The sequence below is a fragment of the Mustela nivalis genome (genome assembly GCF_964662115.1).
Source record: "Mustela nivalis genome assembly, chromosome: X".
Lineage (NCBI taxonomy): Eukaryota > Metazoa > Chordata > Mammalia > Carnivora > Mustelidae > Mustela > Mustela nivalis.
This window is the reverse complement of record NC_139040.1, coordinates 91,565,758-91,692,467: the sequence shown is the minus strand read 5'-3', so window position 1 is coordinate 91,692,467 and position 126,710 is coordinate 91,565,758. Positions and strand designations below refer to the sequence as shown.

At 49.9% G+C, this 126,710-nt stretch overlaps 7 protein-coding genes and 1 pseudogene across 28 annotated transcripts; 1 reads left to right on the top strand and 7 right to left on the bottom strand.

The window, feature by feature from the left end:
• Window positions 1-9,469: 9,469 nt before the first annotated feature.
• On the bottom strand, window positions 9,470-13,221 carry TIMM17B (translocase of inner mitochondrial membrane 17B). 5 transcript variants are annotated; one of them, XM_082718011.1, is made up of 7 exons: window positions 12,910-13,048; window positions 12,141-12,240; window positions 11,655-11,698; window positions 11,055-11,118; window positions 10,127-10,255; window positions 9,928-10,038; window positions 9,470-9,847 (listed from the first exon to the last, which is right to left on the bottom strand). In XM_082718011.1, exons 1-7 carry the CDS (start codon window positions 12,922-12,924, stop codon window positions 9,759-9,761), a joined length of 552 nt encoding a protein of 183 aa, XP_082574137.1. In that variant the 5' UTR covers window positions 12,925-13,048; the 3' UTR covers window positions 9,470-9,758. The 5 variants fall into 5 exon arrangements, with proteins under 5 accessions (XP_082574137.1, XP_082574138.1, XP_082574139.1 ...); XM_082718012.1 differs by lacking the exon at window positions 12,910-13,048 and adding an exon at window positions 12,718-12,854; XM_082718013.1 differs by lacking the exons at window positions 11,655-11,698; window positions 12,910-13,048 and adding an exon at window positions 13,116-13,221.
• A 97-nt stretch (window positions 13,222-13,318) lies between these two features.
• On the top strand, window positions 13,319-17,176 carry PQBP1 (polyglutamine binding protein 1). 3 transcript variants are annotated; one of them, XM_082718010.1, is made up of 7 exons: window positions 13,319-13,483; window positions 13,935-14,019; window positions 15,517-15,628; window positions 15,903-16,015; window positions 16,218-16,481; window positions 16,710-16,773; window positions 16,955-17,176. In XM_082718010.1, exons 2-7 carry the CDS (start codon window positions 13,953-13,955, stop codon window positions 17,109-17,111), a joined length of 777 nt encoding a protein of 258 aa, XP_082574136.1. In that variant the 5' UTR covers window positions 13,319-13,483; window positions 13,935-13,952; the 3' UTR covers window positions 17,112-17,176. The 3 variants fall into 3 exon arrangements, with proteins under 3 accessions (XP_082574136.1, XP_082574135.1, XP_082574134.1); XM_082718009.1 differs by having other exon boundaries at window positions 13,331-13,472; XM_082718008.1 differs by lacking the exon at window positions 13,319-13,483 and adding an exon at window positions 13,592-13,776.
• A 60-nt stretch (window positions 17,177-17,236) lies between these two features.
• SLC35A2 (solute carrier family 35 member A2) lies at window positions 17,237-26,397 on the bottom strand. Of its 5 annotated transcripts, none has more exons than XM_082717999.1 (5): window positions 26,019-26,397; window positions 24,303-24,485; window positions 20,556-20,707; window positions 18,915-19,645; window positions 17,237-17,551 (listed from the first exon to the last, which is right to left on the bottom strand). In XM_082717999.1, the coding sequence occupies exons 1-5, from the start codon at window positions 26,107-26,109 to the stop codon at window positions 17,524-17,526; spliced, it is 1,185 nt and encodes a 394-aa protein (XP_082574125.1). In that variant the 5' UTR covers window positions 26,110-26,397; the 3' UTR covers window positions 17,237-17,523. The 5 variants fall into 5 exon arrangements, with proteins under 5 accessions (XP_082574125.1, XP_082574128.1, XP_082574126.1 ...); XM_082718002.1 differs by having other exon boundaries at window positions 18,915-19,055; window positions 26,019-26,314; XM_082718000.1 differs by having other exon boundaries at window positions 24,303-24,455; window positions 26,019-26,307.
• A 987-nt stretch (window positions 26,398-27,384) lies between these two features.
• Window positions 27,385-33,123, bottom strand: PIM2 (Pim-2 proto-oncogene, serine/threonine kinase). Its single transcript, XM_082718005.1, has 6 exons — window positions 32,804-33,123; window positions 32,562-32,671; window positions 31,769-31,819; window positions 29,256-29,628; window positions 28,615-28,791; window positions 27,385-28,520 (listed from the first exon to the last, which is right to left on the bottom strand). Exons 1-6 carry the CDS (start codon window positions 32,862-32,864, stop codon window positions 28,357-28,359), a joined length of 936 nt encoding a protein of 311 aa, XP_082574131.1. The 5' UTR covers window positions 32,865-33,123; the 3' UTR covers window positions 27,385-28,356.
• Window positions 33,124-35,994: 2,871 nt separating this feature from the next.
• On the bottom strand, window positions 35,995-64,418 carry OTUD5 (OTU deubiquitinase 5). 4 transcript variants are annotated; one of them, XM_082717981.1, is made up of 9 exons: window positions 63,057-64,418; window positions 53,027-53,120; window positions 44,277-44,341; window positions 44,034-44,190; window positions 43,787-43,935; window positions 39,245-39,448; window positions 37,582-37,783; window positions 37,377-37,490; window positions 35,995-37,069 (listed from the first exon to the last, which is right to left on the bottom strand). In XM_082717981.1, the coding sequence occupies exons 1-9, from the start codon at window positions 63,648-63,650 to the stop codon at window positions 36,945-36,947; spliced, it is 1,704 nt and encodes a 567-aa protein (XP_082574107.1). In that variant the 5' UTR covers window positions 63,651-64,418; the 3' UTR covers window positions 35,995-36,944. The 4 variants fall into 4 exon arrangements, with proteins under 4 accessions (XP_082574107.1, XP_082574108.1, XP_082574109.1 ...); XM_082717982.1 differs by having other exon boundaries at window positions 35,995-37,066; XM_082717983.1 differs by having other exon boundaries at window positions 53,027-53,117.
• A 2,875-nt stretch (window positions 64,419-67,293) lies between these two features.
• Window positions 67,294-75,481, bottom strand: KCND1 (potassium voltage-gated channel subfamily D member 1). Of its 3 annotated transcripts, XM_082717976.1 has the most exons (8): window positions 75,210-75,404; window positions 72,636-73,884; window positions 70,774-70,936; window positions 70,588-70,671; window positions 70,401-70,499; window positions 69,874-70,124; window positions 68,509-68,730; window positions 67,294-67,432 (listed from the first exon to the last, which is right to left on the bottom strand). In XM_082717976.1, exons 2-8 carry the CDS (start codon window positions 73,754-73,756, stop codon window positions 67,408-67,410), a joined length of 1,965 nt encoding a protein of 654 aa, XP_082574102.1. In that variant the 5' UTR covers window positions 73,757-73,884; window positions 75,210-75,404; the 3' UTR covers window positions 67,294-67,407. The 3 variants fall into 3 exon arrangements, with proteins under 3 accessions (XP_082574102.1, XP_082574101.1, XP_082574100.1); XM_082717975.1 differs by having other exon boundaries at window positions 68,502-68,730; window positions 72,636-75,481; XM_082717974.1 differs by having other exon boundaries at window positions 67,294-68,730; window positions 72,636-75,481.
• A 1,866-nt stretch (window positions 75,482-77,347) lies between these two features.
• Window positions 77,348-101,096, bottom strand: GRIPAP1 (GRIP1 associated protein 1). 6 transcript variants are annotated; one of them, XM_082717963.1, is made up of 26 exons: window positions 100,992-101,095; window positions 98,852-98,918; window positions 98,672-98,733; window positions 97,475-97,501; window positions 96,568-96,675; window positions 91,541-91,691; window positions 90,528-90,712; window positions 90,284-90,331; window positions 89,563-89,594; window positions 89,414-89,461; window positions 89,170-89,269; window positions 87,541-87,618; window positions 87,248-87,340; window positions 86,133-86,267; window positions 85,240-85,335; window positions 84,781-84,993; window positions 84,537-84,650; window positions 83,464-83,541; window positions 83,269-83,364; window positions 83,079-83,135; window positions 82,892-82,991; window positions 81,045-81,175; window positions 79,580-79,750; window positions 79,369-79,462; window positions 78,485-78,639; window positions 77,348-77,570 (listed from the first exon to the last, which is right to left on the bottom strand). In XM_082717963.1, the coding sequence occupies exons 1-26, from the start codon at window positions 101,031-101,033 to the stop codon at window positions 77,478-77,480; spliced, it is 2,574 nt and encodes an 857-aa protein (XP_082574089.1). In that variant the 5' UTR covers window positions 101,034-101,095; the 3' UTR covers window positions 77,348-77,477. The 6 variants fall into 6 exon arrangements, with proteins under 6 accessions (XP_082574089.1, XP_082574090.1, XP_082574091.1 ...); XM_082717964.1 differs by having other exon boundaries at window positions 79,580-79,702; XM_082717965.1 differs by having other exon boundaries at window positions 78,485-78,621; window positions 79,580-79,702.
• Window positions 92,421-93,902, bottom strand: LOC309856674 (cytochrome c oxidase subunit 7A2, mitochondrial pseudogene; annotated as a pseudogene). Its single transcript has one exon. The product of its transcript is annotated as a cytochrome c oxidase subunit 7A2, mitochondrial pseudogene (transcript).
• Window positions 101,097-126,710: the final 25,614 nt, after the last annotated feature.

Below are 126,710 nucleotides of genomic sequence, written 5' to 3'. Positions count from 1 at the left end.
CACCAGATGTCTCCCTAAGAGGTTTGAGCTGCATTTACGAAGTATCCACCTACGGGTGCCCGACTGGCTCAGTAGGAGGAGCGAGCAACTCAATCTCCTGAATTCGAGCTCCATGTTGGGTGTAATGATTACTTAAAAAATAAACAAATTTCAAAATATCCACCCAAACACAGCCTGCATGATCAAAGGGAAAACTGCCCTTGAACTTCTTGAAAAAGACATTAATAGGCATCAAACAGGATTCTTAGGAATTCTCTGGAAGCCGATGACTGCAGAGGTGTGGAGGTTCTCCCCAAGATGACAAGACTAATTTTCTGATTCTACAGCACCCTTTTATTCTTTTTATCCCACTATGCATTTTTTAAAAGATTTTTATTTATTTATTTGAGACAGAGTGAGAGCGAGAGAGATCACAGAGGGAGAGGGAGAAGCAGACTTGCCACCGGGCAGGGAGTCTGATGGTCTCAATCCCAGGTCACAAAGATCACGACCCAAGTGGAAGGCAGATGCTTAACCGATTGAGCTACCCAGGCGCCCCATTCCACTATGAATCCCGACTATTACTATATCTTAACACCCTCTAGTAACCAAGTAAAATATCTTTCAAATTATCTCCTTTTAAAATTTAAATTAGATTCAATTAGCATATAGTGTATTATTAGTTTCAGAGGTAGAATTTAGTGAGTCATCAGTTCATATCATACCCCGTGCTCATTCCATCAAGTGCCCTCCTTAATGCCCATCCCCCAATTACCCCAGGCCCCTAGCCCCCTCCCAGATCTCCCTTACTTTCACCCTGTTACTTTTGAGCTCCTATGATCTCCCTCTGTTACTTAAGGAAAAATAAAACCCTCTTGGGTGTTTTCTCAGACAATGGCTACTATTCTGAATTTGTTTATTCTCTCTCTCTCTCTCTTTCTTTCAAGCACACACACTCATCCACCTGACAAAAATTTTATAGCTATTCTTCCAAATACCTCCAAAGGTAGCTTTCTTTTTTATAGGTCCCTTCTGGTACTAACATTGCCCTCAAAAAAATTAATCCCAAACCTTGATTTTGTAAAAACTGGACACTGGCCTCACAGAATGCTTCTGCTGAGCTCAGTACGACCCTAGAAGCCAAGCCCTAGAACCATGAGAAATGGAGGTTGGGGCATTTTTGTTCTTAAAACATTCTGGCCGGTTTCATTGTTATTATTTAACTCTGCTCAAGACATCTTCCCCTTCAGAGGGATACAAATAGCCTTTTCCCTGCTGTAATAAATGATATATATACTCTCAATGCAGAGGACCCACTTACACCACCAGCCTTATCCTGTGTATTCAGAATAATTGCTCCAGACACAGAGCTGTTTAAAACTACCGCCCTCCTGTGGACGTTTCCCTGAGGCTCTCCAGAGATCAACAATGAGGCAAGCATACACTCCTTGGAACTGCTACAGAAACAGCTGGCTCAGGATGCCCGGGTACCTCAGTTGGTTAAGCGTCTGCCTTCCTTTCAGGTCATGATCCCAGGGTCCTGGGATCAAGTCCTGCATTGGGCTCCTTGCTCTGCGGGGACTCTGCTTCTCCCTCTGCCTGCAGCTCCCCCTGCTTGTGCTTGCCCTCCCTCTCTCTCTCTGTCAAATAAATAAATAAAATCTTTAAAAAAATTAAATAGGGGCGCCTGGGTGGCTCAATGGGTTAAAGCCTCTGCCTTCAGCTCAGGTCATGATCCCAGGGTCCTGGGCTCGAGCCCTGCATCGGACTCTGTGCTCGGCAGGGAGCCTGCTTCCTCCTCTCTGCCTGCCTCTCTGCCTACTGGTGATCTCTGTCAAGTGGGTGAATAAAATCTTAAAAAAAAATTAAATAGCTGGTTCCTTCTTCATGGCAGCTGCTGTTTTCCATGGTAGGGAAAACAGTTGTGGAAAAACTGGTCGCAAACTCATCTCTGACCTTAGCAGATGCCACACATGACACAACTTCTATTCTAGAAGTGCAACTAACCAGCTTAAATGTAAATTCATTAGCTAGAGCTGTCACAAGCCATTTCATAACCTCGGATTTCTTTTCAGCCAGTGAAGGGGAAGGGAAATGGGGAGATGATGCTCAGGGAACACTCTTTGTGGCACTTACAGAAATACTACAGGTGAAGTAGAGCACTTTCTTATGAGACTAAAAGAAAAAGCCGCCTGGCTCTCTAGAGACTGGTTAGACTTTGGGACATGGTTCCATGGCCTGAGTGTGGCCCGGTCATTTAGGCCCTGGTCTCCAAGGTTTATTATGAAGACTATTTTTTTTAAAGATTTTATTTATTTACTTGACAGAGATCACAAGCAGGCAAGCAGAGGCAGGCAGAGAGAGAGAGGGGTGTGAAGCAGGTTCCCTGCTGAGCAGAGAGCCCGATGCAAGGCTTGATCCCAGGACCCTGAGATCATGACCCGAGCTGAAGGCAGAGGCTTTAACCCACTGAGCCACCCAGGCGCCCCTATGAAGACTAATTATTATGAAGACTTAGTTTTTTAAAATATTTTAATTATTTATTTGTCAGAGAGATAGAGAGAGTACAGGCAGGCAGAGTGGCAGGCAGAGACAGAAGGAGAAACAGGCTCCCCGCGGAGCAAGGAGCCCAATGTGGGACTCAATCCCAGGATGCTGGGATCATGACCTGAGCTGAAGGCAGCCACTTAACCAACTGAGCCACCCAGGCACCCCTTATGAAGACTTATTATGAACTTATTATGAGACTAATCATCATCTTGTTTTTGGTACTACCTGTGTATGTACCCTGCTCAGAACCTTAAACAGCCACGGTGCAGCCCTTGTCACATCAGGGGATTTGACACAAACACATCTGACACAGACCCAAATCTTGTAAGGTCTTTCCTTAACTGAGATGCCCAAGGATTCTCCATTGTGTGTATTCCCCCTTGTTGCAATGAGCTAATACACCCAACTTTGTTGAATCACTAGGGTGTTCTGGTAGTCTTTGGCTGAAGTCCGAGGACATTATTTGCTTAAAAAATCCAAGAGAACTGGGGTGCACGGGTGGCTCAGTTGGTTGAACATCCAACTCTTGGTTTCTGCTTAGTTTGTGATCTCAGGATCATAAGATCGAACCCGGAGTTGGGCTTGGCGCTCAGCAGGGAGTCTGCTTGAGATTTTCTCTCTCTCCCCTCCACTTGGTGCTTCCGACTTGTGCTCTGTCTCTAAAATTAATAAATAAATCTTTTAAATTTATTTTTATTTATTTTTAATTTTTTAAATGATTTCATTTATGTATTTGACAGAGATCACAAGTAGGCAGAGAGGTAGTCAGAGAGAGGGGAGGAAACAGGCTCCCGCTGAGCAGAGAGCCTGATGCGGGGCTCAATCCCAGGACCCCCAGACCATGACCTGAGCCGAAGGCAGAGGCCTAACCCACTGAGCCACCCAGGTGCCCCTAAATAAATCTTTTTTAAAAAATCCAAGAAAATCATCTAAAACACTTTTAGACCTAATAAGAAAGGTGAGCAAGGTGGCCAGAAACAAGACCAAAGTGAAACTGAATGTCCTTCCTTTACAGACACTTAAAATTTTTTTTAAGATTTTTTAAATTTATATATTTGACAGACAGAGATCACAAGCAGGCAGAGAGGCAGGCAGAGAGAGAGAGAGAGAGAGGGGGAAGCAGGCTCCCCACCGAGCAGAGCGCCCAACGCGGGGTTCGATCCCAAGACCCTGAGATCACGACCCGAGCCAAAAGCAGAGGCCTTAACCCACCGAGCCACCCAGGCGCCCTGACACTTAAAAATTTTTAAATGTAGTAGAAAAGGACATTGTTCGTCATGGTAAGAAAATACAACTTCCTGCGAATACCTTGAACAAGAAAAGTATGAGCTCTATCGATTTACAGAAGAAAAGAAAAAGGGGCCCAAATGAATGGAAAGAGACGTTGTGTTCCAGGCATGAAGAATCAACACTGGGGATCCCCAAATTAATCTATATATTCAATTTAATGCAAGTAGGATTCTTTTTTCATCCCCTAAATTATGAAATATCTTCAAATGGACAACAATCTGCAGAAGATAGTAATATAATGGACACCTGTGAACTCTCAACATTTTGTCATTTGCTCCCAATTTTTTTCCTTTAAGAAACAAAATATTTCAGGGGACCAGGGTGGCTCGGTCAGTTAGGTGACTGCCTTTGGCTTAGGTCATGATCCCAGGGTCCTGGGATCGAGCCCCACTTTGGGCTCCCTGCTCGGAGGGGAGCCTGCTTCTTCCTCTCCCTCTGCCCCTGCCCACCAACTGTGTGTGCATGCTCTCTCTCTCATAAATAAATAAAATAAATAAAATCTTAAAAAAAAAAAGAAAAAATATTTCAGCTCCAGCTGAAACCTACTAGGTTAGCTCCCTCTACTCTGTTCTTTTTTTTTTTAACTTATTTTTAAATTTATTTGAGAGAAAGCAGAATACATGAGGGAGCACTAGCAGGGGGAGGGGCAGAGGGAAAGGGAGATACGGACTCCCCACTGAGCAGGGAGCCCAACACAGGGACTCAATCTCAGGACCCCGGGATTACAACCAAAACTGAAGGCAGATGGTCAACTCAGCCACCTGGGTGCACCTCTGGTCCATTCTATCCTGCCTTCGCCCTCTGACGTGAACGCAACACCGAGTTTCTTATTGATCGTTCCCTTGCGCTTTTTTATTCTTTCATTAGCTCATCAGAGACCCATGAACTGTACATATTGTTCCCATGTGTTTACTGCAAATATTGTACTCTACACAGCAGTCTTTGTCTTTCCTTCTTCTGTGTCATGCTGCAGGCTCGAAAATGACCCATGTTGATCCATGCGGCTCTAGCAGGTATTTAACTCTTCCATGAGATGTACATACAGAAAAGCACAAGCTCTGATGAACGTTCTGAAACTGAACAAGCAGGACCTTCTCAGAAGACACCTGGGTGAAGGCCCAGGATTGCTGCCAGGCTGCTCTCCGTCAAGTCATTCCTTGAGTCCTTAGTTATTACCTTAACAATGGGGGCTCAGATATTGTTCTGCTGGCCTGTGAAAAGCTTCAAAGGGCACCTGTGGTGCTGATCGATGATGTGTTGGACATTATGGTGCAACACAGGTCTCCAACTCTAAGCACTATACGTACGGGTACAAATGTCCGCTTTGCCACTTTCAGGCAGCACAGCCATACCTCTTGGTACCTTCCATTTCCTTTATGTATAAGGAAGGTGACAAAAGGAAGGTTCCTTTGACCCCCAGAAGGGATCACTGGCGCATTGTTCCTCTTCTGTGCTTGTGGGCATTCTGAGGATACTGCACATTTCCCCGAGATGACTCCCATTGGCCAGCTGCGGGGGTTGGCCCCAAATGAGCTCTTTGATGCCACCCAAGACAACAGCACAGCATTGCTGTCCAAAAGTGTATCCGGGGGTGCCTGGGTGGCTCAGAGTTAGGCCTCTGCCTTCGGCTCAGGTCATGATCTCAGGGTCCTGGGATCGAGCCCCCCATCAGATTCTCTGCTCAGCAGGGAGCCTGCTTCCGCCTGCCTCTCTGCCTACCAGTGCTCTCTCTCTCTCTCTCTGTGTTGAATAAATAAACAGGATCTTAAAAAAAAAAAAAAAGTGTATCCCCAGGGGATGCTGCCCTCCTCCCACCCACTTTGATGACCTGGAGTGCTGGGGCTGGCAGAGCTGCCCCGCCCAGCCAGGCCCTGTTCTCCAGCTGCCACTAAGAAAACAAAGGAAATAAGAACACTCAGACAGGGGTGTCTGGGTGGCTCTGTCCGTTAAGTGGTTGCCTTCAGCTCAGGTCCTGGGTCCTGGCTTTCCTGGGATAGAGTCCCGCGTCAGGCTCCCTGCTCATCAAGTAGTCTGCCTCTTCCTCTCCCTTTTTGCCCCTCCCCTGCTTGTGCTCCCTCACTCTCTCCCCGCCAAATAAATAAATAAATAAATAAAACTTTACATAAAAAAGAAAGAACACCCAGGCCAGCAAGCCCCAGATGCAGGGTTAAGAGACTGTGTGTCCCACTCTCCTGTCTCTCTCACGTCTTTGTTTTGTTCTGACTCTCTCTGCTCCTTTCTCTCCCTTGCCCTCACTGGCTGGCTCACTCTCCCAATCTTTTGTGTCTATCTCCCTTCTCACATTTTCTCTTTTCCTGTCCTTTCACTTGTCCTACCTTTTTTTTTTTTTTTTTTGATACTGCTTTCTCTGCATCTATCTCTCCTTTGATATTTCCTTAAACTTTGGCTTCCCTTTGTCTTGGTCCCTCCTGTGGGCTCTGTCCCAATTCTTTCTATTCTGTGTCTTAATCTCCCCATGTCTCTCTCCCTAGCATCTCAGGGTCTCTGCCTGAGGCAGTGACTCCTCACCCTGCTGTCAGGGCTGGACCCCGGTGTACTTCCCGGATTCTCTCCATCTCACTAACCTTCCTTGCCTGTCGGGAGCCAGTACAGGAGGCCTACTATAAGAGCTGTAAGGGACTGAATATGATTGGCTGTTCATTTAGGTCCACTCACGCGGGAGGTGCATGAGCACTGCGGTGATTGGCTAGGCGGGCTAAGCTGCCGGTGTATATATGCTTGAATGTACTTGTAGAGGGGCGGGCCCGCTGGGAGGCAGGCCGCGCCGCGCCGGCGGGAGGGGGCCGCCATGAGCCCGGACCATGGCGGCGGGCGCCAAGGGGCGGCGCGCACCACAGCGGGGCGGCGGGAGCTGCGTGCTGTGCTGCGCCAGAGGGTCAAGAAGATAAAAAGAAGCCATTAAAGAAGTTTGCCTCCACGCGTGTCTCCGTGTTGTTCTTGCGGGCCTAGAGCGACACTTGCCCCCCAGATACTTCCTCCAGCCACCTGCCCCATGACATTAACAGATAACAAAGCCAGGGGCCATGGGGAGTGTGCAAGCCACCAGCCAGGGGGACTGAAGTAGAGAAATGGGGAAGGAGGGCTGAGAGACAGATCAAGACAGATGGAGGCCAACTTGTTGCTCAGGGGATGGGGGAAGCCAGGAAGAGGGGAAGGAAGAACCCCAGGGAGAGGCATGAAATCCTTGTGGGAAGCAGATGGGATGAAACCAGAAATGAGAGTGAGAGAGCGAGCCAGAGGGATAAAGGAGGCAGGGTCAGGCTCTTCTCTGCTTCTCTGAGGCCCCTCAGCCAGACAGTAAAGGAAGGCCTGCTAGCCCTCTGTCCATGGGGCCCTTTAGCCCAGCTCACACCTACTATGCTGGCTGGCCTTCTTCCCTGCATTTACCTCCATCTGACACTGAGGGTCTTCCCACGTCCCCACCTGCATTTTCCTTTCCTTTTAAAATGATTTATTTACCTATCTATGAGAGAGAGCAGGAGAAAGCAAACAAGCACTAGTGGTGGGGGGAAGGGCAGAGGGAGAGGGAGAAGCTAGTCCATGCTGAGCAGAGAGCCCCACGGGAGGCTCAATCCCAGGACCCTGAGATCACGACCTGAGCTGAAGGCAGAGGCTTAACCGACTGAGCCCCCCATGTCCCCCCGACCAGCTGCATTTCTGACTCTCGCACAGCTTCTTGTTTCTCTTTTCAAGATCACTTGTATGTCTCTGCCTCCAGCTCTTCTCGGCTACGTCTCTCGGCTTGTTTCTTTCCGTGTTTGTCTCACTCCTGCCTTCTCCCAGTCTCCATAGTCCCTCCTGATGAAACTGCCTGGGGTCGACCCCACGTTTCCTTCTCTGGCAAAAAGAAGTTGTGTGCAGGCCCAGACCCGACCTGACTGCTCCTCCGCTGCCCTGGTTCTAGCTCTGGGGACCTGGGTGACTCCAGACACTCCAGGCCCAGCTAGGAGACCAGGGACTCCTAGATGCTTGGCACCCCCCCCATCCCCACGAAGCCACAAGCCTACGTTGCTGAGCTGGTACCCTGGTATTCCCATGCACACACACACACCCGCCCCCATGCCAGTGGCCTGAGGAGGAGCCAGAGCAGAAGGGCCTGAAGGATGCCATAAACTGTGCTAAGGCCCCCTCGCATCCCAGCTTCCCAGGGACCGTTGACAGTGACCGGCCCGAGGCAGAGGGGCCGTATGTTTAGGTGCACCTACAGGGGCGGAACCTTAAGGAGCAGAGGGCATGGGGCCTGAGCTGGGCAGAGGTTTGGGCTAGAGGCTGGGGAGGACCAGGTAGGGGTAGCAGAAAGGGACCAGTAGGAGCCCCACCCATTTGGAAGGGACCAGGCAGATGCAGTAGGCACATGACACACACAAAGAGCCAGAGCTGAGACATAGAAGAGGTAGGCGCTTGCAGGATCCTTAGAGGACAGGGAGGAAAGACAAGAGGGGGCCGGGGCCTGCGGATTCAGGTCTGTGGGGACCACAGCTGAGTGACATAGCCAATGGGAAAGGCTGGAAGAGCTGGCAGGGCAGTGTTTGATAGGAGCGATATGGGGTCCGAAATATGGGCGGGGGGAGCCCAGAGAAGGGGGCCTAGTGGTGAAGAAGGGATCTTGCCACATTAGCAGCCCAGAAGGCATGACCACCTGGAAGACCCTGGGCCCGAAACTGATGTCCCTAGAGCTCAGAGCTCAAGGCCGGGTGGGGGCCCTGTAAGGGCAGTGTGCACAGCGCCGGCAGCCCCCCACCCCCAACCATGCTTCCCTGGAGTCTTGTCTGGTGGCTGCTGGCAGGCTGGCACCAAGGCACACAAGCTGGCCCTGTGACACTTCGGCTCCTACAGAGGCATCCAGGTTGTTGGGAGGTCTGGGCTTCTGTACTTTTACCCCCAGGAAGCAATTTTGTCCAAGGACATTTCCACCTCTTTGTAATGACTTGCACTAAAAGAAACTGTTCTTAGGTCTCCCGTGATGCACCCCAGTGGTGACAGTGTTGGTCCCACATGTGTAGGGGGTTTGGGTGGAAGAGACAGTGTTTGGGGCCAATGTCCCTCCAGAAAAATCTCTTTCCTATAACGCCCCCACCCCAATATGAAAACTCCTTTCTGGTTATTTTATTGTTGCTCTTAAGAAAATCGCAGTGTTGAGCATCATCAAGGAGTAGCTCAGGGGTACAGAAGGGGGAGACTGACAGAGGACACCTTCCTCAAGAAAGCTGATCTTTCTGACCCGCACTTCCACCCCAGGTCCATGGCGAGGCCACAGAGAGGGAGATCACACTCACAAATGGGGTGACTGAGATTCAGAAAGCCAGACTTCACTGCAGTCAGATTTCCCAGCCTTGGCAATGGGGGCATGGGAGGGAGGGGTTGGGGTGCAAGGTGCAAACTACACCCTTCCCCACCCCAGTAATTCTTCTGTTCACTCATTTCTTTCCCAAGCCTGTTCCCGTCTGTCTATGATTCATCACTTGGTCCCCATACCCCCTTATTCATGCACCTGTTCATTTCTCGATTCATTCCTCCTCCTGCTCATTCATCCCCCAAACACTTACTCTCTGCAGACTACAATACCTAGGGCTTCTGCGTCCCCGAAGAGGGCCCTGCCCCTTCGCGCGGCTCAAGGAGTACAAACACAGGCATTTCAAAACAGGCTTTAAATACTCATCAGGGCGCCAGGAAAAGGGGGCTGGGGTGAGAACTTGTTACATGTGAATTCGGGGTTGGGGTGCCCTGATAGAGAAGGGGACCCATCCTTCAGGGCAGCTGGGGTGCCCCACCCCCCACCCTGGGATAAGGGAGCACAGTAGAGGCCCTCTCTGGAGGGTCCCAGGGCCTACTGGGAGCCAGCCCTCCCTTCGAGGTAGATCATCGGGGAGGGAACGGAGGAGGAGCTCCCATGGTGGTGGTGACAGGCGGTCACTTCCTCAGTGGTACTGCTGATAGCTGGGATAGCCTGGGGCTGGGGTACCCTCCTTAGGGGGCAGCTGGCTGGGGTCCTCCAGGAACGGGGGTGCTGCAGAGGAAAGAATCAGTTAAGGGTGAGAGGCGATGCATTTCGCACCTCTCCCTGACCAGTGTCTGCTGGGTACTCACCGTTGCGAAACTGCTGAGCTGTGTAGCGAGTAAGGAGGATACCAACACCTTCTATGAGGGCCAAGAGGATGCCCCCCATCATGGCCGAGCCCACCATGGCCAGTGGGCCACCTGGGAGAGGGAAGAGACAGGGAGAGAGAGGTGAGGGCAGGCAGAACAAGGCGGAAGGGGCCGGGGGGCCGGGGGCTATGGCACTCACTGCGGGCTGCCAGCACAGCCCCGGTCAGTGCTCCGCTGGTGATGGAGTTCCAGGGGTCTTCTTTGCCCCGCAGGCGCACCAGGCCACAGTCGATGGTGGAGAACAGGCCCCCCCACACCGCAAAGCTACCTGTAGGGAGACAGAGGCTGAATCAGAATGCCCCACAATCCACAGCGCTGGGTCTGGGGGCTTCCAAGGCCTGACGGTTCTGGTAAGGGATGGGGAGAAAAACCCAGACACAAAGGCAGAGAGTAAACTCCTAGGGGATACTCCCTGTGCGCCCCTTTGTTAAGAGATCTCTGATCGCCACCGGCATTCCCCTCACCTTTGTAGGGGTTTGACAAGTGTTTACAAACATATTTCTCTTCTGTGTGGCTTTTCACAGAGCAACTCTGATCTTTCTAAGCATCACTCCAAACTGGGGAGCCCAAAAGAGGCTATGAAAGCTGGTTAACGCTGTGATAGTTGAAGTGTTTATTGAGGCCCTGCTGTGCGCCAGGACCTGTTCTAGGTACTGATATGTTAATTTGACTTCTGAAGTCTTAAATTCATTAACATGGTTAAAGGACTTAGCTAAGCAGCCAGCACTTAGCAAGTCCTCTGTAAATGACATAAATGTACATGATCTATCTTACAAAACAACTTAAGTGGTTACTGCTGTCACCATCCCCATATTACCGATGAGGTTCAGAGAGGTGAAGCCACGAACCCAAAGTCATGCCATCAGGGAAGATCTGGGGTCTGGATTTAAACTCTTGGAATCCATACTCCTGCCCCTCTGTATTCAATTATGGGGAAACATCACTGTCCTGAAGTCACAGGCAAAATTGGGGCTGGAAATGTGGACCCCCAATCTTCAGTCTAGAACCACAGGAATGACCACTGCCAACTCTGCATCCCATCTCCTAGGACTCTCCATGCCTCTTACCTCCAATCTGGGGGGCTCGGATCCTCACAGCGTTGACACTGCCTCTCATTCGGTGCCGAATTCCCTGGGAAAAGTGAGGAGGCGGGGAGTCAGAACAGGGATTAGGCCCCTGGCACGCAGGGTTTGTAGCTTTTAAGGGAGGGAACGTGATGGATCAGGGGTATCAGGAGTAGAGACACAGAGCAGGGATCAGGAACTTGGAGGCTGATGAGCACCCTAACATGGGCGTTCTCAGCTGTGGGTTAAGAGGTTCTCATTCATTCAATGATCCCTAGCACCTAAGTGCCAGGCACCATGCTGTAATGGAGGGATAATGAGACAGACCTAGCCCCTACCCTCTCCAAGCTCACATTACAACGGGAGAGACAAATGCCTGGCAGAGGTACAGACCAACAAGATAGCTTCACAAAGCAATACAGACCCTAGAGGAAATGGGATCAAGAGAAATGATAACGGCTGAAAGGTCAGGAAAGGACTCTAAAGGAGGGGGTGTTTGTGCTGAGACCTTGAAGATGAGAACAGGAAATCTGGGCAAAGATCCAGGAAAGAGTTCCAGGAGTTGAGGGGAAGGACGGGAGTAGATAGATAAATTTCAGAGACCTTGGCAAATGGATGGCATTTAAAGCCATGACGTTTGATAAGATCTTGGAAGAGGGTGGGCAGAGAGAGAGAGAGAGAGAGAGAAAGAGAAAAGAACATTGATTAGGTTACATTAAAAGCATTTTCTTAACTTTAAGGCTGTCCTTCTGCCAGTTAAACTCCTGGCACTTAACTGTATCCAGGTAATCTGCCTCTGGGGAAAGTCTCTCTGGCCTTGCACATACATTTAGGATTTGATGAGGATCGTTTTGAAAGCACAGCATTTTCACAGAGAAAACCCAGTTGGGTGCTGGGGGCGAGGGACACAGGGCCATGTTTGCCATTTCTCCCCAAACCACAGATCCTGGAGCCAGGCCTGGCACATAATAAGCTAACAGGAACCAGAATGAGTAAGTCATGGCACCCCGCGCAGTATCCTGGGTGGGGTGGGCAGGGCAGGTTCCCCCCCCCCCCCCCCCGCTCCACCCAGGGAAGCCCACGACTCACGACAGGGGCATTGCGGAAGCCCTTGATGGCCTGGAAGACTCCACCGCCGATAACACCCATAGTGAAGGCTCCACCGCAATCGTCCACGATTCGCCATGGGCTGCAGGCCAGAAGAGGAAGGTGGGATTAAGTGAGCCCCTCTTCCCCCTGCCATATTGCATGGACTCCTTCCCACTGGGAGAAGCCAAGTCACTCGAATGGGAAGCAGCACTTCAGATAATATTATTTTCCCCCTCATTTCGGCAAATGGTACTCAAGGGGAAAAACATTAGTCTTGGCCCTATCCGCCCCTCCCCTCGTGGCCAACCGAAGAATCAGCCAACTGCTTCCCTACTACCGAACAGTAAATGAACTGACACAGGCGGGGTTGGCACGTTTGGATCAGCGATGTGAAAGTGTTCATTTGCTAATACCGTTATTAAAGCAGCGCGGGGTCAGACCCCCGTCTCCAACTGTGAACACGTCCGACCAAATCCCGCCCTCTTCCCGCCTTTTTAACCCGCCCCAACTGGGAAAAACCAAGAGCACACGGTACGGGGAGGGGGGGAAGGACCCAGCTCGTTCACCATAGGCTCACCCGGGCCCCGCCCCCACTGGCTGAAGCGACCAGGATAAAGCCACGCAAGGTAACTCTGGGGATTTCCGCTCGACAACCGTCACCACCCCCGGGCTGGAATGGATTCGACCAGCATGGCTCTTTCCGTTAAGAAAGACTGGGGAGACAAACGAAGTCAGGGGAAACTTGGGAGTGGTTGGTCCTGCACCGCACCTTCTCCAGGCACATGGCGGCGGCCCCTCTTAACGGCGCCCGAGTGGGAGGAACGAAGCGGAGGGAAGCGGAAGGAGACCACAAATGTCTAAGAATGTCCCGAGTCTAGGACGTGGCGCGGTGTGGCCGGCGCCTCTCCCGCCCGCCACCCACAGCTGACCGTGGCGCCGCAGCAACAGTCCCGGGGCCTGTGCCCACCGCCGTACCAAGGCTCCCGCGCGTATTCCTCCATGGCGCCGGCGTCCGGCCGCGCAGTCCTGACTAAACCCCGGCGGGCCACGCCCCCACGGCAATCGCGCACAGGCGCCTGAGCCCTCCACCTATTCTAGCCCAGCGATTGGGTCGCTTCGCGCTCCTTAGGCCAGGGCCGCGCTCTCATTGGCTACCCGGGTTGCGTCATCCGTACTGCAGCCTGACTGTCGCCCAGTTCTTTCTAGCTTTGGGGAGGGCGGTCCTCATTCTGTGCTTTCAGAGAAGGCATTCACGTGGTTCTGGTGATCCTAGCAGCTACAAGAGAAAGCCGGCCCATCTGACAACCTTCCAGTACTCACGGGATTGTATTGGTAATGTTGGCGTGGGTGCATCTTTTGCAATAGGAGGAGGTGCTGCTCTCTGCTCCCCCGTCCCGGAGCTTTGGTTCCTCCCACCCAGGAGTCTGTGGGGGACGTTGGGTGAGCCCATTCCTGGGACGCAGCGGGGTGGAACTGAGCTTGGCCCCTTAGGCGGTGGGTGGAGCCTGGGCCTGGGAGGGGAACTGGGTCCTGGAACACTCAGCCTCGAGGCGGGGGTCGGTGGGAGTTTGGGTGCAGTGCACCTATCTTCCCACCTCTTAGTGCGTCGGTTCCGTCCGGCCAGCTATTCGTGCAGGTAGGTAGGTGGGGGTCCAGACGGAGTATACGCTGGGAGGAGGCGCTTGATTTTAGGATCGGGATTTGAATCCTCATTTGAGCTGGTGGTTTGTGTGTGTGTGTGTGTGTGTGTGTGTGCGCGCGCGCGCGTGTGTCTTTCCATCCGTCCGTCCCTAGGTCTGTCTGCTGTACACTATGCCGCTGCCTGTTGCGCTGCAGACCCGCTTGGCCAAGAGAGGCATCCTCAAACATCTGGAGCCCGGTAAGCGAGCTAAAAGCAGATGGGCCTACCATGTGGCAGGCTTGACAGGCACTTTGTTGTTCATATCTGCCACTTCATACCTAGCATATACCCTATTGCGCACCAATCAGTTGGGGGGCGGGCATTGTTAACAATATGGCTTCATTCCTAGCGCGGGCGGGGGTGGGGGTGGGGAATGCCTGTTTAGTGCTTAATATTGACAGCAGAAGGCCTTTTTGGGGTTCTGTTGTGTGCCTCGTGCAATCCAACAAGCAATCCGTGGAAGGTATTACAAAGTATCCTAGTAGACCGTAGCAGGATGCAGATACTTTGTTCTTTACCCTAATGATTACCTTATTTTAGACCTATAGTGGAGCGAGGGGTATTGTTCACCGTATCCGTAGCTGACATGTATTTTGGGCCCAAGTGCTTGGCATATGCATTATGGCTAACAGTAGAAAATAATGATAGGATCTATCATTTATGCCTCCTGGGCTGCTTGTGCTGATTTCCACCTCATTGTCAGTAATAGTAAAAGCTGGCATCTGGTGTGGTGTTTTTTTGTTTTTGAGGGGTTTTTTTTGGCATCTGTTTTGGGTACAGTGTGCTAAGCACTGGGAAGTACATCTTATTTTCACCTTACTGGTAAAGGCCATCTTTTACAAGCAACTGTGCCACGCATAGATCTTGCGGTTAATAATACCGATAATAATCACTGACCATTATTGTAAGCCTGTTGAGTACGAGGCCCTGTGCTGATGGAATATACATCTTACTAACGATACTGGTGATTATAGCTCACATCTACTTTGGGTCTATTGTGTGCAAGGCAGTATGCTGCTGCTGACATGTACATTTCATTGTTAGTTCCAGCCACAGCTGAAATCTGTGCTAGGCCTACTGAGGGTCAAGTACCAAGCTAACAACATTCACCTCTTTTATTTTGCCAGTAGTAACTGACAGCTGCTGTAGGCCTGCTATGTCAAGCCTAGGAACTGAATGGACCCAGAGCAGTGTTTGGATATATCCTCTGCCAACAGACTTGCTGCTCAATATACAAGATCAGAAACCCGATATTTGCCAGGCTTTGGGAGCTGAACATATTTGGACATATTTTCAGAATAATCCGTTACTGTTCAAACTCATTTTATCCAAATAGATTTGGATAGCATGGTGTCCCATGCTTCCTGAACTCAGGAACTGGAGGATACGTTTGTATGATGAATCCTTGTCTAAATTCTGAAATCAGATAGGTGTGGGTGACAGCATCAAATCCCAGATTTTACCTGAACCCAGAAACAGAAGAGATTTAGGTACATTTTTTGGCAAATCCCCTGATCTTCAGACACTTGGATTTGGAATGTGATATTTGCCACAGAAGGGGAGACCTGGTGCGCACGCGTGCATGCGCGCACACACACACGGTCCATGTGAATTTGAGGGTCTTTCCAGGCTCTGGCTCTAAGATGAGAATTCCTCTAGTCCTTATTGCTTTCCTCCACCCCGCTATTCTGCCAGAGCCAGAGGAAGAGATCATTGCTGAGGACTATGATGATGACCCTGTAGACTATGAGGCCACCCGGTTGGAGGGCCTGCCACCGAGCTGGTACAAGGTGTTTGACCCTTCCTGGTGAGCCTGGGGAACTGGGGTGGGGGTGGGTGGGGGAAGTGACATCTGACTTCACCTTTCCTGTGCTGTCCCTGGCCTTGTGGTAAATGGGAAACACAGAGGTCTGGGGGTCCTCCTTCTGGGGTCCTGACGTGGGGCAGTTACAAGAGATGGGTAGGAGTTGAGGCTATAAGACCCCTGTGCTGACACTCCTCCACTCCCTCCTTCCTTCCTTCTCCCCTCCTCTCTCCCCCTCCCTCTCTCGTTCCCCTGCTTCCCTCCCACTGCCCCACAGCGGGCTCCCTTACTACTGGAATGTGGACACAGACCTCGTGTCCTGGCTCTCCCCACATGACCCCAACTCCGTCGTTACCAAATCCGCCAAGAAGCTCAGGGCAAGTAATGCAGGTGAGTTGGGGGACCTAAGGGTGCCTCCATGGTCCTGCAGCTCTCAGGGAGGGGTCAGGTAAATGACAGTGGACTGGGGAGGGGCAGGTGAGACAGGCAGACCAAACCCCAGGCAAGAGGGGGGGGGCATTTACTGAAGGCAGAGGCTGCTGGGGCCAGAGATTGGAGGAGAAAGATCACTTCAAGGCTTTTGTGTTCCCAGATGCTGAGGAAAAGGTGGATCGGGGCCATGAGAAGTCAGACCGGGGCCACGAGAAGTCGGACCGGGGCCACGAGAAGTCAGACCGGGGCCACGAGAAGTCGGACAGAGAACGGGAACGTGGTTATGACAAAGTGGACAGAGAGAGAGAGCGGGACAGGGATCGGGATCGGGATCGTGGGTATGACAAATCAGAGCGGGAAGAGAGCAAAGAACGGCGCCATCATCGCAGGGAGGAACTGGCACCCTACCCCAAGAGCAAGAAGGGTAAGCTCAACAGCAGGGCCGGGCCCGAGGCAGATGAGGCACCACGGACGAGTCATGGAAGAGAGGCCCTCCCTTTGCTCATTTGAGTGCCTGAGCCTGGTGCCTGGGATGGGGTGCTGTGGGCCACAGCAGCCATGCACCCCATTTTTCCCTGGGATGGGGGAGGTTGGTGATCAGGGGCTCCTTGTGTCTCTACTGAAAACCTCACTCTGCTACCTGTTTCCTCAGCGGCAAGCCGGAAGGATGAAGAGTTAGACCCCATGGACCCCAGCTCGTACTCGGATGCACCCCGGTAAAGGAAAAGCCCTCACAAGCCCTTCTCTTTCCCTCAGGAGTCCCTTGCACTGATGACCATTCCCTTTTCCCTGTCTCTTTCCCCGATTTGTCAGTTGTTGGAGTTGGGGGTGGGGAGTGCCTACTACATCCCATATTCCCAACTCCTGACCCCTGTTTCCTAACCCCCTCCCTACCAGGGGCACATGGTCAACAGGACTCCCCAAGCGGAATGAGGCCAAGACGGGTGCAGACACGACAGCGGCGGGGCCCCTCTTCCAGCAGCGCCCCTACCCATCCCCGGGGGCTGTGCTCCGGGCCAACGCCGAGGCCTCCCGAACCAAGCAACAAGACTGAACCTCCCCACAATGCCACCCCACTGTCCTCCAGGGTTTTTAATAAAAGGTTTTCGATGGATCGTGCCCATGAGGCCTGAGTGTTTCCTTCCCATGTGCTCTTGAGGCTTCCCAACCCAAGGCCGGCAAGATGTGAAACACATTTTATTTGCAAAAACTCACCTAAGATAGTGCGGGAGTGGCAAGGATATGAGGGCGACGGGGGGGCTTGGAGGCCGAGGTGGATCCTGTCCATGCCCTCATTACCAGAGTTCAGTTGTGTCCCTCCCCCTGCGCGGGGTGGGGGATGGGGGGACCAGGTTGGGGTTCAGTGTCTACCTCCCCCCACCCCTAATACTGATCAGAGTTTGGTCCTGGCTGGGCCAGGGCAAGAGGGGAGAAGGAGGCCAGGCCAGCGTCTTCCATCCCAGCGGCTACGAACCCTTCACCTTGGTGAGCAACCTGTGGTGGGAATGGGGAGGGAGAGAGAAACACAGACAGCTGGTGTGGGCTGGCAGGCGAGTGCCCTGAGCAAGCAAGGGTGAGTGGTGGAGCTGGTAGTCCGGGGGTTAGTAACAGAGCCTATGCAGACAGAGTGAGTCCCCTGGGTCAGAAAGCTACACGTGGACTAAATAAATACAACATCTTTATTTGGCATTGGGTCTCCTGACATTTGTTCATTACAGTTTCTTAGAAAACAAGCCAAAAAAATCAGAACAAATTAATCAAAAATAAAGATCCAAAGACCCTATTTACATAGAGCAAAGATAGCCCAGGCATCTCCCCTATGTGTGTGTGTGCACGCGTGCGTGTGCGCACACACACACGCATGCGCACGCACGCACATCCTGGGAGACAGTTAAGGGGTTAATAAGCTTAAGGGAGTGCAGGGGGCAGGTTCCACATTTCAGGGATTTTAAGACCCCCTCACCCTGTCACAGAGCAAGGGTGCCTCATAGAGCCAGTGCATTATCAGAGGTGTGGTCGGCAGCTTTAGCTTCCCTTTTAGGATGTCTTGGAAAAGAACCCTGCATCTGGCATCTGACAGTGTCTTAGATTTCAGTGAGATTCAGCCACTCCAAGGACCTTTTCCCCTTCCCCGCACCCTGGATCATTAATTATCTGATTACACCACAAGTTTCCAGACCATTAAAAAGACAAACGGCCCCTACTGCACTGTACCCTCCCCAGGAATGGGCTAATGCAACACCTGTCAGCTCCGGCCCCTTCCTCTCTCCGGGGTGCCCACAAGAGGCCCATTTTGAAGGGTCTCCCGTCAGGGAAGCTGCCCCAAGGCCACGTACAAAAAAGAACTGAACTGCTAACATGATCCACTGCGGCTGTGAGGGAGGCAAGAAGGCCTCAAGCTACAGGAAGCTGAACCCCACAGGTAGGCATCCATCACTAAAAGAGCTGTAACATTTTTGTCCGATTTGTCCTTACAGAGGTGGAGGGGCTGCTAGGAGGGGCTCTCCCAGGCATGGGACAGGACACCTCCAGCTGAGGGCAGGCAGGCAAAGAAAGGCCTTGAATGACAACACTGCCAACCCAGTCCCTGAAAGGGGTTGGCTGGGGCAGAGGAGGCAGCTCTCAAAGCCTCCTCCAGTGGAGGGGGGCCCAGTCTGCGAGGAAGGGTTTGTGTGACGCCCCACCCCATCCCATGCCCCTCCAGAAGTCTCCATGACCTGGGAGAAAACACTCTTCCAGTCCCAGAGGAGCCAGACCCAGTGGCAGCTCAGGTCCCTGCAGATGCCCAACACCCTCCACCCAGTCCCCCTCCCTGTCACCCCCCACCGCCACCAGCCCTCACTTCACCAGCACTGACTTCGGCAGAAAGGGCTCCGTGCTGAGGTCTCCGCGGTGGGAAGACAGCTTGGGTGGTGGCGGCTGCCCCGGAGGCTGCTGGTGCGTGCAGGGCCCGGAGGCGGAGGTGGAGGCTGTGGCTTTGGCTGCACCTCGGGGCAGACTGTAGAGGTAGACAGCACCGATGACCAGCCCAGCACCCAGGGCAAACAGCGGGTCCACGTGGAAGCCGAAGAGGCGGATGGAGGCAACCGTGGACAGCACAATGGATAGGGAGGTGGCAAAGCCCTTGAGGATGTTGTCGGCGTACTTGACGACAACAGCCACCAGCAGCCCGCCAAAGGCCTGGTTGAGCACCACACCCCACACGGCCGGCGTGTAGCCAAAGAAGAAGCCGCGGCGGGCCACAGCAGTGCCCTCGGCCCACCAGAGCCCCACCAGGCCTAGCGCTGTGCCGAAGAGGCCCAGCTGCAAGTTGCGCAGCCACACAGAGCCCGAGCTGCCCTTGAGGATCTTCTCGAAGTAGACGCCCGCGAAGCCCGAGGACAGACAAGAGGCCACGACGGCCACCAGGCCTGCCCCAGGGTTCTGGTCCAGTGGCCGAGGGCCCCCACCACCAGCTTGTTGTGCCTGGACAATGGCAACACCAGTGAAGAGGAGCAGCAGGGAAGCCCACTGCAGCCGCGAAAGGCTGCGGTTCAGCATGAGCACGGAGAACAGCGCCGTGGTCAGGATCTTCAGCTGGTACGTCACCTGTGTGTAGCATGCATGCAGGAGGTGCTAAGGGCTGTTCCCTGCCCCACCCCCATCCCACAATGCGCCCAGTGCAGGGATAGGGCAGGGCAGGTGAACAGGAAGACACCCAGTCCTTGGGAGCTGACTGGCAGGGCGCTAAACAGCCCTGAGCCATGCTTCCCGGAAAGTCCACAGCTCCACAAGGAAGTCCAGGGCCATACCCAAGTCTGCACCCCAACCCCATTTTCTGGCTGTGTGATGAGGAACAAGGCACTTGCCCTGTCTCGGCCCCGACATCACCATCTGTAGAGTACAGCTGTTGTTTGCGAACCAGCTCAAGCGGCAGGTGAGTGAACAAGTGACAGGCTCTTTGATGAGGGTGGGGGGGGCGAGGGCTGATAACTAGGTGCTGATGCAAGCCAATCAGCCACAATGATAACATCGGCAAACATTGACACAGTGCCTGCTGTGTGCTACTGTGCCTCTAGGCACTGCATATGAATCTATTCGTTCAGTGCTCTCCCAGATGAGGTGGGCGCTACTGTAATGTCTGATGGGAAGATGAGAAAACTAGGGCACAGAGATGTCAGTGACTTGCCCAAGATCACACAGGTGGGAAGTAGTACCTGAGGTGGGATTTGGGCCCCAGAATCCAGGCTCTTCAACCATTTTCCAAGGCCTCCTTGGAAACAGCCGAAAGCCCACCTACTGCCAACCAAGGGCTCTTCCCAGATATTATTTCTTTTAGCCGTCCCAGCAACCTGGTGAGGAGGCATTCCCATCCCCATTCCCAGTTCTCACAGATGAAGAACTGAGACTGAGGGAGAGCCAAGGCGACATAGTCCCAGATCTCTGCAGCCCTCCCCTTGTCTCCTAACTCCCCGACCCCAGCTGGCTCCTCCGAGGCCACAATGGGCATGCAGCTCACCTGGAAAGTGGCAGCTGGCAGGTTGGAGATGGCAACATACTGGAGGTTATTCTGCAAGGTGTAGATGAGAGAGGGCACCGCAAGCTTGAGTGTGTCCACATACCGCACCAGGACAGCCTCGTGGAGGAAGAGCGCGAGGTGCTTCACGTTACCTGGGGTGCACGGGGAGGGGGAGGACAGCCCTCCTGAGCACTGCAGATCCTCTGCAGGCCAGGACGGGCTGGGCTCTGTGTCTCCCTACCATACTCTGACTTCCTGAGGGCTCGAATGAGGTCTGTGCTCTCAGTTTCCCCACAGCGCAGCACCCCCCACCCTCCAGCAGGCCCTCATGGCCAGCAGTTTCATAGGATACAAAACCACCATCCTGGACTGTGCACAGCTGAGGCTCGCAGGCTGTCCTCACTCAGTGTACAGCCTAGCTCCCCAGACAGGAGGCCCACTCAGGGAAGCACTCAATACCTGTCTAGCCAGTGAAATTGTCAGTAGGAACTAGCTTGTGAAGGAGAAGCCTTAGGAGTGGGAAGGCAGACTGCCAACCAGAGGGGAAGTTGGAGACTCAACTATGACCCTTATCCTAGCTCCTTACTGGCCTGACAGCTGCCTGAGGGTAGGAGCCATCTCCTGCTCTGCCCACCCGACACCCAAGGACTGGGCCACCTGGGCCACAGGCAACAATGGCAATGGGACTAAGAAGCAGCCAAGGCTGGCTGGGGCCTGCTCCCACCGATGCACGAGAGAGAGGACCCTCCTGGAGAGTCAGGCCTCTGCAAAGCTCTACAGTTTACCTTTTCAGGCTCAGCTGCATGTTGCTCCTCTGAAAACCCCACCTACTGCACCAGGCTATCGCAGGGGAAAGCCAGTGCACGGGGCTATCACAGGGAACTTACACTGGCTCGTGGCCCTGCCTGGCCTTCATCCCAGGAGTAATTACCCATCTCAAACCCCTTAACCCCAACTCTTGGGGCCCAGGGGTTTGGGTGTTGGGACATTTTCCAGGCGTCAGACAAGTAGCATGGGCAATCTGGCACGTAACATGTAACACAGCCCTCACATACAGGAGGCTGCACACCATAATCACACATGTTCATATTTCTGTGGCGACTTGTGTAAACATTCACACCAAATGAGAAAAATTAAAAACACAGATACACAAACAGCCCCATGTGGGGTCAGGCCAGGTTTTACCACAAAACTGATTCAAGAGAAAAAACAACAACAACAACATGGGGCGAGGGGCTGAAATTGTAGATCTGAGGCGGAGGCCTGTGGTTTTAAATCTGTAGCTCTTTGCTTCTCCCCATCCCAAGTATCAGCCCCCCTGAGCGCAGGACGCAGTCGGAGCAGGGGCTGCCGCATGAGCACTTGGAAGTGTCTCGGAATCAACTGAGAACAGAACAGAAGGTGGGGGAGGGGAGCAGATGATGGACCTTGAGGGCATGATGCTAAGTGAAGGAAGTCAGACCAAGAAAGACAAATGATTTCACCACCTCATAGAATCTAACAAAACAAAACAAAACGACCACAAAAACAGATGCAGAATCACACACTCCTAGAGAACTGGCAGTTGCTGGGGGCAGGCAGGGGAGCGGGAAATGGGTGAAATAGGTGAAGGGGGTTACGAGGTACAAAGTTCCAGTTATGAAAATAAATAAGTCACAGGGATGAAAAGTACAGCACAGGGAATATAGCCAATAATAAGGTAATAACTCAGTCTGGTGACAGATGGTTCGTGCACTTATCATGGCGAGCACTGTGTAATGTAGAGAATTGTTGAATCAGTATGTTGTACATCTGAAACTAAGAAAACATTACAGTTAACCAGTGACCAGCACAGGAGCTGGGGCATCAACCCCCCCAGACAGTTAAAAATCCACATAAATTGTTGATACCTCCAACCCCCAAGCTTAACTCCTAATAGTCTACTGCTGGCTGGAAGCCTTATGGAGAACATAGAACATTTTGTATGTTATATGTATCATACATGGTATTCTTACATTAAAGTAAGGCAAAGAAAAGAAAATCATAAGGAAAATACATTTTCCGTACTGTATTTATTAGACAAAAACCTGCGTCTAAATTCGCCTGCACAGCTCAAACCTGTGTTGTTCAATGGTTAACTGTGTATGTCAGCTACACGTCCACTTTAAAAAAAAAAAAAAAAGGAAAGAAAGGACAGAACAGATGGGTTCCCAAACTGCTGCCTCACAGGGCCCTGGAGCTAGTGAGCAGGCAAGAATGCTTTCTTCATCGTAAATACTGACAGCAGAGCTGGAACAGACATCTGTATCCTTTACACAGGCAAGGCCTTTAATTATTTTTGTAAAGATTTATTTACTTATTAGGGCGTGCGTGCCCATGAGTGAGCGGGGGGAGAGGCAGAGGGAAAGGGAGAAAATCTCAAGCAGATTCCCCATTGCTAAGTGCAGAGCCCAATGTGGGGCTCAATCTCAAGACCCTGCAATCATGACCTGAGCTGAAATCAAGAGTTGGACGCTTAACTGACTGAGCACCCCCAGGCGCCCTGGCACGGCCTTTGTAGAGAAACAACTGACAACGTTTTAAAGCAGGCTTTTAGGGAGATGTTTAAATTGGTATAGAAATCCAATTTCTAGGGGTGCCTGGGTGGCCCAGTGGGTTAAGCTGCTGCCTTCGGCTCAGGTCATGATCTCAGGATCCTGGGATCGAGTCCCGCATCGGGCTCTCTGCTCAGCAGGGGGCCTGCTTCCCTTCCTCTCTCTCTGCCTGCCTCTCTGACTACCTCTCCTACTTGTGATTTCTCTCTGTTGAATAAATAAAATCTTTAAAAAAAAAAAAGAAATCCAATTTCTAGGAAGTACAGAAAAAGTAGAGGAATATGTTAAATACCACTAGGAGGCCGGAGGCAAACTGCAGGCTGTCCAAAGTCTCTAAGACAAACCACCTGCTCTCTTCAAGAAATTAACTGTCCATCATAGAGCTGGAGAACCCTGAGGTTAACAGACCTAGAAGACACCAACCAAGTGCAAGACACTGACCTTATATAAACCTGACTGAGACAAATTCTTAAAAATTGTTATGGTATTTGAGAAGCCATTGTAAGTGTGTGAACACTTGACTGGGTATTTGATTCTTTTATGGTTCATTTTTTGATGTATGATTTTTAGATACTGCAGTTATTTTTAATGCGCCAAAATATTTATTCAAGACAGTAAGGTAGGGGTGGGAATGTACTTCAAAATACTACATACTTCGTGTGGGACACACTGCAGTAAGGTAAGGCAGGGAGTGGGTAGGTAGGCAGACAGGGAGATGGACAGCGAGTGGGTAATCACTGATGCTGTTTAATGGCAGAGGGGCCATGAGTGGACAACTGATGACTCTGGGTGATGGGTACATGGACATTTCATTTTATTATTCTCTCCAAGTTTGTATATGTTTAAAATGATCCATAATGCAAAGTTAAAGGGAAATAAGTGAATCACCCTGTAAGGGTCGCCTGCTACCTTATGGGCACAGACCGTTTCACTCCTACATCCACACAGACCAACTTCCCGGGCATCAGGGGTATAAAAGTAGGGATGGAGAGACAAGGCAGATTAGCTGCACTTACACACTCCCCAGGCAGTTTCAGATACAGGGATATAGTGATATTACCCCAGCAAACCCTCCATGTGGGCATGGGTGTACACACACACACACACACACACACACACAAAGTCCCACCACTGACCCCAGTGCAGCACCACCGTCCCCCTTGCTGGCTCATACCCCTCTTCTGTGCGAAGAGCAGCAGCAGGCAGGTGAGACCTTTGAGCACTTCGGCCATGACCACAGCAGTGGTGGCAAAGAAGCGGTCCCCAGGCAGTGTGCGGGCGTAGCGGATGCTGAGGATGAGGGAGGCATTCTGGACCACCAGCACAGCTAGGGATATGTATTTGAGGCGCCGGTGAGCTGTGGGAAATTCAATGAGCAAGGGGGAAGAAGGGGTCAGAAGCTGCTAGGACACAGCCACACCACCACCTTCCCCCTCACTCCTTTCTCAACCAGGATCCTCCTAGCCACTGCCACTTCCTCTCTCTGCCTCCCTATCCTGACCCAAGGAGGGTCTGACTTCCATCTACTTCTGCTGCCTCAACAGGCAGGAAGAGCCACAAAGGAGGAAGTGGGCCTCGCCCCATCCAGCCTATACCTGGAATCCTTGCTGAGGTATCAGGAAATGGCTGGAGCAGGTGCTGAACACACTGGGCCCCCTCCCTCCCTCCTCTGTGTGAGAAGCAACTCCACCCCAAGACGGACTACCAAACACATTCTCAATATTTATTGAGTGCTAACTGTCTACCTATCGCTGGGGTAAAGAATTTGTGTGAAATACCTCAGCAGATCCCTATGTTGTTCTGATCTCTGAACGAGCTACAAGGATTCCATTATGTGGGTGAGCAAACCACAGATTTATATGAAATGATGCTTCTATTTAATGAGGGGTCAATAAAGGGAATGAGACCACTATATAAGGCATGTCCACCCCCAAAAGAACGGTCTTCCTCCCATCTAAGATATTATTCCATCCCCTCACACTGAGAATGGTCTTTCCAACTCCTACCTTCTATGACCACCAGAGTCCCTCTGACACAGAATGGTTTCAAAAACTTAAGAAATAATTCCTCCACAGCCCCTAGAACTGGACCCCATATAATAAATGGTTACTGTACCAAGAATGGTGTGATTCCCTCGAGGACACAAGGAGGTATTTCCCTATACTCCACATGGCCCAGTCATCCTCCAACCACTGCACCTTCCCTACCTCCAGCCAAGGAATCATTCCTTGTTCTACTCACACTCACAATGAACTCTCCCCGCTATAAAGAAGGGCCCCACACCCTCAGAATGTCTTTTCTCTGCCATGTAAGAAAGAACCCTCTCACTCCAATATACAATGAACTCTACCAGCATTAGGAAGGGACCCACCAGAACATCTTATCTCCTTATAACGGACATCCCAATCTTCAAAACGGACCCTCTAAGTCGGGTATGGAAGGACCCGCCCCACCCTAATTCACAATAACCCCTATCCCTTTATAAGGAAGAAACCACCACCCACAGAACAGCCTCTTTATTCTATAAGGAAGAACTTTCCCACTCTCAGAATGCTCTCTCCCTTCTCTAAGGACGGACCCCCACACACAAACTCAAAATGGTCTCAGTGGTCTTAGCCTCCCCCAAAGGCAATAACCCCCCCAGACTCAGAAAGATCTCCACTCTCCATATGCGGAAGGGACCCCCCAATTACCCTCAGAATGGTCTCTTCCCCGCCTTCCAACACACTCACAGTGGACTGTTCCGTCCTTCCTCCTCCACCCCCCACCACACATACATAGGTGGGTCCATACGGGATGCTCCCTCTCGCTTGAGTGAGGAACCTTCCTGACCCCCCAGCCATCCCGACCCTCGCCTGGCCACCGCCTGCTCGGCCACGGCCTGTCTCACCCGCACTCGCGGTTCCAGGCTCCAACGCCTCCGCGGAGACCGCCCCTGGCCCAGCAGCCGCGGTAGAACCGCCAGACCCAACCGCTGCCATGTTGGCATCTGCCTGGCCCGTCCCCTCGGCAACAGCAGGGCACTTCCGTATCCGTCACTTCCGCTTCCGGGCCTCCGGGGTAGGGGCGGAGCGAGTGAGGGGCTGGCCAGAGCTGTGGTTTTTCTCGTCCGCTCCGGGACAGTGAACCTAAGACCGCGGCCTCGGGATGGGCAGACCCAATACAAGGCCGACTCAGCCTCTAGCTGTCTCTACGGAGCCTCATTGGCTCATTCCCGTTACTAGACCCGCCCTCGACTTCATTGATCTCGCTTTCTAGATCACCCGCCCATCGTGTGTCCTTGTCTCATTGGCTCGGCTGAGCCTCTTGTATCTCAGCTCTTCATTGGCAGCTTCTACAGATGACCCCGCCCCTTCCGCACCAAAACTCCTGGGTACCTTCCCGGTTGGACTGAAGTTCCTCTTTAGCCCACCTCCTGGAGAGTACGCAGGCGGCTGGGAGGAAATTTAGACCGACGGAGCGGGACAGGTGAGGGTCAGGCGGGCAAACAGAGCAGAGCAGTTGAGGCCACACAAGAGAGGTGTTGGAGAGGGGAGACTGAGAGTAGGGAGGATAAGTGAGCCCTTGAGGAAGAAAAGGAATGCGAAGGGGACAGGTAAGCCACCAGGTGAGGCTTTCAGGTTAGCTTTTGAAAGCGGAGCAAGAGAGGGTACAGCTAAGGTTAGGGTGGGGACGTCGAGGTGAAGAATGAGAGGAAGGGTGAATAAGAGAGCAAGGGAGAGGTGAAAAAAGGTAGGGGCAAAACGGGTACTTACACCCCGGATGTTATCAGGAAACATGGAAGGGCTGGGAAAGTTTGTCAGTGCCTGGCCCCTCCCTCACGGGTGACCTGAAAGGCCTTTTCTCCCACGGGAGAAGGGCTTTATTTCCTCCCCCAGCATTGGGGGGAGGCAGTTTTCTCTGGCCGAGCAAGCCCTCTTTGACTGGGGACATATCCCAAACATCTTCAGGGTCTACAGTAAATCCAGCGGAGCCCTTCTGCACATCCTGAAACTACCTAAGAGCTGGAATGTGGGAAATCACGTTTTTCTTTGTGGTCCTGCTTAGACCAACCCATAAAACAGCCTTAGGACAGTACCACAGGGTGAAGCCCTCCCAAGAGCAGAGGAGCAATCCAGCCCACCTCCCTCTTGACTCAGTATACAGTACATGCTTCATAATTGCCTCACTGTATCTACAAATAGCCAGTCGCTTCTGAGTCTAGAACATTTATCAAATAGTGAGCTTCCTTGCTTCATCTACAAATGGCCAGTCACTTGATTCTGTAACATTTATTAAATAGTGGGTTTCCACACATGGCTTTTTTAAATAATCCAGGCAAGGGGAGAAGGAAGAGGAGGACATAGTTGGAGCTCCCCTCCCACCAATACATAAGTATTTACATTTCAGCAACTGGACAATCCTGGCTCAGAAAGGAGGCAGCAAGAATCCAAAAAAGATAGAGGGGGTGGCCCAGGAGAACAAACAACTAGACTTGACTTCCCCCACCCCATCCCCCAAAAAACCATCCACCCCATCCTAGCAGACTCTGGTGGTGTCCATCTCCCATTTCCCAAATCATGGAAGTAGGGTTCTCCTCACCAGAATAAGAGCACTTGGGATAACAGAGTAGGGTCCCCTCACCAAAAAAAATTAAAAATTAAAAATTAAAAAATAAAATAGTAGTAATAATAAAAATAATTAAAAAAAGTCCTGGGATAACAATAGGGCATTACCTCCCCCAGAATCAGCAACCCTGGGCTGAGGTAGGCAAGCAGCTTGACTGAATATAGGACCCTGGGCTAGGGAAAAGGGTCCTTTTGCTAAAATAAGAGCTGCTGGGGCATTGGAAGGAAAGCACCCTTGCCCAAGTGAGAGCATTTGAACTAAGTGTGTGTGGTGGCAGCAGGAGGTGCCAGTGTAGGGGTTACAACTCATCAGAATAAGAGTCCTGGGGCTCAGAATGGAAGGAACCTCAACCAAATAAACACCCTTAGCAAAATGAGAAATAAGGAAGTTCCCCCGCCCTCCAGAATAAGAGACCATAAGTTCTGGGAGGAAGGCTCCTTAGCAGAATTGGGATGGGGAGAGGGCAGACTTGGTTTATGTCTCCTGACCCCTGATCCCCAATCTCTGACCCTAACAACACTGGATTTTTAATGACCTGTATAACCAGGTCAACAGATGTCCATCTATCCCTGTGGCATGCCATGGGACGGCTATTCCAACTAGCGGGGGCTTGGCTAGGACTAGGGCAGCAGGGACCAGGCCAAAGGGGTGGGCCCCCCCTTGGGGGCATTGAGGGGTGCATCCTCAGCTGGTGTCTGCATCCAGGGGTCCAGCAATATCTCCTCCAGTGAGGGTCGGGCAGAAGGCTTGGGGGCCAGGCACCGGCGGATTAGGGCACAGCAGTCTGTGGATCAGAAGCACACAGATTAGTGTCAGTTGGGGACACTAGGCCCTGGGAAGGATGGAATCCACTGAGCTAGGACTGGTGAAGGCCTCACCTGGGGACACATGGGCAGGGAAGTGGAGCTCAGCCTCCAGAATCTCCTGGTCCCTCTCGAAGGGAATGTCCCCACACACCATGTCATAGAGGAGGATACCCAGTGACCAGACAGTGGCTGGGAGTGCATGGTACTGGTGACGAGAGATCCACTCTGGGGGGCTATACACCCTTGTCCCTGCAAACAAGCCAGAGATTAGACGACTCCCCGATAATGCCCCCCCCGAAAGTATGGTCCCCTCACTAGAATTAAGAGAACACACTATGGGAGCAGGGTCCCCTAGCTGAAAGAGTTCTTTAAATATAACAGCAGAGAATCATCATCAGAAAAAGAACAATTAAGTTAACAGCAGAGTGGCCTCAACAGAATAAAAGCCTTTAAAAGTAACAGTAGGATCCCTTTACCAGACAGAAAAGGAACACTCAAGTATAATAACAATCCCTCACCAGGTCTGGGCACTGTCAGAAGATGGACTTTAGGAGAGGACAAGGCTTGAGAACCCCCAATATTAAAACTCAAGAACGTTATAAAGGTGCGATATAGATCAAGGAGCATGGGGTACCCCAGCACTAGAGGTCAAAAATCAAGGGACCATAAAGATAAAAGATTAACACCCCCATTAAGATTTAGTGAAGACTTACCATCAAAATCAGTATAAGGTTCATCGTGAAGCAGGGCACCAGAGCCAAAATCAATGAGTTTGGCACAGCCCCGGCGGAGATCCATCAGGATGTTCTCATCCTTGATGTCACGATGGACAACTCCACGGGCGTGGCAGTGGCGAACAGCTGCCACTACCTGGGCAAACAGGCAGCGGCTTCGGCCCTCACCTAATGGGCCCTGCTCTGTGATGTAGTCAAAGAGATCCTGGGCAGGCAACGGCCGTTCGAGGACAAGCATGAAGCCTTCTGGTGTCTCAAACCAGTCAAGCAGGCGGATCACTCCAGGGTGCCCACCGCCTGCACCCACCTTCCATAGCAATGCCACTTCCAGTGGGCATGTGGCTGAGTCTGACTGTGGGGGGAAGGGGAGAGAAAAGAGAACAACAGACGTCAAGCCAGTAGCTCTGAGGCTGACTTCTTGCCTGAACTTAAATCATACCCCCTCAGCCTCCAGACTGTGTGTCCTTCAGCAGCCCACTTCCCTCCCTGAGCCTCAGTTTCCCTGTGTTAAGGGCTAAAACACAGCCACTAGAAAGGTCATTTGAGCCAAAATCCCATGCACATCTGGCACATTATAGGAACTGAGTAAATATTTCAGTAAATGAAAGTCATTTTTTAAAAAGATTTTATTTATTTATTTGACAGAGAGAAATCACAAGTAGACGGAGAAGCAGGCAGAGAGAGAGAGAGAGAGAGAGAGAGAGGGAAGCAGGCTCCCCGCTGAGCAGAGAGCCCGATGCGGGACTCGATCCCAGGACCCTGAGATCATGACCTGAGCCGAAGGCAGCAGCTTAACCCACTGAGCCACCCAGGCGCCCCGAAAGTCATTTTTTAAAAAAAGCCCTTCTTGGGGCACCTGGGTGGCTCAGTCGGTTCAGCTCAGCTCAGGTCGTGATCTCATGGATCATGGGATCAAGTCCCACATCGGACTCCATGCTCAGCCCAGTGGGAGTCGGCTTGAAATGCTCTCTCCCTCTCCCTTTGCCCCTCTCCCCACTCTGGTGTGCACATGCATGCATGCTCTCTCTGAAATGAACAAATAAAATATATTTTTTAGAAAAGGCTTTCTGGACACCTGGGTGGCTCAGTGGGTTAAAGCCTCTGCCTTCAGCTCAGGTCATGATCCCAGGGTCCTGGAATCGAGCCCCACATCGGGTTCTCTGCTCAGCAAGGAGCCTGCTTCCTCCTCTCTCCTCTCTCTCTGCCTGCCTCTCTGCCTACTTGTGATCTCTGACTGTCAAATAAATTAATAAAATCTTTTAAAAAAATAAAAAATAAAAAAGGCTTTCTGCTGAAGCAACTGATGAACACTATTATATAATAGTTTATCTTTTGTTCACTGGCATCTGAGAAGAGATTAGAACAGTGCCTTACATACAGTGGGTGCTCAATAGATGTTTGTTAAATAGTTGAAAGCACTTTATAGCACAGTCTGGCACAGAGTTAGCTCACAAAAATACTATTATTGTATAATGGTTTGTCTGTTTTGTTCACTGACTATATATAACAGTGCCCGGTAAGGAACAGGGTAGGGTTTAATACATATTTATTAAATAGGTAAAAGCAATTAGTAGAAAAGAACCCTGCAAAAAATAAGCTCTCAGTAAATGTAATATTTTGTCAAATGCCTAAAATTGTGCCTGGCATATAGTAGGTCCTCAATATACATTTGTTAAGTAGGTAAAAGTGATTAATTGCAAAGGAACAAAGTAAGAACTCAATAATACTATCATGTGATGTTTTGTCACTGTCACTGAACATCTAGAGCTGTGTTGAACGCAAGTACTTAGTGGGACTGGGAACACAGTAAACTTTGATGATGAAGCAAAACCTGAGACACACAGTCAGTGCTCAATAAAAGGCATAAGTGCTAGGCCACAAAAGCCGCCCTATGCCAGAAGCCCGGTGAGGGCATATGGACAGCCAGAATCAGCTTTCCTGCCTGAGGTGGGGCCCTCTCCCGGCCAGTACGCTGACTAGCACAGCCGCAGACAGGTTTTCTCACGGTGTGGAAACTTTTGCTACCGCGCAGGCGCACCTTCTCCCTCTGGGTCCCACAACCTGCGCAGGCGCAGTCTCCCCCAGAGTCCACCAGGGGGCGCTCCCACCTTTACAACTTGCCCAGACCCGCCCTGTTGTCCGTTAGCGTTCTAACGGCCCAAGAGAAGCAGCCACGGTCACCATGGCAACCAGTGACCTATGCCCCTCTTTCCCCACCAGCATGCCCTGCGGGCAGCCCCTGAGCCTGTGTTTGGAGGGAGGAGAAAGGAAGGTTGGAGGGGGGAGAATCCAGGACCCAAAGCGAGCTGGGGCGAATCAGAACTATATGGAGGTGTGGATGTCACCAGAGGGGAGTAAACACAGGCTGGTAGGAGTATTCTCTTCACCGTTACAGGGCCCAGGGAATCATACAAGCCCTAGAAAGGCAAGGGGTTGCTGAGTCCCATCTTCAGAGATGGCGTCGCCAGGTCAGTGACTCCAGAGATACTCACCAAGGGGGACCAGCCCAGCACGCGATTCCGGGGGATCACTTTGATGGCCACCTGGAGAGGGGGGCTGAGGTGAGGGGGCCACCAGATGACCCTTTGACCCCCCCAATCTTGACCCTCAGTCTAGTCTTTCGGGTACCAACCTCGCTACACCACAACCCAAAATGAGCTGGAGCTTCTCCCCTGCTCTCCAAGTCCCCAGAACCGAGTTTATCTCTCCCATGATCCTTGGCCCTGGGTTCTCTCTTCTCAAGCTTCAGGACCCCTCACTCCAGATCCTGGGCTCTTAATTTTCTAATACCCCAAGCCCTCAATCTTACCATCCAGCTCCAAGACCCTCCAATTTTGTACTGGGTTCCTCGTCCTAAGGACTCCACACTGGACATCTGCCCTCGAAATCCCTCAAATCTCAGCTCTGGGTATCTCTACCTTCCCACACAGATACACATCCCCTGGATCCCAGGGCCTAGAGTCCTCATGACCCCCCAGTCCTCAGTCTCACTCCCTGGACCTCCAGCATCCCTGCCCTGAAACCCCCTCTCCCCCACATACCCACCTGGATGGCCACACACACAAACAAGCGCGCGCACGTGCGCGCGCTCGGGCACCCCCACCAACGCGGATCCTGGTCCTCATGACCCTACCACGCACACATTGGCGGCTCATCCCCTGGTCAATGAGCATCCCAGCCTCGGGACTCCCACCCGCCACACACACACCACACACGCACACACGCACGCACGCACGCACGCACGCACACCACCCCTGACCCACCCAAGACCCTCGTGGTTGATACCTGGAGTCGGTCTGTGACGCGATGTCCTGCGAAGACGGTACCAAAGCCCCCCTTACCAAGGAGGGGGCCGAGTCGGTACTCGGCCTCGAACGCTTCGCGATCCTTGCCTCCTACGCAGGCGGAGGCGAGGAAGTCAGGCTGGCTGCGTGCTGAGCCCTGCCGCGACCCTTTCCCCCTCCCCCGCACCGCCCTCAACCACTTCAGCCCACCCGGCCTAGTCGCGGTAGGGGAGCCTCGCTCACCTGGCGGCGGCGTGGGGGTCACGGGGGCCACGGGGAGCCCTTGCAGAGGCTTAGTCAACATGGAGGTGGTGCTGCGCAGATTGAGCCCGCTGAGCCCGCAGGGCGTGGATGCCCGGGGTAGCGAGGCTGGGGAGCCAGGACTTGGGGGCGCCAGGGTGGAAGGCAAAGAAGCTGATGGCCCAAAAGCGCCCGCAAAACAGCGCAACGTTAAGATTCGACGCGCGCGCCAGCCCCAACGCTACTGAGCCGGGGCACGCGCCTCCCGAGAGAGTCGCCCCGGGCGACAGCCCCGCCCACTTGGCTTTGATCAATCCGGACGCGGCACCTGCTGTACCCCAGCCAATAGGAGCCAGCCCTAATTTGCATACCACCCTCAACGTTTCAAGTACCCCCTTATGCAAATGCATGCCCGGATCTTCCGCGGGGGCCGGGCCTGCATGCAAATGTGGGGGGGCGCGCGCAAAGAGGAAACCGGTTCTGGGAATCCCTTTGCAGCAACCGCATTTGTTTTGGTTGTTGCTCAGGGTTGTTTTTATATATGTGTGTGTATGTGTATATATAGATATAAACTTAAAAAAATAACTGCACCGCCTCCTTTCCTAGGAAGTTGGTTTGCAGCCACTGCTTCCAGATTAGCGCGGAGATAATGCCACGCCGGGCTTCTAAGAATCTGGGCCTGTGGCTACCCAGGACCTTGTCTCCAAAGAGTGCTCCTCACCCAGGACCAGAGCCCTCAAGGCGGCTAGAGGCCTCTGCCCCAAAACTGAAGCCAAGAATCCTGGAAGAACCTTTCCAGCTTCCAGGGATGGGTAAACCCCCTGACTACCGCGGGAGACGTGCTGGTCAAAGACAGCATTCCCATGCCCTGAGGCGGAGGGCTGTGGGGTGTTTTGGAGCCCTTAACCTGGACAGACCTGGCTAGGTCTGGCCGCAAGCCCAGTCAGCACATCTAGAATTTGGAATGGCAGAGGGAAGTGGAGCTCGGGTGGGGGTGGGGTGCTAGCGAGCCAGAATGATGGTAGAGACAGGGACGGAAAGAACTCAGACAGGTGGTAAAATACCCTCAGTCACAAATTTGGGAAAAACAAATTTGGGTAAAAGAGTCTATCCTCACGCCTGAGAAAGAGATGCATTCAAGACATGCAGAAATTCCATGTGATATACACAAAACCGATAGTCAGACGCATTCATGTAAACTTGTTCTAGACACACATGCAGACATCTACTGTCACAGAGCCTGACATCCACCATTAGGCAGGCATGCTGCCAGTTATGTCCTGGAATGACACCTGGTGAAACACTTAAGGAAAGACAGGCACTCCAGAGATTCACATGGACCGACGCTGCCATGTGACAATGACACAGAAATGTCTTGTCAGACACACCACCAGAACTTGTCACAAAGATACTGGCACCATCAGACATACACCGTCAGGGGAAGACTTGTACTGTCCCAGAAATGAGAGACCTTGAGTCTCACAGGAAGACACACAGATGCTCCGGACACACAAGTACTGCTCCAAAGGCAGACATAAATACTTATGCGACAGAGCCACATAGACAGCGTCACAAAAACAGACGTGGATAGACACACACCAGCAAACATGCAGTGTTGTCACTGAAACTGTCCAGAAATAGCTACCCAGAATCTGTCACAGGAATACAAACGGACATCCACCCCATCAGAAAGAAACTGCAGATGCGCTGTCACAGAACCACGCAGACATGCACTTGTCTCAGAAACAGACATAAACTGTCAGAGTCCCACCTCAGTCACCATGTGACACACCTGGAAACAAGCCCTCATCAAACACACTAGACATTGCAAGGTGCATGTGAAGACTTGAACTCACCAAACGCGTGCACGCATGCAAAGACACACGCACCCACCCAAAAAGCAGACACACACATGTACTCTCCCTCATTCATCCAGTATTTATTAGGGGGCTACTGTAAGCCTACCAGGTCCCAGTAAGGGTGCAGATATTAGAGATAACACAAATTAAGTCAGGCATCACAGCCCTTGCCCAGGAAGTGAATCACAGAGTTATTGGGGGAAGGAGTAAAGATGTATCTGTGGATAGAGGTGAGAATATGGATGAGGTCACACAGGGCTTCTCAGAAGGTGACACTCTACCTATCTTGAAGGACAAGGTTGGAGGCTCAGGATGGGGAAGGGCAAATTCCAGGCAGAAGCCCGTGAAATTGGACAGGGTGGCAAGAGGTAGGCAGGGGGGTAAATGGTGTAAAAACTTCAAAATGAGGTAAATAAATACTATTTGCTAACCTCTGGGCTCTCAGAACATGCCAGGCACCATGTCATCAGACATTATTATATGCTGACCATGTGCATTCTCTCTCAATGCTTACAACCAGAGAGAGCGTGAGGTAGTAGACATTAATCACTCCTACCATACACATGGTGGGAGCCCTGAAATAGCCTGTGATTTGACCAAGATCACAAAACTATAAAAAAAAACCAGGGTGGGCTCCCAACCAACTCTCCAACATGTGCATGCTTGACCAATGTGGATTCCACAGGCACCCCACAAGATGGCCACCCAGCCAGCCATGCCTTTGGTGGCAGAGCTGGACATGCATCCTTCCACAGGGGCCCCGCTAGTGAGGCACAGCAAAACACACTCTTGACAAGACCTGGGGGTCAGCCATCCTTCTCTGCCTTGGCTTTACCCCAAGGAAAGGCAGGGGCATGGGTGTCAGAGGACTGGGAACATGAAAAAGAAAGCGTTTAACCATCCCTTAGTTACACCAGGGAGGCCCCTCCAGTTGATTTCACTGAACTTATGTTGATATGAAGCATTGTGTGCCTTTCCAAAGCATTTCCGCATCAAGGAGCACAAGGAAAGAGCAAACATACATAGGGAAGGAGGGCAGGCAGAAAAGCTGCAAGTTCAGTTCCAGCCCTCAAGCTCCTAGTTTTCTGCTCCCACCACACCCCAGAACACAGGGTGGGCAGGGTACGTGTGCAAGTAAGATGGAGCTTTCTTGGTGGGAACAGGTCCAGAAGTTGGTTTAGTAAGAATGAATCAAATATGAACAAACCGGGCCCACAGACATACCCTACTGGAGAGCATGCAGCCCTCAGAGGTCAAGCCAAGGCCTATGCCATCACTGCCTCTGCCCGGAGGCCCACCCACCCCAAGCCCCACACAGAACAGAGGCGCTCAGGGGAAACTGACATTTGGTTTTATTGTGCCAAGGACGTTACAGATGGTGGATCTTGTCAACACCTGCAGAGCACGGGTGCCCCATCTGCTGAGGCTGTTCCCACTCCCCACACTCAAATCCTGGGTGGCAGCAGCCTCGATCCTCAAAGGTGCCCCCACCCCAAGATTCCAGAGACCGGTGGCGGTGGCAGTGGTGTGGAAGCAGTAGGAATGCTGCGAGGCCAGAGTCTCATTGTCCAAAGCCCACGGGACACCTGCCCCTGCCCCAGCTTGTACTCTAGACCCTGCCCACCTCCACAGAGCTGAAGGCTAGAGATGGCAACCACATCTTTGCGCCCCCTCTGTGCCCCGTGGCCTGCCTGCTCCCAAACCAGAGAGATGCCGCCTTCACAGAGCCAATGCTATTGTCTACGTCATTTTGGATTGGTTGAGTTTATAAGATAAAAGTACATTTTAATAAAGAAAAAATTCAACATTGAAGGCTCAGACATTCTTGGGGTACTGGGAAGGGGAATTCCCACTTCTTCCTCCCACCTCCCTGGTATCATTGTGGAGGTGGGGTGACAAGTATTTCTGATCTTGGAAGGAATGGGGGGCAAGGATACTTTCCTCTGTCTGAATGTCTCTCCTCAGGGGCTGCCTGGCTGCCAGTTGGTTTGTCTGTGTGCCTCTCGCCTACCTTCGGCACCCTTGCCCAAGTCCCCTGTGGAATGCAGGGATGGTGCTGTGCAGGGGGCAACAGGGCACGTCAGCTGGCGAAGAGACGGGTGATGGTGGTGGTGGCAGCGATGAGAGGGGGCGCAGGGGTGGGCCAGCCAGAGGGAAGTGGGGAGGAGCAGAAGGAGGGGGAAAAGGGAAGAAGGCGAGAGGGAAGAAAGCCAAAGAAGGTGGGGCGGCACCGGAGGGCAGGAGTGGTGGGGGTTGGGAGATGGTCTCCAGTCTCTGGGTCTCCATCAACTCTTGTCTGGGGGTGGATCTCTGTGCACTTTGTTTTTCTTCATACTGTCTAGGTATTCCTGTTGGGATACTGCCAGCACCGATGCTAGGATCTCATCATCATCCCAGTCGTTCAGACCTGCTGGGCAAGATGAAGAGGAAAAGGATGATGGGGCACTCACAGCGCACCTTCTCCTCAGCCTTTGCTGATCCCGGCTCTGGCTCCGGAGAGATCCCGTCCAGGCCCCTCTTTCTCTACAGAGAGGGCTCCTCTGGGCCTATGAAATCCCATGCAAATCTCCTCTGGACACATCGCTTGGGCTTGAAAAACTCCCTTTTCCTGTGGAGAGGGCCAGAGGCTCTAGAAGCCCCCCTCTCAGGACTTGCTGCTTCTTCCATCTCTCCCCAACTCCCAGCTGGCCCCTAGCCCCTAGATAGAGGAGGCTTACCAAAGGCAGAGGGGGACATCTGCTGAATGAGGGCCCGGCACTCCAGAGCAGGGTAGAGGGACACGAGGGGGGAAGTAGCCCGGTCGGCCCCTGCTGAGAACTGGCTGCTTGTACCTGGGGCAGAGGGACAGTCAGAGGCAGGGTGCCCACAACCTAGGCAGCACCTCCTAACCCCAGCATGCTTCCCTGTCACCAAGTCACTGACCTGGTGCACAGGGTGAAGGAGGTTTGGCAAGAGCTAAGACAGTGCCTGGGGAAGGGGGCTTGATGCCCAGCTCGGCGTGCAGCTCAGGGTGCTCGGGCGAAGAGGCTGAACTCCGCTGCCGCGGGGACCGGCTGGTCCACTCCTCCAGGCCACTGGAGGCTGCTGCTGTGGCAGAACTGCATGTGGCGCTGGCTTTCCGGGGCTGCAGTGCAGGAGGAGGAGGTAAGGACCGATGCCAGGCGTGAGCCTCCTCTGCCTCATCCCAAAGGGCTGGCTCGCTCCTGACATCCTGGCTGTGATACAGTTTCTACATAGGCCGTCATCATTCCTAGTCACACAGCAGACTGCAGGATTAAGGCCAGCTCCTAAATGCCCCCCTCACATCATTACAGCCAATCTGGCAGGAAACCTGTACCTCTACCTTCAAAACACATTCAGACTCTATGCCCTTTCCTCATTCCTCCCAAGCCAGCACTGCCAGCTGCCACCACTGTGACTTCTCTAGTAGCTTCCACCTCACCGGTCCCCTGCTTTTCCCCCTAACTCCCTAGACTCCATGCTGCACTCAGCAATCACAGGGATCCTGTCCCTCCTCTGCTCACCACCCTCCCAAAGGCTTCTGCCTCAGCCACAGTAAAAGCCAAAGTTCTTAGTGCAGCCCACAAGCCCCTTCTGGATCCGGCACCACCCCCCTCTGAATACTGCATTCTGCTCAGCCACACTGGTCTCTGGGCCACTCCCAGATCACACCAGGGATGCACTCTCCCTCAGGGCTTTGCTCTGGCTGGCCTTCCGCCTGGCCCATCCACTTAGCTAACTACCTCACCTCCTGCAAGCTTTTGCTCACATCTCAACTGCTCTGAGGCCTACCCTGATCATACTCTCTTATCCTATGAACTCTCAGCTCCCTCTCAGCCCTACTCATTCCCTTCACTCTGCTCTACGTGTTTCAACTATCCTAGCTCTCAACTCATCTATTCATTATGTTCACGGTTTCTTTTGTTTGACTCTGCAAAAATGTAAGCACCGCAAGGACAGGGATCTGGGCTTGCCCAGCTCATCAATGTACCCTCACACACTGAGAACAGTGCCTGGCACAGACCTGCAATTAATAGTTGTTGTAGAAATTACTCAACTCTTGCCAACATCTACAACCACTCTATACTCCTTGTGATTCTTCAAATGCCTGGCTGCTCTGCCCCATCCCTGCCCTAAAAATCCAATCTTCCTGTGCGAAGACTGACCAGAAACCCCATGTCCAGTGGTCTCCCAGCCAGAGTCATGGGCCTCACTGATATATCTGTCTGCCTCAGTAGACCGGGGTCACTGAGAGTGGAATAGGCCAGACCTAATTTTACATCCTCAGCACAGAGCCTGACATATAAGGACATTCAACAAAAGCTTATCTCTCTGGAACTATCCATCAATCCCACACATCACCGCGAGTGGCTGGCCTCCCTCACTCCTTAAGAGCTTGTTCTGCAAAGGTGTTGAGAGTTCTAAGGCACAATGCCAAGACTAAGGCCAAGATGTGGTACAGAATGAGCTGAGAGCTTCCTTCTCTTCCAGATGTCAAAACTGCTTAATTTCTTCTGTCTGTACAGTAGCAGAACATGTGAAGTAAGGGGTTCCTGGCCAGGCCTCACTTGAGCCCAGGACTCACCTGGCTGGGGCCGCGGACCTGGCGGGCCTGTTTCTCCTGATCCCGCAGCCACTGCAGGTAAGATTCTCGAGCCACCTGCTCCTCAATGGCCTCATTTGTGGCCTCCCAGTCTGTGGCCCGCTTCTTGTCTTCCAGCATTTGCTGTTCAATCCATGACTCCTCTGATGTTTTTATGGCATTCTTCATCAGGGACTGCTCTGCAAACTGCAAGGCAGGGAGGAACAGGGATGTGGGGTGACACTCTGAACTCTGGCCAGGAGCCAGACCGGCTCAGGATTGTAGGCCTATAGGCCCAGAAGAGAGGAGACAGAAGGCAGGTTCTCTGACAAGGACCCCCAAGCAGGCCGCCTTTTCATCAAGAATTGGGGGAAGGCTGACTTCGGTAGTGGGACTTGTCATTCCAAACTCCTATACTCAGAAGCCCTGCTCCCAACCCCAAGACACCTTGAGTGAAGTACTATGTCTGGGGCAGCCAGGTGCTGGAATTTAAAGATGCCTCACCCAGCGATGACTCATTTCATAATGTTGAGACCTTCCTCACCTATGCCCAGATGGGACAAGGAGAAAAGATCACCTGAGAAGTTAGCTGAGTGTACACAGGGTGAAGGGAGTATTTGGACATTTAAGGGGACAAGCGGATGGTATCATCATGGGAAAGGGTGTTATGAATTGTGGGACATTGTAGGAGAGTGCTTTTTGTCAGATGGGGAGACACAACAGCATTTAAAAAAATGAAGTAGGGGCACCTGGGTGGCTCAGTGGGTTAAAGCCTCTGCCTTTGGCTCAGGTCATGATCCCAGGGTCCTGGGATCGAGCCCCACATCGGGCTCTCTGCTCAGCGGGGAGCCTGCTTCTCTCCCTCCCCTCTCTCTGCCTATCTCTCTGCCTACTTGTAATCTCTGTATGATAGATAGATAGATAAATAAATAAATATCTTTTAAAAAATTAAAAAAATACCAGAGCATATTCTAGGCATTAAGTATTGCTCAGTGAAATGCTAATATTATTTTAGTGTAAATACATACACTACACCCAATGTGTGCATTATGATGGAAAATGTAATTTTTTACCTATGTGTAATAGTCCAGAAAGCATGTAAAACTCTATGTTAGAACAAGCCAATTTAGAAATGGGCAAAAAGTCTATAAACACACAATTTCCTCAGAGAAGATATACAGATGGCAAATAAGCACATGAGAAGATGCTCAACACCATTTGCCATCAGAAAATTGCAAATTAAAACTGATGAGGTACCTTATCAGTTGGAGATATCAGCTAAGAACTGTAGCTTCAGAGATATGGATGGTTACATAAGAAATATTTCTAGATAAATGTATACACGCGTTAGTATACACAGATCTATCTCCTTGCTCTGTCAGCTGAAAGGGCCTAGAAGCAAGGACACCCCAGTAGTAAGGAGCTCAGTCAGCACCCAGATCTTGGTTTCTAATAACATATTCCAATAAAAGGAACCTGAGGTCTTTGGAAAAATGGCTGGTTCTAGGGCTGGGGCAAGAAATATACAAGATGAACTGGGAGCACCTCATAGTGTCAGAAAGTAAGAAAGTATTGCAAAATGAAACACAATAAACAAACCAAACCAAAACCAAACCAAACAAGAAAAAACCAACCCACCACTACAATGATGGGGATATGTCAACGCGATGCAGGAACCAACTGAGAGCACTCCTGACAGCCAAAACTGGAACAATGTGAGCATCAAAATAAATATAGTACTGGATTATAACTCAAAATATAAAAGAAATACCCTTGAGTCCATAGTGATATAAATAAATGGGGGACAAGAGACAAATCTCCCTTGCAGATGAATTCTGTATCATTTACGTAGATACTCTACCCTCAAGAAGATGGAGCATAGCCACTGCTTCTACAGTGTGGGCTGTGCATATAATTACTTCTTTCAAACAGAACAGTTAGGGAAAAAGGAATGGGGGGAGAGGGTAATTTTACAATGGAGAAAATCTGGCAAACACTACTTCTGCCAGGGGTCAAGGTCAACATTAACAGTCATAAATCATAGTCTCAGTATATACCCCTGATATGATGTGAAGAGACTGGTACTTTACCACTGTGATCTTCCTCCCTAAAACCCATAACCTCAGTCTAATCATGAGAAAAACTTCGGACAAATTTCAAAAGAGAAACATCCTACAATATACCTGACCAGTACTCCTCAATATTGTCAAGGTCATCAAAAACAGCAGTGTGAGAAACCATCACAGACAAGAGAGCCTAAAGGGACAGGATGACTTCAGTTAATAATAATGTATCATTATTGGTTCATATATTGTAACAAGTGTATCACAGTCATCCAATGTTAATAAAAATGAAACTGTGCAAGGGGGAGGAGGACACATGGGAACTCTACCTTCTCAAATTTTTTTTTGTAAATTTAAAACCGTTCTAAATAATTAAGTCTACAAACAAAAAAAAAAATCCTTAAGGCATTCACAGGTTTTTTAATTAAAAAGAAAGAAAAATGAGTAGCGCTGGGGTGCCTGGGTGGCTCAGTCATTTAAGCAATCTGCTTTCAGCTCAGGCCATGATCCCAAGGTCCTGGGATCAAGCCCCACACTGGGCTCCCTGCTCAGTGGGGGGCCTGCTTTGCCCTCTCCCTCTGCCCCTCCCCACGCTTGCGCTTGCTCTCTGTCAAATGAATAAATATGATCTTAAAAAAAGAGAAAGAAGTGAGTGGGGTGCCTGGGTGGCACAGTCGGTTAAGCTTCCGACTCTTGATTTTGGCTTAGATCATGATCTCAGAGTTGAGAGATCGAACCCCAGGTTGGGCTGTATGCTCAGCACAGAGTCTGCTTGAGATTCTTGTTCCCACTCCCTCTCCCTCCGCCCCTCCAATAGTACGCTCTCTTAAATACATAAATCTTAAAAAAAATCTTGGGTGCCTGGGTGGCTCAGTTAGTTAAGCAACTGCCTTTGGCTTGGGTCATGATCCTGGAGTCCCAGGATCGAGTCCTACATCAGACTCCCTGCTCAGCAGGGAGTCTGCTTCTTTCTCCCTCTGACCCTCTCCCCTCTCATGGTATCTCTCACTCTATTTCTCAAACAAATAAAATCTTTAAAAAATAAAAAACAGAACTTAAAAAAATCTTAAAACCTTAAAAAAAAAAAGAATCGAGTGATCAGACCACAAAAAGTCATGGGTGAATGTAAAATCTAAATATGTTTTGTTATGTGAAAGAAGCCACTCTGAAAAAAACCCACACACTGTTATGATTCCAATTCCATGACATTCTAGAAAAGGCAAAACTAGAATCTGTAAACAGATCAAAGATAAAAACAAGGAAATTCAGAGAAACTGTCAGAATGAAGAGGAGTCATGAGACATGAAAACTAAATGTAGTAAGGTGTCCTGGATGGGATTCTGGAACAGATAAGATCATTAAGGAATGACTAAGGTCATGGCCTTCAGTTAATATATCAATACTGGTTTATTAATTGTGACAAATGTTCTATGCTGATGTTCATAACAGTGGGGAATACGGAAATAATCTAAACTCAATAATTCTGTAAATCTAAAACTGTTCTGTTATAAATTTTTAAAAGTTTACTTAAAAAACAAAATTAAGGGGCACCTGGGTGGCTCAGTGGGTTAAGCCTCTGCCTTCGGCTCAAGTCATGATCTCAGGGTCCTGGGATGGAGCTCCGCATCGGACTCTCTGCTCAGTGGGGAGCCTGCTTCCCCCACCCACCCGCCTGCAGTTCTAGACAGCAGTGGTTACAGAGACTTGAAGTGCAGGCCTGGCCCAACTACTTAGGCAGGCACAACTGCCTACTTGTGATCTCTCTGTCAAATAAATAAACAAAATCTTAAAAAAATAACCAAACAAAATTAAAAAAAAAAAAAACAAAAAACTATGTTGGAGGGTGTGTTGGTGTTAGGGTGTGCATTTCCTAAAATGAGGCAGGGGCACTTTGTTTGTAGGAAGTGAAACCTGAACAGAAGACAGCAAAATCCCCAGATGATGACTGTTTATGAGAGAGAATGAGAATCTGTCGGCATGTGCTGGAAAAGGTACTGCCACCTTGTGAGCACCTACTAGGCATCAGGCCCAGTGTCAGGCACATTCTGTATCAGCTGAGTGGCCAGCCCACGTTACTTGTATAATCTGCCCGAGGTCCAACAGCCAGTAAGGAGTTGGGCCAGGCCTGCACTTAAAGTCTCTATGACCACTGCTGTCTAGAACTGCTGCATTTCAGATGCTCCATGCAAGTGCCGAGATACCCAGACCAAGCCCAGGTTCACAGTGCGCAGATGTGCCTCCATATCCCAAAATGCCAACCCTCAACAGGCATGAAAGGTGGGTAAGCCAGCTCAGACACACAAATGGAGAGTACCAAACGAGCCCTGAGAGATCACTCTGTGTAACTTCCTAGTTTTACAGAGGTGAGAGCTCAGGGGCAACTCAGGGGGCATGTCATTTTTGTAGGCTAGGGCAGAACTGAGACCTCAAAAGAGGTTTCTGGCCTATCTAGCAGCCATCCTGGGCATGGGGACCCACTTACCCCGGGTTTGAATGATGGCAGGCCTAGCCCCACACCAATGGTGGCCTTGTTGGGATTCACCACTGAATTGTAGTGGATATTCCGATGGTAGCTGACGCGGATGGGTTCATCCTCGTTTTGATGGATCCCATGGAATGTGTTGATGGGTTCTGCAGGGAAAGAGAAGGAAGGAGCATCCACAGTGGGCTGGGCTGGGTAGGCTCGGAGCAGGAGCAGTCAGCCGCTCACCTACCCACCACATATGTACCTGTGCTGTACTGGTACACCTCCACGGGCCGGTTGTACATCTCTGCCATGGCCTGCATTTCAATGTGGTTGCCATGGCAGTTGTTTTTCCGCTTCCTGTTGATGTAGGTGGTGAAGTCCTCTGTGACATAGTTGGAGAAGTAGTCAGCATTCTTCATCTGCAGAATAGATTGGAGGGTCAGGTCTGTGCGGGGAGGGGATGCCCCAACTCTGCCCCCACCCCGAGGCCTCCGCGAGGTCTCACCAGATAGTCCATGCAATGCTTTCGCACAACCTCATGCATGTCTTGGTCTCCATACACCTGGTCAGCTGTGGGGACAGAAGAAAGGAGAGGTGGGGGTCAAGAGCTGTCACCAGACAAGAGTTCGAAGTCCTGGAATATCCTTGGGGGTGGAGGGCTGGGGGCCAGAAAACTCCTTTTCCTATGCTGTGGCCTGGAGTGTGCTTGGCTTTGTGGGCTGGAATGGGATCATGGAAAAAAGAGGCAGGCAGGGACAGTCTCTAAGAACAGGAGAGTACGGGTGAGAGGAATGCAACGACAGGCCTCTCAGGCAGACAAGTTTGTCCAGGGCTTGCCTGGACACTCAGACAAGTCAACGAACATTTTAAGTCCCCTAAGTGGCCTCGAGCACCAGCAATTCCACACTCCCCCTTCACTCTTCATGTGAGGAAGCTAAGGCTGAGAGACAGTCTGTGGCTTCACCAAGTCACCCAGCAAGTCAGTCTGACAGATTCAACTCTAGAATACAATTTTCCTGACTCTCAGGAGCCAGCATGGCCTTTGTAGGTTAAAAATAAATAAATAAAGAAAAGAAAAAAACATAAATACTGGGCTCCAAGCCCAGTTCTGCCAGGTACCAGTGAGCTAAACGACCAGAGGTAAACAACCCAAGTGTCCTGAGCCTCACAGGCTTCACGTGCAAAACAGGAACAAGCAGGTAACTAACTCCCTGGCAGGCCTCTTGTAGGATCAAAGAAATCATGGGTTTAAGGTGACCAGCACTAGGCTTGGGACAGACTCAGTAAATCAGAGTCCCCTACCAAAAGTGGGGCCTCAAATGTGGGGTACTGTGAAGGGGACAGAGGCCAGTAAAATCCAGCCCTGTCTGCAAGAAGCACCTAATCTAGGAAGAGATACAAATATGAATGTAACTTAAGCTTAAATGGGGAAAGGCAGCCTGCCTGTGGCCCAGGTGGTCTAGGTGTCACAGGGCTTCAGTCAAAATAAGAACTAGGCTCCCGGGACGCCTGGGTGGCTCAGCTGGTTAAGCAACTGCCTTTAGCTCAGGTCATGATCCTGCAGTCCTGGGATCAAGTCCCACACCGGGCTCCCTGCTTGGTGGGGCCCAGTGACCTTTCTCCACTCATGCGCACGCACGCTCTCTCTCTCTCTTTCTCGAATAAATAAATAAAATATTTAAAAAAAAAAAAAACCAGGTTCCCCCCTCCCTTACTTGAGGATCTTCACACATGCCATTTCCTCTTTTCTTTAGGGCATTCTTTCCATCCTCCTTGGCCGCCTACTTGTCAAACACCCAAGTATTCTTTATACAGTTCCCCAGCCCTCCCTACTCTCCAGAGCACTTCTATCACCAGATTTATCAAAGGTGTGTGCAAACTTCCCCTGCCTGACCACTCTGACTCCCACTGAAGGCCAAGACCAAGTCACACCCAAGTCCCCCCAGCTCAGGGCCTAATACAGTACAGGAAATCGGGACCAGCTTGCTGAGTGGATGGACAGGCTAAGGGAGCCAGAGTCTTCCCCTGGGAAATTATTAAAGTGGGCCTGAAGACAAGGCACGCCTGATGTCCATTCTAAGATGAAGAGGGAATTTCCCTTTGTCTCCCCAAATGACTGTTGCTCTGATGGGCTCTCCCTGGGGCACCAGGGCAGGGACAGGTCCAGCACGAACAATGCAAAGGTCTTCCATGACAGCCAGTCTACCTCTGAAGAATCGCCAGAAGAATGCCTTCACTACCCTCCCCTTCCCTCCCTGGAGGATTCTGTGAGATAAGGAGAAAAGGGCAGTTCTGAGATAGAAAATGGGCCCCATGCCTGTCTCACCTCCTCTTGGAGGTGCAGAGACCTGAGGGGGAGGGGAGCTGTGAAGGCGGGAAGGGGTAGCCCCTTCACCGATGTAAACAAGGATGTGGGTTCTGCGGCCACAATCCCCTCCCCCTCCACAGCAGCACTTCCAGCAAGTCACGTGCCCTGCGCAGAGGCTGGGGGCCCCCTGCTGCCACCTTTCTTAGAAGCCAGGACCACAGAGCCCACTGTGGCTGCAGAGAGCTATTTATGTAGAATAAGCTTGGGGTGCTGAGGATGCAGTGTGGCCAGCAGCTGAAGTAAACAGGAACTGAGATGGCGGCAAAGGGGTTAAATAGGGGCTGGCCTGCCGAACTGGAGGAGAAGGCTGAGATGTTCCTCCAGAAGGACCAACAGGCATTTCCTGGGAGATGGATCTACCTGAGCAGGATGCCAGATCCAAGAAATGAAGGAAAGCAGAGACTGGAACAGGGAAGGGAGCTGAGGGAAGCTCGTAAAGGCCCCCTCATTCCCCTGCCATTGGCTCTTGCCTAGCAGAAAGCCTCTGCTGCCTCCTAGCTGTGTGGCACTGGACAAGTCCTTCAAGCTCTCTGGGCCACAGTGACTTCATCCGTGAAGTGGGGAGAGTAACTACTCTGTCTTTCACAGGGGGCTGTTTAGATGAGGGATAGGGTTTACTAAATGCCTACGATACACTAGGTGTTTAAGAACTGAACCTAGGGGCTCCTGCTTGTGCATGAGTGGACAATGACTCTCTCAGATAGCTAATCATCCCCAAGTCACTCAGAATGTCACTGGAACCACTTATTAAGCTTTTCCTCATTTCTGTCACACTTCCTCAGCCACAGGAAAGCCCCAAACAAGGAGTCTAGGCTGTCCCTCCTCACCCAGGCAGGGCTGGCTGTCTACCTTTACTGAATCCAAAGGTCTACAGGCCTACCTCCTGTGTCCATAGTGCAAATCTTCAGCAACCCAATTAACATCAAATCAATAACATAGGTATCACAAAACAGGGTCCTTAAATGACGTTCTCTATGTACCTACCTACCTCTCAAGTACCCCCTTCTCTTCTCGATCCTTAGATGCACTGGCAGATGGTACTGTACATATATTTAAATCACAGCCTTTGTTGGGGGTGGACAGCATGACCCACCTCACTGATTATAGATATAAGCTAGTTTTGGGATCATCAATGTGGAAGAAAATGTGCCTTTGTGAACACCAAGGGAAGTGAGCAATAATACCTCCCAGTGGGGGAGAGAGGATCTTTTCAATGATAATAAGGTGGAATAACAATCCAGGGCAGGGCTTAAACACAGGAAGTCCTCCTCATTGAGGCAGTGCTTGTCTGACTCTGCTAGCCCCACCTCTGTCCTCCAGAAAGCCCTCCTCCTCCTAGAAGTTTGGCATATGGGATTAGGGGCTGGGCTGGACTTCCCAGTGGGGGCCAAAGTGGGGGAAGGGGCCCAATGGACCTGCAGAGGTAGGGGAATTCAGAGCACTTGTTTTGATAGAAACCGAAACTCCTCTTCTTGCTGACGCTGCACTTGTGGGCAATCTGCACCTGCTCTCCCTTCCCAGAGTCCAGCTGAAGGGGTCCCCCACTACCTGACCTCTGTCCACAACCCAAAGAGGGCTCAGAAATCCTCAGAACAATACCCCAACTGGTTCCACCAAGGCCTTTTCACATTCCAACTTATTTCATCTTCACCCCACAAAGCCCTGCTTTACACAGGAGGGATAAATGAGGTACAGAAATGTGGTAGAGCTGGCCCAAGGAAGGGTGAAGGCCAGGCTCCCAAGGACTACCTTGTAACTTTAAACACTGATGCTCCAGATGATGTTACCACTACCCCCAATCCAGCTATCGCCCACCTAGGGCAAGGCCTGATTCTGTCTGCCTCAGTTTCCCTACCAGCATAAGCAGCAATCAGCTGGAACCCTGGAAAGGCCTAGGAGTGGGCAGAAATTACAGAGAGGTCAGCAGAGACCTTATCTCCCCCCACACCCTATGTCTGTCCTTTCTCTGAACACGCTGAGACACGAGCAGAGAAACGCACGTGTGCGTGTACACTCACACGCGCGCGCGTGCGCCAGCAGATCCTGCCAAAGATGTTCCCTAAGGGGAATGCCTGGGTGGCTTAGTTCGTTAAGCGGCTGCCTTCGCTCCAGGTCATGATCCCAGGGTCCTGGGACTGAGTTCCACATGGTGCTCCTTGCTCAGTGGGAAGCTTGCTTTTCCCTTTGCCTGCCACACACCCCCTGCTTCTGTGTGCGCATGTGCGCTAACAAACAAATGAATAAATAAATAAAATCTTTAAAAATGAAAAAACTGTCCTGTTGAGGGATGTCCAGATGGCTCAGTCTGTTAAGCGTCTACCTTTGGTTCAGGTCATGATCCCAGCGTCCTGGGATCGAGTCCCACATGGGGCTCCCTGCTCAGCAGGGAGCCGGCTTCTCCCTCCGCCTGCCACTCCCCCACCTCCTGCGCACACGCTCTCTGACAAATATCATCTTTTTTTTTTCTTTTTAAAGAAAGGCAGACTGCCACATGCAGTGCCTCATTTGGATGTGTCTGGTCTTGGAAGCTTGACTACCCTACGTTCTCCTACAATTGGACCTTGAGAGCTTGTTTGGAGGTTCTAGCAGGGGAGCGCAGCTACTCGTATACCCCTGACCGAGGAACAGTCCTCTCCTCTATCGGGAAGGTCATCCTCTTCTCTATCGTGGAGGGTCGTCCTCTTCAACCGAGCATGCAGCTTCGGGATGGACGCACATGGAATGGGTGAGGGAGGAAGGGGACACCCGCCTAGCCAACCAGATCAGCCGAATCAACCCTGGTGATCAGTGGGGTGACAGACGTCGCAGCCAGATCGCCCTCACATCCAATAAATAACATCTTAAAAAAAAAAAAAAAAGATGTGGGTGCCTGGGTGGCTCAGTGGGTTAAAGCCTCTGCCTTCGGCTTGGGTCATGATCCCAGGGTCCTGGGATCAAGCCTTGCATCAGGCTCTCTGTTCTGCAGGGAGCCTGCTTCCTCCTCTCTTTCTGCCTACTTGTGATCTCTGTCTGTCAAAAAAATAAATAAAATCTTAAAAAGAAAAAAAGATGTTCCCTGAGGCCAAATACCCATCCCACCCTCACCACTACAGAGATCTACTGCATTCGACAAGTAGCTGCCCTTACTGTTAACCAAGACTAAAGGTTGGATGAGAGGCAAAGCTGTATAAACCAAGGACCCTCACCTCCTTCCTACCTTTTGCCAGGGGTTAATGGGAGGGAGGAACAGTCAACAGCTCTAACAGACTTGCCTCAACCTCCTTCCCCTACTGCCTGGGGGAAGGTCCCTCGAACTTCTGTAATCCTTCCTCCTCAGGCGCCTTAAAATACTCACTATTTGCCAAAGAGTTATGTGGAGATGCAAGACAGGAAAGCCTGGGCTACCTGGAGCTTAATTAAGTACAGGGCCCTACCATTTGCTTTAGAGGCACCTGGGAACGGCCTCCCTGCCAGGTCGCTGCTGCCTGCCTGCGAGAAGAGCCACAGCAAGTTCTGCTGAGGACAGAAAAGGAAGTCTGGCGTCTGCAGGGAATCTAAAAACAAACCACACAAATGTGTGTACACACAGCAGCAGGGAGAGACAGGAACCTGATCTGTTCCCCACTTGCCTCCTGGCCCAGTGGGAATCCTGGCCCCACTGAGGAGATGAGCCAGGAAAAAGGCCTCCCCTGCCTGTCAAGCAGCTGCGGTATGCACCTGGCCCCTGGCCCCAGATGGCACACCCTCAGTGGGGGAGACACCCTCACTGTGGGAAGACAGAACTCTGTCCTCTTGAAAGCCTGGTCTCTGAGATGCCCGCTCTTCTACTCAAGGATTTCCACAGCAAGGATGGGGAAACTGAGGAAGCAAGGCAGAAAGAGCCCAACGGAAATGGTGTACATGGGAGTCCATGGGAATCTTCTCCTTCTGGCCTAGTTCAACCTCAGACACCTATGCTGATACTGCCCATGTGATCTAGACAACAGGGTCCTTGCTTTCTCGTAAGGCCTGTTTCCCCACTTATAAAGCATTCAAAATTAATCAAAGATCTATCCCTCCTAACACTGATGGTCCAGGCTAATGTTTCTGGGCCATCATTCTAACACGTACAGCCCCAGCTGCTTCTTCATGGCCCATGCAGATGCATGTGGGGCCTCCACTTTGCCCACAGAGGCCAGGGCCAGAGATTTTTGCTGAGTCAAAGTCCTATGGGGCAGGAGAGAGGCAGACTCATGTTTCCAGGAAGAGGTTATCTGAGCCTAGCAGGGGCAGGGTGGGCCACAGGATACCTAGAAACTCAGGCTCCTACTTCCACTCCTTCATTGATGCTCACAAGTCCCCAACATGCCATTGTGAGAGAGAGCAGTGAATACTGGTTCCCACGAGGGACACCCAAAGCCACCTTCCTCAGGATTCCCAACAGTAGAGGACTACAGGCTCTTAGTTAGAGGAAGTAAGGCCCAGCAAGGTCAAGGAATATACCTGAGGTCACTCAGCCAGTCCACAGCTAAGCTGAAAAGCTAGGGCTTTACCAAGGTCATAGAAAGAACATGTCCTTTGGATACCTCTGGGACCCCATGCCAGCTCTGCCACTAATGACCCTAAGCATGTCATTTTTCTTTCCTGAGTTTCAATCTTCTCACTTGTCTTACGGGATAACGATTCCAATTTTGCAGATGAATCTGAAGCAGCCAGCTGAATGCCAGCGAACAGTCAGGGTCAAGGAACAACACTGTGGCCTCTATGTGTGCAATCCCCCCTCCAACTCCAGGCTTCGGTCTGTGTTCCTTCCACCATGCAATGCGTGGCAGGAACTAGAACCTGTAGGCCTTCTCACCAGAGTTCAGGGTAACTACACAAGCTAGGCTGGAAGCAGAGGGTCAGCAGAAAGCCCAAGGACAGAGTTCCCTTCCCAGGTACATTTCCTGTGCACTCTGCCCCAGGGAAGCCTCCAGGTTAGGCCTAGAGACCCAGGGGCCATGTACTTCCAGGGAGTGGCCATGGGGCTTCTGAGGTTTTACAGAGAAAAGCCAAGGGCAGCCCAGTTGGGGGAAATGGGTAGCCATAGTGCTGATAGGGAAAGGCCTTCAACCTGCTGCGGTCAGCTCTTCTTGTAAGCTCAGGCTCTTTACTGGAAGGCCCTTGTTGAGGGGGGGAGTTGTCAGAGGGTGTCTGGAGAGGTCATCCAGATGGACACACATGAAACATTGCTGTTAATATGGGTTACTACACAAGCCAGGTCCTTACCGGCCCCAACATCTGCCTCAAAGGTCACCTGGGACCAAGGTGCCCAGCTGCATTCTCTTACACTCACTCTACCAGTAGCCCCGTTTGCCCCACATCTAGATGGAGGCTTCAGCACAGGGCAGCACCTAACAGACCCTGAACTATTCTTTCTTTGCCTTCCTTTGGTCCAAGATGCCCCATACCCAGCTCTTTCTCTAGAAAACATCCCAGGAAGAACACAAGCTTGAGCCACAGGGCTAGAAAGGGTGGGATTTTCCCAGCCCAGCAGAGTCCACTGCCTGAGCTTCTTCCATTTGGTAGAATGGAGAGGTAAGCAATCAATCCACCTAAACTTTTTCTACACTCAACAAACATTTGTGGCTCTTAGACGCCACTGAAAACAGAATTCAGGCTTCACCAATGCTACTGTTCCCTGAGGGTCTACCAGGTGTCAGGCACCAAAGGCATTTACTGTAAGTGATCTCATGTAACCATTACAACTCAGGGTCTTTGGTCTTCTATTATGGCCTCAGAAACAGGCTCAGGAGAACAGCTGCCTGCCCACGTTCAGACCAAGAATCAGTGGCACCGTCAGAAGTGGAGTTGGTCCAGGCCACCAGGAGACATGGGGCTAGCTACACAGTGAGAGAATAGCAGACCCTGTAAGGACTCAAGGAGCCCTTCAGAATCAATACCATTTAACAGATAGGAAAATGGGGAATTTTTGAATCACAGCCCGAACTAGAAGACAAGGCTTCTGACTCCTACTTCAAGGTTCCTATAAGAGGGCCCTTTTCCTTAGTAGATAGTACAGACGCTATGGAAGGGTCAGATCACATGCACAAATTCCCCTGGACACTAGCACAAGGCTTTAGGGCTGCCTGCTGGGTCACAGATTCAGAGGCAGAGCAACCTCAAAGATGTCACTCAGATTGGATACTAGAGGTTATTAAGGAATTATGAATGTTGTTAGGTAGGATAATGACACTTGGATTATGTTAGGAAAGAAAAAATCCTTATCTGTCAGAGAAACATACATGAATACTTACAAATGAAATGATCCAACATTAGGGTTTTGCTTTAAAAATACTTGTTTCAGGAGAGTGAAAATGAGTGGGCAGGGTAGTGATGAAACAAGGCTGGCCATGTGTTGATGACTACTTTGAAGATGAATGATGGGTACATGAGCATTCACTATTCTACTTTTCTGTAAGTTTTAAAAAAAATTCTATGACCTCAGGGTGACAGCAGTGTGCTGTGTTTAAGAACATGGGGCGTGGACTAACCCAACCCAGGAACTCCCAACTCTACTCTCTGACCCTGGGCAAGTCACTTCCCTGCTCTAAGCTGCTTTCCTCTTCTGACAAATGGAAACCACAGTAGTCCCTACACCTACCTAGCTTGGAAAAGAATAAAAAAGGGTTTCCTTTAGTGTCTGACAATGCAATCTGTCCCTAAGTAACATTATTTTTATCACCATTATTGTTATTATTATCACTTTCACATTTCCGCACTACCTCATGACCAAAGGATAGAGGCCAGATGCTGACTTGAAGCTGGGGTCTGGAGTCCCTGAAACACCAGTACACTCAAGCCCCAACCCTGTCTCAGGGGTTACTCCTAAACACTAGAAACAGCTCAGGGGCAGCCCTAGGCCCTTGAAGGCTGAGACACAGACTCACCTACAGCCCGGAAGAGACAGGCGCCGTCCTCCTTCATCTGCTTGATGATGAAGCCCTTCTTGTCTCTCAGGGCCTTTTCAAACCAGTGCTCCTGCTGGAGGGAAAAGGTGGGGGTCAACAACAGGAAAGGCCTGTACCCCCACCCCAGGGCCCTGCCCTCCAGTTCCTGAAGGGCCCAGCTAACTGGCTGAGAGGACACTGGGCAGGGTCAAGTCCACAGCCCTGATTGACACTCCATGCACGTGGAGGAGGAGGAGGATACCCTTTCTTTTAGGGAACTAGTCATTGTGTAAGCAGAAGACTGGATTCCAGAAGGGTCTCATCTGTTTTCTGACTGCCCCTGCTGACCATGTTGGGAATCCAACAGTGGGCCCCTACAGGAAGCCAGCAGCCCAGACCTGGCAAGTACCCGGAGGCAGGGTGGTATGAGGAGGGGTGGGGTGGGGAGGAGGGGGTGGGAGATAGGGGTTGGGTGGGGATGGACCTTGCTCTATCTTAAGGAGTTTCACCAGTTCACCTGGGGACCCTCTAACCCACTTAAGGTAGGGAAGATGTTGAGGAGGGAGTAACTGGTTACAGCCTAGATCCCAAGCCCTACATATAGCTAGGGAATGTCAAGATGTATCGCATAAGGAAAAATGTATACACTGTATGATCTCACTTATAACTGGACATATTTCACATATATATCTATGCGCATACAAACACATAGAAGTTGCAAAGACCATACAACAAAATATCCCTAAAAGCTGGTATTACAGGTGATTTTTATCTCACCTTTCTCATGAGAAGCATGCAATCCCTTGTCCAAAACTCCAAAACTCAAAAAGCTTTGAAAACCAAAGTCTTCCTCTAACTCATCTGCCATCCTAACCTGACCTGAGCCGGCGAGAACCTATTTCTCCCACTTGGAGGTGAATGTTCAAACACTTCCACACAGAAACAGTCAGCATTTTGGTTATGAGGTACTACCACTGACCCCACCAGAGATGTCACATAACACATAGTATACATACCAGGTGATTTTTCTAAACTCTGAAATTTCCCTAAATTCCAAAGCACATCTGACCCCAAAGCTCCAGGTTGAGTGAGCCCGTACAAACACGTATCTTCAGACTTAAAAAAATAATGGAGAGACGAATAAGCAGAAAAGAGGACATTTAGGCCAGTGAAACTACTCTATATGGTACCTTAACGGTGGTTACGGGTCCTTATACATTAGTCCAAACCCACAGAACATACAATGCCAAGAGCGAACCCTACTGTGAACTGTGGGCTCTGGGTGATTATGATGTGTCCTACATGGTCCACTGACTGGAACAAATGCACCACTCTGCTCGGGGGGTGTTAATAATGGGGGAGACTATGCACACACGTGTGAGCGGAGGGGGTTTGTGGGAACTCCCTGTTCAAACTCTTGTTCAGGTTTGCTGCGAACCTCAAACTGCTCTAAAAAATTAAGTCGATTAAAAGAAACGATATCGACTTGTCACTGAAAACATGTTTTCTATTTCAAAACAAAACCAGAAGCAGCAGACCTTTCCCAGGCCTTTCACGCCCTCTGCTGGCCACAAGAAGCCAGCCTTCAAGAGCATCTAGGCTAAGGACCAGGAATCCCAAACTTGCTCCTTTGGGACACAACCTGCCCAAGGATTTGGGAGGATCCGGGCTAACTCTGACTAGACAGAGGGGATCACTTCTCTGCAGGCCACATTTCCCCAGCTCAGGTGTGCAAAAATCCCAGCAGAGTAGAAGTACAAGGTTCAGAGGCTCTGCATTCCAATACCAAAACAGTGTTTTTCAATACCCAGCCCTGTCATTCACTTGCTGTGTGATTTCAGACGGACTACCAGAACTCTCCAAGCCTCAGTTTCCTATCAAATGACAAGATACATGATCTACCTGACAGAGCTGTCAAGAAGCTCAAAGGAGCTTCAGGGCCTGAAAAGGCTTGTTAAATTAACAGGTCCTCGGCCAAAGAATGGGCAAGACTGACTGGCACAGAGACCACATACAACTGAGAGGCTCTCAGCAAGTCCCATGGGAGTGGCTGGACAGAAAGGGGTGAAGAGGGGGGTGATGAGGGAATGCCCAGCAGCCCCACCATTAGGGAGGTGTGGCTGGCTTGCCAGAGATGACAAAGGCACTTGGAAGCGGAAGCCCTTAATGGGCTTCCATGGACAGCATGGAGACTCTTGTTTGTGTAGAACTCTCCAGCATGTTCCTCTCCCACCCCAGAGGCTGTGGACTAGTGCACTTCAGCCAGTTTCCCCCAGTGCATCCCTGCCCTACAGGGACAGCCATCTCCCAACACCACGGTACCTGCCCCAGCCGGGATCACCAGCAGGGAAGCACAACTATGACTACAGGCCCACACTGGGCAGAAAGAGAAGTTCCAAAGAAGGGCACATAGTAACCTCCTGCCCTCGAGTGCAGGGGAAAAGGAGATTGGGGGGGGGGGGGGAAGGGGATCAAAGAGGAGAGGGGGCTCCTACTTACTCCTCCAACAAGGGTCAACCTACCAGTAAGTAGCTGCCAAATCAGACCCCAACTGTAGTAAACCTGGCAGCAAGGACAGAGAAATGATCTGACTTGGTTACTACCCTCCATAAGCTCACAAACTGCTGGGCGGGGGGATGGAGAAACAGGGAATGCCAATACACAAGTGTAATCAGGGCAATGAAAGAGCTGAACACGGTGCTATGAAACACACAGGAAGGGTCCTAACCAATCATGAAGGCAGGCCCCAGAGGAGAGGTGCCACCCGACAGAAGGATTAAAACATGAAGACCTCCAGAAATGCTTGTTAATTGTAAGTTAACAAGAAATCACTTCTGGGGGCACCTGGCTGGCTCAGAGAAGTATGGGACTCTTGATCTTGGGGTGGTGAGTTCAAGCCCCACGGTGGGTGTAGAGATTACCTAAATAAATTAATTTTTAAAAAAATCACTTCTACCACAAAGCACCAGGAATGCCCGAGGCTCAGCAGTGAGTTGGGCACAACTAAAGTCCTGGGTAGGACTATGCAGGCAAGAAGGGTGGGGCCAGGAAGAAAGATGAACTCGTATTAGCCAAATGCCTGCCCCACGCCAGATGCCTGATGCAAAAGGTGACTTCATTTAATTGTTCTTACCACAGCCCAGGTGGCAGTGAGCATTATCCTCATTTGACAAAGGCAAAAAGAGCTGGGGTTTGGGCACCAGCAGAGCCTACTATAGAGGCAATAGGGGAGGCCCTCACGAGCCACAACATGGAGACATACCTGGCAACCCATCCTGGGAAAGTCCCAGTTTGTCCTTAAAACTGAAGAAGGCCGGGGCACCTGGGTGGCTCAGTGGGTTAAGCCGCTGCCTTCGGCTCAGGTCATGATCTCAGGGTCCTGGGATCGAGTCCCACATCGGGCTCTCTGCTCAGCCAGAAGCCTGCTTCCCTCTCTCTCTCTCTGCCTGCCTCTCTGCCTACTTGTGATCTCTCTCTGTCAAATAAATAAATAAAATTAAAAAAAAAAAAACTGAAGAAGGCCAAGCATACCCTTTACGCAAGTAAGGCTTTGGTCCTGGGGCAATCTGGGCCTAGATCTAAGGCCAAACCACGATCCTCCCACTGGCTTTGGCACCAGCAGCCTTAAGGGCTTTGGGTCTGGCTGAAACCCTGCCTCTCCCCTTGGGGAGAGAAAGTGGGGAGGCCGTGGTCCTGGGCTCCAGGAAGAGCTTAGAGTTCCAGAAGCCTCTAGCTTAGACTCCTCCTTCCCCTGGCTGGACAGGAGCCTCTGGGAAAGGTGCCAACTTGAGAGTCATTTAGGAAAGTGATCCAGGAAGAAAAGCCTGGTGGGAGAGAGGGATGGAGACTAACCCTTCCATTGGTAAGTTTAAGCTGCATCAATACTTTGGCCTGAGAAAGTCAAGTCCAGACCACGAATCTTACGAGCCCACTGCTGGGCCTATGGTTGAGTCCCTCAACATTCCTAAGCCTCCACAAGGGAGCTGGGCAAAGCTCTCTGACATCAGGGGATCCCAGATCCAAGACTCTGCAACCTACTGGTCCAAAGGCCCAAGAGAAGTTGAAGCAGACTGTGGGACCCAACTGACTTACATTCCAAAGCAGCTCCACCAATTATCAGTCATGTGATGAACCACTCTGAAAACTCCACAGTTTTCCAATCTGTGAAATGGAATAACAAGCTTCCCAATAATAGGTTAACTGGAAAGACTCAAATGTTACAGGACTTTGCCCAGTAGGAAAGTACTTAATAGGTTCTCTTCTCCCTTGGAGGGAAACAAGAACACTCCTGTAGGAGGCCTAATGACGACCACCCAAAGAAATCAGGCCCTAATTCCTGGAACCTGCAAATGCTACTTAGTAAGGAACAAGGGTCTTCAGCTGTGTGATTTAAATTAGGATCTTGAAATGGGGAGATTATCTTGGGAGTATCTGAGGAGGACCTAAATGCAATCACAAGCATCCTTAGAACAGGAGATGAAGTCCTGACACAGAAGAGGAGACTACACATGACCAGGGAAGATGGTGTGAAAACAGGCAGAAGATGGAGTGATGCAGCCACAAGCCAAGGAAAGTCAGCAGCCTACAGAAGCTGAAAGAGTACAGGATTCTCCCTAGAGCCCTGCAGCAAGTGCAGCCCCGCAACACCTTGACTTTGGCCTACTGAAACTGATTTTGGACTTCTGGCTTCCAGCACTGAGAGAGAATAAATTTCTGTTGTTCTAGACCACTCAGTTTGTGATAATTTGTCACAGCAGCCACAGGAAACGAACACAAACCCCCCTTGAAGCCCTCCCTGGTGGGAGCCATGAGGCAATATGGCGTGGTTCCAGTCCCACAGAATCCACCTCTGTAGCATCCCCCCAGGGAGAGGATGAGAATGAAGTCAGCAGGGGCCTGGAATTTCCCCTCCGAGTCTGGGAAGCTACTGACCCTGCCTATCAATGAATGAGCTGCCACTGAAAGGGGAGGGGGCAGGGGAAGATGGCAGCAGGAGTAGCAGCTCTCGGGCAGATGTCTTCTCAGAGCCTAGGGCCAAGAGGTGTTTAATATTCTGGCCTTCACAGCTCTGCCTCAGCAAACTTGATGCCAAGACCACCCCCCCTCCCCACAACTCCCAGGAACACTGGCTCAGCTCCATGGGCAAAACACAGGCAACCCATCCAATGAAAAACAGGCGCACTGCTAAGGAGCAACACAAGCTCTCCAGGGCAAAGAAATAGGAAAAGAGCAAGGCCCCCGAACCTACTGCTGGACCACTGAGGGGGAAAGGGGAGAGGAGGTGGGTTAAAAAATGAAGATTCTATTATTCTGCAACAACAAGAAACTACGTACTGACACATGTTACAACATGGGAGGCTATTAAAGAATATGCCAAGTGAAGCCAGATACAAAGAACTGCAGATTGCACAATTCCATTTAATATGAACCTCTCAGAATAGACAAATCAACCAAGACGAAAAGTAGATTAGTAGTTGCTGAGGGCTGGAGGGGATGACGGGACTAGAGGATAATGACGGTGCAGGGTTGCTTGGCAAGTGATAAAAAATGTTCTAAAATTGATCATGGGGGTAGGTGCACAACTCTGTGAATACACTAGAAGCTACTGAACTGTACACTTTAAACTGGTGACTTCTATGGTGTGTGAATGATACCTCAAGAAAGCCATTAAAATTAAACAAATCCAAGGGCCTATAGCACTAGCAGGAGAGAAAAAGCCAAACAGTGCTTGAAACTTTGCAGCATACCCCCAACAAGCCAAAGGGCCTCACCACTTTCAAAATGGGTAAGAGGAATGTGGAGCAGGGAATTAAGAAGAGAGGACAACTAGCTTCTGAGAAAGGGGTCCAAGCTCCCTCCTATCATCCATTTTAAGACTGGAGAAACTGAGGCCCAGATAGGGGAAGTGCCTGAAGATATAGGACTCAAACCCTGACAGGCCAGGTACTACTTCCTGCTGTAAGACTGTCTCCCTGCCCAACGAATCAGCAGGTTCCTAGATGCCAAAGCTTGGCTGCTAAAAGGATTCCAGGAAGAACCAGAAGATCCTGGGGCAAATGCAAGAAAATAATTAGCCACACTCTGAGGTGGGCCAGGTCTGGTATTCATACACTCAATAACCCTGGGCATGGGTGGCCTTTTGGAGAAAAAGAAGCTGAATGTTTGCCTAAAGCATAAAACAGCCAAGCAGGAGATCCTGGGGTTTAAACTCAGGCCCACCCAGCTCCAAAGCCCAAATTTCTTCCACACTACCTCCACACCATCCAGTAGGCTCCCTGACAGGCAACCCCCAAGTTTATTCACCATAACACAGCTGGACATAAAAATCAGTCTGCCAACCCTGAGCCTCACACTCAACAGACACCTGTCCTGCCCACTAAGCTTGGATGGCAGGCAGGGAAGAAAGGGGCAAGGGAGAGAAAGAGAGAGAGAGGAATACAGATTTTCCTAAGAAGACACCCACTGTTCTATCACCTCCAGGTCCAGAGGGCTTTGGCCTGAGTTCCCTAAAATCCCAAAGCTAGACAACACTTCACCAGCTCCTTACCAGACCAAAGAGGAAACGGAGACCTGGAGAATATAGCCCTAGCTATTCTGGTTCATCCAGCAAAGCTCCAGCAGAGCCAGAGAAGGAACTCTGGGAACCTAGGTACCCTGGCTACAGTGCCAGGTCCAGCTTCTCCCACCAGTGGAGCATGCACATCCCCCGCTGAAAATGCTCTGTGAGGTCCTCAAGCTCAGGAGACGTACAAGCCACTTTTCACAGGGTTGATTCTGTAAGACAGCCATGCCTGGAAAAGGAAACCCTTGATACTACCACCTCCCCAGCACCAGGACCCCAGGGTGCCAAAAGGGCTCCTAAAGTCCTACAGTGGTCACAACATCTGACTGAACAGGAAGTCTGAGTAGTCAGAACTCGGATTCACCATCTGCGCTTCCTCTCAACAACTCCATTCTTTCCCAGGAGATCTAATGGGCCTCCAAGGCTACAAATGCCCTAGGTGACAGTTCAGGACCAAGACTGGAGCAGCAGGAAGAATCTTCCCTCTTCTCATCCCCCCAAAAGTCCCAAGTTGGAGGAGGTGAGACAGAAGTATCTTATTCTCCTTTTGTCCCAAGAAGTGTGAGGACAGGTAAAGCCTTTCCTCTGTCATTGGGAAGACATCATGCAGCCACAGACCTTCACTTCCATGTTCTTATGGAAACAAGTATGAAGGAGGGAGCCTAGGTGATGTGAAAGAGGTATAAGGAGAGGTCTTTCTAGTCACCGTGGCAGCACACAGCTTTCTTCCCTTAAGCCCTTGGGGCCAGGGACGTAGCACTCCCACTTCTGTGGAGAAAAGGCAGACTCCCCCCAACCAGGAAGAGAAACAATTCCTGGCCCTGACCCTGTGGGCCCAGAAAATTGATTCTACCTATAGTACTCAAGGGTAGAAAGGGAGAAACGACAGGGTGCTCAAGACAAGGCCCCTGCAAAGTACAAAAAGATTTATCTGTACCAAGGGGAAGAAAAATATGGGTAGAGAATTTCCCTGGAGTGGGGATGTCTCTGGTGAGAACAAAGCCTGATGAAAGCAATTCAGGAAGCCCAAAACATTTCCATGATCCTGGAAATGAGAAGCAAACAGAGCTGGGTCAGGGAGAGACTCAGAGTATCTCCTAGTTCTTCTGGGGAGGCCTAAGCTACCACATCCCCAGTACCTAGCAACCTTCTCCTAGAAAGTAGGGAGACCCTAGTCCTGGCCTCAGAGAGCTCAGGTAAGGGGTTCTTGTGAATATGAAGAGCACCTAGGTCCTTCTGTTCAATGGGGGAGGCCTCAGGACACAGTGGAGAAGACCTCATGTCTATCTCACTGGTGAGAAAGGATTGCCTGGTTGCAGGGTGGTGGAGAGTCTCATACCCAAGGGGGACCTCAAGCCCCTCCCTAAGATGATCTCTTGTCCCTGAGTAGCTTAAGAGGCTCAGACTCTTCCTCAGAATCCCATCCTACCCATGTCCCAAGGGTAGTGGGTGGTTCTCAGGATTTAGTTCACGAGTGGTCTGAGGCTCAAGTCCCCAAGGAAAAGTATCTTATGTCCCTAAAAGGTCCCTATGACTGGGGTATATATATACTACCTGAAGTGAGGTGACAATTAGAACTCTCAGGGCAGACTCAGGTCTCAGATTCTAAGGTGGGTTGAATTGTCTCACACACCAAAGAGAAAGTTTAAACTTACGGGGAGACCCAAGACCCTATTCCCTAGGGACTTGGAGCCCAAGGTGGAAGAAGTCTTTCTGTTCCTGAGGAGTACCTTAAATTCCTTGAGAAGGAAGCCCAGACCTCATTTCTAAAAGACACACCAGTCACTGAGGTATGCATGGGTCTCATCCTTGAGGGCAAGCTCAAGTGTCCTGCGCAATGGGTCTCAGGCCCTGAAAGCAGACTTAGATCCATGGGGAGGGCACAGGCTCCATCTCTGGGACTCCATCCTGCCCACGTTCCCTGAAGAGTGGTAGTAGGCTACAGCTCCCAAAGCAGGGATCTTACATCCCTGACAAGAAACTCAAGCCCAAGGCATCTGGGTGGCTCAGTCAAGCATCTACCTTAGGCTCAGGTTGTTTTCCTGGAATCCTGACATGAGGCCCGCATCAGGCTCCCTGTTCAGCAGTGTCTACTTCTCTCACCCTCTGCTCCTCTGCCACCCCCCACCCCAGCTCATGCTCTCTCAAATAAATAAATATAATCTTAAAAAAAGCAGAAGCTCAGGATCTTGAGATAGGGGGTGCTCGGATCCCTGTTGGAGGGAGATAAGGGCCTGTCCTGTACCCAAGGTGTGTTTCAGTCCTTCTCATATCCCTGTGTTTGTGTGTATTGGGAGGTGTCTGAGACCCCACCATGGCGAACACTCAGATACCAATCCCTGATGAGAAAGGACCTCTTAACTTCATCTTGCCTGGGACCTCTATGTGGGGGGTATCCCTTTTCCGGAATAGTCTTCAGATCCTGTCTCTGTAAGCCCCTGTCCACAAAGAGGGGACCTTGGGCTCAAGTGCCCCAAACTGTGAGGCTTATTTTCTTGAAGAAAGGTTCAGGCTGGGGAGGTTGGGGGAGAGAAGAGCTAAAGGCCTATCACTTAAAAGAAGCTTAAGCTCCTACAGAGAAATTCAAATTCAGACTCTTGGGCCCCAATGAAGTCTCTGACCACTGAAAGGAAGCACAGACCCTTGTCACTTAGAAAAGGGACGAATCTCATGGACCTTAGTAGTTTCTGGTCCCTGAGTGTTAGTTTTGGCTCTCGTCCTCAAAGGGAAGAGAATCTTTTCTCCCTGAAAGAAATCTTATCTCCCTGGAGAAAAATTCAGAAGATCCCATTCTCTAAATAGGATATATATAAATATATACACACATTATGTATCAGGCTCTTGATTCCAGAAGAGGGAGTCTCGGGCCCTTGAAGGCATGCTTAACACCATTAAGAAAGTCTCAGACTCCACTGCTGGGTGGTCCTGGGCTGTGTCCCAGAGAAGGAACCGGGTGGAGGGTGGGGTGGTTGTCCTGTATAGATGGTATCAGACCCCTGAAAAGGATTTAGGTAACTCGGGAACGCTCGAAATTCCCCTGAGGTCTCCACCTCACCTGTGCTCCCTGGAGGAGGAGTCTTAGACCCTTATCCCAGAGGAAAGGAAATCTCAAGGCACAGAACACAAACCAAGGTCCCTTGGAGTCCTAAGATTGCCTCTCAAGAGGCAATCCCACCTAATGGTCTTACATGATGAGGTCTCAGGGTCCGAATGATGGCTCTAGGTCGGTCCCAGAAGAGACCACAGACTCAATCCTTAAGTCCGCCATCTTATTTGGGGACTCTAAACCCCCAAGTCCTTGGTGGGGGGTGGGGAAGAGTGTGCCTCGGGCCCCCACCACCAGAGAATGCCAGAATCCGGGAGAAGACGTAGGTCCCTCGGGACGGTCTCAAACAGCCTTCCTGGAGTCCCTACCCAGGCTGGGGATCCCACCCGCCATACCCACTCACCTGTTACCCCAGCCCATACCTGCTCAACGGTTGCGGGGTCCATAGCCTCGATGCGAGCTGCAGCCGCCTCATATTCGTCTTCACTGTTATAACCCGCGCCGACCTCCTCACGCTCTGGACTGCCCCCTCCAACCGCTCCGACCCCGGGGGCCTGACGCCGCCGCTTGCTGTGGCCCGGCCCTGAGCAGCAACCGCCAACGCCTACGGCTCCGCCCACGCCCACCACCACGCCCGCCGCGCCCACACCCGCCGCGGCTGCACCCAGCGCGTCACCTGGGCCGCCACCGGGACCAACAGGGCCCCCGCAAGGAGGAGGAGAGGCCTGCTGTGGCCGCGGACCCGCCACGGCGCCAGGCGGCACGGCCAGCGCCCAGCGGTGAAGCGCTCCCGGGGGCCCCGGTAGCGGGCCCTGAGGCGGTGGCGAGGCCCGAGAACGGGCCCCCACGACGCCCGAGTCACGGTCGCGGTCGCCACCCCCCACACCCGTGCCGCCGCCGCCCACGCCCACACCCCCGCCGCGGCGTGGCGCCGGGGGCAGCGGCCCGGGCGGCGGCGGTTCGTTGGCGGGGTCGGCGTCGGGAGGCGGCGGCTTCTTTTTGGGGAGAATAGTCATGGCGGCACCGCCAAGTACCCCCCAGCAAACCCGGCGCGGGGCACGCTGGGAGAGAACCCGGATGAGGGGGCTACTGTGGTGCGCGAAGCACGACGGGATCGGCGGGACCCGGATAAAGAGATTGTAGCACGGGTTCGAGAACGATCGGTGGCGCGCGGGTCACGCGGCAGGAGAACCCGGATGTTAAGTCCTAGATGAAGGCACCGCAGCGGGTTTGTCGTAGTCTTCTCTCCAAGTCCAACAAGTTTATTGCTACACTCGCTCCTTCCGGCCTGCTGCTTCAAAAGAAACTGGACCAAAACAAGCACCTCTTCGCCCCGCCCCCTCGCAGGTTCTTGAACTACCGGGTGGGGCCCCTGGGCGCTGCGCAAGCGCGCCAGGACACGGCCCCGCCTCTCGTTCGGAAGTACGTGGGCAAAATGTTCACCGCCGCCACAACAATCGCGGGTACCAACCAATCGAAGCAGCTGCGTGGGTCCTCGATGACGCCCACGGACCAATCAGATGCGAGCGATCGCCCTCCCGTGCTCTCTGTCTCAGATTTCAGTCAAAGTCGGCGCTCTTGTTCCTTGCCTTTATTCTCGTCCGCCCCGTCGCGTTCTTCTCTCCCCGAGGTTCTGACTCGTGGGTGGGGTACTAGTACAGGACAGCGTAGCCGGCCCCGTGCACGACAATTTTAAAAGCGCCTCCCCGCCAGACTTCCAACTTGGCCGCAGGCAGCCGGACTGACTGGAAAATATCAACACTCCCAGAGCATAGCCCTCCCCTGAAGCGTCAGTTCCGGTCCCACCCACCTGCAAATCCACGTCTGGTGGGGAGGCGGGCGTCACTTCACCCTGGTAACAGGCCGAGTTCTGCGGTGACTGGTTAAGAGAAGCTGTCACTCACTTTGGGCCGGCCAACCCTGGGGCAGAAGTGCACCGTGGGGACCTTGGGTGTTTGGGAAGCAGACACGCCTTCTTTGGCTCCGCAGTGCTCTCGCCCTCGCGTTGACCTCCCCGCCCCTGTGGCTAGTGCGCAAGCGCAACACGCCTTTCCGACGCCCCCTGCCCCCCTCAGCAGCTGAGTTTACCTGGATTGAGCAAAAGTTTATGAACCAGCGCTGTCACCAGTTAGTGCTTTGCAAGGGGGTTGGTAAAATCCCTGGTACTGAACAGCTGGAGAGCTACAAGCTAATCATAGCTCTGCCCCTCCTATCTGAGGGCTCTTTGGCAAGTCATTTAACATCCACCCCATCCGCAATTTTTCAAAAGATTTTATTTATTTTTCTAGTAATTGTTGTACCCAGCGTGGAGCTTGAAGTCACAACCCCCGAGATCGAGTCCCATGCTCTTAGGACTAATCACCAGGCGCCCCTATCTGCAATTTCTAATCCTCTGTAACATGAGAATATGATAATTATGATTTAAGGATCAGCGATTAATGCCTGCAAAGGGTATAGTGCTGTGCCTGGCACATAGTAAGTGCTCAATAAGTTAGTTTGAATGGCAGTGCAAGGAAAAGGATCCCAGGGTTTGGAGTCAGGAAGACCTCAGTTCCAGACCCTGATGGACTGTTAGTAATTGTATGAACTTGGGCGAGTCACTTAAGTGTCTTAAATTTGAGGTTACCCATGGAAAATAGGAAAGATAATGCCTGCCCAGACTGCCTCAAGGAATAGTTATGGCGTTCAGATGGGTTTATGAACCAAGAAGTTGTTTTGAGAGGTGAGAGCTTGCTGCTGGTCTTGGGAGTCAAGCCGTACATGTTGACTGAAAGATGATTAGTAAGCTCTTCTGAGTGCCATCTAACCTTGTTCCTTCAGATGCTGACCTTGGTTGAAGTTCTTCCTTGAAGGGTGTCAGTTACAAATGACATGTTGTGTTTTCTGCTCTGAAGACTTCATGAGACAGGACTCAAGTTTCCTGGGCCTACTGTGTTCAGGGCACTATGCCAAATGCCTAGGCATGTTACCATATTAAATCTTCTCATGATCCTCTCACTTGACCTCTATTTCCTACTAGATATTTGTCCAGCATTACATGTCTAAAATTGAATTTAGGATAATCATTGTAGCTAATCTTCACGAAGTACTTTCTCTGCGCCTGGTACTCTGTGCTAACAGCTTTGATGTTCCTTTTGACAGTGAGTGCCCCCCACTCAGCCTTTGCCCAAGCCAGAAACCAGGAGTCAACCTTGTCTGCTCCCTCTTCCTCAACTCCCACATGCCTGTCAATCCCAAGTCCTGTCAATTCCACCTCTCAAACCTCTCAAACTCTCCAACTCTTACCACCACTACATGGTCCAAGCCACCATCACCCACCAAGTGGACTACTGCAAGAGCCTCCTCACCACCCTTCCTCCCGCCAGGACTGTTTCTCTAGAATCCACTCCACTGTCCACAGGCAGAGCAATCCTTCTGAAATGCAAACCTCATGATGACTCTTTCTGTCTACAAGCCTTCAGAAGTCCCCGTTATACTTAGGATAAAGTCCAAAATCTGTACCATAGCTTCAAAGGCTTTTTTGCGATCTGGCCTATCTCCACATCCCTACTCTTACCACAGCCTCACACTCTCCTCCCCAGCTGAACCAAACTAATTTCAGTTCTCCAAATGCCCTGAGCTTACCCCCTAATCTCCAGGTCATTGCACATGCTTTCCTGTCTGCCTGAAACTTTTATCCTTTTCCCTGGCTAAATCCACCTCATTCTTTGGGTGTTGGCTGGATTAGGTCCTCCTGCCATCTGCATGCTTCTGCAATCCCATCAATCTTAGTTCCACAACACTAGACTGTAATTGCTTAATTGTCTGCCCTCCATGCTCACGTCTGTCGATCATAGACGATGTCTACGTTGCCCATCTTTGTATCCCTAGGGCTAGCACGTGGTATGCGGTTAATAAATATTTGGTGAATAAATGGTTATTATTTTACAGATTAGCAACCTGAGGCAAGAGAAGGTTGAAGTGACTCTCTCACCTGGGGCTTGGAACCCAGGTCAACCCCAATCCAAGGTCTGTCTTCTTGGTGCTCCACAAAGCTCAGTCACACTCTAGCCAAGTGTATCCAGTAGCCCAGCAGAGACAGTGCAGGGGATGTCCACAAGGAAGGGTGAGCTGCCAAACTTGAGAGATGCTTTCTTTCTTCTTCTTCTTTTAAAATATTGAGTTCTTCTTCTTCTTCTTTTTTTTTTTTTTTAAAGTAAGCTCTAGGCCCGATGCGGGGCTTGAATTTAGGAACCTGAGATCAAGAGCCACATATTCTACTCACTGAGCCAGCCAAGCGCCCCTGAGAGATGCTTTTAATTAACCAGTTCAGAGCCATTGGCTTCCAGGAAGCCTGGGGTTTAAGTCTCCTCTGACCAAATGCGTGCTGCTCTAGATCTCAGTTTCCCCATCTGTGAGTAAGAGAGTTGGAGCAGATGAGTCCTAGGGCCATATCTCAGGGCTTCCTGGCCTGCCTCACTGGCTGTAGATTCAGCTCTTCAAACCACCCTCTTTAATTCCTCCTAGATCCCCATCTTCCAGAACATGTCACCAACGACTGACCTCCCAGAACCTGGACCGCAACCTGCCCTTCTCCGGTTGAAAGGAATTGAAACCAGTGAACATTCCACCCCCCGCCCCAGCCCGACCCAGCCTCCAAATTCACAGAGCCAGGAGGTATTCATCCTCATCTCTCCTCTCAGGTTTTATTGACTGATGGAAACTACATCTTTGTCAGCCACCAGCTCCACGGGGACAGTGCTGGGGACAGGGAACCTGAGATGATGCCAGATTTCAGCCTGAGAGCAGACACAGAGTTCTGGAAGGTGACCCAAGAGGGAAAAGAGAGAGGAATATGTGAAAAGGCTTTGCGGGGGAGGAGGAGGAAGAGATCAAGAAGTTCCTCCTGCCCCCTACAACTCTCAGAGTTTAGGAACAACCCAGGCCCCAGCCCCGACACTTCTGGACTCCTGCCCAAGAACTTGGAATCATCTATGATCTCCAAACACAGCCCAGCTCTCACTGGCTGCTAGGCTCTTATCTCAGCCAGTCCAGACTCCAGCCCAACCCAAGAAGGAAGCAAACCAGGGGAGAGGGGGGCGGAGGGGTTGGAGGTGGCCCCCCTGGTTAGGGCAGATGTAAATACTGCAGCAGCCTGGGCAGAGCCTTTGCATAACATCACGGCAGCAGCTGCTATTGCTAGAGTTTGCTGGGGGCCCAGCACAGGACGGGGTTGCAGGGACCCATTTCTAGCAGCCAGGAAAGGGGAGTGGTGTTTGTGCTATCTGTGTATATTGGGAGAGGTAGCCTGACCCCTGAGCCAAGGCGGGGGGTGGCAGGTCACTGCTGAGGCCACAGCCCAGGAAGCCTGTGGTTGCATTCCAAGCTTCAGAATCAGGGAGCTGTTGGGCTCAGTGGAAGGTGGGGAAAACTCCTAGAGGCCAGCTCCAAGGTGAAGGTTCTCTTCTCTGAAACCCCCAAACCTCCACAGCCCAGCCAGAGAGAAGAGGGAACCTCATCTCTCCTTCTCAGGCCAGAGCTGAGATGTCAGGTGGGAGCCCTAGAGGCCCAACAGGAGAAGCATGCAGGAGACCAGCGAGGGGAGAGAGGCCAGCCCCAGTGTGCTGGAGCAAGGAGGCCGGGGGGCCTGAGGAAGCCCAGCACTTCAGCACCCCTCAGGACAAACTATCGGGGGTGGGGAAAGTTTCCCCTTCACTGGCTGCTTCCCCATTAGGTGAGCTGTTCCATCAAACTCCATTGCATAGTTCTCAGTGGGGGGAGGAGGGGCAGAAGGGGTCCCCAGGCCTGTCCCTCCCTGCCTCCCCAAAATATGGCTTTGGAAAGGAGTCCCCAAGAATCGAGAGGGCCCTCTGGACGGGCGGACCCACCGCTCACAGGGAAGAGATCTTGACAGTCTCCGGGAGGAGGCAAGGGGTGCCCAGGCTGGAGTTCCTGAGGTTGCTGCTGGCCCCACCGCCACCACCAGGGGAGGAAGGTTGGCTCTCATCTGGGGTGTTGGCAGGAGGGGTAGGGATACTGATGATGGCAGCCACGAAGTCCCGGCTGTCGCAGTTCAGGTCGAGGCTGTCGTGGGGCTTGGCATTGAGGCTTGAGCGGCTGTGCATAAGGGTGGGGAGGTGGAAGCTTCTTAAAAGGGGCTCTTAATACTTGCTACAGCAATCGTGACATGTACTGAGTGCCTGTTGGGTCTCTCTGTTCTAAATGCTTTGCCTCCATCCCCCATTATGGCAGTGGCCAGTGAGGGCTCTGGGGTCAGGTGGTCCTGGGTTGAAATCCCAGTTTTACCTTGGCCCCTCTAAATCCCTCTTCTCTTTTTTATCTGTAGCATGGGAATAACAGAGTTGCCTACCTCGCAGGGTCCTTGTGGAGATTAAATGAGATAAGAAGTGCTATAAAGTGCTCAGCCCAGAACATAATGAGCACTCATGGAAATACCAGTATTTCTTACCTCATAGGGTCACTGTGGAGATTAAATGAGATAAAAAGTGCTACAGAGTGTTCCACATAGTGCCCGGAGCATACATACATAAGGAGCATACATACCAAAATGTTCTCCATCATGGTTACTCCTTACGATGCCAGACCCTCATAATGATCAGTGTAAGAGTTAACATGACCTGGTCCTGTTCCTTTCTGATTTGGCTTCCCACAATTCTCCCCCTCACTCACTCCACTCTTCTCACAGGAGCTTCTTGGCTGTGTCTCTAACACGCAGACCCATTCTTGCCTCAGGGCCTTTGCACAGGCTGTTTGCTCCCTCCCTCATCTTCTTCTGGTGTCACCTCAGCAAAGCTTCTCCATACCTCGTTCTACACCCTGTCCCCCATCCCCAGTTTATTTTTCTTCTTGGTACTTAACACACCTCATTGTGTACGTGCTTGTTTATTAACGGTCTCATCCCACTAGAATATAAATTCCAGAATGTCAAGGAGCTCTGTCTGTTCACTTTGCTGTCTGAAATGAACTCACTTGTAAACTCCTACAGTGAACTCCAAAGTGCCTGAAAGTGTGCCTGGCATATAGTAGGTGCTCAATAAATGTTTGCTGAAAGAACCAATGAAGAACAAGTTCCAGGCAAGGGAAGCCCAAGCTCCCCACATAGAGGAGTCCGGGCTTGAGCTTTCTCTTTCTGATGGGCCAGAAGTCAAGACATCTCAGACCGCCATCCCCCGCACACCCTGCCACCCAGTCTCAGCTCTGAGCTTCCCCCAGGAGTAGCCAGCAGGTGGGGGTGCTTACCTCTGAGGGGCAGGGCTTCTCCGCAGCCCTGCCAATGTGTCCAGCTCCTGCATGCTGCCACGACTGACTGAGGCCGTGGAGTTGGCAAGGCGAATGGCACGGCGCTTGGCCCTGCGGGGACAGCAGGAGGACAGCAGGCTGCCAGGCCCCACTGCCTGGGAGGACACGGAGGTGCTGCGGCTGGTGCGGCCCCCCAGTGAGACAGCACCCAGAGCCTCGCTGAAGGTTAGCTCATCTGTGAACTCATGGCACTGTGGGCGGAAGGGAGGCAAGGTCATGAGGCAGCACACAGGAACTAACCCCAGCCCTTGGCCTTGGCTGAGGCCGCTCCCTCCTTACTGGAAGTACCTCTTGCTTCCCTTCCTCTGCCCACCCTCAAGGCTCAGCTATACTGGGGCCTCTTCCAGGAAGCCCTGTGGGATTTCCACAATCAGTAGTGAGCCTCCCATCCCAGGGAGGGTACTGATTGGGCTGCAGAGGAAGGCCCCTCCTTCTGTCGCCCCTCCCACCCCGCCTTTAGGCCTCACCGTTGTCTTCTCTAGACAGTGCAGGAGGTGGTGATGTTGTTGCTCGAAAGCAGAACGGTTCCGGACACACAACGCCTGTTCCTCCCCACTGCTGCTGTCCTGGGGTGGACGGAGCAGAGGGACAAGGTCAGAACCTTCCTCCTCCCACCACTGCTCCCCCCCAAACCCAAGGCAGGCCCCTCCCCACCTCAAGGCCTCCGTTCTGCTTGTACTGTAGGAAGGCATTGGTGGTACCACTCTTTGCCAACCGGATCCTTGCCAAGCGCACCTTCTACAGAGAAGGGAGGAGACAAAGGGTCAGGTGGGTAGACGCAAGAGCAGACCGGCTTGGGGCACGGGGAGCAGGAGGTACTCTGAGGGAAGAGGCTGTTACCTGCTGCGCTCGGCGCTTGTCAGCACGCTGGTTCTGGTGGTAGATGCGGCTGAAGTTGGACACGATGACCGGTACAGGCAGTGCAATGACCAGGACACCGCTGAGGGAGCAGATGGATCCGAAAATCTTGCCAGCAATGGTGCTGGGCACCATGTCTCCATAGCTGGGGCCAGGGGAGGGAAGCCGAGGTTAAGAAGAGTGCCCACACACCCCTCAGTCTCCCACACCATCCCATACAGCCCAACATATTCTGTGACCCTGGCCAGGCACTGAAACTCTCTGAGCCTCAGTTTCCCACTCTGCAAAATGTGGGGAAAGACCTCTCTGGCCACCGGTGGGGGTCAAGGGAGAAATTGGCCCTCGGCCCCTACCATCTGCTGCCCCCATCTGAGTTGCACACCGAGCATCTGAGTCAGCTGGAAATCTATTAATACCAAACAGAGGAGAGAAGGAGGAAGGCAGAGGCAGTAAATATAGTCTCCTGAGGAGAAAGTCCAAGCACCACAAGCCAGCTGAGGGGCTCTGAGTCCTGGAAGCAGTGCTCTGTTGGTTTTGCTTCCATCTGTCTTACCTTCTCTAGGTAGGACCCCTTCTTATAACCCCAGAGGAAGCCTTGAAACTCTCCTCCCATGAAAAAATAGGGGGAGCCTTGAAACTCCCTCCTCCCTTTTCTCCATGCCATCTCCTCTTCCCTGGGGATGGAGCAATGCCAATCTTACCCACTTGTGTCACGGGGTCGGGGTGGGGGTGACCCAAGCTTAGGGAGGTTCCACAGCTGACTTGCTCGAGATCGCCCAGCATACTTTTGTTCTGAACACGGGACCAGTGAGATCTCCTCCCCTCTGCAGTCCCAGCCTCTAGGCCTTCTCTCAGTCCTTGTCCCCCTCCCCCCAAGGATGGCCGTTCCTTATTTCTTTGACTCATTTAAAGGTCTCTCCAACTTGGCCGTTTCTGGTCTGTGATGTGTCATCTCAGACTGTGTCCTCAACTATGAGACACAGGCAGCTGTCCACCCTCTCAGGGTTGCTGTGAGGACTCATTAGGGTAAAAGGCACTCAAGAACCCAGTTCCAACCCACTCTCGGGGCTCAGTATTTGTATGTCAATCCAATTCTGAACCTCCAACCAGAATTAACTTCTACTCCTTAGAAACCCAAAAGCCATTTCTCTGTAGCTCTGCTAAAGCCCCAGCGAGCCCACTTCACCCATTCAAAAGATCCCAAGCAACTGTACACCTAATTTCAGCAATGGAAATTTAGAGAAGGAGCATGGTATGTGCCCTAAACAATGTCTTTAAGAACATCATGAGTTGGTGATTCTGTCTGATGCCTTTATCCCAACTTGTTCCCTCTCAAGGATTGACACTAAAAAATAATGCTGAAAATACCTCGACCTGGAGAACATCAAGGAATCACAATGTCACAGAGGTAGGACCCCATACGGCAGATGATTCTGGAGGTTTGAGAGACATGGGTCCTCAAGGTGGGAAAAAGGAGGTGGTGGAACGCCAGTACCTAGGTATCCTACACCAGAAACTTTCAGAGAACTTTCACAACCGTGAGGTCACAGAATCCCCTCTAGATGATGAAGGGATCAACATTTCTCATTTGCCACAGTGGGGAAAACAGGCCCAAAGAGAACAAGGTCAACAGAAAGAGTGCAGCTAAGACAATCCTTGGAACCCAAGTCTCCTGACCAGGACAGTGAAGGCATTGTCAGACCTGCAAGGGATTTGGAGATTAGTCCAACTCCCTTTGTTTTCAGAGAAGAGCAGGCAGAAGCGCAAATCGAGAAAAAAGAGATCTTACAGAGAAAGGTGAGTGTAACTGATCGGGCAGCTCCCAACACCGGGTCTGCACTCACCCGAGGGTGGTCATGGTGACAATGGTATACCAGAAGGCCGCAGGGATGCTAGTGAAGTTGGTCTTGTTTGTGCCCTTCTCAGCATAAAACATGACCGTGGCGAAGATGATGATGGCCATGGTAAGGGAAAAGAGGAGAAAGCCCAGCTCAGAGGCACAGCTCTTGAGTGTGTAGCCCAGAATCCGCAAGCCCTGAGAGTGCCTGGAGAACTTGAAGATGCGGAACACCCGGAATACACGCAGGGTGACAAAGGCGCCCGAGACGTCCTCGTTCTTGGGCACGAAAAGCCCAATGTAGTAGGGCAGGATGGCCACCACGTCGATAAGGCTCATCACACTCCGCAGGAAGCGGCACCGGCTGGGGGCGGCGAAGAGCCGCAGGAGGTACTCTCCCGTGAATATGAGCACGCAGGCCGTGTCCATGCAGAAAAAGGCCAGGGGGAAGCGGTCGCCGCAGGGCTGCTCCCTTGGGGGCCGCCGCGCGGGGCCGCGGCACGGGATGGTCTCCACCACGTTGGCGATGACCGACACGGCGATGAAGAAGCCCGTCACGTAGTAGAAGACGAGGGCCGCCGTGCTCGTGTGCGGGTTCTCGAAGGCCCGCCAGAGCCGCTGCCGCAAGGAGCTGCCGGCAGGCAGGGCAGGGCCATCGCCCGCCTGCTCGGCCTCCTCGTCCTCCGCCAGGCGTTCGGCGTTCTCTTTCTTGCGGTCCCGGTACTCTTCGAGGCAGCAGTCGCCCACGAGCTCCGGCACCAGACCGTAGAAAGCCAGCTCTTCGTCGAAGGCCTGGATGCACTCCTGCCGCGGGCAGTGCAGGCGGCCGGTGCGGTAGAAGTTCAGCACGTGCCGGAACATGTCGGGGTCGCGATCGAAAAAGTACTCGCCCGAATCCGCGTCATAGAAGAATTCCTTCTCCGAACTGCCTAGCAGGGTGTCTGGGTAGCGGTCCAGAGTGTTCTTCCAGGTCTCGAAGCGCCGGCCGCTCACGTTCACCACCAGAACCTCATCCCCTCGAGACGCCTTCACCCCGGGCGCAGGGGGCAGGGGCTGCTGGGCCAGGGGCAACCAGCCCACTGCAGCGGCCCTCGCGAAGGGCAGCCACGTGGCCACGCCGGCCGCCATCCTGCCGCGCCCCTGGCCCACGGAGACTCGGGGCGGGGGAGGGTGGCCTTTAGGACAGTGTGGCTGTCTCCAGGATGCTGGAGGCTTGGAGAGGCCCTGGGCCACTCGCACAAGCAAACTGGGGGTGTCTACAGAGGTCGAGAGGAACCAGGAGGAACTAGAGAGACGGGTAGGGCCTTGGGGGGCATTTAGAGGATCCAGGGGGGACTGGGGGGATGTCTTGAGGGACCAACCAAGGAGGAGCCAGGAGACATGGAAAGGAGGAGAAAAAGGGCGCCTGGAGGGGCCAAGAAGGAGCCTAGGGAGTGTTTAGAGCGACTGAGAGGGCCCTGGAGGGGTCAGCATGTGCCTGGGAGATGTATGGGGTGTCTAGGGGGCAAGAAACACGGGAGAGTTGCCCACACTCTCAAGAGTTCTGAGGGAAGATGGGGCTGGGACCCCTTAGTGGGTGTGGAGAAGGGACTGGGGCATCCAGAGAGATGAAAGTGGGATCAGAGGTATTTAAAATAGGCTAAGAGTGTCCGGGTGCGGGGGGGTTCTAGAGGGGCCAAGATAACTGAGGTGGGTCGTCTGTACCCTCAAGACTTCTGGGGAAAAGATTAGGGAACTGGAGCTTCCTCATGGATCCAGGAAAGGGGTTCGTGCACGGAAGAGGTGGCTAGAGAACCAGAAGGTTGTAAAGAGGCTGCGAGGTGTCTTGGGAGTGCCTAGAGCAGCCAAGAATAGCCTGAGGGGGGGTGTCTACACTCTACAGGAGTTCTGGGGAAGGCAGGCCAGGTGGGGCCCCCTAGAGGGACTGGAGAAGGGAGTAGGGCATCTGAAGGGTTAGATATGGACTAGGTTATTTTTCAGAGCCTGAGAGGTGTCTGGGAGCGAGGGGTATATGGTGCTGCTGAGAAAGTCTGGTCCACCCTCTCAGGAGTTCCTGGGGGGAGGAAAGGGGCCTGAGGAAACACCTTGGGGCTCAGCTGGAAGTTGGGCACAGCCCCAGAGCACCCAGAGGCTGGATAAAGACTAAGATAAGAGGAGGGGGTCCCCCCAAAATGGGTCGGAAGGTGGGGTGGGATGTTAAAGGGAGCTGGGTGTGTCTCAGGGGAGGATGAGGTTGGCTGGCCTTGCGGGGAGGCGGTGTGCGGATGGGGGAGGCCGGGGCGAAGCTGTGTCCCACCGTTAGGGGCTGGTCTGGGGAAACCACACCCCGAGGGGCTGGCGGTGTGTGCTGGGCAGTGGAAGCAGCGGCGGCAGAAGAGGAGAAGCAGCCACAGCCAGGCCCGGGAGAGGAGAAGGCAGCGCAGACAGGCAGGAGGAGGGGGCTGGGTCCCTGGAAGGACGAGGTCCAGCAGAAGCCCTGGGGACTATCCCAGGATGGGCTAGGGAGTGGGGGCTGGAGCAGGGAAGGACAAGGACAGCGCTGTGGGTGGCCCCCTCCCCCTCCCCAAATGGCCGTCCTCACCTGTGTCCCCGCTGCAGCAGCGGCCACAGCGTTGGGGCTGGGGGTACCAAACACCGGAGCTCCTGCCCCCCTCTGCAGAGCTGCCTGAGTTCTCCTCCTTCTCTGGCTCTCTCTCCCCGCCCCTCTGAGCTTGCCGGGAGCTACAGAGAGAGGCAGGGAGGGGCCTCGTGGCTCCCAGAGCCCCCTCCCCTAGGACAGCCTGAGAGGGACCCTGGGGAGACTCCGCCTCCTACAAAGCTGGTTGGGCCTCAGTCGCGTCATCTGGAAAATGGGGGTGGCAGGGAGCTCTGCCAGTTCTCCCCACCTCCTTCCTGCCCAGCTCCTACCCCCTCTGCCCCCAGGGGCCCCCACCCCCACCCGTCTGAATCAGCAGCACTTAGCAGATCCGATCGATGGGGAGTCGTCCGGTTAATGGCCCCAGTGCCCAGTGCCATGTGGAATGATGCAGCGCTGTGTCCCCTCCCTGCCCCCATGCTGGAGAAGGGCTGGAGAAGAGGGTGGATGGAAGGACGGATGGGGGGGCATTTCTCTAGATGGCCAGGCCCCCAAAGATGTTTCGGGGGGTGGGTGCATGGTTTAGAGCCCAGCTCCTATCAAGACTGTTGTGGGACTGGAGCACCATCCTGGTTTCAGACGTGAAATAAGGGGTAAGGGGGGGTGTGGATGGGGGCAACCCAGGTTGGGGACAGGCATACCACGTTCTCTCCCAGGGGGTCCCCACTCTGAGGGGCAGCCTGCCTCATCCTTCCCCATTCAGCAGCCTTAGTTCATACCTCCTCCTCTAGAGGACTCTGCTCCCCGGTGGCACAGAGCACTGGGTACCGAGTGCCTTGGCCCATGGAGGAGTTTGAACCCCAGCTTTGCTACTGACTTGCTGTGTCCTTTAGCAAGTGCCTTGGGTTGTATCCTCGGCTGTCTGATGGAGTTACCCCAACTTGATAGTGTTGTGGGGAGCATTAAATGGAGTGATGTGAGAAGGGCAGCACTGGGCACTGTGTACAGGGGAAGCCTCATTTTTAATAAAGGTGTGGTGCGAGCACTAAGGGGGGGACCAACTTTCCCCTTTCAACCAATCTACCCACCCGCGTAAGCCTCAGTTTGCTCACTAATCATGCTCCTGATTTGTCCGTTTCTCCATCCCTCCACCTGTCCACCATGCAGCTCCCCATCCATTCTCCCACCCACACAAGCCAGTGCTCTACCCATCCCTCCATCCACCCACTCGCTCACCCATTTGCATGTTCACCCCATCCCCCTATTTGCCACCCTATCCTTAAGTACCTCCAGCACCCATCCACCTGTCCATCCATAGCCCTGCCCATCACTTACTTACCTACTCTTCACCCTTCCTCACCCATCCATCCATTCTCCTGGCCATCCATCTGTCCACTTACATCCCCGATCTATCCATCTACCCATTTATTCATCTGATCACCTATTTGTCCCTCTGCCCATGTATTTCCCAACCTCCCCTGTCAGTGATCTATGCAACCTTCCACTTACTTATCCACCAGTCCATCTAACCACTTACCTATCCTCTCTTCAGCCCACTCTCACCCACACCCACGCCCCCCTCACACCCACCCACATAACATCTCTGGTAGATGTTTCTGGGTCACTCTGGTGGAAGGGCAAGCCCACGGTAACTGGGCAACAGTTGGGGGAGGGTGGGGAAGGAGAGTAGGACTGAAGCCACAGACTTCCCTCCCCATTCCAATGGTGTGACCTCCCCATCCCCGGCACATCCCTCCCGGTTGGAAAGAATGAGAGTAGACAGTCAGTGGGTGGGCCCGTCTGGCCAGATGGTATTTTGGCTGCAGCCTTTACACACACACACACACACACACACACACACACGCACGCACGCACGCGCGCGCTGCTAGAACGCTGAACAAGGACCGCGCCCCACCCAAACATCCCCGATCCCAAATGCAAAGTAGCCAGGCTTCCAGACATAAATTAAAAAATAAAATAAAATAAAAAAGAGTTGGTCTCTGGGGAGGGAGAACTCATGCAGAGGTGAAGGCAAAGGCCTCTGGGAGCCAGGGCCAAGAAAGATGAGAAATCCCTGCCCCTCCCTTCAGGATCCCCACTCCCCGAGGGCTTCTGCCCTAAAACAGGGTCACTAACACCAACCATCAAGCCTCCAGCCCCTTTAATGTGCAGTCTCCCAACCTATTTGATTTTGGCCCCATTTTCCCACCAGAGCCCAAGGGCAAGTTGTCTTGGGAGGGGGGAGGGGAGGGAGCAGCTGCAGCCTGCAGGTCTTTAGCTGGCTTCTCCTGGTTCTAGGTCTGGGTCAGGGGACCCCACGCACTCCTTGCTGAGCCGCACAATCTCCTGGGAGAGAACTTCGATGTCCTAAGAAACAAAAGAGCCATCAGGGGCCAGGGTAAAGAGCCGGGGAAGCTCCCTCAGCAAACCTGGGATGTCCTCCTTCCCACCTCATTAATCAAAGCCCTTCTATGTCTAGCCTGGCACAGGAAGGTATTTGGAGAGACTCAGAGCCCCAGCAGTGGGCTGGGCTTGGAAAAGATGTGTGTGTCAGGGGTGGTGGTGGGCGGGGGTAGGGAGCCTCCCCGGGGAGGGGGACCCAGGGATACGGATATGGGAGCAAATCACAGATCGCCCACTGGTGTGGTACAGCCGGAGGAAACCACCTTTCCCTTGCCACTGGCTTTTCTACTAAACGGTGAGCTCCCTTCTCAGAGCAGGGGCTGGGTCTGCATCCTTTCTGACTCCCTCAGAAATGGGGGAAATATTTGGGGGGGCAGGATGGGCAAGAAGATGTATGGGGTGATCCATGGTAGGCAAACGGGTGGGCTAAGGGACGGTTCAGAGGATGGATGGAGGACAACAGGTAGGCGGGCGGGTCACTAGGCAGGTGGGTAAAAGATAAGACAAGGGGTGACTGATGAGTAAATGTGAGAGAGAGGAAGTATGTCAGGAAATGGGAGGAAAGACACGGTGCAGGTGAGTAGATGGGCAAGTAGGGCGGGTTGAGGGGGGAGCTGGATGAAGTGTGTAGGAACAGATGAGCAGGTGGGTGCAAGGACAGAGGGGAGAGTAAAAGGCGCAAGGAAGAGTAGGTGAGCCGACTGACTAGAGGGTGGGGAGGTGAGGATGGTCAGTGAATGAGGTGGGGGTGGGGTGGGGTCTGGGCACCTGCAGATGACCGGGTGGGAGTGGGGGGTGGACAGGGGGATGGGACGGGGGCCAGCTGTGTGGCATGGGAGGCAGGCAGCTACGCAAACAGATGGGGAGGCCACACTCGCCTTATGCAAGTGCATGTTCTTGGTGAGCTGCTCCTCCAGCATGTTCTGGAGCTTCTTGTTCATTTCCCGAAGGTTCTCGTCACCTGGCTTCACGAGGTCTCTCAGGACGCTGCCCAGCCCACTGCGGTCCGTGTGGCCTGCCGCCACAGACACATCTGCAAGGGCCCAGGCTGAGAAACCCCCCTCGGCAGAGCCAGAGGAGAGATGAAAGAGAGAGGGCAGAGAAGCGGGAAACAGAGAAGGGGGCAAAAAGTAGTCGGGAGAAGCTGAGTGAGATGGGGGAGGAGGCTCGGCCGTGTGAAACCTGGCCATCACTTCCTGGCTGTGCAGCCCTGAGAAATGGGGATAATAACCACCTTGGGGAGCTGGCAAGAGGCCTCTGACTGCATGTGTAGCACAGACACACAGTGCTCGGCCTGCGTCAGTCCATGTTCTTCTGACTAAAAAGGGAAAAATGGGGCTAGGAGAAGGTGTGATAGAAGCAGAAGAAACAAAGATGGGAGGGGTGGGGGGAAAGAGGCTAGAAAGTGGGAGAGGAAGAGCTAAGAATCCCTGAAGGGGTACATATGTAGATGAGAAACTTCCAAAACAGACACAGTCCAGACAGGCAGTAGGAGCAGTGAGAGGAGATGAAGGGTACAGCAGACAGAAGAGATGGGGAGAGAGAAGGGAGAGAGAGGGGACAGAGAACCACACTGGAGAAAGGAGAGTGAAGCGATGACAAAGGCTCAGACAGAAGGGAAGAGCAGTGGGACCTGCTCTCCCCTCCAGCAGCTGTGATCTTGTCAGTACCTTTGCTGAGTCGTGAGAGGAGAGGAGACAGTGGGGAAGGAGGCGGCAGGTCAGAGACTGGATGGGGGTAAGGCCGGGGAGGAGGCACTGACCGATCCGGCTATCCATGACATAGGTCTCAATGATGGCGCTCTTCCGACAAAGGTCCTCCGCCATGGAGGCACTGCTCACCTCCAGGTGCTTCACCTGCGGGCCAGCCCAGAATGTTCGCACATTGTAAGGGGCCCAGCCACACATCCACCCCCCCCGCCCCAGCCTCCCAGCCAATGGTGTGCCAAGTGAGGACAAGGAGGCAGAAGGCACCTTCTCCTCCAGCATCCATTTCTCCTGCTGCGTCTCTGCCAGGCGCTGAAAGAGCTCAGCCACTTCCTCATCGGACAACTCGGCTGGCCGTGGAGGCTGGGCCTGAGGGCTGCTGGATAAGGACTGCGGGGAAGAGGAGGGGAGAGGCCAGCCCAGGTTCAGCACTGTCACCTGTCCCAGAGAGGATCATGGGCAATGGGGGAATCGGGCAGGGGGAGGGGCGGTGGGAGTGGAGCACCCACGGGGACTCTGGATCTCCCTTGGTCAAAGGGGGGATACAGGAACCACCACATCATCTCCTTATTGAGAGGATGAAGGGAGAGTCCGTAGCAAACATGGGCTCATTTCCAGATGACCGGAAAACTAGAGGGCAGAGGAATAAGCTCAATGATACTACTAGGAAGCCAGTAGGAGAACCCAAAAGGTGGGACACTTTCTGCGGGTAACCTGGCTGGTTTTTTCTACAGGTTGGTGTCATGAAAACAAACAAAAGAACCCAAAAAACAACGGACCACACTAGACTCAAGAGACTCAAGAGATGTAAAGGACAGAAAGCAACCAGATGCAACGTGATCTGAAACTGAGCGCTGGTTTTCAATAAAACCAGCAGTCGCTATTTGGGGGCCAACCAGGGAAATCTGATTAAGGTCAAACTACTAGATGAACATTTACAAGATCAGGAGGATAAAAAGCATCTGGACAAAAACAGGTTCTTTATAATCTCATTTAGGTTTAAGAAAGAGAGGGACGCCTGGGTGGCTCAGTCGGTTAAGCATCTGATTCTTGGTTTCAGCTCAGGACATGATCTCAGGGTCATGAGATCAAGCCCCGCATCGAGCTCAGAGCTCAGCATGGAGTCTCCTTGAGATTCTCTCTCTCTCCCTCTCCCTCTGCTCCTACCCCCATTTGTTTGGTCTCTTTCTCTCTAAAATAAATATATTTTTTTAAAAGAGCAAGATCTAGAAGGGTGTGAACCGAGGGTTTATAGTGGTGATCTCTGGATGGTTAAGATGTAGTTGCTTTGGATTTAAAATAAAATCTTTGCTTCTGTGTGTTTTTAAAAATTTTCTACATAGCCCACATACTACTTATGGAATAATAACAGATGATTTCCAAATAGAAGCAGCCAGCCGGGAAGCTGACACAACAGACAACAGTAACGAGTGATGATCATGAGTTAGGAAAAAGGACCTCCTACCTGGGTGAGGTACTTGCTAGGAGTGACATATTTTATGACACTGGGAAAGGTGGAATTAGCTCACAGTTGAGGGAACAGAGAATAAGAGAATAATTAGCCCATCCCACATTTGGCAATCTGAATTCGAGTTGGCGAGCTTAGAGAAAAGTTGGTAAGAAAATGTGTGTGCTGGGCCAACAAAGGTAGATGGCTGCAGGGGAGGGCAAAAAGAGGGCCCCAGAATTGGGGTGGGAGAAGTGGGGCTGTCGGCTCTTCTTTGCCTCTTACCCTGGCTGGAACAGTTGAGCTTTCCTTCTCCCGCAAAATCTCCCGGTAGCTAAAGGAGGAGACGCTACTGCTGTCCCCAGTCTGGGTACGGCTTGGCGAGTTCATCTCTGAGAGAACCAGCTCCTCGAGGCCTTGGGCAGAGAGGGAAGAGAAACCTGAGTTCCAATCCCCCAGGGTCCCAGGGCAGCAACTGGCAGGAAGAGGCAGAAATTGATTTGACAGAGATGGAAAAGAGGCGATGTTAACACTCGGGCACAGGAAAGGTGGAGGCAGAGAGTTTAACAGGGAGAGGCAGAAATGGAAAGAGGAGCTGACTCTCTGGGCAAACACACATGCCAGAAGAGAAAAAAAAGTGATGAGGCTAGGAGAAAGTGGGTAGTGTGGACACGTCCGGGCATAAAGGGATATCCGCACTTGGACTTGGCGTGTGCACAAAGGGGACCCACAGCTGGGGAGAGCATGGGGCAACGCCCACACGCAGAGAGAAAACCCAACAGGCAGTGAGCCACAGCAGAGAGGCCAACAGAGATGGGGCATAAAGATACAAGTCAGCAGAGACAAGGCAGGGGAAAGATGGAGACAGACATGTAACCACGACCCTAAATCCTCATTTCATCTAATGGACAAGGACAATGTATGGCACCACCATTGGAAGCTGCTTGATTCATATATTAATCTGTAGCAAAACAGAAACTAAACCCCTCTACAAAGAGAGGTCATGGGTGCCTGGGTGGCTTAGTTGCTTACACATCTGCCTTCGGGTCAGGTCGTGATCCCAGAATCCTGGGATCGAGCCCTGCACTGGCCTCCCTGCTAAGCTGACAGTCTGCTTCTTCCTCTACCCCCCCCCCCCGCTCATGTTCTCTCTCTCAAATAAATAAATAAAATCTTTAAAAAAAAGGTTACTTCAGGAGACAGAATGCCTCAGGGAGAGAGAGATTGGGTGAGAGATAGATCCATTTTTGCCATGTCACTTAAAGCAGGCCCACTGAGCTTGGGCCTCTGCTCCTGCAGCTGCTTCTACATATCAGGGATGGGGGCTGACGTCCCTCCCCCCAAAGGTCTCCAGCAAGAGCCAGTGGCTGCAGGGGGGAAAGGGAGCAAGTTTTCTCTGAGCCTGTGATATGGGAGATGCACCAGAGCCCTAACCACTGCATCCTATCTATTTATTTAAACATATTTATAGGCCATCTCCTTCTTAAAAAAAAAAAAAAAAAGTCCAAAGCAACTCAAGGTTTCCAGTTGCATCTTCTGCCCAAAGTGGCAGAAAGAACATGGATTTAAGCCACATAGTGAGAAAGCCGCAGTGTTGCTGTCTGAATGCAAGTCTGTCTCCCTCACTCAACCCCGGGCTCCCGGAGGACAGAGCTTTGGGGGGTTTCCTATCGAGGACCCTGGACATGAGCATGTGGGCTCAGTCCACATTTACAGAATGAGAGAATGGATACAGGAGATTTAGAGATACCAAGTGAGGTGTGGGGATGTGTATGAGAGGGTTGTGGGGATCCAGACAGAGAGAGAGGAGAGAGAGAGAGAGAGAGTTAAAGGGACAGAGAAGAAAAAAAGCAGCAGGAGAACAAGGAGAGAAAGCAGGGAGAGAAAGACGGAGACAGAGAGAAATGGCACAAAGTAGTACAGAAAGACCAAGAGGAGAGACAGAAAGAGGTAACGCAGAGAGCAAGAGAAACAGAGGAGAGACAGATAGACTGAATGACCAGGTTCAAGGTGGACAGCAAGCACGGAAGAGCCTGGTGGAGCGAGGTGCAGCAAGTAGCCCTGGCCCTGGAGACCTCCCCTGCACCCTGTCCCCCAAGCACCCCGGCACTCCCTGCCCTCCCGGTCCACACCAGAGCGGCTCTTGCTGTTGGTAAGGATGTCCTGCAGCCGCTCCTGCAGCTTATCAGCCCTTTTCCGCTCCAGGTGCAGCTGCCGCTTGAGGTCCTTGAGCTGTGGGGAAGAGAGAAGGGAAGAGGCAGGCTGAGGCCCAGTGGTCCCACGAGCAGGGGCCTGTGCCTGGCCATCTCCCCATCATACCGCAGCACTGCCCTTCTTCTCCAGGATCCGCTGCCCGTCCACCGTGTCCTTCACCTCCTGTGGGGTGGAGAAAGCACGGCTGGTGACAGCCAGAAAGGCTGGATGCGGTGCCTTCCCTCCCTGCCCCAGGTCTCTGTGCTGAGGCCCAGGGTGTGTCAGGGACAGTGTGGGGGGGCAGGGGACAAGGGACCTGTTTCAGGTTGCTGATGGTCTTCAGGTGGCAGTCCCTCTCCTCCTGGGCCTGCTGGAGCTGATCCCGCACCCCCTGCAGCTCCTCCTCCTTGCTCTGCAAACCAGGGGGCAGCTCAGACCTCTGCCTGGGCAGCCTCCATCCTCCCTCCAGGGCCCGCCCCGGGAGAGAGGGACGCCGGCGGGCCACAGGCACCTTCAGCTCGCCAGCATGCTGCTCCCGGCACTGCTTGAGGGTTTCCTCTTGCTCCTGCTGCTGCTGCTGCAGGGATTCCTATGAGACAAGGGTCGGGTCCAGCCATGCCCCCCGACGTCTCTGGGACGCTGTGGCCCGTGAGGGGTGTGATGGCCAGTGTCTGCAGGCAGGCAGGAGCCACTCCTGCGGGGATACCGCACGCCCTCAGGCGGGTCACACACTGGGCACGTCTAGGGCTATGCTGTCTGCGCCACAGACCAACATGTGCGCCTCATTTGATTTGATTTCACAAAACACACGACACTTGCTGTGCAACAAGAATGTTGTAGGGGTTTCACGTCCATGGACTCTGTTTATATAATCTCCCCGTAATACCCACGTGGCCGGTACTATCATTATTCCTTTTTTTTTTTTTTAAACTACTGATGAAGCACAAAGGCCCCAGGCCAGGTGAGCTGCCCACAAGGAGCAAGTGGCCCACCCAGGACTTGAGCCCACACAAGCAGCCGTCTCCAGCCCCCGCGCTCCTCACTACTGCACGCCACTTCCCCTTGGGTTTTTTTTTTTTCTTGACAGACAGAAATCACAAGTAGGCAGAGAGGCAGGCAGAGAGAGAGGGGGAAGCAGGCTCCCGCTGAGCAGAGAGCCCGATGCGGGGCTCGATCCCAGGACCCTGGGATCATGACCTGAGCCGAAGGCAGAGGCTTTAACCCACTGAGCCACCCAGGCGCACCCCCCCTTGGGTTTTATGAAGAGTTCTCCCCCACGATGGCAGTAAAAGTCCTTGTTCGCATAAAATCAGGATATTACAGTAATTTCCTAACAGAAGCGGGTTTGGAAGGAAGGGATGCCTTTTCAAATCTGCACATGTGGCCTTCTGCCTCCCTGGTGGCCATCCCCTGATCCCCTCTGGAATGCTGCCATGGAGCCGGCGGGACTGCGGGGCTAGACAAGTCCAGAGCACTTCAGAAAGTTCCGGGGCTTGACCAATCCCGCTCCCCTGGTGTGGCATGGGTGTCCCCTACCCTGCACCGACCCCCCAGCCCTCTGGGCCTCATCAGCCACCAACTCACCTCGGCCTCCTTCAAGCGTCGTTCAAACCAGCCCTTGGCTCCATCCATAGAATGTACCTGAGCTTGAAGTTCTTCCACGGTCTGCTGGAGATTCTCCAGTTCTCGAGTTCGGGCCTGGGAGAGGGGAGACTGTCAGGGCAAGGTGGGCAGACGAGGGGGGCCCCGTATCACCCCCAAAGCCATCAGCGATGCTGTGCTCCCTGAGTTTTGAGACACAGAAGGACCTCGCCATCCACCCACCCACCTTCTCCTCACGGATCTGCCCACGGAGCTCCTCCTCCTGCCGCTTCTTGTCTTCATGCAGCTCTCGGAGCTCCCGCTCGTAGCGCGCACGCACCCCCAGCACCTCCTTCTCATGCCTCAGTCGGACCGCGCCCAGCTCTTCCTTATGCTGGGACTTCTCCTGCAGCGTCTCCATCGCCAGCTCGTCCAGCATGGCCTTCCGCTTTTCGGCACTCTGGAGGCAGGGTGATGCCCGTCAGCCTCCTCCCTCCACGTTAGCTGGGGCCCCCCACCCTCTCCCCAGACCCAGCAAAAGAGCCCAATTCAGCCTCCTCCCCATTCCCACAGACCAAGCTAAGTCACTCACCTATCCTCATGGCACTGGTCACTTTCTATCCCTTGTTCCCAGGCGTTGGCCCGCGCCACCCGTTCCCTCCCCATAGACCAGGGCCAAACCTTTCCACCTTGCAGAGCTGCCCACCTTCCGAGCCTCCTGCAGCTCATGGGTCAATTGCTCCTTCTCCTGCCCGATTTCTTGAAGTTGCTCCAGGAGCCGACTATTGGCCCGCAGTGACTCCTAATGATAGGACCAAAGAGAGGAGTCTGACAAAGAGCCCCCAGCAGATGATCATTGCCCAGGACACCTCTGGTGGACGGGTTTCCCTTAACCCCAGTAAAGTTGGTATTGTTCTCTCCATTGCTAGATGAGAAACATGGCAGACACTGCTCATGGCATCTGTTTCGTGTGTTCTGCCCCCTGCCCTGCCCCGGTCCCTAGCGATAGATTCTGTAGTCGGACTGTCGAGCTGACTTTGCCCTGCCTCCTTGCAGTGAGGCATGGCCTCACTGATTAATTTCCATATGCGGAAGTGGTAAGCATGAGGTAGGTTATACTCATAAAGGAAAGGGGCATCCTGGCCCTTTCGCTCTTCCCTCCTTCCTTCCACATGGAAAGCAAACATGATGAAGTGGGGGCCTGGGCAAGTGTCTCAGCTATCAAGACAGAAGTCTTTCATTGAAGGTGGCGATGTAGAAGGAACCTGTGTCACTGGTCGTGGCGCAGCCATTGTTCTCTCCCTAGACAGCCCACCTGGACTCTTCCATGAGGGAGAACTAGCTTTCTATCTGATTTAAGCCACTATGATTCCAGTTGCTACCATGGGCTCAGAATGGCTATCCTGTCTAACTGAAGATGCTCAGTGTCAGCGAAGGAGAGCGACGCAGTCTAGGACACAAGGTGCTAGTGAGTTAGGAGACCAGACCGGAACCCAGATCCTCTCGACTCCAGTCTTCCCCAACCTGTGCCTCATGGAGGGCTCCCCCGAGCGCACAAGAGGGAACTGGGAGAAGCCAGGTCAAGGCCAGAGATGTCACCTGCAGTTGGGAGTTGAGGTCATCCTTCTGTCCCATGAGGTCCTCGTACTCAGTCTGCCGCTGCTGCAAATCAGCCGCCAGACCGGCATTCTCATCCCGGAGTGTATTGAGTTCTTGGGTCTTTGCTGTTTGGATCTGGGATGAATGGGGGTGAGGGGAAGCAGAGTGAAAAGGGCCCCCCAGGGGCCAGCCACAGGGTTTGAGCCTACCAGTTCTGGGGAGAAAAGGAGGGAGGCAGGAAGAGAGCCAGGAGGAAAGAGAAAGAATTTCAAAGGGAAAAAGAGATCAACGGGGGGGGGGGGGATAAAGTAGTCTAGTCACACAGCAGAATAGTAAACAGAGATGAAAGAACAGACCAGTGCTACATATGGATGAGCCTCACAGGAAAGAAGCCAGGCACGAAAATGGGCATCTGATTCCACTACATGAAGTTAAAGAACAAGTAAAACTAATCTATGTCACTAGAGGTTGGTGGAGTGATTATTTCTGGGGAAGTATCGATTGGGAAGGAGTAAAAGGGGCCTTCTGGGGACTGCTGAAAACACTCTACATCTTGATCTGGGTGGTAGTCACATGGAGACAGACTGCCAGACAGATAGGATTCATCAAATGTACATGTAAGGTTAGTACACATCTTATACTTTACAGGAGAGATACTAGAAAATGCAAGAGAAGCAGGGGTGAGTGGCCAGAGAGAAGAGGGGTGTAAGCCATCAGAAAGAGAAGCTGAGAGGGGCGACTGGGTGGCTCAATGGATTAAGCATCTGACTCTTGATTTTGGCTCAGGTCATGATCTCAGGGTTGTGAGATTGAGCCCCGAATCATCAGGCTCCGGGCTGGGCATGGAGCCTGCTTAAGATTCTCTGTCTCTCTCTTTGCCTCTGCCTCCTGACCCACTCCCTGCTGCTCCTCCAGTTCTCACTCTCAATCTCTCTCCCTAAAAGGAAGGAAGGAAGGAAGGAAGGAAGGAAGGAAGGAAGGAAGGAGCAAAGGATTAAGCAGAAACAGACGCAGGAGAATGGCACGAGATCCAAACGGCCCTGCCCTAATGTGGATCAGAAGCAGGAGACAGGAAGCTGGAGAGGGTCCAGCAAGGGCTCCCAGGTATCCTCTACCTGCTCCAGGGCAGCTAGGCTGGTCCTCAAGGCGCTGTTCTCAGCCAAAAGTCCTTCCACTTGTTCCTGTGCATCTGCACTCTGGATGGACACCTGGCCCCACCCCCACACCAGGTGAGAGTGGGTCCAGAATGGTGGGGGGGGAGGACCCACCCACGGCCAAGAAAGAAAACACCCACGGGCACACGTACCACGAACCAGGGGGAAACAGAACCCCTGGGGCCTTCCCTGCTTGTGTAAAACATGTGGTGCCCCGCCCCCCTATCTCCCAGATGCTGCCCCGTAGCACGTACCTGATCCTGTAGGGCTCGAAGAGCTGCTGCATGCTCCAGGCGCTCCCCCTGCCGCTGATCTCTCAGTTCTGCCAAGCTCTGTAGGGACCAGGTCAGGGGAGCCCATTCCAGACCTCAGCCTCCCCTGATGTGCTTATAACCACACAGACCCCCCTCTCTGGCCACCTGACAGCATATCCCCAGCACGTGAGGGTCCCAGACTACCCAGCCATCAGACTTAGGCTCACCTAAATTTGTAGTAATTACCCTCAGGGGCCTCAGATCCCATATCCCAGGTCTAAGAATCTTAGAAGAACACCTAGGCTTTGGGGGAGTTCAATCTCACCCCACCCCCTTCCATAAGAGGTCTCACTCTCACCCAGATTCTAGCTCAGATGCCCTAGGATTCTCGGACAAACTTAGCCCGCAGGAACTACAGCTTCACCCAGATCACTCTTGACCCCAACACCCAGAGGTTTTAGACACACTCCAGCCCTGTGTCTCTAGCTCCTGAGAGTCTCAGGGTCTGCCCAAACTCATAGCCCCAAACACTAGAGGTCTCAAACCCATAGAGTCTCCTAGTTTCCACCTCCTGGTGAGGTCTGACCGACCACCCCCCTCCACCAGCTACTTCTGTCCTAGTTTCTAGGGATCTTCAGACCCAGGTAACTAAAGACCCAGCCTTAACCAGACTTCTGTCCCCAGCTCTTAGGGACCTTAGAACCACAAACCACCATGTCCCTTAATCTGTGAGATCTCAGACTCACCTGCTCTAGGGGGAAGCCTGGAGGCTTAGAAGTCCTCTAGCCCCTAACCCTTGGGACCCTGAGACCCACCAAAAATTTTGTTTCAGTCTCTGGATGTCTTAGACTCACCAACGTTTTTTATCCACAGCTTCCAGAGGTCTCAGGACCACTCAGCCCAAGTGATCCCACTTACCTGTTGTCTCAGCCCTCCAAACCAGCCCCCAGCCCCTGAGGGCCTCAAATATAGTCAGCCTCTAGGCCTATCTGTCTACCCTTGAAAGTCTTGTATCTATCCAGCTCCTACAGGTCTCAAAGTCCCCAACCTCCAGGGAGTTTCGGCTCATTCCAGCTCCTGGCCCCAGTCCCTGGTGACCACAGATTTCTCCAGACTCCTGCCTCCAATCCCGCAGAGTTTCTGATTCATCTGAACTTTGGCACACCCCCCCCAAGTCCTTAGACCCCTGAGATCTCTGATTCTTTTCTTTTTTTTTTTTTTTAAAGATTTTATTTATTTATTTGACAGACAGAGATCACAAGTAGGCAGAGAGGCAGGCAGAGAGAGAGAGAGGAGGAGGAAGCAGGCTCTCTGCTCTGCAGAGCAGAGAGCCCGATGCGGGACTCAATCCCAGGACCCCGAGATCATGACCTGAGCCGCAGGCAGAGGCCCTAACCCACTGAGCCACCCAGGCGCCCGAGACCTCTGATTCAGGCAGACTCATAGGCCAACACCTAAGGCTCTCGGGGCTCCCTAGTTCCCATTTTCCTAGTTCCTGGGACCCATCCAGTCCCTATTATTTCCAACACAGGAACTACTGGATTCCCCAACTAGTCTCCACAGACCTTAGGGTTCTCTGGATCCCCAGCCCTGGCTTTTACCCCAGCACCCCCAAATCCAGCCGCTCACCTGATTGGCAGCCTCGAGTTCCTGCTGCAGCTTCTGGGTGCGAGCCAACTGGGCTTTGAGATCTGCTTCCTTCCTCTGCTGTAACTCCTCAATTTTATTCCTGGAGGGTAATGCGGGGGCGCTGATCTGACTGTTGACCATGGCCTGAGGCCCTATCTCCCACCTCTGCCCCTGTGGCCTTCAGGCAATCCTGCTGGGGGCACTGTCCCCACTGTCTGCCCATACGCCCACCCCTGCTAGTTACCGGCTGTCGTTGAATAGTGTCTCCTTTTCTGTCTGCAGACGGCAGAAACTGGACCCAGAGAGACATACATGGGTCAGTTCCACATGCTGGTCCCACACACCCGCTGGTCCTCCCAAACCCCTCTCCCCACCTCAGGAAAAAAAATTTACCTTTCTTGTTTCTTTTTCAGTTTCTCAGAGAGCTGGTTGGGGGGACAGGGGTGCAGACAATTGATAACATATTAGTAAAGACAAAAATAAATTTAGCATTTATAGACACTTCTCACTAAGTCCTTTTCGGAAGCTGGAAGTTACTTATGCTATCTTGTGGAATCCTTGAAATAGTCCTGAGAAGCGAGGATTACTGGTTTTATAAAAGGGGAAACGGAGTCTTGGGAGGGTTCAGTAATTGGGTTGTCCGGGTGGTCAATAGCAACAACATGATCTCCACCCAGTTCCCTTAGGCTCCAAAAGCCAGCATTTACACCCCCAACATATGGACTGACAGCCATGTTGTAGAATGGCTACAGCAGGAGGGCCTGGAAAGCAGGATCATGACTGCCAGCTTCATCACTTGGTCTTTAGTATCCAAGTTAAAAGCCAGCAGTCTATAAATGCTTGTATGCATGGACGGGTGAACAGGGAGAGCTGGGAGGACTCAGAAGGGAGGGATGGGGCTGGCCATCCATGAGACAGAGGAACCCCATTAGCCCTATTCTATACTGAAAGCAACTGTGAGACATAAATGTGTGTCTCTCCATTTCAGATGAGGAAACTCAGGCTTTGCGGGGGCGGGGGGGCGGTTACTCTGGTCCTTCTTCCCAGCCAGGAGAAGCATGGCAGGTGGGGAGTTGTAGGGGGACAAAGTCCAGGGAAAGCTCAGCAGCCCCACCTTAGCAAGTTCCTCCTGCAGCCTGGATGTTTCTGCCTGCTTCGAGCTCTGCAGGGGAAGGATGAGGGAGGGAGTTAATATGAGCAAGGGGGGAGGTAAGACCTGTGCCTTCCCCTGCCCTCCTGCCTCCCTAATCTGTCTGCCCACGAGTTGGTGACATCACAGACATCTCCGTGGGACCGCAGGCAGACCTAGGGCATCTGCCTGTGTCCTGGCACCCCAGCCCCAACAGACACAGAATCACCTCCAAGCCTTGCAGTTGCTCCCAGAGCAATCTCTTTTCTTCCTTCTCCATTTCCCATTTCAACTCCACTTCTGCCAGTGGCATGGGGACTGGGACAGTGGGGGCGGGGCCCCCTGGGGGGTCCCCTTGGCCCTCACTGGCAGCTTGGGCTCTCCCAGCCTCTTTCCCATAGCGTTCCTGCAGGGCTGGGGGGTAGAACAAAAACAGATGATGGAGGAGGTGTTCTCTGAAGACCCCTGCCATGCCACAAGCAGATGGAAGAGTTGGCCTTGGATCCCTCAGGCAGAAGAGACCCTGCCCCAAATGACCAAGTGCCTACAAAAACAAAGGTTCAGGTCCATCCACACTCCTCACAAATCTTTTAAGCTCTCCCATCCACTGAAACCCCATCCACAGTTTCCCCAAGCTCTACCCCCTAACCCCCAGGACCCACCCACAGCCCTCCAAGGTGATGATCACCACCCTCCACCCCTGCTACTTACAGCTGAATCCTGTAACCAACTAATCCTCAACCAAAGCTACAAAGCCTCCCTCCTGATCACCAAATCAGCACCTACCACACAGCAGGCCTCAGCTGCTCTCCAAACACCCCCACACTGGGACCCTTCCACACTCTACCAAGCTTCCTTTGAGCCTTCCTCCCAGACCACGGACAATCTGGGCTCAGAGTCTTCCGAAAGCTCCTTCACTCACTCTCTCCATTTAGCAAAGAGCTCCTTTCTGGTGTCCAATCTGCTAATCTGTAACATTCGCTAGGTACCAGGCACTGAACTCAACCCAGAAAGATACCACCTCATCTTAGCTCTACTTCAGTCTCCCACGTGGTGGACATCCCCACAAGCACCCTGGAGATGAGGAAGCTTTGACTCAGAGGTGAAATGGCTTGTCCAAAGTTATACGCTGGTTCATAGCCAGGCCCAGCTTGATTCTGAAACCTCTTCCCTTTCCCCAGCGGGAAAACACCCTACTCAATCCCCAAGGTCCCCACATCCCCAAGGAGGGCCTGCTTTCACCTGCCACATTTTTCTGCAAGGCCGTGTTCTCCGCCTGCAGTCTCAGCAGCTCGCCATCCACAAGACCCACAGCCTGGGCAGTGCCTGCCCTGGCAGCCCCATCCTTCAGTTGCTGGTTCTCCCGTTCCAGCTGCTCCATCTGGCTGCAGAGCTGAACAGGGGAGGAGTGAGGAAGCAGACAAGAAAAGAATCAGAACAATATTGGCTGCAATATACCTAGCGCTGGGCAGATGCACTTTACAGTTGGCATAATTACCATAATGCCCCTGCATTAGGTAGGGTGCCGTCGTAACTCATTATCCCCACTTCACAGATAAGGACACGGAGGCACAAATGTTAAATGACTTTGAATTCACCCATCTGTTAAGAGGCCAAGTCAGAAAGGGCAGAGGCCACTGATGGCAATTTTCTGCTTGCCCAATCGTAACCTTGCAGTCATAATTCAAGACCTCTGGCAGGCTCCATCTGGAAGCTGCTGGTCCAGGTTGTCAGCATCACAAATAGCCCCACTGCCAGACCCCTTCTGTGAGGGTGGGTCTGTGTCTGGGAGCCTAGGCACAGTCAGCTTCCCGGGCATGTCCAAGGCCGGCACTAGCCACAGCTCCTCATCGTCAGCCCTTGTCCTTGGAGAAACATGCAAAGCGAATAAAACTAGGCCAGCCCCTTGCTCAACTCCTGGCTAAAAGAGTTCTATAGGGGTCCAGACAAGATCCTTCGTCCCCAGGGCACCTGGGTGGCTCAGTCAGTCAAGCATCTGCCTTCGGCTCAGGTCATGATCTCAGTAGAGCTAAGATGAGGTGGTATCTTTCTGGGTTGAGTTCAGTGCCTGGTACCTAGCGAATGTTACAGATTAGCAGATAGAGCCCAAAATCGGACTTCCTGCTCAGAGGGAGCCTGCTTCTCCCTCTCCCCTTGCCTGCCGCTTCCCCTGCTTGTGCTTTCTCTCCCTGTCAAATAAATAAATAAAATCTTTTTTAAAAAACAAGATCCTTTGTCCCTATTTTCAGATGAGAATACTGAGGCTCACAGAGAATTTTTATTCTCTTGCCTGGGATATTTTCTACCTAGAACACTATTCCTTTCATCTAGTTCTTCACATGACTGGCTCCTTTGCAACCTTCAGTGCTCTATTCAAATGTCACCCTTTAAGTGGTATTCCCCCAACACAAATTCCGAAACTCTCCAGCACAGCGCTGTTCATTTCTTTCTTACCTAGTACTAATCGTGATTAAATTGACCTAGTATGTTCTTTTTTTTTTTTCCATGGTAAAGACTGCTTTATTGGTGGCAGTTAGTATAAGTCAATAAGTATTGATCCCCAAAGAACTCATTTATCAGATACTGGTCCATAGAGAGCTGAACGAAACTGAACCAACTGCCTGCTGAGATGATAAACTGAAGTCAATCCTGCTTCTTGGGAAATGAAGCCATAGCTAGCTGATATATGGCATATGCTGTTCCACCAACTGTAAGCATCATAGTAGCTCTAGACAGGAGGGCTTCAGCTACTCCACCCTTTAGATGCAGTGGAATTCCATTATCCTCCCGAAATAGCCTTTGTTTCTCTGGAACTTTATTTTCAAACTGCCTGTGTGAAGCAGTCTGATGAAGAGCCAGCAGATTCCGCAGCATCTTGGCTCAGTTAATACCCACCTCAACAACCAACCACCAAGAACAAAACTCCCCACCTGACCTAGGATGTTCTTAATTTCGTAAAACTGGGCAAATGTTTGGATTCTAAATTGTGATTGATGATTACACTTTATTTTGTAACACAGGGTCACAAGCACAGATCCTGAAATTAGCCTGCTTGGATGTGAACTTCTACTCTGCCATTTTTTAGCCACGTGTCCTTGACACAAATGGCTTCACCTCTCTGGGGCTTGGTTTTCCTCATTTGCTTAGTAGGGATCTTAATAATATATCGTTGGCCCATTTTAAGAATAAATGAGTGAGGGGTGCCTCGGTGGCTCAGTTGTTAACTGTTTGCCTTCGGCTCAGGTCATGATCCCAGGATCCTGGGATCGAGCCCCACATCAGGCTCCCTGCTTAGCGGGGAGCCTGCTTCTCCCTTTCCCTCTGCTGCTCCCCTGCTTGTGTTCCCTCTCTTGCTGTGTCTCTGTCAAATAAATAAAGTCTTAAAAAAAAAAAGAATAAATGACTGAATAACATAAAGCACATCGAACAGGACTGGACATGCAGTAAGCACTACCTAACTGTCAGTTACCTATACTAGTATTATTTTTAATTTTTATTTTATTTAAGATTTTATTTTTAAGTAAACTCTATACCCAACACGGGGTTTGAATTCACAACCCTGAGATAAAGAGTCACACACTCTTTCAACTGAGCCAGCCAAGCGCCACTATTATCATTTTTTTTAAAGATTTTTATTTTATTTATTTGACAGAGAGAGATCACAGGTAGGCAGAGAGGCTGGCAGAGAGAGAGAGAGAGAGAGAGAGGGAAGCAGGCTCCCTGCCGAGCAGAGAGCCCGATGCGGGACTCGATCCCAGGACCCTGAGATCATGACCCGAGCTGAAGGCAGCGGCCTAACCCACTGAGCCACCCAGGTGCCCCCACTATTATCATTTTTAAAAACATTCTCTTTCTGGGGCACCTGAGTGGCTCAGTGGGTTAAAGCCTCTGCCTTTGGCTCAGGTCATAATCTCAGGGTCCTGGGATTGAGCCCAGCATCTGGCTCTCTGCTCAGCAGGGAACCTGCTTCCACCCTTCTCTCTCTGCCTGCCTCTCTGTCTACTTGTGATCTCTGACTGTCAAATAAATAAATAAAATCTTAAAAAAAAAAAGAAAACATTCTCTTTCTCCCCATCCCACATCCAGAAGGTAGGCTACCCAAGAGTGGGGGCCAGGTTGTGCTGCTTCCAACTATCTCCAGAATGCACAGCATGCTGGGGGTGCTCAATAACTATTTGTTGGAGGAAAAATGGAGCTGAAGTATCTTGTCAAGTAGGTGGTAGAGGCAGGCCTTAAACCCAGCTCTGTATGTGAGCACTACCAGTTCCTGGGGGAGGGAGAGGGGGGTGGGAAGGATATTCTACACTTGGTCCAGGGCAGGTGCTGAGAAACACAAGTTGGATTAATGGAAGAATGCCTGCCCCTGCCTCACCCTAAAGGGACCACGATACCACTGAGGCTGGAGGCAGGAAGCAGTGAGAAGTGAGGAAATGAGGTTGGCTATTATTTGAGCACCAGGGGTTCTGAACAGTCAGGGTCAAGGACCCACTCAGAGCTGCTACTTAAAGGAGTGATGTGATAACGTCTGCAGGTCAGGAGAACCTCTAGGGCATGGGCTGGTAGGAGAAACTAGAAGTGAAGAGACCAGCAAGAAGGCTATGGGAATAGGGCAGGTAAGTGGTAGTAAGGGCTGAGGTAGAGCACGGCCACAGGATGGCTCTAAGACTTTTAAATAGTCAAAAAATATTTTAGCGGGGGGGGGGGCGCCTGGGTGGCTCAGTGGGTTAAAGCCTCTGCCTTCGGCTCAGGTCATGATCCCAGAATCCTGGGATCAAGCCCCATATCGGGCTCTCTGCTCACCAGGGAGCCTGCTTCCTCCTCTCTCTCTCTGCCTGCCTCTCTGCCTACTTGTGATCTCTGTCTGTCAAATAAATAAATAAAAATTTAAAAAAAAATTAGTGGGAAAATCAGTCAGTAATAATACAATATTATCACTAGCTATCACCTTGGGCACCTGGGTAGCTCAGTTGGTTAAGTGTCTGCTTTTGGCTCAGTCATGATCCTGGGGTCCTGGGATCAAGTCCTACATTGGGGTCCCTGCTCTCCAGGGAGTCTGCTTCTCCCTCTGCCCCTCCTCCCACTCATTCTACCTCTTTCTCTCTCAAATAAATAAAATTTTTTAAAAAAGTAGCTAACACCTACATAACCAATACTATGTACAAGGCTGTCATAAGTCATTTACAGACACAAGTCCATTCAATCCTCACAAAAATCCCTACAAGGCAGGTGTTGTCATTATCATTTCTGATTTAAACATCTGGGAACCAAGAAGCAAACAGGTCAAGTGACTTGCTCAAGGTTACAGTTAACAAAAGGTAGAGCTAAGATTTTAATCTAGGCCTTACAGCTCTTAACTATTAGTTGGCAAATCATCTCTCCTGACATTGTACCTGCTTAAAGATTGTTTTCATATTTTGTTTTTTAAGGTCTTAAGAACTAGATTCTCACATGGAGTCCTGGAAATACCATTTTTGTTGCCATGAGAATTTGTTCCTTAAAACACACTAAAACCTTAGACACCTCTTCTTTTTTTTTTTTTTAAGATTATTTGTCAGAGAAAGAGAGCATAAACAGGGGGAGCGGCAGGCAGGGGAGGAGCAAGCTCCCTGCTGATCTAGGAGGCAGATGTTGGACCCAATCCCAGGACCCTGGGATCATGACCTGAGCTGAAAGCAGATGCTTAACCAAGTAAGCCACCCAGGTGTCCCCCTTAGAGCCTTCCTGACCATGGATACAGAAGATAGATAAGGAAACAAAAGCTAATATCTCTAACTCCCTAGTAGGTTTAGGAACAGGCAGAACACTAAAATCTGTGAGGAGATAGAATTATCCAACCTGGGATGAATTATCTAGAAGAAGTAGAACTCCAGGATCAGGTCAGATGAAGAGGAAGGAAGAGAAAAGGGATGCAGCTAAAACATTTTTCTATTTCATGCTAAGCATAAGGACTTTAACTAAGACCTTCTAGTAACCTGGAGCTCCCTAGCATCAGCTACCAAATATATACAAAGGGACTGGAAGCTTGAAGAAAAGGAGTGATTTGGTCTGGAACCAGCTGTCCTCAGGGCTTGCAGACTTTTAATCCCAGCACAGGGAGTGGCCCCATTTGTCAAAATCACTGCCCCCCAGTTCAGATCCAGGATCTGTTTCAGCACCATGGACAGTGATCCGGGGCCAGCCTCTGTCCAACCACCTTCAGCAGCCCTCCAGCTTCAGTCCAGGAGGCCCCTACCTGTCAGATCCCGCTCAGCTGTCCCCGGCACCAGTACCTTGCTGAACTCCGCCATAAGCGTGCTGTTCTGCAAACGAAAGTCCTCCTCCTGGCTGTGCAGCTTTGCCTGCAGCATTTCATTTTCACTCAGTAGCCCTTCGACTTCCTGCAGTGGCAGATATGGGCCAGGTCTCCAACAAGGGTAGAAAAGGACAGAGAGGTACGGCAAAGAAACAAAGAGGAAGAAAATGACGGGGGCGGGTGGGGGGAAATCATAGGATAAAGAGAATGACATAGGTGAAATCAGATACAGGGAAGGAGACAGACAGACAGGGGAGGGGAGAGAGGGATAGGGGAGGGGAGAGAGGGAGATGAGAGGAGAGAGTGGGAGGAAAGAGAATGGTAGATAGAATAGGTGAGAGAACAGGTAGAGAGATGGGGAAAAGAAGACAGATAGGGAAGGAGAGAGAGATGGAGAGGAAGAGAGAAAAAAGAAAAGGCAGGAAGAAAGAGATAGGCACAGAGAGATCAATGGGAGGGAGAATAGAAGCAAGAAAGGGGGTCAGGGAAAGAAATAAGGAAGCGACAAAGGAAAGGAGAGGGAGAAAGAAACAAGGAGTCAGATAGAGAGAGAAAGGGAAAGAAGAAAAGAGAAATGATGCCACAGGTAAGGGAGAGAAAAATGGAAGGTTGGGGAGAGAAGCAACAGTCAGAGAGGAACAGGAAGACAGGCAGAGAGAGACTCAGAGAGAAGGCCAGCCAGAGAGGGAGAAGGAATGATGGAGAGGTCCAGAGTGAGACAAACACAGGAAAATAAAGACAGACATACAAACATATGACAATGAGGCAGTCACAGATTCAAGTGCACACACAGAGAAAGAAAGGCCAATACCAGGAGATCTCAGCATACAGAAATATCACCCCTCGGTTTCCCAGACACACTCACTCACCCTGGGTCCCCTTACCTGAGCTTTCTTGCTCTTGCTCAGTGCCTAAAGGTAAGGGGGGTAGGAAGAGAGAGAAGGTGAATGGAGATGGACTCCCTCACTAGTTTATGGAGACACTGTGGCAAGTGTCAAGGGGAGATAATGATGACGGGTTGGGGGATGGGAGCATCTTCAATCACAGAACTTGCATGAAATTTGTAGTCCACAGGAATGATGGAGTGAGTGAGTGAAGGGCACCCCGCTCAAAAGCCTTCCTCTTAGCTCTTGAGAGTGTTCATGAGTCTTAGTATTTAACCCTTCAAGGGCTGGGTTTCCAGGCTCAAAAATTGTGGCTGCATTGCTACGTGGGTCCAAACATATCTACGTGGATCCCTCCCATGTACCATGAAAACTGCTGCTCCCTTGTTGGGCAGCTGAGGGCACTGCCACATTCTGCAATCAGCACCATACCAAAGAGAAGCCCAGCTTCCTGATTGCCAGATTTTCTGCATTACGTATGCTTTCGTCTAACAAATATTTATGGAGTACATAACATTGAGCTACATGTGGGGAAAGAGCAGTGAAGAAAAAGACTAAAGAGGGCCTTGAATATCTTGAGGGGCCATAACAGGTTATACACTATTTCATCTTCAGATGATCTGAGAGGTAGGTCTAGTCTTACATTACCAACAGGACCAGGACACAGATGGAAAGTGGGAGCACAAGGCAGGAGTGTGAGTGGAAGACAGAAGGCAGATTCAAGGCAGATTCACCTATGGATGTGACTATTTTGTTAGAAGTTAGTGAATGAGACTGAGTAATTGAAACCGTAAATTCATTAAGAGTAAATTAAGGGGCGCCTGGGTGGCTCAGTCGGTTAAACGTCTGCCTTTGGCTCAGGTCATGATCTCAGGGTCCTGGGATCGAGCCCCATATCAGGCTCCCTGCTTAGCGGGAAGCCTGTTTCTCCCTCTCCTATCCCCGTGCTTGTGTTCCTGCTCTCACTGTCTCAGTCAAATAAATATATAAATAAATAAAATATTTACAAAAAGAGCAAATTAATATTAATCAATAACTAAGCAGGATTAGACAAAATTAGCAAACTAAAGAGACTTCCATTAGAGTTTTTTGAATGACTGATGTTCGGCTTGGTTCCCTGTAGGTGCTCCCTGGATAGATGAATGAGTCAGATGGTTACAGGGAAGCATGGGTGGGTGAGTGGGTGGAGGGAGGTACCTTCTGAGCTTTGTTGAACTCCTTATCCAGGTAGGCGACCTTCTGTCGAAGACTGGTGAGCTCTGGTGTGGGGAAAGCAGGGAGTCTCAGCCTCAGTCAGTGGCAGGAAGTTGAAAGGTCTTCCTGTCAGGCCTCTGTCCCTCAAAGCCACCCCCACCTAATGAGACCCTCTTAGCTCACCAACGCCATTCTTGCGTAATTCATCTGAAAGCTGGTAATTATTTGTCCGGAGTTCCAGGAGCTGAGCCTTGGGGGAAGCAGAGAAAGGAAACAACTAGGTTAGGAATGCGCCCCTCATTTCACCATGAGGGAGCTAATCCCCTAAGCCCCACAGACCCTACTGCCCTCTCTATGCCTCTCTAGTCACTCCTTAAGACCTATGCATGCTACATCCTAAATGAGCCTCCAGCCCCTCAGCCCCTGTCCCACCTTCTCCAGCTCTACTTAGAACCACAGCCAGCCTCACTCTTGCATCCCTCTGCATTCAGGCCATAGGAAGAACACTGATGCAGTCAAGTTCTTGCTCATGCGTATCCCAGGGCTCCCCATGCCCACAGGATAAAGTTCTCCCCACTAATCCTGGCTGACTTCATCAGACACTAAACACTGGTCTATCTTTCTGTCATAGGAGAGTATTGTCTATCCGCCTGGCCAGACTTCTAGGGCCCTGAGCATAGGGGGCAGGGGCCTGTACTCCTCCCTCTTTTCAAGGGAAGAGGGCCTGGTATTCTCCTGTCCAACTTACACTAAGTTGGGAGCTGCCTGGGGTCCTCACCCCCAAGGCTCTTTAGAATTAACCCCTTTAAAGAATCAAGGGAAAATGAAGTATGGGCCACTCCAAACAGCATACCCCTTCCTAACAGCCCTGTAGGGCAGTGAGGCCGGTTCCTCCCAGACTTACTATCCCTTATGCCACCAGGATCTTTCCCTCCTCCCATGGCACCAGCCTTCACCCCCTGGTGGTCTGCTTAAGGTCAAAGGGCTTGGCCCCTACAGAGTCTTTCCTGCCCCTGTTACTCTACCAGATGCAATGATCTGTATTCCCCTGTCTTGATCCAGTTAGTACACCCTTGGCACCAACACAGAAGCCTTAACCGTCAGAGCCAAATGGTTTTCCCCTCACTCATGGCCTAATTAAATCAATCTTCCTCACTCAAGGGTTCCCCACACCCCTCAAGAACTCCCTAGTCACAATCCAACGGAATGGCCCTACATCCTTCAGGGTTTCTCCTCCACAAAACCTTGGGTAGGCCAACTGGATTACTCTTACTCACTTAGAATCTCCCCTCACAGTTACAGGTTGTAACTTCCCCTTTCACCCTCCCGGATCTCACCCTTTCACCCTAGGCATCCCTCACACAGGAACAACTGGTTTATCTCATTCAAGTATCAATGGATCACCTACCCTCAGAGTTCCCCTCTCCTCCCACAGGATCCTACTCAGGGCTTCCCCCCTTTCAGAGTCTCCCCAAACACAAAATCCAATGGTCTTCCCCAATAAGGAACTCTCTCAACAAGGGCCTACTTTTGCCTTGCATCCCAACTCAGAGTTGTCCACAAAAGAATTCGAGTGGTCAGGGTAACCAACTGGGGTACTTCTCCAAAGTCCAGTGATTTCCTCTCTGTGTGGTCCAAGCTATCACTCTTTAACCTTTTTTGGTCCTCTCTCCAATAGGAATTAATGGTATTATCCATTCTGCGTCCTCTTCACCCCAGGCTTAATGGGATCACCCCTAACCTAGATCCAAAGGTTGCGCCCCCTCTTAGGATCCACTACCAGCACCCACACAGGAACTCCACCCCCAGAACAATGACAACATGTGGGGTCTTTGCCCAATTCCCTGGCATAGTGGTATCTCCCACAAACATTTCCACCTTCCACCGGATAACGAATGGTACTGCCCTCTCAAGGGCTCCCCCCACCATGACGCAAATGACCCAATGCCTGTTTCCTTCCTCTCCAGACAAAATGGTTTCGCCCTCTCAGGATCTCCTCTCAAAAGCCAATGTTATCATCACCGACCCATGGTGTCCCCCGCACGGGCCAAAGGTCTCGTCTCCTCCAGGTGTGAGTGAGGTATCGCCCACTCTAGGACTCTCTCCTCCGCCCACAAAGCTAACAGACGCCAACCCCTCAGAACCCAACAGTATCTCCGAACCCAACAGTCTCGCCCCTCAGAGCCTCAGTTTCCCTTCCCCAGACCAACCGCCTAGACCCAAGGTCCACCATAACCAAACCCTTCTCAGAGCCGGTGCCACGACCTCTCTCTAGCCCGCCCCCCGTCGCCTAGCGCGGTGGTCTTTTCGCGGCGAGCGGCACCTGCATCCGCTGAAACTCCTCCTCAGACAGAGCTTGCGCCATGTTCCTCCCCCCCACCCCCCCCACAGCCTTCTGCGCAGATGCAGGTCGTCCCTCCTGTCAGTATTACGATCGGATCAAACCACTGGCCAGGAATGGAGGGGGAGGAGTCTACCCCGGAAGTTCAGTATTTTGGAGACGGAGAGAAGAGAGTGAAACTGACAGGTCAGGAGAACTGCAATTTAATGTTTTACCGCAAACTAGGTCGTCTGATTTGGCTTTTGAGGTCTCATAGACCACCCATTGTGATGCGACACTGTGGCATCCCTATGTCATCGGTGGACTCGTCGCTAGGGAAGGGTTTGCCGACAGAAAATCACCCTTCCGCCGTACTCCTTTAATGAGAATGGTTGACTTATAACCCCAGAAATGAAAGCGGAAGCTTTGCGCGCTAATATTGTTCCCGCCCTCCTCCGAGTGACCCCAGAGGGAAATCCCGCCTCTGGTGAAGCCCTTGGCTTTTTTTTTTTTTTCTTTTGGTAAGATTTGATGCTGATTTTCTTAACAAACGCCGTACATCCTGTTAGGTAAAGGGCTTAGCCAGAAATAAATGTAAAATACCCAAAAGGAAAGAACCGCAGTGAATCAAAAGAAAAAGCTTCGTATAAAAACAAAAACAAAAACAAAAACAGGATGGCGAAATCCCAGGAACATCCAAATAAGTAGTAAAATGCATTATAAGCCTCTCTTGTGCTTTCTGGCTCCCTATACAAACCCCACTACCCAAGCAGTAGTTTTTATCTGGGAAGAAGCAACATTAGAAAGCATGTTTAGAGACATTATCAATACTAGCATACTCTATTTTATCTTTCTTTGGTGGGGGACGGTAACTTAATTTTTATATCATTTTAAGTGTACCCCAAAGCAAGAGTGGTACAAGGAAATTCCAGGTACCCCTACCCAGATTCGTCCATTGTTTACGTTTCACCACCTTTGCCTTATCATTCTTTCTATGCAAAATTTATGCACCATTGGCTTCAGTATTTAGTGATGATTTTCTAACACCAACATTCCTTTCGTATTTATTAGTTGCTATTCTACAGTAAGGAAGAGCTTTCTCTTCTCCCCCATTTATGTATGTATATCTGTACAGACTTACTTTGTTCAATGAATTATAATCACTATCATTATTTCCTTTGGTGCTCAAACTGTCCAAGATTTGGCCAGCGGGAGCTCCTTCAAGTTGACTTCTCTGTCCCCTTGGCATGGCCCCATCGTTTTGTTTTTGTTTTTGTTTTGCACTTTCTTGTTGGCATTATAAGATGCTCCAGACTCACCTTATTTTTTTAAATTTAAATTCAATTAATTAACATTAGTGTATTATTAGTTTCAGAGGTAGAGTTTAGTGATTCAACAGTTCATATCACACCAAGTGCCCTCCTTAATGTCTAACCCCCAGTTACCCCAGCCCCCCACCCACCTCCCCTCCTGCAATCCTCAGCTTGTTTCCTAGAGTTAAGAATCTCTTATGGTTTGTCTACCTCTCTTAATTTGCCTTATTTTACTTTTCCCTCCCTTCCCCTGTGGTCCTCTGGTTTGTTTCTTAAATTCCACGTATGGGTGAAATAAAATAATAATTGTCTTTCTTTGACTTACTTCACTTAACATAATACCCTCCAGTTCCATCCAGGTTGTGGCAATTGGTAAGATTTCTTTTTTTTTTAAGATGGCTGAGTGCAGTCTGACCTTATTTTCAGTGCCAGTTGACAAAGTGTGTATTGCTATTGAGGTGTAATTGTTCCTAGGCCCTCCTGGTGTACAAAGCTAGGAAATACATGTATGTGTTCTCCATCTAGCCATACATATCTATTTACATATTTTGCTATAGGTACCTATATTTTGAAAACATAAATTCATTACTAATACCTTACATGTCAACCCACCAACACAAGGTTCATTCTAGTTGTCTCACTTTCCATATTTGTAAATCCCTTCTTCAGTGAAAAGAAACCTGGACTCTCATTATCCGCAACAAATTTGCTTATTTGTGCAATCATATAATACCCATTAGGTAACCAGAATTGCTAAATCATAAGACTGCAGAAAACAAACCTACCAACTAGAGGTCAATATAGTTGTTTTACAGTCTCTCGTCTTTAGGCTCATGGCAGTCTAAAGTCAAATAATCCAATAGTCTAACAGTCTAATAGTCAAAATACTGGGTTTAAGAAGCTTCACTATTTGATGCAGTTCCTTTTGTCTTTAATCTGATGATAGTCAAAATACTGTGTTCAAGAACTACTTGGGTTAGTTCTCCTCCTCCTCGCCCCTTTCCATTAGGCTGTGTGATTCATTTGCAATACCGTCAGATTCCTTTGTTTCTATTAGAGTTCCATTTTGCCCCTCCCCACCGTTGTGGAGGTAACCAGTCTACTTATTTTCTTGTTTAGCCTTTCTGTGTTTCTTTTTGCTCAATGAACAGATATATGTATATTATCTTATTTTTCGTGCATGAAGGGTAGCGTGCTTTGCATTTGTCGTTTGACACTATATCTTGTCTCTCTTGCAGCTACATGGTACCCCATTTTATAGATGTATTGTAATTTAACCACTCGCCTATGTTTGCCCACGTAGGTTGTTTCCAATACTTTGCAATTATAAACAATGCCAAAAAAATGCCCTTGTATGTATATGTAATTTTTTGTTATCTGAGGCATATATTTAGGGTCAATACATAGAAATAGGATTGCTGCATCAAAAAGTGCAGATGTAGTTTTGTTGGCTATCTCCAAATTTCTTCCCCAAAGGGCTGTTCCCATTTCATGCCCACTAGTGATGTATTTGACAACCTGTTTCCCACAGCCTTTCCAAGAGACTGTGCGGTCATTTTTTAAAGTTTTCTCTGATCCAGGGGCACCTGGCTGGCTCAGTTGGCTAAGCATCTGCCTTCAGCTCAGGTAATGATCCCAAGGTCCTGGGATCGAGCCCCACATCAGGCTCCCTGCTCAGTAGAGAGCCTGCTTCTCCCTCTCCTACGCCCCCTGCTTGTGTGCTCCTTCTCTCTCTCTCTCTCTCCATCAAATAAATAAAACCTTTAAAAAAGTTTTTTCTCCAATCTGAGAGGTAAGAAATGATATCTTATTGAGGGATTTTTGTCCTCATTTTCATAGGGGTAAATAATTTGCCTGCTTTGGGAAAGCATTTTCAGCCAGAGCTTTTTACCTTTTGTAATTTCATGAATTTATTGAGATGCTCTCCCTCTCCCCCCATATATATAATTAAAAGATAAACTGTAGGCATATTAAAAATTTTAGGAGTTTATTTGAGCAAAGCATATCTGAATTAGGCAGTATCTAATCTAGCAGATGGAAAAGAGCCCTGAGAAGCTGTACAAAATGACATTTATGGCCAGAAGGGAGCAGGAATAAGGAAATTTTCCAAGCAGAAAGCCCAAGTTGGCTATTGCAAGGTTACTTTCCTTTAGGGGATGGCAGAAGTTTGTCAGAAAGACCACCAAACTAGTGCCGAGTGGGTGCTTCCTTTTTTTTTTTTAAGGATTTTATTTATTTATTTGACAGAGAGAGAGAAAGATCCCAAGTAGGCAGAGAAGCAGGCAGAGGGAGAGGAGAAGCTGGCTCTCTGCTGAGCAGAGAGCCCGATGCGGCCTCGATCCCAGGACCCTGAGATCATGACCTGAGCTGAAGGCAGAGGCTTAACCCACTGAGCCACCCAGGTGCCCCATGAGTGGGTGATTCTTGATTGACTGGTGTAAGAGTTCATATCTGGGAGAGCCAAAACTGTAATTAAGTCTTCGCTTGGTGATGTGCATAAGCAACTCCATTTTGGAGCTGTTGTTTGTTTGTTTAACAATATATATACTTAAGGGTACAGTTCAGTGAGTTTTGACAAATGTATATAACGTTGTAACGACTACCACAATCAATATATAGACCATTTTCACCACCCGCAACAGGTTCTTTCGCACCCTTTCCCAACACCCACCCCATACCTCAGGCAACCACTAATTTGCTTTTTGTCACTATAGATTATATTTGTCTTTTTCAGAGTTTTATACAAATGGAATGAGACAGTATGTACTCATGTATCTGGTGCCTTTCACTCATCATAATGTCTTTAAGATTCATCCAACTTGGGGTGCCTGGGTGGCTCAGTGGGTTGAGCCTCTGCCTTTGCTCAGGTGATGATCCCAGGGTCCTGGGATCGAGCCCCGCATCGAGCCCCACATCGGGCTCTCTGCTCAGCGGGGACCCTGCTTCCTTCTCTCTCTCTCTGCCTGCCTCGCTGCTTACTTGTGATCTCTGTCTGTCAAATAAATAAATAAAATCTTAAAAAAAATTCATCCAACTTGCTGTGTATATCAGTACTTTCCCCCTTTTTACTGATGTATAGAATCCCATAGTACAGATATTTCACAATCTGTCGATCCATCCTCCTGGGGTCGTTTTAATTTGCATTTCTCCAACTATGAGTGAGATTACACTTTTTACATATTGAAGGGCCATGTCAATATACTTTTTAAATGTGTGAATTGTTTGTTCACATTCTTTGCCCTTTTTTTATTGGCTTTTTTGACCTTACTCCCTCAAGTTTCAAGACTTCTTTGTATATGGAGGATATGAACGCTTTACTGTTTAAAGATACTGCGTGCATTTTCTCGCAGACTGTCAGTTGTCTTTTTTTTTTTAAGATTTTATTTATTTATTTGACAGACAGAGATCACAAGTAGGCAGAGAGGCAGGCAGAGAGAGAGAGGAGGAAGCAGGCTCCCTGCTGAGCAGAGAGCCCGACTCGGGACTCGATCCCAGCACCCTGAGATCATGACCTGAGCCGAAGGCAGCAGCTTAACCCACTGAGCCACCCAGGCGCCCCTGTCAGTTGTCTTTTGACCTGTAAGTAGAGGTATGTATACTAACTCATGCACATACACATATCTACAATGGTTTCTGTATCTATCCATCTGTATGTATTTTAACACAAACATGAATTCATACCGATATTCAAGTACCTCATAGTTCATTCTATCTCTTCTTGCTTATTTATGTGTTCCCACTCCAAACATGAGAAACCTGGCTCCAACCATCCACCACCCATTTATGTAATTATATAATTGCTATAAACATGTCTAGCAATATCAGAATTGTTAACTTGGACCTCTGTGGGAAATAACTTTAACAAAATTGAGTTAAATATTTTTCTGTGGTTCCTTTTGTCTTTAACATTGGGGTTTCCAGTCAAAGGACTCTTTTCCAAGGTTACTTAGGTTAGCATGCCTTCTCCTGCCCCCTTCAGTGAGGTCATGTCCTTTATTTGTAATAGAGTTAGATTATGTTGTCACAGTCTGCATTCCACCCTGGGATTCCATGACCTCCTGGTTGACTTTTTTTTTTTAATTTTCATAGATTAAGATTCATTTTTGTGTGTGCTATAAAGATCTATGGGTTTTGACAAACACAGTTTAAAGTTTTCTTCCTATAGATTTTTTTGTTGTTGTTGCATTTCTTGTTAGATTCACTCTTAAGGTATATTATCTTCATTGCTGCTATTGTAAGTGGGGTTTTCTCTATCATTATATCCTCTAACTGGTTATTATTTGTATATATGAAGGCCATTGATGTCTTTTTAAAAAGATTTTATTTTATTTATTTATTTTTGAAAGTTCATGTATTTTTAGAAAGCTCTACACCCAACATGGGGCTCGAACTCACAACCCTGAGATCAAGTCATATGTTCCACCAGCGGAGCCCTTCAGGTGCCCCATGAAGGCCATTGATTTCTTTATGTTAATTTTACTTTCCTCCACTTTGCTGAAAACTTTGTTACAGTTTTATCATTAATTCTGTGGGTTTTGCCAGGTACAAAACCATATCATCTGAAAATAAAGGTATCTTTATTTCTTCTCCTCCAGTTAGTGTACCTCTAATTGATTTCTCTCATCTAATTATCATTTTCCACTAACAGGAACCAGAGATACTTTTTGAAATGGTTGATTGCAGGTCCGAGACAAGGAAAGTACAGGTGAATCTGGAGCATCTTGTTTGACCATCCATTGAATGAATTTGAATTTAAAAAGAATCCATGAGGGGCACCTGGGTGGCTGAGGTCAGGATCCCAGGGTCCTGGGATCCAGTCCCACATCAGGCTCCCTGCTCAGCGGGGAGACTGCTTCTCCCTCTGCCCCTCGCCTTGCTCATCTCTCTCTCAATAAATAAATAAATGAATGAATAAATAAATAAATAAATAATCTTTTAAAAATTAAGAAGAATCTATGAGTCAGGTTAAGCATCTGCCTTCGGCTCAGATCATGATTCCAGGATCCCGGGATAGGATTGCACTCTGCTTCGGGCTACCTGCTCAGTGGAGAGCCTGCTTCTCCCTCCTCCCCACTTGCGCTCTCTCTCCCTATCTCCATCACCATCTCTGCCTCTCTCTCTCTCTCTCAAATAAATAAATAAAATCTTTAAAAAAAAATCCACAAGTCCCAGCTAATTTAAATAAATGAATGGAGGACAAGGGAAAACTCCCTTACAGTGGGTTGTCAACTACTAAATGTAGAAGAAATTATGAAATTAGAAAATTACTCTGTGGGGGCACCTGGGTGGCTCAGTGGGTTGAAGCCTCTGCCTTTGGCTTGGGTCATGATCCCAGGGTCCTGGGATCGAGCCCCATATGGTGCTCTTTGCTTGGCAGGGAGCCTGCTTCTTCCTCTCTCTGCCTGCTTGTGATCTCTGTCAAGTAAATAAATAAAATATTTTTTAAAAAGTACTATATGGCAAACACCACTGTAGTAATTGTTTCAGGCAAAAATCATCAATGAGTGCTAAAACCAGTGGGTGAAAGTATGATGAGGAATGCTATATTTACATAGTATTAAAGGATCTCCCCACAGATTACTTGTTTTTTTTTAAGATTTTATTTATTTACTTGAGAGAGAGACAGTGAGAGAGAGCATGAGCGAGGAGAAGGTCAGAGGGAGAAGCAGACTCTCCATGGAGCTGGGAGCCTGATGCGGGACTCGATCCCGGGATTCCGGGATCATGACCTGAGCCAAAGGCAGTCGTCCAACCAACTGAGCCACCCAGGCGTCCCAGATTACTTGTTTTTTTAAAAAATTTTGAAAGATTTTGTTTATTTATTTGTCTGAGAGAGAGCGCGCGAGAGCACCAGCACGGGAAGCCACAGGCAGAGGGAAAAGCAGGCTCTACATTGAGCAGGGAGCCCGATGCTAGACTTGATCCCAGGACCCTAGGATCATGACATGAGCTGAAGGCAGACCCTTAACCAATTGAGCCACCCAGGTGCCCCTCAACAAATTACTTCTTAATTATAATTAGAAAAATGGTAACTTTACTGTGGAGAAACCTGGTGGACACTACCTTCACCAAGAGGACATTAACATCATGAATATGGGGACAGACTGGTATTTCCTGCCTCCTGATGTGAGGCACTGAGAAAGATGCGTCACTTCTGTGGTGTTTCTGCCAAAAATTCAAATCTGAATCTAATCATGAAAAAATATCAAGCAAACGCCAATTGAGGGACATTCTACAAAATAACAGTTTGTACTCCTCAGAAATACCAAGGTCATAAAAAGAAAAACAAAGGAAAACTGAGGAGGTGATCCAGATTTAAAGAGATTAAAGGAACATGACAACTGAATGCTACATGTGATTTCTGCATTGAATCCTGTACCAGGAAAAAAAAAAAAGGATTTTATTTTACGGTAAAGGATGTCGGGGCATGTGAGTGGTTCAGTGGGTTAAGCCTCTGCCTTTGGCTCAGGTCGTGATCCCAGTATACTGGGATCAAGTTGCATTGGGCTCCCCGCTCAGCAGGGAGCCTGCTTCTCCCTCTCCTCCCCACTCTCGCTCTCTCTCTTGCTCTCCCACTCTCAAATAAATAAATAAAATCTGTAAAAAGAAAAAAGGTGTCAGGGGGACAATTGGCGAACTTTGAATAGTGTTTCCAAAATAGATCACAGGAATCTATCAGAATTAATTTCCTGATTTTGATAATGATACTGTGGTTATATAGGGGACAGTTTTTCTCTTATATATCTTTGTACAGGAAAGAGTTGACACTGAGACTGGCTATCCTTAGAAAGGCTTGTTTGCAAGGTTAGCCCTTGACTGGCATCTGGTAACTTGGGTGACAAAGAGTTTCCTACCCTGATACAGAAGTTTTTCCAAATGGTAAGAATGGTTCACTGTGCCCAACCATTTGTACAATGTGATTTAGGCTGAGCACCTGCATTCCTTTAGGGAGCCTGGAATTTTGGTAAATGGTAGGTGGAGGGGGTCTCATAACCATCCCCCAGTGAAAACCTTAGGCACTGAGTCTCTAACGAGCTTCCCTGGTACACAAAGTATTACACGTGTTGTCACAGCTCAGTGTTAGAGAAATTAAATGCATCCTGTGTGACCGCTCTGGGAGAGGACTCTTACAAGCTTGTGCCTGGTTTCCTCTGGACCTCAGCCCATGTCAATTTTCCCTTTGCTCAAGGCAGGTGGGGAGTCTAAGGAAGTCCATGCAAGGATTTCTCCAGATTCCACCTGTGCCCGTTTATCTTGTTGATCTTGTCATGTATCTGTCCTTTCACGGCAATACACCTTAGCTAGGAGTACAGCTATATGCTGAATCTTCTAAGTCATCCTGCTGAATCACCATACTGAGGGATGGTCCTGGGGACCCCTGACACAAAAATACACACATACGCAGAAAGAAGGAATGATAAAGGACAGTGGTAGAAAGTTAACAGAGGAGGATCCCAATAAAGGATATATAGGAATTGTTTTGCAGCTTTGCTGTAAATCTGAAATTATTTATTTTTTTTTGAAAAGATTTTATTTATTTATTTGACAGACAGAGATCACCGGTAGGCAGAGAGGCAAGCAGAGAGAGAGGAGGAAGCAGGCTCCCCACTGAGCAGAGAGCCCGATGCGGGGCTTGATCCCAAGACCCTGGGATCATGACCTGAGCCGAAGGCAGAGGCTTTAACCCACTGAGCCACCCAGGCGCCCCTCTTTTTTTTTTAAGATTTTATTTATTTGGGTCACCTGGGTGGCTCAGTGGGTTAAGCCTCTGCCTTCAGCTCAGGTCATGATCTCAGGGTCCTGGGATAGAGTCCGCATCGGGCTCTCTGCTCAGCAGGGAGCCTGCTTCCTTTCTCTCTGCCTATTTGTTGTGGTCTCTGTCTGTCAAATAAATAAATAAAATCTTTTTTTTAAGATTTATTTATTTATTTGTTTATTTGACAGACAGAGATCACAAGTAGGCAGAGAGGCAGGGAGAGAGAGAGGAGGAAGCAGGCTCCCTGCTGAGCAGAGAGCCCAATGCCGGGCTTGATCCCAGGACCCTGGGACCATGACCTGAGCCGAAGGCAGAGGCTTTAATCCACTGAGCCACCCAGGCGCCCCCAATAAATAAAATCTTAAAAAATTTTTTTTAAATTTTTTTAAATTCAAAATACAAAATTTGGGAAATACACACACACAGTTCTCTTTCTCCATCTTATCTAAAATCTGGAGATCATCTTGTTACCTTCAATTCTAATTCAATACTTCAGGGTACATTCTTCTCTTCCTCCATCCAGATTTATAAATTCCTTATATTTGTAACTCCGTTAGTAAGTACCTAGTTCCCATTATTTCTAATATATTTACATGTTTCCTGAAACCTAGATTATACAAAAGGGAATTTTGGAATTGTTAACTCATACTTCCACAAAAGCATACCTATTTATTAGAGATCAATATTTATTTATAGGCATTTTAATTTTTATTTATGTATTTTTTTTTTTTAAAGATTTTATTCATTTATTTTTCAGAGGGAGAGCAAGAGCGAGCACAGGCAGACAGAGTGGAAGGCAGAGTCAGAGGGAGAAGCAGGCTCCCTGCGGAGCAAGGAGCCCGATGTGGGACTCGATCCCAGGACGCCGGGATCATGACCTGAGCTGAAGGCAGCTGCTTAACCAACTGAGCCACCCAGGCGTCCCTTATTTATGTATTTTTAAGTGAAAAATATTCTTTGGATTTTTTTCTTTTTTTTAAATTTTATTTATTTATTTGACAGAGATCACAAGTAGGCAGAGAGGCAGACAGAGAGGCAGGCAGAGAGAGAGAGAGAGGAGGAAGCAGGCTCCCCGCTGAGCAGAGAGCCCGATGCGGGGCTTGATCCCAGGACCCTGAGATCATGGCCTGAGCTGAAGGCAGAGGTTTAAGCCACTGAGCCACCCAGGTGTCCCTCTTTCTTTCTTTCATTCTTTCTTTCTTAAGACTTCATTATTTGATAGAGAAGGAGACAGCAAGAGAGGCAACACATGCAGGGAGAGTGTGAGAGGGAGAAGCAGGGTTCCTGCTGAGCAGGGTGCCCAATGCGGACCTCGATCCCAGGACTCTGGGATTGCGACCTGATTGACCGGAGCCGAGGACAGATGCTTAACAGCTGAGCCACCCAAGCAGCCCTGATTTTTATTTATTTATTTCTATTTATTTATTTTTAAAATATTTTATTCCTTTATTTGAGAGAATAAGAGAGCATGCGCACAAGGAAGGGGAGTGGCAGGCAGAGGGAGAGGGAGAACTAGGTTCCTCCCAAAGTGGGAAGCCTGATGTGGGGCTGGATCCCAGGATCCAGAGATCACGACCTGAGTTGAAGGCAGATGCTTAACCAAGTGAGCCTCTCAGGTACCCCTATTATTTTTTTTAAAGAAAGAGAGAGGGACACCTGGGTGTCTCAGTTGGTTAAGTATCTGCCGTTGTCTTAGGTCATGATCCCAGGGTCCTGGAATCGAGCCCCACTTTGGGCTCTCTGCTCAGGGGGGAGTCTGTTTCTTCCTTTCCCTCTGCCCCTTCATCTCCCTTGTATTCCCCCACCCCAGCTCGTACTCTCTTTCCAATAAATCAATAAAATCTTAATATATATATATATATAGAGAGAGAGAGAGAGAGAGAGAGAGAGAACCAATGGGCATGAAGGGGGAGAGGGAGAGAATCTTAAGCAGGCTCCATGCCCGGTGTGAAGCCCAATGCGGGGCTTGATCTCACGACCCTGAGATCATGACCTGAACCAAAGTCAAGAGTTTTGGGGTGGGGGGTGCCTGGGTGGCTCAGTGGGTTAAGCCTCTGCCTTTGGCTCAGGTCTTGATCTCAGGGTCCTGGGATTGAGCCCCACATTGGGCTCTCTGCTCAGCAGGGACCCTGCTTTTCCCTTCTCTCTGCCTGCCTCTCTGCCTACTTGTGATCTCTCTCTGTCAAATAAAGAAATAAAATCTTTAATTTTAAAAAAAAAGAGTCTTGGGGTGTACTCGGGGTGTCTGGGTGACTCAGTCAGTTAGGCGTCTGCCTTCACCTCAGGTCATGATCCCAGAGTCCTGGGATCGAGCCCCATGTCTGGCTCTCTGCTCTGCAGAGAACCTGCTTCTCCCTCTGCCTCTGCCTGCCACTCTGCTTGCTTGTGCATGCTCTCTCTCTCTCTCTCTTTTTGTGTGAAATTAATTAATTAATATATTTTTTAAGTCCCACACTTAACTGACAGAGCCACCCAGGTGCCCCTACAGGCATTTTAAAGGTAAAATTTCCATACAGTAAGATTCACAAATCAAACTTTATAGCATCCTGACAAATGATGACTATATTCAAATAGCCCATTCCCTTATCCAGATGTAGATTATTTCATCTCCCCCAGAATTTTCCCTCCTACCCTTTGCCAACCAGTCTCTTCCCCAATGGAGCAATTACTCTCTGGAGTTGATTTTGGAGGGAACTTGGATATTCAATTGTTCCCTCATTTGTTGAAAATATTACCCATTCAAGGGGCACCTGGGTGGCTCAGTTGGTTGAGCATTCAACTCTTGATTTCAGCTCTGGTCGTGATCTTGAGGTGATGGGGTCATGGGGTCACGGGATTGAGTGGCTCTGTGCTGGGTCTGGAGCTGCCTTGAGATTCCCTCTCTCCGTGTCCCTGCCCCCCTCTCCTGCTTGTGCTTTCTTTCTCTGTCTCTCTCTCTCAAAAAAAAAAAAAAAAAAAGAAAGAAAAAAGAAAGGAAGGAAGAGAAAGAGAAAGAAACAAAGAAAAAAAAGAAAGAAAACGTTATCCATTCTGCACTGCCTTTGCACCTTTTTCAAGTCAATTGACTAGGGTGCCTGGATGCCTCAAATGATTGAGTGGCAGGCTCTTGATTTCAACTCAGGTCATGATCTCGGGGGCCTCGGGTAGAGCCCGGTGCCCGCGTCGGCGCCAGCATGGAGTCTGCTGGAGATTCTCTCTCTCCCTCTGCCTCTGTCCCTCCTCTCGCTTTCTCTCTCAAATAAATAAATAAATATTTTTTTAAAAAGTCAATTGACCGTACATGTGTGGGTCTATTTCAGGAGTTTCTATTTTCTTTCATTGATATATGTTGCTGTCTGGACATGCATACCACAATGTCTTGGTTGATAGAGCTTTACAATGAATCTTGAAGTCAGGAAGTCCACCAAATTTGTTCTTGCTTTTCTAAGTTGTTTCTTTTTTTAATATATATATATTTTAAACTAACTTCTACACCCGTCATGGGGCTTGAATTTATGACCCCAAGATCAAGAGTTGCATGTTCTTAAAAAAAATAAAGAGGGGTGCCTGGGTGGTTCAATGGGTTAAGCCTCTGCCTTGGGCTCAGGTCATGATCTCAGGGTCCTGGGATCAAGCTCCGCATCGCATCGGCTCTCTGCTCAGCAGGGAGCCTGCTTCCCCCTCCCTCTGCCTGCCTCTCTGCCTCTTTGTGATCTCACTCTCTCTGTCAAATAAATAAATAAAATATTTTTTAAAAGAGTTGGATGCTCTTGCAACTGAGCCAGCCAGGCTCCCCTCTAAGTTGTTTCGGCCTTTTTCATTTCCCTATGAATTTTAGAATCTGCTTGTCAATTCTTCAAAACAAAACATGCAAGGATTTTGACAGATTGCACTGAAACTATAGATGAATCTTGAGAGAATTTACATCTTACTATACTAAGTCTTCTGATCCATGAACTTGGTTTTCTCTCCACTTATTAAATCTTTAATTTCTCTCAGCCAATACTCAATGTACTGGTCTTGTACTTCCATATTTTTAAAAATATTTTATTTATTTATTTGACAGACAGAGATCATAGATAGACAGAGAGACAGGCATAGAGAGAAGGGGGAAGCAGGCTCCCTGCTGAGCAGAGAGCCTGACGTGGGGCTTGATCCCAGGACCCTGAGATCATGACCTGAGTGAAGGCAGAGGCTTTAACCCACTGAGCCACCCAGGGACCCTCTGTACTTCCATATTTTTGATGCTACAATGAATATTATTTTAAAATTTCAGTTTCTGGGGCCCCTGGGTGGCTCAGTCAGTAAAGTGTTTGCCCTCTCCTCAGGTCATGATCCTGACGTCCTGGGATCCGGTCCCACACTGGGCTCCCTGCTCAGCAGGGAGTCTGCTTCTCTCTCTCCCCCTGCTCCCCCTTCCCTGCTCCTGTTGTCTCACTCACTCTTTCTATCTCAAAGAAATAAATAAAATCTTTAAAAATTTTTTCAATTCCCTATGGATCATTGCTGGTATATAGAAATATAGTTAAATGTAATGTATTGATCTTATATCCTGCAATCTTGCTAAAGTCACTTATTTGTTCTAGTGGAGTTTTTTTTTTTTTTTTTTGTAGATTCCACATGATTTTCTTTCTTTTTTTTAAGATTTTATTTATTTATTTGACAGAGAGAGATCACAAGTCGGCAGAGAGACAGGCAGAGAGAGAGAGGAGGAAGCAGGCTCCCCGCTGAGCAGAGAGCCCGATGCAGGACTCGATCCCAGGACCCTGAGATCATGACCCGAGCCAAAGGCAGCGGCTTAACCCACTGAGCTACCCAGGCGCCCCTCCACATGATTTTCTACATAGATACATACATACATACATGTCACTTTCTAATAAAGACAGCTTTGTTTCTTCCTTTCCAATCCGTATATATCTTTTGTTTCTTTCTTGCCTTATTGCACTGATGAACCCTCCAAAACGATGTTGAATTGAAGTGATGAGAGTGGACGTCCTTGCTTTGTTCCTGATCTAGGGAAAAAGACATTCAGCTTTACGACATTAAGTTTGATGTTACTACCATTTGCAATGACATGGATGGAGCAAGAGAGTGTGATGCTGGGCAAAAGAAGTCAGTCAGAGAAAGATACATACCATATGATTTCACTCTTACGTGGAGTTTCTTTTTTAAGGATTTTATTTATTTATTTGACAGAGATCACAAGTAGGCAGAGAGGCATGTGGGGGGGGGTGGGGGGGTAGCCGGCTCCCTGCTGTATACACAAGTATCATTCACAGAGATGCAAAAGTTTTAATTTTATTTATTTATTTGTCAGAGAGTGAGATAAAGAGTCCAATGGTGGAGGAGAAGCAGGCTCCTCACTGAGTAAGGAGTCTGATGTGGAACTCAGTCCCAGGACCCTGAGATCATGACCTGAGCTGAAGGCAGAGGCTTTAACCCACTGAGCCACCCAGGCGCCCCTTAGGTGGAGTTTAAGAAACAAAACAAAAGGAGCGCCTGGGTGGCTCAGTTGGTTAAGTTCTGCCTTCAGCTCAAGTCATGATCCTGGGATTGAGCCCCGTGTCAGGCTCCCTGCTCCCCTGGGAGTCTGCTTCTCCCTCTCCCTCTGCCCCACCAGCAGAGGTGCCCTACCTCTGCTCCACCTGCTTGTGCTCTCTCTCTCACTCACTCACTCTCTCTCTTAAATTAAAAAAAGTCTTAAAAAAAGAAACAAAACAAATGAGCAAAGGGGAGAAAGAGAGAGAGAGAAGCAAGCCAAGAAACAGACTCTCTCTCTCTCTCTTTTTTTTTCAAACAGACTCTTAACTATAGAGAACAAACTGATGGCTACCAGAGGGGAGGCAGGTGGAGGGCATGGGTGAAATAGACAATGAAGATTAAGGAGTGCACTTGTAATGAGCACCAGGTGTTGTATGGAAATGTTGACTCACTCTGTTGTACACCTGAAACTGCTATTACACTGTATGCTGACTAACTGGAATCAAAATTAAAACATAAAAAGGTTTGATCTTACTATACGCTTTTGTAAATGCTCTTTGTCATGATGAGGAGATACTACTTTCTACTAGTTTTCCAAGAGCTTTTTTTTTTTTTAAATCAGGAATGGATGGTGGATTTTGTCAAATGCTTTTTCTGCGTTTGTTGAGATGATCATATGGTTTTGCTTGCATTCCCGGAGTAGATTCAATTTTCTCTTGATGTATTCTCTTTTGTATATTTTGTTGGATTTGATTTACTAAAATGTTGCTAAAAACCTTTGTACCTCTGGGATGCTTGAGTGGCTCAGTGGGTTGAACATCTACCTTCAGCTCAGGTCATGATCTTAGGGTCCTGGGACTGAGTCCCACATCAGACTCCTTACTCAGTGAGGAGCCTGCTTCTCCTCCACCATTGGACTCTTTATCTCACTCTCTGACAAATAAATAAATAAAATTAAAACTTTTGCATCTCTGTGAAGGATACTTGTGTATACAGTTGACTCTTTTTAAAAAAAATTCTCATTTATTTTTTAAAAAATATTTTATTTATTTATTTGACACAGAGAGAGAGAGATCACAAGTAGGCAGAGCAGCAGACAGAGAGAAAGGGGGAAGCAGGCTCCCTGCTGAGCAGAGAGCCCGATTCGTGGCTTGATCCCAGGACCCTGAGATCATGACCCAAGTGGAAGACAGAGGCTTAACCCACTGAGCAACCCAGGCGTCCCATTTATTTTTTTTAAGCAAGCTCTATGCCTAACATGGGACTTGAGCTCACAAACCCGGAGATCAAGTGTCACATTCTCCACTGATGGAGCCAGCAGGCTCCCCAACAATGGGTTCTTCTTGAACAATGCAGAGGTTGGGGCACTGATCCCCTGCACAGTTGAAAATCCACATAGAAATTTTGATTCCCCAAAATCTTAACTACTAACAGCCTACTGTTGCCTTACTGATAATGTGAACAGCTAATTAACACATATTATGTGTTATATGTCATTTTCTTACAACAAAGTAAGCTACAGAAAACAAAATGTTATTAGTAAATTCAAAAGGGAGGTGCATGTGTGGCTCAGTTGGTTAAGCCTCTGCCTTCAGCTCAGGTCATGGTCCTGCGGTCCTGTGATGGAGCCCCTGCATAAGGCTCCTTGCCCAGTGGGGAATCTGCTTCTCTTTCTCCATGTGCCTGCGCTCTCCCTGCTTGTACTCTCTCTCTCTGTCAAATAAATAAAAATAAAATCTTTTTTAAAAAATGAAATACAGGGGCACCTGGGTGGATCAGTGGGTTAAAGCCTCTGCCTTCAGCTCAGGTCGTGCTCAGGGTTGTGGCATAGAGTCCCACAGCGGGCTCTCTGCTCAGCAGGGAGCCAGCTTCCCTCTCTCTGCCTACCTCTCTGCCTACTTGTGATCTCTCTCTCTGTCAAATAAATAAATAAAATCTTCAACAACAACAACAAGAAAGGAAATTCAGGGGCGTCTGGGTGGCTCAGTGGGTTAAAGCCTCTGCCTTCGGGTCAGGTCGTAATCCAGGTTCCTGGGATGGAGCCCCACATGGGGCTGTCTGCTCAGCAGGGAGCCCGCTTCCCACCCCCACCCCCACCCCGCCTGCCTCTCTGCTTACTTGTGATCTCTGTCTGTCAAATAAATAAACAAAATCTTTTTTAAAAAAGAAAATTCATAAGGATGAAAAAATACATATATAGTACTGTACTGCATTTATTTAAAAAATCCTCATATAAGTGAAGCTGTGCAGTTCAAACACATGTTGTTCAAGGGTCAACTGTACTTTTCTTATTTTTTTGAAGGATGTATTTATTTATTGGAGAGAGACAGACAGCACAGTGGGGAGGGGCAGAGAGAAGGAGAGGGAGAGAGGATCTTCAGCAGACTCTGGGTTGAGCGCTGAGCACATTGTGGACCTCCATGTCACAACCCTGAATCATGACCCTGAGAGCACAACTCAGCCTGAGACCAAGAGTCAGATGTTCAGAGGACTGTGCTACCCAGACGCCCCAACAGTACTTTTCTTATAATGATATTCTCTGGTTTAGATGAGAAATGCTAGTCTCAGAGAACGAAGGAGGGAGTATTCCCTCCTCTTAAATCTTCTGGACGAGTTTGTGTAGAATTGATATTATTTCTTCCTTAACTTATTCGGTAGAATTTCCCAAAAAAGCCATCTGGGCCTGGAATTTCCTTTGTGGGCAGATGTCTTCTTACAAATTCAATTTCTTTAATAGATACAGTGTTATCCAAGTTATTTATTTCTTCCTGAGCGAGCCTTGGTATTTTGTGTCTTTCAAGGAATTTGTTGCCAGAATTATTGTCATAAAGATGTTCATACTATTCTCCTATTTATTATTCTTTTTAAAATTGTGATAAAATATGCATAACATAAAACTTACCATTTTAACTATATTTAAGCATATAATTCAGTAGCACTAAATAAATTCAGTGTTGTATAACCATCACCACTGTGTATTTGCAGAACATCATCCCAGACAGAAATTATGTACTCATTAAGCAATAACTCCCCATTCTCCCCCAACTGCCAACCCCCAACCCTCTACTCTACTTTCTGTCCCTGGGAATTTGCCTACCCTAGACATCTCATAAAAGTGGAATTACATAACCTACAATCCTTTTGTGTCTGGCTTATTTTACTTAGCATAGTGTCCTCAAGGCTCATCCATTTCATAGCATGTGTCATAATTTTATTTCTTTTTTTAAAAAGATTTTATTTATTTATTTGACAGACAGAGATCACAAGTAGGCAGAGAGGCAGGCAGGGGGTCAGAAGCAGGCTCTCTGCCAAGCAGAGACCCCGATGTGGGGCTCCATCCCAGGACCCTGAGATCATGACCCGAGCCGAAGGCAGAGGCTTTAACCCACTGAGCCACCCAGGCACCCCAATTTTATTCCTTCTTATGGCCAAATCCACTATATACATCTACCACATTTTGTTTATCTATGCATCTGTTGATGGACACTTGGATTGTTTCCACCTTTTGGCTGTTATGAATAATGCTAGGAACATTGATGAAAGAGAACCTGGGTGGCTCAGCTGGTTAAGCATCTGCCTTTGGCTCAGGTCATGATCCCAGGGTCCTGGGGTCGAGCCCTGTATTGGGCTCCCTGCTCAGTGGGAGCCTGCTTCACTCTCTGCCTCTGCCTCTCTCCCCCGTTGATGCTCTCTCACTCGCTCTTGCTCTATCTTAAATAACTAAAGATCTTAAAAAAAAAAAGAATGTTGGTTTACAAGTATCTCTTATTATCCATTTAATATCTGTAGAAACTGTGGTGATGTTCCTTTCTCATTCTTGATATTGGTCATTTATATGTCTTCTCTTTTTCCTGACTTATCTGGCTATAAGTTTATCAGCCTTTCTGATTTTCTCAGTAATATTGGTTTCATTGATGTCTTTTATTGTTTTTCTATCTGCCATGTCACTGATTTCTACTCTGACCTTTATTACTTGTTCTTTTGCTTACTTTTCTAGTTTTTTTTAAAGATTTTATTTGTTTATTTGAGAGAGAGAGAGCATACAAGCATGGGTAGGGGTGGGGAAGAGGCAGAAGGAGAAGCAGGCTCCCTGCTAAGCAGGGAGCCCAATGTGGGGCTCAATCCCAGGACCCCGGGATCATGACCTGAGCCGAAGGCAGACGCTTAACCAACTGAGTCACCCAGGAGCCTTAAATCTTCCTTTAATATAGGCATTTTTGTACTATAAATTTCTAAGTATTGCTTAGAAATACTTGTACCCCATACATTCTGTGATATATTGTTTTCATTTATTCAGTTCATTTAAAAATTTCCCTTTATAGTTCACATTATGATTTGCCCTTTGATTTCCTCTTTGACCCATAGGTTATTTAAAGATGTATTATTTAGGGCGCCTGGGTGGCTCAGTGGGTTAAGCTGCTGCCTTCGGCTCAGGTCATGATCCCAGGGTCCTGGGATCGAGCCCCGCATCGGGCTCTCTGCTCAGCAGGGAGCCTGCTTCCTCCTCTCTCTCTCTGCCTGCCTCTCTGCCTACTTGTGATCTCTCTGTGTCAAATAAATAAATAAAATCTTAAAAAAAAAGATGTATTATTTAGTTTCCAAGTATATGGGGACTTTTCAGATCTACTTCTGTTACTGGCTTCCAATTTAAATCAGTTTTGGTTAAAGAACGTGGTAAGACCTGAATCCTTTTAAATGTCTTCAAATGTGTTTTGTGGTTCAGAACATGGTCTATCTTCATAAATCTTTTATGTGCACCTGAGGAAATGTGTATTCTGCATTTGCTGGGTGAAATGTTCCATAACCGTCAGTCAGGTCGAGCTGGTTGGTAGTTCTAGTCTGTTCTCCTACATCCTTACTGATATTCTGTTTACTTGATTTTCCACCTGATTGTTCTATCAACTGTTGAGAGAGGAGCGCTGAAATCTCTCATTTTATTCATAGATCTGTCTTTCTCATTGCAATCCAATCAATTTTTGCTTCATTTATTTTGAAGCTCTGTTACTTTTATTTTTATTTTTTAATTTTTTAAAAGATTTTATTTATTTATTTGACAGATGGAGATCACAGAGAAGCAGGCAGAGAGAGAGGAGGAAGCAGGCTCCCTGCTGAGTAGAGAGCCTGATTCAGGGCTCGATCTCAGGACCCTGGGATCATGACCTGAGCCGAAGTCAGAGGCTTTAACCCACTGAGCCATCAAGGTGCCCCAAAGCTCTGTCACTTTTGACATAGTTGTGTTTAAATCTACTCTTTGTTTTCTATTTGTCCTATTTGTTCTTTGTTCCCTCTCTCTCTCGCCTTTTGAATTTACTGGGTATTTTTTATGATAGTTTCTTATTTCCTTTGTTGATTTATTAGCTGTAACTCTGTCATATTAGTAGCTGCCTTAGCATTTATCTTTAACTTATTATTAATCTTTACCTTATTATAGTTTACCATCAAATGTTAGTGTACAATTTTATGTATAGTATGATAAACTTAACATATACTCTTAAAAAAAAAAAAAAAGATTTTATTTATTTATTTGACTGAGAGAGAAAGCCAGAGAACCCAAGCAGGAGAAACAGCAGAGGGAGCCAGAGAAGCAGGCTTCCCAATGAGCAGGGCGCTCTCTGCAGGGCTCTATTCCAGGACCCTGGGATCATAACCTGAGCCAAAGGCAGATGCTTAAACGACTGAGCCACCCAGGCACTCCTATAGTATAAGAAGCTTAAAACAGTACATTTCCATTTCTCCCCTCCCAACGTTTGTGCTGTTGATGGCCATATATTTTTTGATGGCTATATATTTTATTTCTACATGTTTATTTCTACAAGTGTTTCTCACAATATGATGTTCTTCCTTATCATTCCTTGGGTACCTCTACAGATATATTTACCATTATCATAATGTTCACTGATCCTATTTGCATATCAGGTTTCCATCTGGAATCATTTTTCACGTGCCCAAAGGAGACAATTTAAGATTTTTCCTTTACGGGGAGCCTGGGTCGCTCAGTGGGTTAAGCCTCTGCCTTCGGCTCATGATCTCAGGGTCCTGGGATGGAGCCCGCATCGAGCTCTCTGCTCAGAGGGAAGCTTGCATCCCCCTCTCTCTCTGCCTACTTAAAATCTTTGTCTGTCAAATAAATAAATAAAATCTAAAAAAAAAAAGATTTTCCCTTTATTCCATTAACTCTGTTTTTGTTTTCTGAAACTATTTATTGTTGCTTGTATAGAGGAAACATAGTTTTGGGCTCCTAGGTGGCTCAGTCGGTGAAGCAGCTGCCTTTGACTCAGGTCATAACCCCAGGGTCCTGGGATTGAGTCCCAGATCAGGGTCCTTTCTCAGCAGGGAGCCTGCTTCTTCCTCACCCCCTCCCTCTGCCCCTCCTCCCTGCTCTGGCTCACTCTGTCTCTCTCTCTCTAATAAATAAAACCTTAAAAAAAAGAAACATAGTTTTGCTGTTTATGGAAATCTAGGTTGAAAAGTTTTTTTTCCTCAGCATGACAAGGATATTATTCCTCTGTATTCTGGCCTCCATTATTGCCATTGAGACATTATCCATGAAGTTGTCATTCTTTTGTAAATAATCTAATAATCTACCTTTACTTCCTTTTTGTGTGTGTGTTTCTTTTTTTTATTTTAAATATTTTAAAATTTAAATTCAATTAATTAATATATAATGTATCATTGATTTCAGAGGTACATTGATTTCATCAGTCTTACATAACACCCAGTGCTCATTACATCCCATGCCCTCCTTAATGTCCATCACCCAGTAACCCCCTCCCTAAATGGTATTCTTTTTTAATAGCTTTATTGAGATGTAATTCACATCCCATACAATTCACTTATTTAAGGCGTATGATTTGGGATGACTGGGTGGTTCAATGGTTAAGCGTCTGCCTTTGGCTCAGGTCATGATCCCAGGATCCTGGGATTGAGCCTCATCTGGGCGGGGGGGTCCCTGCTCAGCGGGAAGCCTGCTTCCAACTCCAACTCCCTCATGGCTTGTGTTCCCTCTCTCACTATCTCTCTCTGTCATAAATAAATTTAAAAATCTTAAAAAAATAAGTAAAGTGTATGAGTCAATGATTTTTTTAGTATATTCACAGAGTTGTGCAATAATCAGCACAATTTTAGAACATTTTCATCATCTCAAAAAAATTCTTTACCCATTATCAGCCATTCCCCATTCCCCTCCAACTCTAGGCAATCACACATCTACCTTCTGTTTCTATAGATTTGCTCTTCTGGATACATCATATAAATAGAATCACACAATATGTGGTCTTTTGTGACTGGCTCCAATCACTAGGCAGAATGTTTCAAGGTTTATCTATGTTGTAGTATTATCAGTATTTCATACCTTCTTTTTTTAAAAGATTTTATTTATTTATTTGACGGAGAGAGAGATCACAAGTAGGCAGAGAGGCAGGCAGAGAGAGAGAGGGAAGCAGACTCCCCACTGAGCAGAGAGCCTGAGGAGGGCTCGATCCCAGGACCCCAAGATCATGACCTGAGCCAAAGGCAGAGGCTTAAGCTACTGAGCCACCCAGGTGCCCCTACTTTGTACCTTCTTATTGCTGAATAATGTCCATTATATGGGTATACCATATTTTATTGATCCATTCATCAGTTGATGGACATTTGGGTTTTTACTTTTGGCTATTTTTTAAAAAAAGATTTTATTTATTTATTTGTCAGAGAGAGAGAGAGAGAGAATGTGCAAAAGCACAAATAGGGAGAATGGCCGGGAGAGGGAGAAGCAAACTCTCCGCTGAGCAAGGAGCCCTATATGGGTGGGGCTCGATCCCAGGACCCTGGGATTGTGACCTGATTTCAAGGCAGATGCTCAACAGACTGAGTCACCCAGGCATCCCTTGGCTATTATCAACAATCATTTTTAAAGTCTCTTTTTCCTTTTGTGTATTTCATTTCAGATAATTTCTGTCATTCATGTTCACTAACCTCTTCTTTCAGAATGTCTAATCTGCCATTAATTCCATCTAGTGTACTTTTATATTTTAAGAGTTTATTTATTTATTCATGAGAGACAGAGAGAGAGAGAGAGAGGCAGACGCAGAGGGAGAAGCAGACTCCCCGTGGAGCAGGGAGGCTGATGTGTGACTTGATCCCAGGACCCTGGCATCATGACCTGAGCCAAAGGCAGAGGCTTTAACCCACTGAGCCACCCAGATGCCCCATCTAGTGTACTTTTATTTTTTATTTTTTTAAGATTTTATTTATTTATTTGACAGACAGAGATCACAATTAAGCAGAGAGGCAGGCAGAGAGAGACGGTTGGCGGGGTGGGGGGGGAAGCAGGCTCCCAGCTGAGTAGAGAGCCTGATGCTGAGCTCAATCCCAGGACCCTGAGATTATGACCTGAGCTGAAGGCAGAGGCTTAACCCACAGAGCCACCCAGGCACCCCTCTAGTATACTTTTCTTTTTAAGATTTTATTTATTTATTTGACAGAGAGATCACTTGTAGGCAGAGCAGCAGGCAGAGAGAGAGGGAGGAAGCATGTTCCCCGCTGAGCAGAGAGCCAAATGAGGGGCTCGATCCCAGGACCCTGAGATCATGACCAGAGCCAAAGGCAGAGACTTAACCCACTGAGCCACCCAGGCGCCCCTCTAGTGTACTTTTAAAACCAGATATTGTGGGGCACCTGGGTGGCTCACTCAATAAGCATCTGCCTTTGGGTGAGGTCATGATCCCAGGGTCCTAGGGTCGAGCCCCACATCAAGCTCCCTGCTCTCAGGGAGCCTGCTTCTTCCTCTCCTCCCTGCTTGCATGCTCACTCTCTCTCAAATAAGTAAATAAAATCTTTAAAAAGTTTTAGAAGTTCAATTTGGGTCTTTTATATATTTTCCACATTTCTACTTAACATGTTCCATCTTTCCTCTAACTTCTTGAACATATGCAATACAGTCACAATAACTCTTTTAATGTCCTTGCCTACTAATTCCCTCATCTGTGTCATTTCTGGATCTGTTTCTGTTGAATTTTTTCTTCATTATGGGTTGTATTTTCCCGTTTCTTTGCATACCTAATAATTTTGTATTGAATGCCAGACATTGTGACTCTTACCTTGTTGGGTACTGGCTATTTTTGTATTCCTCTAACCATTCTTGAGTTTTGTTTGGGGATGTGATAAAGTTACTTGGGAACATTTTGTTACTTTCAGGTTACAGCTTTTAAGCTTTGTTAGGTAGGATCACAGCAGTGTTGAGACTTGGGTTAAGTATTCCCACTACTAAGGCAAGACTCTTCTCAGTACTCTACCCAATAATCCATGAATTATGAAGTTTTCCTCTAGGCTTTTGGGAAAAGGTATTATTTCCTGCTCAGCATGAATTCCAGTTATTGTTCTTTTTAATCTTTTCGTGTATTTTTCCCTGGCCTTCGGTAGTTTCCTCACAAGCCTGTGCTGATTAACACTCAACTGAATACCAGTGGAAATCCCCTGGAGATCTCTGGAATTGCCTCTCTGTGAATCCCTCTGTACTCGGATATCCTGCCCTGCTAACTTTAATTGCCCTGGCTTCCACCAGACTCATACGATTTGTCTCCTCAACACGGGCAGACTTCTAGATATTTTAAAGAAATGTTCTCTTATTAAGTAAACTCTACCCACATTGTGGGGTTCAAACTCACCACCCTGAGATCAAGAGTTGCGTAACTGAACCAGCCAGTGCCCCTAGGCTTACAGGTTTTTCCTGAGTTGGCCCTTTCTCAGGCTGTAAGCTGGGCGATCATAAGGCTCACCTTGTTTGTTCCCTATCTCTCAGGGATCACTTTGCTTCATTGCCTGATGTCCGATATCTTGAGATTTGCTGGGGCATATATTTTGTCTAGATTTTTATTTGTTTCAGGCAGGAAGGTAAATTTGGTCCCTGTTACTGTATCTTGGTTGGAAGTGGAAATCTCCTTATTGTTTTGCTATTCTTATCATTCTATCTACTTCTAAACCAGGAGTATTAACATCTCCAATCACGATTGTAGATTTCTGTATTTCTCTCTTTATGTTTGTGTTGTGTCATATATTTTGAAATTCTATTATTAGGTGTCTTATGTACTTATGGTGTTATGTCTTTCTGATGCAGTCACCCTTTTATCATTATGAAAGTTCTCTATCTCTGGTAATACTCATAGTCTTAAAGTGTATTTTGTCTGTTATTAATACAGCCATTCCAGCGTTCGTAAGTTTAATGTTTGTGTAATATATGTTTTTCTATGCATTAAATTTCTTTTTTCTCTTTTTAAAATAAATCATTGGGTTTTTAAAGATTTTATTTATTTGAAAGACAGAGAGACTTGGGGCATCTGGGTGGCTCAGTGGGTTAAAGTCTCTGCCTTCAGCTCAGGTCATGAGCTCAGGGTCCTGGGATCGAGTCCCTCCTCAGACTCTCTGCTCAGCGGGGAGCCTGCTCCCCTCTCTCTCTCTGCCTGCCTCTCTGCCTGCTTGTGATCTCTGTCAAATAAATTAATAAAATCTTAAAAAAAAAAAAATCCACGGTGCACCTCGGTGGCTCAGTGGGTTAAGCCTCTGCCTTTGGCTCAGGCCATGGTCTCAGGGTCCTGGGATGGAGCCCCACATTGGGCTCCTTGCTCAGCAGGGAGCCTGCTTCTCCCCCTCCCTCTGTCTGCTTACTTGTAGTCTCTATCTCTCTGTCAAATAAATAAATAAAATCTTTTTAAAAAAATAAATAAATCTAAATAAATGGTGGAGGCACCAGGGTGGCTCAGTCGGTTAGGCATCTGCCTTCAGCTCAGGTCATGATTCTGGGGTCCTGGGATTGAGTCTTGTGATGGGCTCCAGGCTAAGTGGGGCATCTGGTTCTCCCTCTCCCTCTTCCCCTGGCTCTGCTCCTTCTCTCTACCTCTCACTCACTCTCTCTCTCTCAAATAGATAAATAAAATCTTTTTAAAAATGGTGCTGGGAACACTGGACAGCTACATGGAAAAGAATGAAACTGGACCACTTTCTTATATCATACAGAAAAATAAACTCAAAATGGACAGAAGACCTAAACATGAGACCTAAAACCATGAAAATTCTAGAAGAAAACATAAGCAGTGATTTCTCTGACAATAGCCATAGATACATTTTTCTAGGTATGTGTCCTTTGGCAAAGAAAACAAAAGCAGAATTAAACTATTGGGACCATACCAAAATAAAAAGCTTTTGAACAGTGAAGGAAAC

Excerpts from the sequence above, each read along its gene's own strand:
- TIMM17B (XM_082718011.1), bottom strand. Across the intron at positions 11,699-12,140 it reads GCTTCCGCAATGCCCCTGTC|ATCTTATCAAACGTCATGGC; the intron begins GTGAGTCGTGGG and ends CCCTCTTCCAAG. Across the intron at positions 9,848-9,927 it reads AGCTCAGCAGTTTCGCAACG|CACCCCCGTTCCTGGAGGAC; the intron begins GTGAGTACCCAG and ends TTTCCTCTGCAG.
- PQBP1 (XM_082718010.1), top strand. The coding sequence starts at position 13,953 with ATGCCGCTGCCTGTTGCGCTGCAGACCCGCTTGGCCAAGAGAGGCATC. Across the intron at positions 16,482-16,709 it reads CTACCCCAAGAGCAAGAAGG|CGGCAAGCCGGAAGGATGAA; the intron begins GTAAGCTCAACA and ends CTGTTTCCTCAG. Across the intron at positions 16,774-16,954 it reads TCGTACTCGGATGCACCCCG|GGGCACATGGTCAACAGGAC; the intron begins GTAAAGGAAAAG and ends CCTCCCTACCAG.
- SLC35A2 (XM_082718003.1), bottom strand. The coding sequence starts at position 26,109 with ATGGCAGCGGTTGGGTCTGGCGGTTCTACCGCGGCTGCTGGGCCAGGG. Across the intron at positions 20,708-24,302 it reads GCTCTTCGCACAGAAGAGGG|GTAACGTGAAGCACCTCGCG; the intron begins GTATGAGCCAGC and ends CGTGCACCCCAG. Across the intron at positions 19,646-20,555 it reads TGCCAGCTGCCACTTTCCAG|GTGACGTACCAGCTGAAGAT; the intron begins GTGAGCTGCATG and ends TGCTACACACAG.
- PIM2 (XM_082718005.1), bottom strand. The coding sequence starts at position 32,864 with ATGTTGACTAAGCCTCTGCAAGGGCTCCCCGTGGCCCCCGTGACCCCC. Across the intron at positions 32,672-32,803 it reads GACCCCCACGCCGCCGCCAG|GAGGCAAGGATCGCGAAGCG; the intron begins GTGAGCGAGGCT and ends CCGCCTGCGTAG. Across the intron at positions 28,521-28,614 it reads CCCTGCCCATGTGTCCCCAG|ACTGCTGTGCCCTAATCCGC; the intron begins GTGAGGCCTTCA and ends TCTGATCCACAG.
- OTUD5 (XM_082717981.1), bottom strand. The coding sequence starts at position 63,650 with ATGACTATTCTCCCCAAAAAGAAGCCGCCGCCTCCCGACGCCGACCCC. Across the intron at positions 44,342-53,026 it reads CTGTCTCTTCCGGGCTGTAG|CTGACCAGGTGTATGGAGAC; the intron begins GTGAGTCTGTGT and ends CTGTCCCCACAG. Across the intron at positions 43,936-44,033 it reads GGTGTACCAGTACAGCACAG|AACCCATCAACACATTCCAT; the intron begins GTACATATGTGG and ends CTTTCCCTGCAG.
- KCND1 (XM_082717976.1), bottom strand. The coding sequence starts at position 73,756 with ATGGCGGCCGGCGTGGCCACGTGGCTGCCCTTCGCGAGGGCCGCTGCA. Across the intron at positions 70,500-70,587 it reads AGCAGAACGGAGGCCTTGAG|GACAGCAGCAGTGGGGAGGA; the intron begins GTGGGGAGGGGC and ends CGTCCACCCCAG. Across the intron at positions 67,433-68,508 it reads ACTGTCAAGATCTCTTCCCT|AACTCTGTGTCTGCTCTCAG; the intron begins GTGAGCGGTGGG and ends GTCACCTTCCAG.
- GRIPAP1 (XM_082717960.1), bottom strand. The coding sequence starts at position 101,033 with ATGGCGCAAGCTCTGTCTGAGGAGGAGTTTCAGCGGATGCAG. Across the intron at positions 97,502-98,671 it reads AGTTCAACAAAGCTCAGAAG|GCACTGAGCAAGAGCAAGAA; the intron begins GTACCTCCCTCC and ends CCTTACCTTTAG. Across the intron at positions 89,462-89,562 it reads CTGAAAAAGAAACAAGAAAG|TTTCTGCCGTCTGCAGACAG; the intron begins GTAAATTTTTTT and ends CTCTGGGTCCAG.